Consider the following 144,179-nt stretch of genomic DNA (forward strand, 5'->3'; position numbering starts at 1 on the left):
ATTGAGTCTTAAAGAAAGTCAGGAAAGCCAGGAGAGAAAGATGAGAAAGCAGGTGGTCTAAAATCCTATAATTTATTGCCTTCTAATTGCCTGATCCAGAGGGTTTTTTTTTCTTTTCAGATTTTATTCTCCTTGATTTCTGTTACTTCTGGTATCATTAACTGCACCCTCCCTACCGAATATTCTCTTCTCTCTTGCCTTTATTGGCTTTATACCCTCCTGGTTTTCTATTTTTCTAAGTTTTTATTTTGTTGGTTTTCCTCCTTTTCCTAACACTTTAATGTAGATGTTCCCTAAGAGTCTATCCTTAGCCATATTCTCTACACTATTTAAGCTAAGAATATTAGAATGCTAGTCCAAAAACCGGAAAGACTCAAACTTGGCCTCAGACATTTTCTAGCTATGTAACACTGGGCAAGTCCATTAACTTGTCTGCTTGAGTTTTCTAATTGGTAAAATGGGGATAATGGCATCCCATGTTTGTTATGAAAATTAAATGAGGCCCTTGTAAAGCACTTGCAAACCTTACCTTGAAGCCTTATGTAAATGCTAGTTACAACCAGCATCTGCCTTAGGAATTTCATTCACTCTTAGAGCTTCCACCTTTACTTCCATGCAGATGACTCTCAAATCTACAAAACTCGGATTCTAATTTTTTTTTTTTTGCTAAAAATAGCACACTTATTCAAAACTATAGGGAAGTCAACAATTTCCAATTTTTCTTTTGAACTTCTAGAACAGGGTCTCCAGCTACCTTCTGGACTATCTATCTAGATGCCTCATCTATACTGCACATTCAACCTGCCCCAAATTGGGCTCATTCTTTTCTAAACCTTCCTATTCTAGGAAAGTCTTTGCTAGCTTCCAATCCAACTCCCTCCTCTCAGACTACATAGGGGCCCAGTATATGAGACCATGCCCTGATGAAACTTTTGCCCTGAAGTCTGCTCTTGATTAATGATTGAATCTCCTGGACCACAAGATTCCAGAAAAGTCCCACACATGATTTATTTAACTTTCTCTTCCCAGATCCTGTTCTGTAAGGAAGAACCATAATTAAATCTACTCTGCCATTATTCTGGATAAAATATATCAGTCTTCTTCCCAGGGCTCCATCATGCTCTTAATTTTCTGGATTAAAGTAAGCCAGACTGGCTACCGCTCTCCAATATATATAGTCTCTTCTATTAGAATGTAAGCTCTTTGAGGATTGTCTTTGCTTTGGTATTCATATCCTCAATGGTTACCAAAATGCTTGGTACCTTAACAAATGTTTTCATTCATTCATTCCTCTTGATTTCTCTGTGGTAACACCATTTATTTAGTTTCCCATTTTCAAAAATTTTATGGTAACTTTGACTCTTCCCTGCCTTTTACTTCTGAAACCCAATTAGTTAGATGGAGCCCACTCTGGGGTTAAGAAGACCTACATTCAAGCCTAGCCTCTGATACAAACTGACTCTCTGCCCCTGGCAAATTATTTTACTTCTCAGCAATTTTCCAAGACTATAAATTGCAAAACAGTTGCCAGATTTACATTGGTAAAGGCAGTTTCTTAACTGGCTAAGTTCTCTGTCTCAATGAAAACATAAGTATGGACTCCCTCACTCCCTCCAAATCTAATTATTATTAGGTCCTGTTGATTCCACTTACATATTTCTTAAACTCATTCCCTTTTCTCTATTTCTTTTGCCATTATTCCAGAACAATTGCCACCCTCCGTATTTACTGAATTATCCTCTATACTCTCTCCTCATTTCATTCCATTTCCAGAATAACAATTCTTATACAGAAATCTGGTTGTCACCTGTGTACCCAAATATGTTTAGTGGCTACATATTGCATCCCAAGTTCAAATACTCTACAACTTGATGTCACCATACCTTGCTAGCCTTTGTTGTTGTTCAGTTGTTTTCAGTTATCTCCAACTCTTCATGACCCCATTTGGGGTTTTCCTGGCAGAGGTAATAGAGTGGTTTTGTCAATTCCTCCTCCAGCTCATTTTTACAAATGAGGCAGAGTTAAGTGACTTGCCTAGGATCATACATTTAGCAGGTATCCATGGCCAGTTTTGAACTCAAGAAGTCTTGCTGACTTGCAGCACTTGATCCACTGTACCACCTAGTTGTCTTATCTCATATTAATTTCTTCCAAGTACTCTTTGTTCCTGGCATACTGTATTACTGTTTTGCAAACACACACTATTCTCTCTCCATGGTTCTCTATGCTCTCAGCATGCCTTGCCTCTTCTTTCTCTATTTGTTACTTATCCCCAAAGGCCTGACTCTAATGCCACTTCTGCCAAGAACTTCCTTGATCACCCTCTCTGATCCCCTAGCACAGGGGTTGGCCATGTATGGCTCTTTTGAGGGCCAGATATGGCTCTTTCTGCAGGAGCCATAAAGTCAAATTTTTTTCAGCTCCTGTTACAGGAGCGCGCACTGTGAGCACTGTACGGCTCTAGCAAAATTACATTTTAAAAAAATGTGGCGTTTATGGCTCTCATGGCCAAAAAGGTTGCCGACCCCTGCCCTAGCAGATAGAATTTACATGACAGTCTGCTTTCTAGTTCTCTAATTCACTTATCAGAGAATTAATGTTATATATTAATTATCTGTTTGGAGTCTTAATTCCCTATGACTCGATTTTGTCTTCCCTCATGGCTAATAAATGTTTCTTGATGGTAGGAGATAACAGAGCTAGACTTGAAATCATGAAGACATGGGTCCTAATCTCACCTCAGGTAATTATTTGGCTGAGCTTTAGTATCCCTATCTGTAAAGTGGAACTAACAGTACTTATTTCACAGAATTCTTGAGGCCAAAATGAGATATATATTTTGCAAAAGGACTTTGCAAACCTTAAAGCACTAGGTACCTGTGAGCTATTATTAAATTAACATTGCCCTATGTGTGAATGGGTGGTGGTGGTGGTGGTGGTGGTGAGAGATATACCTACTGGTTTAGGGTTGTCTTGTGGAGCATACACTAGGTCCTCAAAGTCTTCTTACTTCCAAGGGCTTCATAGATACCCTCATACATTTCCTGCTACTTGGTCAAATATTCAAGAGGTCTGTGCTTGGTATAAGTTTGTCAATTGGAGGTTGTGGGTTACATCTGGCTTCTGATATTGACAGAAGTGTTTGGGAAGAAATTTAGGAAGACTTTTCAGTTAAAGACAACCCTTGAGTGTGAGCACATGTGAACATGCCTTAAAAGAGAGTTGGGCAATTATGGGCTATGTAGCCCAGTGGATAGAACACCAGGGCTGGAGTTGAGAAAACTTGGGTTCAAATGTGATCTCAGATACTTCTTAGCCTTGTGATCCTGGGCAAGTTATCTAACCTCCATTACCTAGCTTGTGCCACTCTTCTGCCTTAGAAATTATACCAAGAAGGGTAAGGGTTTTTAAATTAAAAAAAGAAAAAGAAATGAAAAGAAGTGGAATTCCTTGAGATGCCAGGCTTCTCCTAGTTTCCTTTCTCAATTCCTGCATGACCTTAGGCGAAGTCGGGGTGAGAAGTGCTTCAGTTAGAGCCCATGGGTATATGACAGGAAAAGAAGCTACTAATTCTGTATGGAAGAAGGCAAGCCTCTGTGGTCTTTGGGTAGAGAGTCTGGGGGATTAGCGATGGGAGGATCAGGGGCCTAACCTCCTAAGACTCATCCTGAAATCTTCCCATCCCCACGGCCCAGTGAGGAGGGACTATGAGATGGTCCTAGGCAACGCACATGGTAACAGCCAAGGAAGTCGTGGGGACTCGAAACGTGCGGGACTTAGCAGGTAGGAAGAACTTTCCCAGAAGTCCCTGTAGCAAAGGCCGAGTTGCCATGCCAGCCGAAATGTTCTTCCTTTTGATTGGTCGAAGGTACGACTGCGCTGGATCTCTCCGCCAACCCAACCCAAGAATGTACCGAGGCGGGGCCTGAAGGAGGCGACATAATTTTCCCGCCCCCTCCCCTCTTCGGTTCTAGGCTCCCTTCTGTGACGTAATGGTGCATTCCCAGCCAATCGCAACGTGTTGACAGAGAAGGGCGGGACTACTCCCTTCCTTCCTCGATCCTTCCCTCGCTATTCCGCCCTCTTCTTTCCCCCTCCCCAGCCCATTCCCTTCCCCTAATCTCACCCCCATCTCCCTTTTCCCTTATTTCTCTCACCCTTACCCCACCCCCGCCCTCAAAGGTCTCTTTACGTCCGTTTTCAAACGACACCGTGGCCAATGAACATCGGGGCCACCGTCGAGTGGCGGCCACGACGGCCAATGCGAGCGCGACAAGAACGAAGCGCTCGCGGCGCGCCTGTGACGACTACCGGCGTGTGACGCAGCCGGACCCCGCGCGCAGAGCGGCCCGGGTGGCGGCGGCGGCGGGGGCGGCGGCGGTTTCGTGGCGGCCGCGCGCGTTCGGAGCGGCGGCAAGAGGACGATTTTGGTCCCTTCGTACGAGGGACGCAGCTCTTCGGTAAGGGAAGCGACGATGGTGGCCCGCTAGATGCGCGGCTCCGAGGCGAGACCGGGACTGCGGCTGAGCTGAGGGCCATCCCTTCCTTGAGATATGAGGCCGCGCGCTCCCCTCGGTCCATAAAACGGGGGCGGGGCCCGCGACCCTCTGACCCCGCGACCCAGCATCTCCGCATGGAGGAGCAGCTGGAGCAGCCTAGCGGAGAGAGTTTGAGGATTTGAGTGTATGTCCTTGTTTGGGGACCTGAACATAGGGTTTCCCAAGACTCAGGATTCCAGAGTCCAAGATGTGGAATCTGGGGGCCAGAGAGAGCGCGCGAGCGCTCTTACAGGGTTTGCAGGGGGTGAGATCAGAGCTCTTTTATGATACGGATCTCTTGGGTGAATAGGTGGGGGATAGTCCTCAAGATTAGGGGCTTTCTGGATAAAGATTTTAGTTTGGGATTGGGGATTAGGGACCTAGGTTATTCTGGATTGGAAGGCAGTGAAGGGAAAGTAGGTTTATGGATTTTTGTCCTTCTATTGTTTTGCAAATATCTTTTGAGTACCTGCTGTGTCTGTTTTCATGCCTACTCCTGTAAGGAGATTTCAAGAGTTTAAGACATAGGAAGGACCCTAGTGATACTTCTTTAATTCCACGTGGGAAGGTGATTAACGTCAGAAATGTATAAGAAGGCCTCTGCTTTCCCAGAGACCCGATTTAAAAACAAAACAATACACTAGAAGGACTAGAATTTAAGAATGCTTAGAAGTACTAAGCTGTGTCAGTTAACTCACTACTTTTTTTTAAGCCACGAGGCAAAGAAAATATTAACATTTTGATTTCAAAGTGAAGTTATGATTAATTTTTTTTTTTGCATCAATTGACTGGATTGGGCCTTCCGGTGTTAATGAGTCCACAGTGCTTAGGTACCTTTCCCATAATCCTGGTTTCCTGTTTTCTTTCTACCTTTGATTTATAGGCAAGATGGCCTGTTACAAACAGATTTCAGAGCTTGGAGAGAAGCCTTAGACTCATAGATTGTTGCTGTTGCTGTTTTTAAATTCTTACTTCTGTCTTGGTATCAATTCTAAGACAGAAAAGAGGCAAGGGCTAGAGTATTGGGGTTAAGTGACTTCCCCAGATCATACAGATAGGATGTGTCTGAGACCAGATTTAACTAGGACTTCCTGTATCTAGGTCTGGCTTTCTATCCACTGAGCCACCACCTATCTGGCCCCAGATTCAGAGATTGTTAAAGCTGAAGAGAAATCAAGTCCAAACTCATTTTACCACTTAGGAAACTAAGGGGCCTAGAGTAGTGATCCTCAGACAGTGAGTTACTTGATAGAGTCAGGCCTAGAATTGAGATAATCCCAGGCCAGGACACTGTACAGCTACACGACATTGATTCTTATGATATTTTCCCAATCTGCCTTTATTGAAGTTTTGTTTTGGGTCTTAGAACAGTGTGGGGCCAATTTTAGAAGCCAGAGATAGACATTCTTCAGATGTTGAAGATTCCAGGGAGACATTTCAATTTTGAATGAATGAATGAATGAATGTATCCAAATGCTTACTATGTGCCAAGTACTGTACTATACAGTACTATACAGTAAATGTTCCCTCATGGCCTAGTTTTAACCCATTTTAGTTTTAAAACTAAGTCCTAGAACTGCATTTCAGGTAGCTGATCATTTAATGAAGGACAGTGAGATATATGGGAGGGGAGTGCCAATAAAACTTTGAAAATAGGTAATTTGCTTAATTTAGTTTAATTTGCTTGATGTAGGGGAGAAAGCCCTGGGTTGGTGTTCTAGGGAACTGTTTCATCTTTGTGTGTTTTGGATAATTTGGTTCCCCTCTTCAGATTTCCTTTTCAATCTCAAATAAAATAAGGAAGTTTTACTATATGGTTTTTCCAGTTTTAGCATTCTATTATTTTAGATTTGACATGTAATCTTTTTGGCTAATTGGACAAATAGAAGCATATTCTTTTTCAGAAGTGGAATTGCTGAGTGATCAAATGCAAATTTGGATTAGAAAACAGGAAATAAGTGTGAAATTTAGAAAACAAATTTGGAGTAATTTTGCAATTGATCCACTATGGGACACCAAATATTGGCTAAGGAATTGGCTTTTTTTTTCCTGCAGCATAGTGTTCTGTAGTAGTTTCTTTACTACCTGTAAGCTTGAGTTTCTTTTCAGAAAGAAGCTAACTTTAGAGGAGAAAGGAGCAATAGATTAGCAGTATGGGTAGTTTGTCATTGAATCTCAAAGAGAATTTTCATGGGAGTACTGAATAACTCTGCCTATAGTGGTAGTGCTGTCTGGTTGTTTTACATTTGTTTACATATGTGTTGGTGTGTCTTTGTATGTATGGACTCATTTATTGAATTAAGATAACTAGTTGGGTTTTTTAAGCCAACAAACTGACAAGAGGACAATGTTGTGCCTCTCGATTTAATTTTTAAAAATTTAATTTAATAGAACCTAAACAGTTGGATAAAACGATTCCTTTGGGCTTTTCATTTAAGAGTCTATAAAATTGAATTAAAGTTTATTCACTCTGGCCTTGAACAAGTCACTTTGCTTATGTTTAGATGACAAAGCAGAAATGGAAACAGTATTTGGGGAGTAGAAAAGAACTGGTAAAAGCTAAGTGTCAGTTAAAGAGTGGACATTCTATCAGTGCTGTGGAATGTAAATTAACTGTACCTTTGTATATAGCATAGTTAATGCTAATACCACTCTTCTAAAATGATTGTGGAGTATGCACATTCACCATGTAAAATTAACTTTGAATGTTAACTTTTAGTGGGATGTCATTATACCAAGTGATGTCTTATAAAGCCCCTGGCATACTATTAGAACATTCAGCCCTAGGTAGTTAAGTGGGGTTTTATGAAGAGCCACTTCTCTTGACATCTAAAAGGGTTTAGAATAGAATACAAAGGAGGTTCATTTTATTTTCTTTAAAATTTAAGGTTTAAATATAAAGGGACAAGAGGATCATATTTTCTATAATAAGTGAAATAATGTTTATGTACTAGTAATTACCACAAGAAAGAGGAATAATGGCACTAATGGTCTGTAATGGAAGCTGTATATAAATACTAAGATATACAGTCTTTAGAAGGTTAGAAGACTGAGGAAAGTCTCAAAGATGTAAAAGGGGAAATTAAAGGTGAAGTAATCAAATAGCAACTATTTAGGAAAATTGGGCCGAATCTGAAAAGGTGAAATTTTATCCCTTGGGAAATATATATTAAATATGGCTGGCAAAATATTGGGCTCTGGGGATACCAACACAAAAGTGAAGCAGCCTCTACCCTCAAAGACCTTACATTCTTATTGGAGATGGGAAAAGGGAGACAAGAGCATGTACACACGAGTATGCAAGATACATGCAAAGTAAATACAAAACAGTTTTTGGAGGGTGGTACTGGGACGATCTTTAATTAAGTTCTTTTGTAGGTATGCTTGTGCTAAACACTGAAGGCAGATAGGAATTGTGTCAAGGTGTGGTAAGAGTACCTTCTAGGCCTGGGAAACTGGCAATCTCTGAAAAGACACAGATGGAATTGCCTGTTCAAGGAACAAGAACACCTGATTGGGTGGATCATATAGTTTTTGAAAGGAACTGTGTGGTAACTTGTAGCCAGCTTGTTAAGATCTTGGTTTTTATTTGAAGACAAGAGGGAACCAAGGAGCTTCTTAAGCAGAGGAATGACTTATCGAGATCCTTGTTATAGGAATATCACTTTGGCAGCTGTGTGATGGATTTAGAGGAACTTGAGCCAGAGGCACCACTTCAGTTAGAAAGTTATTGTAAGAGTCCAGACAACAGATAATAAAGGGACCTTCAAAACGTTCTTTGAAAGGAAAAGAGACTTGACTGAGCACCTGAATGACTATGTAGGGTTAGGGAAAGATAAGAAGGGGAGATCAAGAATAAAGTGACTTTGAAATTGAGAACACAGATGACTAGAAGAAGGGTGGTACCCTCAATAGAAATAGGGAAATTAAGAATTTTGGGTTTGGTGAGAAAGATAATGAGTTCTTATGTTTTGGACATGGTGAATTTGAGATATCTGTGGACATCCAGTTCTAAATGTTGGCAGCCAGTTGATAAAACCCCAGATCTGTGAAGTCTTAGATTTGGCTTAAAGAAACCAACTTCTTTTTCTTCTAATTCTTTTTTTTTTTTTTTTCTTAAAGGCAAATGGTATTAAGTGACTTGCCCAGGGTCACACAGCTAGGAAATGTCTGAAGCTAGAATTGAACAAAGGTCCTCCCAACTCCAGGCCTAGCACTTTATGCACGGTGCTACTTAGCTGCCTGAAGAAATCAACTTCTTTAAGTTCAAGATGGGTGATGCATGGTTGGACAAAAGTTTGTTGGGGGGGGAGTCTAAACACCTGGTTTTTCAGTGTACTACAAACTATATGAATCATGAGTGATATGGAAGTAAAAAAAAAAACAAAACTAATTGATCTTGGGCTACATGTATTCCAAAAATAAGGTTATAATCCCACTATACTCATTCTGATCAGTTCCTATTTAGACTATTGTATTCAGTTCTTTGGTGCTATATTTTGATTTATTTTAAAAACAAATTTCCACATGAGTTTTTTGAAATTATATAATCCAAATTGTCTCTCTCCCTTCTTCCCTCTCCACTTGTGGAGCTGGCAAACAATTCAATCTAGGTTATACATGTATTATTCAAAACATGTTTCTATGATATTCATTTTTATAAATGAATAATCTTATGAAATCAAAATCCTAAAACATATACTAAAATAAACAAGTGATAAATCATATGCTTCCATCTTCATTCTTATGCCAACAGTTCTTTCCCTGAAGGTGGATAGCATTCTTTTTCATAAGTCCCAGAATTGTTCTGGATCATTGTATTGCTGTTAGTAGCAAAGTATCATATTTGACTGTTCCACAACATTGCTGTTACTATGTACAATGTTTTCCTGATTCTGTTTATTTCATTCTGCATCAGTTCACATAGGTCTTAACAGTTCTTTCTGAAATCATACTGTTTATCATTCCTTATACGCCAATAATATTCCAACACCATCATCACATACCATAATTTGTTCAGCTATTTCCCAATTGAGGGACATCCCTTTGGTTTCCAATTCTTTGCCACCACAAAAATTACAGCTATACATATTTTTGTACAAACAGGTCCTTTCCCATTTAAAAAAATATTTTTGATGGCACTATATTTTTTAAAGGATGCTGATAAATTGGAGAATTTCCAAAGAAAAGCAGTCACATGCAGAGACTCAAAAGTCATTGTTATGTGGATCAGTAGATGGAAGTGGGAATACTTATGTTGGAGAAGACTAGGCTTAGGGTGAATTGGCAACTGTCTGTCTAAAAAGTAACTGAAAGGCTATCATTTGGAAGCTACACTAGACTTAGATTGTTTGGATAGACCTCAGAAGGCAGAACTAGGAGCAGTTTGTGCAATTTGCAAAGAAACAGATTTAGGCTTGAATTCAGGAAAAAACTTCCTAACAATTAGATCCAAAAGTGAGAGGCTCACTCTGGAAATCTTTAAGAAATCTGAATGACTACTTGGCAAATGTGTTATAATAAGGATTCTTTGTTTAATTGTGGACTTGAGACTAGGTGACTGTTGAACTATAACTTTGAAATTTGGTGCTTCTATGAATCCCTGCATTTTTTGCCCTTAATATGGTTACTAAGTATTTCTTTGTTTACAGAGCATTGTACATAATAGATCTTTTAATTTTCAAAGAGACTTCATGCTTTTTATATATACAAGGTTGTCCCAAAAGTTTTAAGAAGTTTTTTTTACTAATTTAAAACTGCACAAAGACTTTTGGAACATCTGGTATGTATATGTATGTTTTAAAAATTTCAGATCTACCATCAGCATCACACTTCATTGTTGCAAATCACAATTTTTTAATGTTTTAGTAAATCTTTGTGAGTTGATATGATATGAACTTTATAGCTAAAAGGGATCCTATCCTGCAAGTTTAATATACAGATGCAGAACTGGAGTCCCAAGACATGAATGATTAAGATAACATGAGTACTGATGAGTAGCAGAGACTCACCCTCTACTGTAATCACTCAGCAACTTCTCTTTTGAAGTTCATTCTGTCCAAATTTATTATTTAATTCAGATTTGATTGGCCATTGCTGATTCCCAGGAAATTTTCCCTCCTTGTTCATTGAATTCAGTGCCTGAGTCATTCTTCTCTCTCCACCCCAACTTCTGCCCTTATACTAGGGGACTTTGGCATACATGTTGATGTTTCCTCAAATACCCTAACTTCCTGAAACACAATTTCATCCAACCCCCCTGACCTACTTCTCCACTGTACCTCAGTCACAGAAACTGGCATGCTCTGGACTCCTGATTTTTACCTTGCCATTGGACTTCTGAGACTGTAAGAGAGAGTGAAGCTGATGATTTTACTGTCTCCTTGTTCTTCTACTTGTGTGATCACTGCACAGTCTCCCTTGCTGCATCTTCCTCTAGGTCATTATTGATTAGAGAAATGCAAATTAAAACAACTCTGAGATACCACCTTACACCTACCAGATTGACTAGTATGACCAAAAAGGAAAATGATAAATGTTGGAGGGGTGTGGGAAATTGGAATATGGACACACTGTTGGTGGAACTGGAAACTGATAGCAACCATTCTGGAGAGCAATATGGAACCACTCCCAAAAGGGTCCTAAAATTGTGCATACCCTTTGACTTCCTGGGAGTCAGTAATGGCCAATCAAATCTGAATCCAGCCACTAACCCAGCTACCACCTTGGTAAAAGTTTTCATCATTTCCTGTTACAGTAATGTTCTGATTATTTTCCTCCCTTGTCTCTTCTCACTCTAATCCATCATCCACTTAGCTACCAAAGGCAATTTTCTTAGAGTGTAAGTCCGTCCAATTCAACACCCTACTCAGTAAACTGTACCGTCTCCCTTTTGCCTTCAAAATTAAATATAAATTCCTCTATTTGACATTTAAAGCCTTTTACATTTTATTCCCTCTCCATGTACTCTATAGTCTTATCTACATTTTTTTTTTTTTTTTTTTGCTAATGTTTGCCCACTCCATCTCTCCAGGATGCCTTTTCTGGTTCCTTCCCCTCTGCTAATGCCTTCTCTCTGAGATTACCTTTCATTTACTCTGTAGGAAGGAGGAATTAGCATTTCTATAGTGCTGACTATGAGCCAGACACTGTTTATGAACTGAATGTTCATTTGATCTTCACAACTACCCTGGGAAAGAAGTACTATTATTATCATCATTTTACAGTTGAAGAAATGGGCAGATTTGCAATTGGTACTTGCCTAGGATCGCAGGCTGAACACAGATCCTCCTGTTTCCAGGCCCAGCACTTTCCACTATTGCCAGCTGTAGTATATATAGCTCTGTGTAAACAGTTGTTTGTTTTTTGTCTCCCCCTTCAGATTGTGATCATCCTGAGTTCAGAACCTGTGTTTTTGCCAGTCTTTACTTTTCTAGAACTTAGTACAGTGCCTGGCACATAGTAATTACTTAATGTTTGTTGATTATCACCAGTTATCTTTTACTAAACCCCAGTCCTGAGTGGGTTACCTCTGATCATCTTGCCTCCATTTAAAAAAATATTACTTTTTTTTTTTCCAGTTTCATGTTGTTTTCTGACATTTTAGGATTCATATTCCCACCCCCTACTCCCCAATCCCGGAGGTTGTAAATAATATGATATAGGTTACATTGGTACTTTTATGCAATATATATTTTAATATTGCTCATGTTGTGATAGAAGATGCATACTATAAAAAACTTATGAAGGAAATAAAGTAGAATATGGCATACTTTGATCTGTAATCAGATTCCCTACATGTTCCTTTGGCTGTGGATAGCATTTTTCATGTGTCCCTTGTGGATATCTTGGGGACTTGCTTTGCTGATAATGGTTTAGTCCTTCACAGTTGATAATTGTATAATATTTCTCTTACTGTCTGAATTATTCTAATGGTTTTGCTCACTTCACTTTGCATCCGTTCATATAAGTCCAAGTTTTTAAAAATTTGTCCTGTTTGTCATTTCTTATGGCATAATAGTATTATTCCATTACAACCATATATACTACAGCTTGTTCATACATTCCCCAAGTGATGGACAACCCCCTCATTTTCCAATTCTTTGCCATTACAAAAAGAGCTGCTAAAAGTATTTTGGAACAGGTACATCCTTTCCCCTTTGATATCTTTGTTTTTTACTTCTGACTGGGTAGTGGTATTGCTGTGTCAAAGGGTATGCATAGTTTTATGGCCCTTGGAACATAATTCCATATTACTCTCCAGAATGAAGGTTATCAGTTTCCAGTTCCATCAATAGTGTGTCCATCTTCCAATTTCCCACATGCCTCCAACATTTATCATTTTCCTTTTTCGTCATAGTAGCCATTCTGGTAGGTGTAAGGTATCTGGGAGTTGTTTTAATTTGCATTTCTTTAATTAATAATGATTTGGAGCATTTTTTTCATATGACTATAAATTTAATTTCTTCCTCTGAGAACTGCCTTTTCTTCATATACTTTGACCATTTTTCAGTTGATTATTGCTTTGTATTCTTATAAACTTGACTCAATTCTCTATATATTTGAAAAATGAGGCCTTTGTCAGACATTTGTTATGAAATTTTCCCCCTAATTTCTTAAACAACTCTTAAAACAGAAGGGAAAGGACTAGGCAAATGGAGTTAAGTGACTTACGCAGGGTTACAAAGCTGACTTCTTAATTTCTTTCTTTCTTTCTTCCCTTTTTTTTTTTTAAACCCTTACCTTATGCCTTGGACCCAATGCTAAGTACTAAGTATAGGTTCCAAGGTAGAACAATGGTAGGAGCTAGCAATTGGGGTTGTGACTTTCCCATGGTCATGCAGCTAGGAAGTAGCTCAACCAAATTTGAATTCAAAACCTCTCATCTCCAGGCTTGACTTTATCCCCTGAGCCACCCAGCTGCCTCAGCCTCCTTTGTTTCTAACCGTAAGCTACTAAATGGAGCTGGAGAAAGTCACAAAACTATGCTAACTGTATCCACTACATCAGGGCCTTCCCTGCAGCAAGACCACCCTCTACTCTTTTGTAATTGATCCTCTATCCCATTGGACATATTGATAATTTTAAAAGATTATATATTTTGTAGTCAGCAAAAATTATCTTCTGTCCCTCTTATTTCAATCCCCTTCCTCCCAATTGAGAACAAAAGAAAATAAAACCCCTGTTACAAACCTGCAAAACAAATTTTCACATTGGCCATATTTTGTTCTGAGTCTTGCACTTCTCAGGAGGTAGATAGCAGTTTTCATCATTAGTCTTAGAGAATTTTGATCAGGGATTCTTATCCTTATAGTCTCTGATTCTTTCAAAATTGATCATCTTTACCATATTGTATTATTCTCCTGGTTTCATTAACTTCACTCTGCATCGATTCATGTAATTAATTCTTCCCAGATTTATATGAAACCATCCTTTTAATCTTTTATTATAATGCAATTGAATTTATTCCATCACATAACTTGTTCAGCTATTCCCCAATTTATGGGCATCTTCTTCTGTTTCCATTCTTTGTCACCTCAAAAGGAGATAAAATATTTTGGTTTATCTCTAGTAGAGAGTTTATTTTGCTTAGGAATAATCCTTCCCTCAATTTACCTGCTGCACTCTTTGTTCTCTGATCTTTTCTTTCCTTTCTGCTTATGTATCAAATGTAATTCTATCCCCAAATGTATGTATTCTTTCCTTTGAGGCAGCTAGGTGGTGTAGCATATAGCTCTGGGCATGAAGTTTGGAAGACTCCTTCAGATTGTGGCCTTGGGTACATCTTTGTCTGCCACAGTTTCTGTAACTGTAAAATGGGGATAATAACAGTACCTACCTTTCAGGGTTGTTTTTAAGATGAAATATATTCATAAAACATTTAGCACAATGACTGAAAAAAATTCAAGGCACTTAATAAATGCTTCTTCTCTTCTCTTTTCCTTTGACCATTACTGGGCCATCCCTTCTCCTCCCCTGCTTTGTTTATATGGTTATCTCATCCTGATTATGTGAAATAATTTTCCTTAAACCCTCTTCCCCAAAGTATTCCTTGGCCCCTCTTTGTCCATTCTTGAAATCAAAATATAACAGAAATGTTCCCCAGCCTTAACTAATGGAATTCCTTCTATGGTCTCTGATGATAGTAGGGATAGAGGGGATATATGTACCATCTTTCCATATTTGAAAGTAAGCGGTTTATTCATTCTTAGTCCTTATAATCATTATTAGTGTTTACCTTTTTTACTCCTCTTAACTCCTGCATTTAAATTTCAGTTTCTATGCAGCTCTGTTCTTTTCATCAGGAATATTTGGAAGTCCTCTATTTCATTAAAGGTCCATTTCCCACCCACCCCCCTCATAGTTTTAAACTCAGTTTCCTGGATAAGTTATTCTTGGCTACACTCATTTATTCTTCACCTTCTGAAATAAAATATTTCCAAGCCTTCTGATCTTTTATACATGTAGCTTCTAAATGATTTGAATCTAAGACTACTCAGTATTTGAATTCTTTTTGCTTACAGTGTTTTTTCTTTGACCTGAAAGGTCTGTATTCCTAGGAGTTTTCATTTAGGAATTTCTTTTGGGACATGGCCAGCAGATACTTTCTATTTCTAGTTTGACCTTTATTTCTAATAAATCTGTTCATTTTTGTTTTAGAGTTCTTGAAATATAATGTCTAGGATCTTTCTCCCTCCTCCATTGCTTTAAGGCAGTCCATTGATTCTTTTTTTTCTACCTTTTTTTTTTTAAACCCTTACCTTCTGTTTTAGAATTGATACTAAATATTGGTTCCAAGGCAGAAGAGTAGTTAAGAGCTAGGTAATTGGTGTTAAGTAACTTGCCTAGGATCACACAGCTAGCAAGTGTCTGAGGTCACATTTGAACTTAGGACCTCCCATCACCAGGTCTTTTTATTTATTTATTTATTTGTTTTTTTAAATCCACTGAGCCACTTTACTGCCTCTACTCTAGACCATTGATTATTAAATTTTCTCTCCTCCATCTGTTTTCCAGGTTAGGTATTTTTGCTTTAAAAAACCTTAAATTTTCTTTTTTTTTACTTTTAACTTGTTTTACTATGTTGTTGTCTCCTGGGGTCATTGGCTTCTGTTTTTCAGCTTTTTAAAAATTTCATTTCTTTCAGGAATTCTAATTGGTTCTATGCTCAGGTTGTCATTTGGGAATGTACTTTGCTTTTAGATGTTTTGGGATTGTTCTCTTTTTCTGGGTTCATCTTGTATTGTTTTGCTTTATTTTCTCTTTCAGCTTTACTTCTGACTTTAGATTTGATATTAAGTCTAGGCTCTGGGTACTTTTTTCTTTTTTTTAAAACCTTATCTTCCATCTTATAATAATACTGTGTATTGGCTCCAAGGCAGAAGAGTGGTAAGAATAGGCAATGGAGGTCTAGTGACTTGTTCAGGGTCACACAGCTGGGAAGTGTCTGAGGCCAGATATGAACCTAGGACCTCTGGTCTCTAGGCCTTGGCTCTCAATCCACTGAGCTACCCAGCTGCCCCCTCTGAGCACTTTTGGAGGGAAGATCTAGTTAGGTTTTTTCCTGTTTTCTTGGGAGGTTTTTGAGTGTTGGGTTATTTCAGGTTCTTAAGGACAGCTCATGCTGAGGACCTACAGTCTTTCAGTGCTTCTAGAGTGGGTGGATCCAGAACAGAGACTGAATATTTCTGCCCTGGTCTGAGTTTTGTAAGTTTCTCACCCAGATTTGGGTCCAATCAACAATAAACTGCTTCTGGACTTAAGACACTTATATCAGCCAGCTGGGAAGCTCTGCTGGTTCAGAGTGATAGAAATACAGGCTTCCTTTGGGTCTGCAATTCCTGACATAGTTATTCTTTTTCTCAGCTTCAGACTGGTCTAGCAGCTAGAACTAAGACCCTGGTTTTGGGATCTGAAACACCACCATGCCATTGTTGCCTGCTCCTGAGCTAGCTTTTGTCCGTATACTCCTAGAATTTGCTACTGCTCTTTGCCCTAGAATCCCACCTCCTGGGTACAGGTTCTATTACCTGGAACTAGATAATGGGCAACAAAGCTGTCGAGTGTCACTCATTCCCATCACAGTGTGCTAGTATGGTTTTGGGATCTTTTCTTTCTCTGGTACACAGCCTCTTTTTGGGTGCTAGTGAATCTCTGGGCCAGACCCTTGATGACCTAACTTTCTGTTTCCCTATGCCAACCTGAGCTGGAAAAGTGACTCACTTGAAACTTTTTCATAGTTTTCCCTATCAGGATTTCTGTCTGATATATTTTCTAGATCCGTCTGGAGGAGTGGTGTTTTTGTTTGTTTTTTGGGGGGGGTGTTTTTTAGGGGAGGGATAAAAATCACTATACTGCTTCCTGTTACTCCATCATCTTGGCTTCCAGAACACGTTGATAATTCCACTGTTGTTATGCTTCCCACAGCAACCTCTTCCCTTGATCCTCACAGTTGAAGATCTTCATACTTAACGGGAAAAAAATTGTGGTCATTATTCTTAATCTCACCTTCTCTCTAGACTCTAAAGATGTAAACATTAAGTCTTTTACCTTGCAACAGTTGGTCCCTAGATGTGTTTTCATGATTCTGTCTCTTTCTGTCCTCTTTAACAGATTTCCGTTCTTGTCATTCCACCCCCGACTTTTTGCAACTTCTGGTTGCTATTTACTGATTGTGTCTCTGCTCCCTACAAACATTCCCAAGTTTCCTTTGTCTTTAAGAAACCCTCATTAAATTCTGCTATTCCCACTAGTTGTAGACTTCCTCTTCTCTTTTCTGATAAACTTCTTGAGAAAGCTTTTTACACTCAGTATTTCCGCTTCCTCTCCTCTCCAGCTTCCAGGATCATGATTCAACTGAAGCTACTCTACAAAGTTATTTGATATGTGCTAATTGACAGATTCAGTGGCTTTTCTTCTTCTTCTTTTTTTTTATGACTTCTTGACCCCTCTGCTGCATTTTACTCTGTTGATCATTCTATCTTCCTGGATATTCTCTCCTCTTTGGGTTTTTGTGATACTGTTCTATTGGTTCTCCTTCCACTTGTCTGTTTAATCTTCTTTATTCTCCAATGCTGTTTTTGCCCCTCCCCACAAAATGCAGATGTTCTTCAAGATTCTGTCATGGACCCTCTTATTTCTTTATATCATCTCACCTAGTGATTTCATTATTTCCCATGGGTCAAGTTATCATTTCTAAACAAATGATGACTAGTTCCATATTTATAATGACGATAGCTAGCATTTTATATAGTGCTTTAAAATTTGCAAACCATTTTATATTAATGTGTATATCCACCATAAGCACCAGTCTCACATCATAAACTACCTATTGGATATTTTTAATTGGGTGTCTTGTAGGCATTTCAACTGCAACTCACTTTGTTTTCTGCCAAACCCATCCATCTTCAAACTTCTCAATTACTGAACAGGTACCAGTGCCCTTCAGTAACCTGCTTTGTAATCGCATTGTGATCCCAGACTCTTCCCCCTCTCCCTTATCCCACATTTCCCAGGCAGCTGCCAAATTTTGTCATCTCCTTCCCACCCCCCCCACCCCCCATCCCTCCTTTATTGTCTCCATTTGCATAATCTCCACCTCAGTTTTTAGGCACATCATTACTTTCTTCCTGGACTGTTGCCATAGCCTCCTGATGGACTGCCCTACTCCAAGCCTTTTCCCTTTCCAGTCTATCCTCTATATAGTTGTCAAGATAATTTTCCTGAAGCATAGGCCTGATCCTATCATCTCCCTACTCAATAAACCTCTTTGGTTCCTTTCACTATCTCCCTCCCTCCCCCTCCTCACTCTGTGGTCCAGCCATACAGGGCCTCCTTACTGTTCTCCATACTTATGACACTCCTTTCTCATCACTCCATTCCTTTTCACTGATTGTCCCCTACTCCAGAGTAGAGTTCTCCCTCCTCCCTTTTAACCTAGAAAACTGGCTTCCTTCCAGACTTAACTCATACCTGACCTTCTGCAGGAGAGCTTTCTCAGCCTCCCCACCTTCCCCAGCTGTTTCTGTCTTTTTAAGATTGCCTTTTCTGATCTTTAGTAACTTATTTATTGTACATGTTTTATTCCCCATTTGAATGTAAGGTTCTTGAGGACAGAAACTTTTTTCTTTTTTCTTTCTATACCTAGTGCTTCACACAGTTGCCTGACATTTAATAAATAAATTATTATTAATACAATAAGCATTTAATAAATGATTTAAAAATGTGTACCTTCAGTCTTAGAATCAATACTGTGTATTGGTTCCAAGGTAGATCAGTAAGTGCTAGACATTTGGGGTTAAGTGACTTAAGCCTTGGGTCACATGGCTAGGAAGTATCTGTAATAAATAATTTTTGAGTGGTTGATTCTTTTCTTTTCCACATCCTCTGACACCAGATTCAGTATTCCTTCTAGAGCAGTGGTTCCCAAACTTTTTTGGCCTACTGCCCCCTTTCCAGAAAAACTATTACTTAGCCCCCTGGAAATTAATTTTTTTTTAAATTTTAATAGCAATTAATAGGAAAGATAAATGGACCTGTGGCCATCACCTGGATTGCTGTAGCACCCACTTTGGGAGTCACTGTTCTAGGCCATGACACTGTACCTTATAACTAATCTTTTAGGGATAGCTTTTCCAGTCTAGACTAGGTTGGTCCTTAGATGGCAGGAACACAATTTTTTATTAGATCCACACTTCAGTCTTATTTCCCCATTTTATGGGACCTGTCATTTCCTGTAGTCTGCTGGTATAGTCTTTGAGAACCTAGATTTATGTCTGAGCCATGATGGACATTGGAGGAAGGCTTTAGTGGAAGTGTATATATTTATATAACTAAAATTCTGCAAGAGAATTTATATTGATCTAAATGTTGGAAGTTATTTATGTACATATACCATTGATAGATACTTACACCCTGGCCTCAGCTCTGCCTATTTCATGTGTTCCAATAATGAACCACCTCTTTGGTAAAATATACCTTTTGACATGTGCACACAGTCTACGTGCACACAGTCTTCCTTCCTTCCTTCCTTCCTTCTTGGTTTTTTTAATTTTTTGATTAAGAAAAATTTTCCATGGTTACATGATTTATGTTCGTCCTCTCTCTTCCTCTCACCCCTCTCCCATAGCTTCCAGGCAGTTCCGCTGGGTTTTACATGTGTCATTGATCAAGTCTTATTTTCGTATTATTAATATTTGCACTGGGGTGATAATTTAGAATCTATATCCACAATCATATCTCTATTGACCCACATGATCAAGCGGTTGTTTTTCTTCTGTGTTTCTACTCCCACAGTTCTTTCTCTGGGTGTAGATAGCGTTCTTTCTCATGAGTCCCTCAGAAATGTCCTGGATCGTTGCATTGCTGCTAGTAGAGAAGTCCATTACATTTGATTGTGCCACAATGTATCTATCTTTGTGTACAATGTTCTCCTGGTCCTGCTCCTTTTGCTCTGCATCAATTCCTGGATGTCTTTCCAGTTCACCTGGAATTCCTCCAGTTTATTATTCCTTTGAGCACAGTAGTATTCCATCACCAGCATATACCACAATTTGTTCAGCCATTTCCCAATTGAAGGACATTACCTCATTTTCCAATTTTTTGCACTACAAAGAGTGCAGCTATAAATATTTTTGTACTAGTCTTTTTCCTTATGATCTCTTTGGGATGTAAACCCAACAATGGTATGGCTGGATCAAAGGGCAGGCAGTCTTTTAAAGCCCTTTTGGCATAATTCCAAATTGCCATCCAGAATGGTTGGATCAGTTCACAACTCCACCAGCAATGCATTAATGTCCCTATTTTGCCATATCCCCTCCAACATTCACCACTTTCCTTTGCTGTCATGTTAGACAATCTGCTAGGTGTGAGGTGGTAATCTCAGAGTTGTTTTGATTTGCATTTCTCTAATTATAAGAGATTTAGAACATGTTTTCATGTGCTTATTGATAGTTTTGATTTCTTTATCTGAAAATTGCCTATTTATGTCCCTTGCCCATTTATCATTTGGGGAATAGCTTGATTTTTTTATACAATTGATTTAGCTCCTTATAAATGTGAGTAATTTGACCTTTGGAGGTTTTTGTTATACAAAATTTTCCCCAATTTGTTGCTTCCCTTCTAATTTTGGTTGCATTGGATTTGGCACACAGTCTTTCTTACAAACACAACCTAGGAGTTATTGTATGGTTGGTAGATAAAGAGAGGGATTTAGAAGGGAAGAAGGAAGCAGGCAACAGAGTGGCCAAAGGATGGACCTTCTTATTTGGCAGGTCAGCTTCATTGTGGGAAGTATGGGTCAATAAACAGTACTTCTAGGAAAGGGAAAATATAATAATAAAAAGATTAAAAAACCTTTCAGTATACATATTGGGAACTGAGAAGAAATCAGAAATTTAAAAAGTGATGTTAAAAGCCATGTTAAAGTTTCTTTTGACTATTGAGATTTGGTGCCGATGGAGGAAAATCCTTTTATGGCTGAAAAATGGGTCATGTGATTTTGTGGCACATTACAATAACCAGAAACTGCCCTGATATAATTCTTTTCACTGGCCCCCTTCATATGAACTTAATTATAATTTGAGGAAACATTTTTATGGTTTATGGTTTCTCATTAATGGGGTATAGATTTTTAATGTTTCATGTAGTTTTTTGTTTTTCATTTGGGGAGATATATACAAATATTCTAGAATATGTTATTCCAAATAGTGAGGTTCAGATTTAATGATCATTTAAGTGGTTACCCATTTCATTCACTTGGACACAGAACTAGAGTAGATAACATGGAGTTGGAAAAAGAAAACCTAGCTTTGTGTACCTTAGAGGGAGGGTATTTAAAAATCAGGCCAATGCAAAATCCTATGAAAACAGGACTTCCTATGGCATCTCCATTACCCAGGTGATAGATTTAACGACATTACATAACCAAATACAATAATAGGGATTTAAGTACCCCTTGTAATAGAGTTGTGGAAAGAGTTACCTTGGTAACTGGAGCAAGAGGAGGGAATGAAAGAAGGAAACCCAAAGCAGGGTTTAAAATGGGGAAGTAGCATGGTCCCTCAGAAGAGGAAAAGGTATGGGTGTTTCAAGGAGAAGGAATGGCATATATAGTGGCTTAAAGGCAGAAAAAAATGTATAAACCAGATGCTTAGTGTTGAGTTATTGTGATTTAGACTAATCCATTTTCTCTTGTTCCTCTCCCCTCAAAAAAAAAGTCCCAACATGTTAATGACTTCATTCTCCCAATGAATATTTATTCAGTGCCTACTATACCCTAGGTTCTTTGCTCAAGGAATTCAGTACCATACTCATTCTCTCCTTTGGCCTATGCTTTTTCAGTTTTCCTTCCTCTCATCCTTGAATGTTCAAATATCATTCATCCAGGCTGAACATGGGTTCTAAATACTACATCAGGATTTCCTTGTTTGACTTACTCTATCCCCATGCTGACCTATATGATTGTGCTTTTTTTAAATTTTATATGATTATACTTAAAGAAAAACTTACCTTATATCTTAGTATCAATTCTAAGAAGGTCGGCATGGCTTAGGCATTGGAATTAAGTGATTTATTTGCCCAAGGTCACACTGGAAGAGGCCAGATTTCAGCTAAGTCATACCATCTCCAGGCTTGGTGCTCTATCTACTGTGTTATCTAGCTGTTATCTTGCATTTTTTGATACAATCTATCTTTCAGTTATTTTTTATTTTTTGTATGTCTTATTCCTTAATTAATTTGCAAATTCCCTGTCTGTTGGAATATAGATTATGAGATTTACAACCAGAAGGAACTTTACTACTGCCCAACCGAAACCATGTCTTCCTTTTCAGTTATAGACTCATAGAATTGGAAAGTAGGCTATGCCAACCTCTCACCAAAAAATAAACACACGTACAGAGATACAACAAAATCATAAAACAAAATCATTGGAGGAATTAGGAAAGTCCTCACAAAGGAGATGGCATTTGGTTTGATCCTTGAAAGGATCTAGAGGAATATGCCAACTTTCCAATCACTAATAATTTTCATTGTGATTCTTGAAGTGTGGTGCCCTGATCTGGACATTCATCCTCCAAAAGTGATCTGTCTAGTGGTAAGCTTGGCACAGTGAGTCAGAAACAATTATTTGCTTATTAAGGTGGGCTAAGGCTACATACCACTGTCTAAAGAACTGATTATTCTTCACTCAATACCAAAAGGCCTTTGGGATGTATCTTTCCGAATTCCCCTTTCCAATTAAAGTTCCTTGGATCTGTACTGCCCACAGTGACCTAAACCTCCCTTCCCAAACATGAGCATTCCACATCCACTTGACTGATTGGGTGTTCCAATTTGTTCACCTGTCTATCAGTGAAGCAATAGAGTTTCTCTTCTATGATTCCTTTGTGGAGGTGTGTGTGTGTGTGTGTGTGTGGTGCATAATTGTGTACTTTCCATAGGTGATTCATTTTTAGGTCTAATAGGGCTGTATGTGACAGAGCAGAAATGATAGACTGAAGCTATATGACAGAAGGATAGGAATTTCTATGAAAGGAGGGAACCCGGAAAAGATAAATCATGTGAGAAATGAAAAGATTTTAAAAATAATAATTCTTTTACATCCTAATTTTACCCCACATTCTTTCTCCTTCATCTTTCCAGAAAATTATCCCTAAAATTTTAAAAATAGATTTCTTGGCGAATAGGTTTCATATGAGTTCAGCAAGAATTGGGGCATCACTTTATCCTACAAGTAATGCTGAAATTGGAAGTAGATGCTAGACATCCTTTGCTTGGATTTGTATAGATTTTTACTTGGTACAGAGAACCTTAGGATCCAGTTAAACAGTAGACTAAGAAGAGGTACAAGGTGGAGGACTAGATAGTTAAAAGAAATCATACTATATAACTAAATTGTATTGTGAAAGAACTAATATGCAAAATGGTAGACTTCTCTCAAAGGAGCAGTAGTAAGCATACTATTCTCCATGTAGGCCCCTAGTTTTCCAAAAATGCCAATCACCCTGAGCCAGCAGAAGAAGGACATCCCACTTGCTGTATAAGGGATAAAATATAGGTGGATGATTGTGTTGGGTTAGAACTTTGCGCCAAGACTGTGAGCCCATGGTCTCCAGCCCATGGTGAACTGGGAGAGTGGTGGGGTGAGGGATATTTTGTTAGGGTCCATGTAAGCAACTGCTTACCTGCTACCAGTGGCACTGCCAATTTGAAGGGGTGCCCTTTCTCATGAGAAAGGTTAAACTTGCCTCTGCTGACCTAGGTGGTTTCTGTTATCTTTAAGCTGTGTTGTTTCATACATATGGTGTTTTAAGATTTACAAAGGTCTTTCCTCACAATGACCTTGAAGTTGATGGTATAGATAGAAATTGCCATTTAATCTTTGAGGAACTAGGCAGATGTAAGGCAAAGTGACTTGAAGTTAACACTTAGCAAAAGCAAGTCAGGACTCAAATTTAGGTCCTTTGGTTCCGTGACCACTGCCCTTTCCACTATTCTGTGCAAGCATTATCAATATGGAAGCATATTGTATACTCAATGCTTTAGCCAAACTGGGCTTGTTTTTTTCTATATGGGACATTCCAGTTCTTCTCCCTTGTATTTGCTTCACTTCTGCCTCTTAGAATCCGAATTCCCATCAAAGCCTAGTTCAGGTACCATCTCCTTCAAAAGACTTTCAAGTTGTTAATGCTCTTACCTTCATTTAATTATCAATTTTGCTTTTTATTACTATTGTGTATTGTATGCAGTTAATGTGCCTGACCAGTAGAGTAGGTGTTAATAAATTCTGCTTGTTTGCTAATTGGGAATATATTTTGAGAGAGTGGACATTTTTCCTATGTTATTATTTTTACTAATATCATGAAAGAAAAACAGGTTATTCTAAAACTTTAGCATATGGTTATCTTTTTTTTATTTTAATTTTTACCTTGTAAGACAATTTTTCATTTCTGTTACAGAAGAGTGGCAAGGTCTAGGTAATGGGGTTAAGTGACTTGCCAGGGATCATACAGCTAGGAAGTATCAGGAGCCAGATTTGAATCTAGGCACTCCCATCTACAGGCCCAGAGCTCAATCCACTGTACTACCTAGCTACCCAACAAGGTTATCTTTTTTAAAAGCTACTTGGAATCCCAGTGTTTTTGAGTTGAAAGACTGAAAATGGAAGCAGCTGGGTTTTATGTGTGGTACAGGGGTTGTTAAAAGGAAAGTTTTACAAATTTGAAAGTGACTACGTCTACAGGTTTAAAATACCAGGACAGGTAAGTGGCCCAGTGGATAGTGTCAGGCTTGAAGCCAGGAGGACCAGGGTTCAAATCTGACCTTGGATACTGCCTAGCTGTGTGACCCTGGGCAAGTCACTTAACTTCACTTGCCTAGCCCCCTGTTGGTGAGCCTATGGGACACATGTGGGGAGTGGAGAGCACTTCCTTCCTCTCTCCCCTGCCTAGGGTATAATGGTAGGCTCACATGCTGCATGAGAGTTGCAGTTAGGGCACTTGGTCTTTAAAAGGTTCACTGTCACTGGCCCTAGCCCAAGGGCTTCTGTCCTAAAGTTGTTACTAAGACAGAAAGTAAGAATTTGAATTTTTTTTAAATGCCTGGCAAATATGTGTGTGGGGTGTTATTTATTATCAAGAATTATTTCCAGCCTCAAGAAGAGAGACTTCAGTGCCTTTGGAGAGAGGTGGGCTTCTTTGTAGCAATCTTTAGAATGGAGTTATTCTCCAAAGCAGTTTTTGGTCTTGTGGGTCTGGTCAGGATTAATCTTTATTATATACATAGAGTGTTAGAATTTGAAAGGACTTTAGAATTTAGCTTGGAAAGTGTTTTGTACATTTCTAACAAGTGATATGAATTATTAGTGCAGCCTTTTCTGTTTTTACAAATAATGACACTGAGGTCTAGAAAAGACTCACATGATTCACCCAGCAGTCATGTTAGGTTTCTGCTTTCTCAGTCCAGGACTCTTCTGATACATCCTAATGCTGATTATTTCATTCTCTCTAAAGCTGAAGAAGCTCAACAAAAATATTCTCAAGATTGCTCTTCAGGAAGTGCTCCTTGGGCAACTGTGGTCAAATACCTTAGCCTGTCTGGACTTCATCTATAAAAAAGAATAGTTAGAGTAAATGATTTTTAAGGCTTCTTCTTGCCCTGTCTAGCTCCATGATCCTTTACCCCTAGAAATCAATCTTTAAAATATTAGGTGACCCATAATTTTCCATTTTACTATTATTACAGTTTACATTTGTTTGTATAGTGCTTAACAGTTTGCAAAGTGCTTTACAGGATTTATCTTAGATAGAAATAAATGGCTAAGGTATTATCCCATTTTATAGAGGAGGAAAATTCATGCTATAAGGAGTTAAAGTAGTAGGAGCTAGACTATTGTTCATTTGGTAGAGCTTGGTGCTAATGAGGTCTCTCTACTAAGCTGTTCCAAAATCACTGACTTATTAAGATTTTTAAGGAATTGGGTGAGGATGGCTATCTCAGTGCAGAACTGTGATTTATTGGAAATAATGTCTCATTGTATCCCCTATGAAGATCAAGCATTCAAAGTGGACTGATGTACTTGAGAGACCTAGCAAGATTGTAGAATATAGACAACATGGAGTGAACCACAAATAAACTACTACTTATCACAGCTCTCAGCTTCAATTATTCCTATGTGGGCCTGAATTCTGAATTATAACTCATCAGTCACAATTCGTTGGGAATATTCAAGAGTGGCATAAAAACTCTTGCCAAGGGGGCAGCTGGGTGGCTCAGTGGATTGAGAGCCAGGCCTAGAGACAGGAGGTCCTAGGTTCAAATCTGGCCTCAGACACTTCCCAGCTGTGTGACCGTGGGCAAGTCACTTAATGCCCATTGCCTAGGCCTTACCCCTCTCCTGTCTTGGAGCCAATACTCAGTATTGACTCCAAGAAGGAAGGTAAGGGTTTAAAAAACAAACAAACAAACAAACAAAAAACTCTTGCCAAAATATCTAAAGAATCTCTGAGAAAGGGGAGTTGGAGAGTAATTGATATAATAAAGGTCATGTAACTTACCTGGGTGACGCTTTTAAAAATTCTGGACTTACCAAATCAAACGAACATTTTCATATACATAGAAGATTTACATAAAACTGCAGATTTCTTATATACAGCTTGCTTTTAATTATATAATGAATTAAACATCTAATTTTCAAAGCCATCTTAAGTGATTCTTTTTTTTTAAACCTTTACCTTCCATTTGGAGTCAATACTGTATATTGTCTCCAAGGCAGAAGAGTGGTAAGGCCTGGGCAATGGGGGTTAAGTGACTTGCCCAAGGTCACACCTCTAGGGAGTGTCTGAGGCCAGATTTGCACCTCAGACCTTCCTTCTCTAGGCCTGGCTCTCAATCTATTGAGCCACCCAGCTGCCCCCTAGTGATTCTTTTTTACTTTTTTTTTTTTGCATTTTAGTTTTTACATGTAAAAATTTTTATTGATATTGTTTTTTTTACACAAGATACAACACTTCGAATACACAGAAGCCCTCCTTGAGATGTCCTTTATAACAAAGAATAAAGGTAGGGGGAATAGATCATGGGAGTTAAGCAATAGATTTCATTTTTTGATGCTTTCAGTATTCCAAACTCACGATTTGTCATCTATGAAAAGAGGGAAGTGCACTCTCACATTTTTTGGGGGGCCAAGTCTTGGTCATAGTAATTTCTCAGCATTCAGCCTAGGTTATTCGAGTGCTTTTGCTTTTCTGTATATTTTTAAAAATTTTATTTTTAAGTATTTTCCAAGATTGCATACTTCATGTTCTCTTCTTTCCCTCCCAGAGCTGACAAGCAATTCCAGTGGGTTATACATGAATTATCAATCAATATCCATTTCCATATAATTCATTTTTGTAATTGTCTTTTAAAAGCAAAACCCCAAGTCCTTTGACTTTTCCATATAAATAAGTGATAAATTATGTTTTTTTGTTTCTACTCCCACAGTTCTTAATCTCACATTCTGTATATTTTAAAAATGTTTCAATGATCTTCCCCCTCCCCTTTTTAATTTTTTCACCATATTTCTATCTCTGTTATCCAATTGGGGACAGGGGGGAGGCAGCAAAATGAAATCTTTATAACAAGTCCACTTAGTCAAATGAAGCAAATTCCTGTATTGACTGAACCCAAAATCTGTGCTTTATTCTGCATCTCGTGTCCATTACTTAGCTGCAGTAGGTAGGTAGCAGATTTTATTAGTCCTTTGAATCTTATTTAGTTATCATATTGATCAATTTCTTAGTCTTTTAAAGTTGTTTTTCTCATAGTGTTCCTATATAAATTATTTTCTTGGCATCACTGCATCAATTAATAAAACTTTTCTTAGGTTTCTTTGAAAATATCTCATTTCACATAATGCTATAATTTTTTATTACTATTTATATGCTATAATTTATTTAGCCATTCCCCAGTTGGACATTTCCTTAGTTTCTGTTTTTTAACTGTCACCAAAAGTATTGCTAGAAATACTTTTGAAATTACTAGGGCTATTTTCCTTTTAAAAAAAAACATTTCTTTGGAATATAGGCCTAATAAGTATCATTGAGTCACCGGATATGTGCAGTTTGAAAAAATGGAGGGGGGGGGCATGGTTTCAAATTGCTTTCCAGAATGGCTGTTTCATCATCGATCTATCCTTGTCTTTTTTTTTTCTTTAATTCCCTCCTTAATTTTCCAGGACTACCCCATCCATTAACCTTCCTTTCTATTTTAATTTCATTCTGTTATCTATCTTCCATTCTATCACTTTCATTTTGTTTCCCATTCTTGAAAAAAAATTTATATGTATATGCATATGTATAATACATATATATATACTCATTTGTATACATATATACACATATGTATGTACACTTTAAACCTATACCGTCGTAGTATCAAGTGTAAGACAAGAAGAGTGGCAAAGCGGTTGGGGTTAAGTGACTTGCCCTGGGTCACATAGCTAGGAAGTGTCTGAGACCAGATTTGAACCAGGTCTTCCTGACTCTAGGCCTGTTGCTTTATCCACTGGTCTGCCTACCTACTCCCTCTCATTCTATTCTAATCTATTTCCTCTTGTACCTTTCTCAAACTATTTCCTAGACAAAATATATTTATAGGTGCAGAGAGACTCTTAATCCTTTGAAATTTACCTTCTGACCCCAAAATTTGATTGAAAATGCTATGTCTATATTCTCCTATATCTTTCAAGATTGTTGACTTTCTTCTCTGATTGGAAGTCTTCCCTTGACTCTTGTGATACCACTTTTTACTGGTTCTCTGCCTACTTGGGTGGCAAACTAATAATATCCCAAGTTCAGTGTGTTCAAATAATAATATTTTCCTTTAAATTTGTGCATCAAAACCAACTTTTTATTGAAGGCATCACTCAGGTTTATAAAGATAATTAAGTTCCTTGAATAAATGTAAAAGCATTTATCAAGTGCTTAATATATGCAGAACACTATAGTAAATGCTGGGGATACAAATAGATAAGTAGATAGTCTCTGCTCTCAAGAATCTTCTTTCTTTCTTATCTCTCTTCTCCAGTCTAAATAGTCTCATTGACTACTTCTACAACATTACTTACATAGACTTTTTCCGCGTTTTTAGCTTACCACCCTGGTTCAGTACTCCGTCATTTATAATTTGCCTCTTAAATGGTTTTCCTGACTTCCTTCCAAACAATTACCAAAAGTAATTTTAAATTATATGTATGACTCCATTAAGAAATTTTAATTTCTTAATTCCTCTAGCTTAAAATACCCTTCATGATATTATTTCAACCCGTCTTTCCACACAAACATTTATCCTATTCATTCACAAATCAGTGAAACTGTTCCTTGCAGTTGACATTCATTGTAGTTTTTGTGGTTTCCTCCAGGCTGTCTCATTTTTCCAAAATATAATTTTGCTCCACACCTCTTTCTCTTAGAATCCATAGCAACCTTTAAGGCTCAGTTCAGGCATTACCTTTTCCTGGAAGTGCTATCTGATTCTCTCCCCTTTCTCCTCTGTTGTTCTCTTTCTCTTCATCCTTAAAGTAGGTTGTATCTCCTTCTGTATGTACAAGTTATATTTTTTCCCAAAAGAAAAATTCTCTGAAAGGGAAGGGATTGTTTTGTTTTATCCTAGAAGCCCCTATCTAATATAGTAGAATCATTGAACCATCGAGTCAGCCTTGGAGAGGACTTTAGGAAATCATATGATCTATATATCTTGCTTCCCATCCTAATCTCTCCCATCCTCATTTTAAAAATGAATAAGATGAGATATAAGAGAGATTGACTTTTCCAGGGTCACACAAGTATTGAGTATAATAGTCAGGATTTGAACCCAGGCCTTCTCTAAACTAGTAAATTTTCTACTGTCTTGCTTCTCATATTTGTTTAATTGAATTGATTAGGATTAGAATACCAATACATTTATAGTATCTCTTTTTATGGTAGTTTCATGTTTATAAAATGCTTTAAAATATTTGCATATTATCTCATTTTAAAATAATTTTTATTTTTCCAAATTATGTGTGAAAACATTTTTAAAGATAAGTTTTTCATAATTTTTGTGATCTAAATTCTCTCACCTCCTCTTTTCCCTTCTTCTGGAGAAGGCAAGCACTTTTAAATAGATTATACTTGTGCAGTCATGTAAAACATATTTTCATGTTAACCATGTTGCAAGAGAGAACACAGACCTAAAAAACTCCAAGATAAAGAGAGTGCTTCAATCTGCATACAAATTCTCCATCAGTTCTATAATATAGTGTAGTGGAGTTACAATTTTTCCACATCTCCAACATTATAATTTTCCTTTTCTGTCATAATAGCCTCATCTATTGTATTATCCTCACAACAACCCTGGGAAGTAGATGTGCCGTTAATATCTCCACTTTATAGTTAAAGAACCTGAGGCAGAGATAAGTAATTTGTCTAGGGTTACTCAGATTATAAGTCTCTGAAGCCTGATTTGAGGTCAGATCTTCCTAGCTCTAGGTCAGTGATGATGAACCTTTTAGAGACAGTGTTTTGCTCCCTCTCCCCAGAGACCATATATTGTACACCTCCCCCCATTGAGTGCCAGGGTGTCCCCCCCCTTTAACCCCACACAGGGGATGGAGAAAGCTCTCCCATTGGACTGCTGGGCAGAGGGGTGGGTGAAGTGAGGCATGCCCTCAGTGAATATAGCAAGGGGGAGGGGAGTGACTCTAGTGCTCTGCTTCCCTCTAGCTCTGCCACCTGTGAGCCACCCACCTTACCCCCTGTGTGTTCCCATTGGGCTGCTGGACAGAGGAGAGGGGATGTGAAAAAATGCCATCAGGTGCAGTGGAGAGGGGGAGAGGAGCAGCTCTGCCTGAGTCCTTCTGCCTTTCTAGTAATGAACTGGGGGAGGGAGTGGTCATGTGCCCACAGAGAGTGCTCTATGTGCCTTCTTTGGCACCCGTACCAGAGGTTCACCATTACTGCTCTAGATTCAACACACCCCCTGCTGTTCCAATCCGACTTGAATACTTCAGAATACAAAGAACAAAAAAAAAAAAGATTCTAAATGAAACTACAAACTTCTATAAAAAGATTTCTTAAATTTAACACAATAGTAGCAAAAAGACCCTTGTCTTTCACCTTCTGAGCTAACTTCTGTTTACTTCTCTGTATTTTTTAAGATTTCCTTGATGCTTATAAGGCTGAAGAGCAGTAGGGGATAGGCAGTTGGATTGAAGTGACTCACCCGGGTAACAGTGAGGAAGTGTCTAAGACTACATTTGCACCCAGGATCTCCTTTCTCCAGGACAGACTCTCTTCACTGAAGCACCTAGCTGCCCCGATGCTCCTTTTTTTGCATCACTGACACTATTCACTAACTCTTCTCCCCCTAAATAGATACTCTCCTTTCTAACAAATAAGCTTAGTCAAACAAAAAAGTTTAACACATTGGAATCTGAAAATGTGAATTTCATTCAGCACTTTTGGCAGACACATCACTTCTCTTGCCAAAAGATGGAGAGCATATTTCATAATTGATCTTCTGAAGTCATGTTTGGTTGTTGCATCGATCATAGGCCTACATAGAATTTAAAACATATATATATATTTAAATATATATTTAAAATATCCCTCATTGTGATAGTATGAATAATGTCTTTGCTGTGGTAAATCAGGCCAGCTGGGTTTGTCTAGTGCAGTGATAGTGAACCTATGGCATAGGTGCCAAAGATGGCGAAATAGAGGGTTCTCTGTGAGCACTCGGTTGCCCCCCCAAGCATGTTTCTCCCCGCCTACCCCTCTCATTCCCAAGTTCATTACTAGAAAGGCAGAGGGACTTGGGTGGAGCTGCTCCCCTCCCCTCCTCCACTGTGCCTGATGACATTTGTTTACATCCCCTACCCCTTTGCCCAGCAGCCCAATGAGAGCACCCAGCAGGTAAGGTGGGTGGCTCACAGATGACAGAAATAGAGGCGAAGTGAGCATTTGGGCCATTCCCCTCCCCCTCTCTACACTAGACATTCCTCTCTTCACCCACCCCTCTGCCCAGCAGCCCAGTGGGAGATCTTCCTCCCTCCCCTTTGTGGGGTAAGGTGGGGCCAGGGTATGCCCAGTACTCCATCTCTAAAAGGTTCACCATCATTGGTCTAGTGCAGTGCTCGGCAAACTTTTTAAAGAGGGAGCCAAAGGAAAGGAAATGCTCATCTGTCAGTCTGTTTTCTAAGGCAACTCTTACAAAGTTTCATTGTATTATATCTTACTCATTGTATTTGTCAGATTAGGAATAATGTCACATAACCAGGTAGAACATTTCAGGGGGCCTGCATCTGGCCCACGGACCCGGTTTGCCCATCACTGGTCTAGTGTATGGAATGTTCGAGCATTGATCAATGGTGATCAGTGAACTGAAAAATATACTTTTACAGAAGCCAATTTGCTTATTTACTTATAAGTAGAAATTATTTGTTTTTCCTTCCTAGCTTTGTGAAGTGCTGAATCATTTCAGAGATGTTTAATAAATCATTTGGAACTCCCTTTGGGGGTGGCACTGGTGGCTTTGGTACGACTTCAACATTTGGACAGAGTAAGTGAAGATATTTTAAAATTACGAAGCTTACTTAAATACTCTTACATAGTAGGGTATTTTGATGAACAAAACATATCCTAGCTTCTTATTAAAAATTATTTGTACTTTGGATCCTTACGGTAGAAAATAAAAATGTATTTGTTTCAGAAATGGTAGTATAAGCTGTTAGCTTTTTTTAAAACTAAAATTTTATTGATACCTTTTATTTTTATATTACAATCATTCCCAGTTATAAACTTCCCTCTCACTCCACCATTGAGCCTTTCCTTGTAACAAAGAAAAACATTTAAGGAAAACCAAATTAAGGAAAACCAACTGACAAAGTGATCACATCTGACAGTGTATATGGGACATTTTTTATCAGTAGTCTTCAACTTCTCCTAGGAAAGGCGAGAGGTGCATATTTCCTCAGTGTTCATTTTAATTATTATAGTCATTGTGTATACTGATTTCCTGGTTACATTACTCTATATCAGTTTGTGGCAAAAATTATTGATCAGCAGAAACACCAATAAAAGAAACAAAGTCTCCAAGCCAAAAAAAATTTTTTTATTGAGAGAAGGCCAGTCTCACAATAAAGCCAGACTCTGGTCAAGACCAAAGACACCCCCCCCCCCAGCACTGTGAGTGGCCTCATTATATATACCCAAGGCTTATCACAACTTAAAATACTCAAGAACTGGTTGAGTAACACCTTACAGTTTGCCTATGTTTGAGCAGCAAGGATTCTTAAGAGTCAGTGAAAATAATATATAATATAATAGATAATAAATAATATCTAAAAAGAAATGATATACAAGATACAGATACAAGGGTGGGGTGGCTTGAGTTACAAGCTTAAGGTCAAGATGCCTGTATAACAAACTTAAACTCAAAGCCACACTCCACTGGAAAAAGTCATTCATGTGATTAAGGCTCAGAGAACAAGGTTACAAGTTCAAGGCCATGTTCACTGGATAAAATACTAAGGGGTTGACTAATGTTACTTGACTTATGCTAACATAGCTAACTATGTTAGAATACAATTTTTTATTACATTAAATAATGAAATAATCAGAAATAAAGGGAGTTAGGGATTTCTTATTCACAAATTTATACACATCTTCCCAGTTTTTTCTAAGTCTTTATGTTCATTATGGGAATACAAGTTCTGAGTTGACTAAGTCAAATTCCTGTAATCATTGAACTTGAGATCTGAATTTGATCTTAGTGATTTAGTCCAGATCTCTCATTTTATTTTAATTTACTAAAGATATTTTTTATATCTATTTTTACACAAATATCACTTCCATATATATGTGTATATACACATACACATATATATATATATATTCCCTCTTTCTCTGCTGAGTAAACTAGTTCTTTAGCAAAGAAAAATAAAGGAGAGAAATGGGAGAAAACAGTTCAGCAAAACTAGTCCACATATGAACAGTATTCCATACCTAAGCAAAGAAGGTAGGAAGGTACATTGTCTCATCTCTTCTCCAGAGTTAAACTTTGTCTGTCAATGATGATTATTCAATGTTCAGTTTCTATTTTTTTGCACTTTCCATTCATATTGTAGTCATTGGATATAATTTTTTACTCCTTTAGCTTACTTCATTCTGTATTAATTCATATTCGTTTTCCTATCACATTCCTCATTTTAAAGAGGAGGAAATTAATGCCCTAGAGGAATAACAATTTGTCTAGGATCATAGTGGTTGAACCTGGACTTATAATTTCAAGATTCTTGACTCCCAAGCCCAGCATTCTTCCTACTCTATGTAACACAGATGCTTCTGACTAAACCACTGTCATTGATAGGAGTTTCCTATCAAATACTTATAGATTAATTGTTAAGTTTTAGGCTACAGAGGAGTGTAATTTTTAAAAATATTTTTATCTTTTACAAATTTACATGTAATAACAAATTTTCACACAAATTTCCCTAAGTTATATGATCAAACTTATCTCCTTCCCACTCCTGGTCAATTTAAGCTTATTTTGGTAAAAACACAATACAAAACATTGATATAATATAACATGTCTTTGTAGCTGGGTGTTTCTATATTAGATAACTGTAACCGAGTTGGAAAGAAGGCATCTTGAAATTTTCGTGTCTGAGAACTTTTGCCCTTCTTATATACATCTCTATAAATAGTTAACTCAGGGGCCATTTGGTCTTTGTTTTCTCTTTACTAGATTCCTGGACACCATGGGATTCTAAAGAGGGGATAGATGTCCATGGCCAAATAGCAAGTCGATGAATGTCAGAGCAGGGACTAGAGTCTAAATCTTCTGACTCCCAGTCTAGCACCTTATTTTAATACAGTAGGAAGCCTTTTGTTTTTATAGCTTATAGAATAAAATGAGTTAATTTTGGCATTATCAAAAACATTTAATTTTCAGGTCAAATCAAACTGAATTAACTTGATTTTGCTTTTGCAGATACAGGTTTTGGTACCACAAGTGGAGGGGCATTTGGGACATCTGCATTTGGTTCCAACAACAATACTGGAGGCCTCTTTGGAAACACACAGACCAAGCCAGGTAAGATGGTGCACAGTCAACTCTTTTGATTGGTCATGGTTAGCATCCTCTGCCTAAAATCATTGATTGGCCCCATAAAAACAACATTAAGGCTGTTCCAGGAGAATGTAAACGTAATAAAGAAATAAATGGCCTGAGAATATTAATGTGGGATTTCATAACCCTGTAATAATATTTGGCTATAAGCTTTTTTTTTTTTTTTTTTTAAAACTCTTGTCTTCCGTCCTTGAATCAATACTATGTATTATTGGTTCTAAGGCAGAAGAGTGCTAAGGGCTAAGCAACTGAGGTTAAGTGACTTGCCCAAGATTACACAGCTATGAAGTGTCTGTGAACAAATTTCAACCCAGGACTTGTAGGCCTGTCCCTCTATCCACTGAGCCACCTAGCTACCCCTGGCTATAAGCTATTAATACTCTCTTTGGGAGATGACATTGTTCAGGTATCTTTATGGGGATTGTGCTTATAAGTGGTATTCTTCTAATGGAAAAAAATCCTACCTTAGGATGATTTTTTTTTATTTGTGTTTTCAGGAGGCTTGTTTGGATCAAATTCATTTAGCCAGCCAGCTACCTCTTCTACAAGCACTGGTTTTGGATTTGGAACATCTACAGGGACCTCAAATAGCTTGTTTGGGGCTGCTAGCACAGGAGCAAGTCTCTTCTCATCCCAGAACAATGCCTTTGCACAAAATAAGCCCACTGGTTTTGGAAGTAAGTAGGATAGTGTTCTTTTTTTTATTATTATTTGAAAACTTTTATTTAATTAATTGATTTAGAATATTTTTCCATGGTTACATGATTCATGTTCTTTCCTTCCCCTTCTCCCACCCCCACCCCCCCTTCCTGTAGCCAAGAACAGTTCCACTGGGTTTTTTTACTTGTGTCATTGATCAAGACCTATTTCCATATTGTTAATATTTGCACTAGGGTGATCATTTAGAGTCTACGTCCCAAATCATATCCCCATCGTTCCATGTGATAAAGCAGTTGTTTTTCTTCTGTGTTTCTACTCCCACAGTTCTTTCTCTGTATGGGGATAGTGTTCTTTCTCATAGGTCCTTCAGGTTTATTGCATTGCTGCTAGTAGAGAAGTCCATTACCTTCGATTTTACCACAGTGTATCTGTCTTTGTGTACAATGTTCTCCTGGTTCTGCTCTTTTCACTCTGCATCAATTCCTGGAGGTTGTTCTAGTTCGACAGTGTTCATTATTAAACAGATTGGGAATAGATGGGATGGAAATGGAGGAGATTTTTTCCCCTAGCATTGTAATTAAAACTTAAAAGTTTAAACTTGTGTTTTAAAAAATTCAGAGGTACAACAGGTATGTAGTTGGAGGAGAAAAGGAAAGAGGCATGCTGTTATTGATTCAAAAGATAAATTTGTAATGGTTTTCTTATTTTCCCTTTTTAAAAAAGCCTTAATTCTGAATATACACATAACTATTTCCTTGATAGGTTATTCCTTTTATAAGTGAGTGTTGATTCTGTAAATTTTTATTAAACATCTACTGTGTCATTTGTCCTTCATTTTCAAAGACCAGTGACAGAAAGAATGGATGGAAATTTAGGATATATTAGTTCCCCGTTGGCTCTAACATTATATACTTCTGTTGCAAGTAGCATGTTTTGTTTGTCTCAACAAATTGAGCATCTGTAGTTGGTGAGGGTAAATAATTCTGTGAACTACCAGATCTAACCTGATTTTTATATTTTACCTGATGATCTTGTTGGTTCACATTGACTATATCTTAGTATTTTACAGAAGTACAAATCCAGTCAATATCCAGACTCCCTAAAATGTGGAATGTAATAGACATTTGATCATGAAAGTAGCAGTGTGTCAATTTCACATTCAGTTTCAATTTCACATTCAATTTCAGTGATCACTGTTTCAAACCCATAGTCAAATATTTCATGGCAATCAGTAAATTCACATGATCAAAAGAACTGGTTATTTCCCTTAAAGTTCTTATTTTTCTGAGTTCATTTGAAGAGCATTTTTGAAGTTTATTCCTTTAAACAGAAGCTTGGAGGCAAGTATAACCTTGAAATACTGCTAGTCTAGAGCCAATGAAAATACTAATTTTATAATTAATTTATTTTTTATTTAAGTATTTTTCCATGGTTACATAATTCATGTTCTTTCCCTCCCCTTCCGTGCCCTTCCAAAAGCTAACAAGCAATTCCACTGGGTTATACATATATTGTCACTCAATACCTATTTCCATATTATTCATTTTTGTAATAAAGTAATTTTTAAAAGACATTTGTCTCACATCTTATACCCATATGAACAAGTGATAAATCAAATGTTTTCCTTCTGTGTTTCGATCCCAACAGTTCTTTTTCTCAATGTGGATAGCCTTCTTTCTCATAAGTCCCTCAGGATTGTCCTGTATCATTGCATTGCTATTAGTAGCAAAGTCAGTTACATATGATCGTCCCATAATGTTTCAGTTTCTGCGTATAATGTTTTCCTGCTTCTGCTCATTTTGCTCCACATCAGTTCATGAGGGTCTTTCCAGTTCATATGTAAATCAAGCAGTTTATCGTCTCTTATTGCACAATAGTATTCCATCACCATCAGATACCACAGTTTGTTCAGCACTCCTCATTTTCCAATTTTTTGCCACCACAGAGAGCACAGCTTTGAATATTTTTGTACAAGTATTTTTCCTTATTATCTCTTTAGAGTATAAACCTAGTAATGGTATTGCTGGATCAAAGGGCAGGCATTTTTTTAAAGTCTTTTGGGCATAATTCCAAAGTGCTTCCAGAATGGTTGGATCAATTCACAACTCCACCAGCAATGTATTGGTGTCCCAATTTTGCCACATCCCCTCCAACATTTATTAAGAAAATTCTAAGTCTTTTATTCCAGACTCAGATACCTCTTCATTTAGCATTTCTTTTTTCTTTCTTATAGATTTTGGAACAAGCACTAGCAGTGGAGGTCTTTTTGGAACTACAAATACAACTTCCAACCCTTTTGGTGGTACATCCACCTCTCTTTTTGGACCTAGTAGTTTTACAGCAGCTCCTACTGGAACCACCATAAAATTTAATGTAAGTGATTTTTTTTTTCCTCCTCTGTTTTTTTGGAAGAAAACACTAGGACTTTTCTATTCCGTGATTACTTTGTAGAATTATCATTAAAAAATATTTTATGTCGCTATAGTGTACGTTCTAGCCTGCTATCCTATCAAATTATAAACATTAACAGACATACAAAAATCCCCTCAATGGACATGCTCTATATTAACTTAGATGCTTGGATTATGTTATGAGATCTTATTTATTAATGATACTCATCTACATTTAATTAAAAAAAAATTTTTTTAAACCCTTACCTTCCGTCTTGGAGTCAATACCATGTATTGACTCTAAGGCAGAAGAGTGTAAGGGGTAGGCAATGGGGGTCAAGTGACTTGCCCAGGGTCACACAGCTGGGAAGTGTCTGAGGCCAGATTTGAACCCAGGACGTCCTGTCTGTAGGCCTAGCTCTCAATCCACTGAGCTACCCAGCTGCCCCCTTATTTTATTTTTTAAAAACCCTTACTTTCCGTCTTGGAGTTAGTACTGTGTATTGGCTCCAAAGCAGAAGAGTGGTAAGGGCTAGGAAATGGAGGTTAAGTGACTTGTCCAGGGTCACACAGCTGGGAAGTGTCTGAGGCCAGATTTGAACCTAGAACCTCCTGTCTCTAGGTCTGGCTCTCAATCCACTGAGTTACCCTTCTGCCCCCTCATCTATATTTTAACCTGAATTTTAAGAATAAAAGAATAGTGGGGGCAGCTTTAGTGAATAGAGAGCTGGGCCTAGAGATGGGAGGTCCTGAATTCAAATGTAGCCTCAGACCTTCTTAATTGTGTGTCTCTGGGCAAGTCATTTAGCCTCCATTATGTAGCCTGTACCATGCTTCTGCCTTAGAACCAATACACAGTATTGATTTTAAGATAGAAGGTAAGGATTCTTTTTTTTTTTTAAGGGTTAAAGAAGAAAGAGGGAAAGAAAAGAAGAAAACTTTTCTTTGGGAACATTCATAAAAGTCCTGGATTTTGGGATCCTGAATTGAAAGTAAAGTAGAATATAATTGACAATGTAGAGTCCCATTTAATTTCCAAGAAGAAAGAAAGAAATTGGAAAAAAACAACAAAAGGAGGAATGATGGTTTTATTTAATACATTTTTCTTTAGTTATGTCAAACTCTAAAAGAATTGAATTTAGCAATATTTCGAAAGAATCACAACAATAAAAAGGTGACTTAAAGATAAAGAGGGATAAAAATTAGGGTACAAATGTGAGTTTTTGACCAGGTCTAAAACACTTAGTTTTTATATGTGTATAATGTTGTGAGAACAATTATTTCACACACAATAACTGAATATTAGTTAGCTAAATTTGGATTTATATACCAACGTAGTGTCTGCAAAAGCTATGTTATACTTGAGTACACTATGGTGTGGGCAAAAGAGATATTTAAGTGCTTGTGTATTTAAAGAACCACCAAAGTAAACTACAGTTAGTCACTCATGCTCAATTTCCTAACTGGAGAAATAATCTTGTAATTACCTCACACGTTGACAGATTCACACAAAATGATGTACAGCACTTTATAATCCAAAAAGTGATATATGTCACTTATTAAAATATTACAACCTGGCCCTCAGAACAGAATTGGTACATAAATTGGAAATTGAGGTGATAGAAGCTATGAGAGCAGATATAAAGTATGATGTTAACATATCATGATGTTTCTTCTTCCCTTTATAGCCTCCAACTGGCACTGATACTATGGTCAAAGCTGGAGTTAGCACTAACATTAGTACCAAGCACCAATGTATTACTGCTATGAAAGAATATGAAAGCAAATCACTGGAGGTCAGTATGCTAAAAAGTCCTGTCCCATCCTGTGTCTCCTCCCCCCCCCCCCCTTCCCAATGTATTATTGTTAAACTTGGTTCTATATCTTTATGTTAAAATGAGCTTTTGTGATATAGTGGAAGGAGCACTGGACCTGAAATTGGAAGACATTGATTTTGGTACTTGCCTTGCCCCTTGACCTCCCCCAAGACTATCTGGTCTTGGAGAATCTTTGTGAGCATTATTTTCTCATTTATAAAAGGGGAATAATGCTTAATACTACTTAAAAGATTGTTTCAGGATCAAATGAGGTAATTTATGTGAAGTATTTTATAAATGCATGACATCGCCTTTGCATAATATTCTATTTATAAAGTTAAACTATTAATGATCTTAAAAAAGATCCTTAAAATGAGCTAGATTTTTTGTGGATCGAATAGCTTTTAAAAAAAAAAAATCTCTTCAGTGGTAGCTACATGGCTCATTGACTAGAGAGCCAGGCCTTAAGATAGAAGGTTCTGGGTTCAGATTTGGCCTCATACACTTCCTAGTTCTGTGACCTTGGGCAAGTCATTTATTTCCATTTGCTTGGCCCTTACTGCTCTTCTGCCTTAGTATCAATTTTAAGACAGAAAGTAAAGGTTTTTTTCTCTGTTTTGCCAGTTTTTTAAATTCTGAAATTAATAAACATCAAATAAAAGGACTCTTTCTATGAGCAGGAAATTGTCTCTTATATAGAGCTTGCTTTTATAGATGTAAAATAAATTAATTGTATAACTTTCAAAGTCTTATTTTGCATCTTGAGTCCAATATCTTTCTGGAGAAGATGAACTACTTTAAAATTATGGTTGGTCATGGCATTGATCAGATTTCTTAAGTCTTTCAAAGTTATTTGCTTTTTTACAGTGTTACTGTAATAGTATAAATTGTTCTCTGGATCCTGCTCTCTTTATACAAGTTTGCTCAGACTTCTCTAAAACCATTCTCTTCATATATCTGGCATAACAGTATTCTGTTACATTTATATACCATAATTTGTTCAGCCATTACCAATTAATGACAGCTTCATAGTTTCCATCTTTGCTACCATGAAAAGAGCTGTTATAAATTGCTTTTGGGTTTTTCCAGACAGGTCCTTGTCCTTTTCCTTTGGAGAAATAGGCTTATTAATGGTATCACTGGGTTATAGTGTATACCCAGTTGAGTAATTTGGGGCACATAATTCCAAATTTCTTTCCAAAGTGACTATCACTTCACAACTCCCCAAGCAATGTATCAATGTGCCTGTTTTCCCAAAGCCTTTAAAATATTTTAATTTTTTGTTAACTTTACCAATTTGATAGGTATGAGAAAGAACATCGGTGTTGTTTTAATTAACATTTCTCCTAATTGTGATTTGGAACATTTTTTCATAATGGTTGTTGATAACTTGGATTTCTTCCTGTGAAAACTGTCTGTTCGTATCCTTTTATCGTTTTTCTGATGGAGAATATCTCTTATTCTTAAAAATTTAAATCAGTTCCTTATGTATCTTAGAAATGAAACCTTTATCAGAGAAATTTGTTGCAAAGATTTTTGATTATTTCTAATTTTAACTTACATTGGTTTTGTTTGTGCATATACATCGATTTTATGTAAACAAATTGTCATTTTATGTTCTGTAATCCTGTAGAGTTGTAAAAAAAAAAAATTTCTTCCTTGTTCCCCTAATTTGTTATGATGTGATCTTTAATATCTTAGCCATGAATCCATTTGGAGCTTATCTGTGTTAGATTGTGTGAGATGTTGGTCTGATAGATAGCTTTCCAGTTTTTCTGATAGTTTTTGTCAAATAATGAGTCCTTACTACAGCTGCTGTGGTCTTTGGTTTTATCAAACATCCTACTGTTCACTTTTGCTTCTCTTTCATGGATCTGACCTTTCTAGTTTTTAACCAATATCAAAAATCATTGCTTTTTTAGTATAAATTGTTTATAATTTGAGATCTGATACTATTAGACTTATGCTCTCCCCTCCCCATTATTTTCCTTAAGATTCTTGACCTTTTGTTTTTTCAGATTAATCTAATTATAATTTTTTCTAGCTCTATAAATAAACAAGTAACCATACTTAATGTATTATTTCTATTCTTATAACTTCTTTTTTTCCTGAGGATGTGCTGCATTTTATTGGACTTTCTAAAACCATTTTGACTACTTGTGAGAGAGGATTATGTTTTGCCTAACTTTTTGATTTATGGTTTTTTCTTAAGTAATTATCTGTAAGAAATAAATAAAAATTTGCTTTTGGGAACTTGTGTATAAACAAGATAAGAAAAACTTTCTACTATAGAAATAGTATAGTTGTTAGCTGAAATAATTTTAATTTTAATTTTTTTTTTCATTAAACAAGGGGGAATTTGTTTTTAGGTTATAGAGGAACCAATGCATTGAACAAATTAATAAGAATTATTTGAACTTTTGCAGTAGCATCCTTAAAGCTCTTTCTTGAGAGTTGTCAGAATAATCTTTATGGATTTAGTTGTATCATTCCTCTGCCCCAAAGTATTAATGATTTTCTGCTGATGTCTAAATGAAGTTCATCATCTTCTGGCTTATATTCAAGACCTTGCAGACCTAGTACCATCCTATTCTTTCCAGCTTTATTTCATTACTTTCTTTTGTGTATTCTGTGCTTTAGCTGATTTACATAACTCATTTAGATTTATATTGCATTCTTAGCCCTCCTTGCTTTTGCTTTGGCTATTTATGCCTTGAATGTCCTCCCTTTCTTTCTTTATTGAATACCTATATATTCTTTAAGGCCCAATTCTAATGACACTTTGTTCTGAAGCTCCCATTTTCCTGGTTGTTACTAACCTGCTCTTCAGACCTCACTGGGCTCTTTATTTTGTAACCCTCTAATGCAGTGATGGGTAAATTTTTTAAAGAGGGGCCAAAGGAAAGGAAATGCTCATCTGTCAGTCTGTTTCTAAGGCAACTCTTTCAAAGTTTCATTGTATTGTATCCTTCTTATTGTATTCGTGAGATTAGGAATAATGTAGTGCAGTCAGCCAGATAGAACATTTCAGGGATAGAACATTTCAGGGGGCAGCATCTGGCCCACTGGCCGTAGTTTGCCCATCACTGCTCTAATGCATTTATCTGTAGTAAAAAAAAAAAGGCTACATGTTATCTATGTAGGAATCTCATCACTCCCACCCCAATAATTAAGTTCCTTGAAGCCAGGACTTAGTGTGTTATCTAAACTTTTTGTATTTCCCTTTATGTCAAACACAGTTTCCTATACTTTTTTTTCATTAATGAATTCTTTTAAGAGATTCCTTTGTTCTCTAGTTTTATTTTGGAATGAATATAGTTTAAGCTCTTAACAGCTAGGTAGGGCAGCTGAGTAGACTGCCAAGCATGGAGTCAGGAAGACTTAAGTTCAAATACACTTAACTAGCTGTATATTTTTGAACAAATAATTTCACTTCTATCTGCCTCAATTTCCCCATCTGTAAAAAGAATAATAATAGCACCTACCTCCCAGAATTATTGTAAGGATCAAATAAGATAAAAAAGTGTTCAGTGCTTAGCATAGTGCCTGGCCTGTAGTAAGTGTTATATAAATGTTAATCTTTACTTTTACTATCTGCTTTGCCTTTAGTGATGGGGAAATTAATCCTTTACTTTTCTGTATTGACATTCACATGGAAGTTTCAGCATCAATATTCATTTACCTGTGAAATGACTGGGATGTTGCGGTTTTCCTTTTCTTAGGAACTTCGTTTGGAAGATTATCAGGCTAACAGGAAAGGTCCTCAGAACCAGGTGGGAGCAGGTGCTACCACAGGGCTATTTGGCTCTTCTACAGCCACTTCCAGCACCACAGGCCTTTTTGGAAACTCCACCACAAATGCAGGTTTTGCATATGGACCTAATAAAACTGCCTTTGGGACAAGTAAGCACAGAATCTTGGATTGTACTAGTTTACTTTTATATTGAGAACTGGCTCTCATATGCTGAGGTCAGTAACATGGTGTTAAATGAACTGCTTGCTTGCCATTTTAATAATTGCTTTGCTAAAATTTCAACATTGAACATAAATACAGTGGACTAAGTTTGCTTAGTAACTACTTAGATTTAAATTAATTAAATTAGATTAAATTAATTTCACCAAAGTCAAAAAGTATAATTGTTTTTGTAACTCGTACTGTGTATTGTCAGATTACTCTCCAAAAAGCTTCAGTCAATTTGCTAATAATAGTGTATCTGTTCCTTCATAACCCACCAGCATGACCAGTTTTCTTAATTTTAATTATTTTTGCCATTTTGATAGGGGAAAAAATCAGGAATTTGAAATTATTATTCAAAATGATTTTAATTTTCATCTCTTAATGGGGTTGAGCATTTTTCAGGTGGTTTTAGTCATTTGTAATTCTTTTGGGGAAAAGTATTTTTCTTTCCTTTTGTTATATATTCATTATGGATTTGGCTCTCTTTGCTCTCAGGGATTGCATTCCTGGGGGCAGCTAGATAGCTCAGTGGATTGAGAGTCATGCCTAGAGACAGAGGGTGCTCAGTTCATAATTGGAGTCAGATAATTTCCTGGCTGTGTGACCCTAGCCAAGTCACTTGGTTCCCATTGTTTAGCCCTTACCACTCTTCTGCCTTGGAATCAATACATAATATTGGTTCTAAGACAGAAGATAAGAATTTTTAAAAAACGCATTCCAACAATGGAAAGAATACTGGATTTAGGATCAGAGGATCTGGGTTCGATTCCTAGTTTTGCCATTTAATGACATTTTACCTTAAACAATTTATGTAAAATTTTGAACCTTAGTTTCCTCATCTCAAAAATAAGAGGATTGGACTTTGTGCCAGGCACTGTCCTAAGTACTTTACAAATATTGTCTCATTTGATTCATAATAACCCTGGGGTGTAGGTGTCATTATTTCCATTTACAGTTGAGGAAACTAAGACAGACAGTAGTAGTTAAGTGACTTGCATAGGATCATACAATTAAGAAGTGTATAAGGTTAGATTTGAGCTCAGGTCTTCCTGACTACAAACCAGTTCTCCATCCATTGTACCACTGTGATGCTTTTGTGAATTGATTCTATGATTTGAATTCTAAGAGTTTTCATGGTTTCCTTCAAGAAAAGCATGTAGCACATTGTAGAAGACTGTGCTAATGAGACAGTCTGGTAAGGTAAAGCACTTGATCATTGAACTAAAACTCAGGACACTTGAGTTAAGGGCTGGTACCACCATGATTTTGGACAAGGCCCTTAATCCCTCTTAACTTGAGTTTCTTCATTTGTAAAATGTAGATAATCATTGTACTGGACATCTTCTCTAAGGTTGCTATGAGGTGAGGTCATAAGATAGGAGGCAAGTAGAAAGGTTTTAGCAATATAGAGACTCTTATTTGCAAACTTTTAGTCTTTAAATTCTTGCGAGTGAACTTCTGAGAGTTTGTTTCTGGCTGGGTATAACTGATATTATCGACTTAGGAAAAAAAGTGAAATATGTTTATAAGGTTTTAGCTACATATTAATTATTGGTATTTTCCCTGATTTTGTTTGGTTTTGCATTTGTTTTTTACCTGAAAGGTACAACTGGATTTGGGACTAATACAGGTAGTCTCTTTGGTCAGCCAACTCAGCCAACCACCAGTCTCTTCAGTAAGCCATTTGGTCCAGCTGCAACAACCCAGAATGCTGGCTTTTCCTTTGGGAATACCAACACCCTTGGACAGCCAAACACCAACACAATGGTAAGTAAACAAATGCATGGTACAAGGAGACTTGACTAATAGAGACATGTTGCTGCTGCACTTCTCAATAACCAATCATCCTGGTGCAATAGGCCGCCCGGGAGCTGCTATGCCTCTGTTTGTGATCTTTGAACAAATTTTCTCTTTCTGGTAATGCTTGGCCTTCTCTTACCATTGGGCACCATTTCTCAGAGTATCTCTTTGGTCCTTGGGTCCTAAAACAACTGTTTGATAGCAAGAGCATTAACTGTAAAACCTTTTGACCAACATTCTTGAAGTTGCTTCTTTTAGTTCATTATATGGGTACTTTGGGGTGATTTGTAAGACAAAGTGGGATTGGCATGCTCGCTTTCAACCTAGTTTATTGTTTGCAGGGTTTATTTGGGGGAACTCAAGCCTCATCTGGAAGTCTTTTTGGGACAGCTACAAACACAAGTGCTGCTACTGGATTTGGAACCGGAACAGGCCTCTTTGGGCCAGCCAGCACAGGATTTGGTGCTGTTGGTTCGGTATGTGTTTAGTGTTGACTGTGACTTGAGGTTGCATGGATGTAATTACTCATTAAAATTAATACCGTTACAAGTATTTATGAGGAAAGACTAACTTTGCCTGTTATCTGTTTGTAGAATATATTGTATGGTTCAATAAGAATGAATTTAACAATTGTATTTATGTAGCTTTATGCTTAGTATTCACAGAATTTATTTAATATAGTTCAATAGCTGTTAGTTGCAGCTATAAGACCCCCCTTAGCAGTTTTATTTTCAATACCAAAATCTTAGGGTTTTGGTTTGAGTTTTATGGCTAATGCTTTTAATGTATTCCTACTAGTATTGTTCTATCCAGAATATATAATTTTTCAACATTTTTGTGGAATGTAAATAGAAGAATGATAAAACATTCTGATAGTTTCATCAAAGCAAACTGTTCTTTTGCCTACTTCTGCCTTCTGACCTTGGGCAGCACTCATTAAGATGTTTGCAGAGGAATCTTTCTGGTGGTCACCCAATGGCTGTTTTCATGCCAGCAGCCAAACTACTGACTTTATGTCCTCAGAAACAACTTTATTGAAATGGCTTGAATCCTAAAACAAAATTGTCACTAAAAACTACATGGGGTTGTAATGATAATAGCTGACAATTATATAGAGCTTTTATATGTGTAAGGCCTTATCTTAGTAATGAAAGTAAATCATATTTTGCTAGTTGGAACAGTGGAGTTAACAGATATGCTACAATGTGAAATGACATGAATGAATATACTTATTGTATGATACACAGTGGATATGGTAATGTGACATGGGAATGTGAAGGAGTGCTAACATAGACCTGGTTTCCTCTTTGACACTAACAGAACATGAACATTTGACACTAGCTTGACCGTGAGCCCTAGTTTCCTTAACTGTAAATTAAGCATAATTTATTTGCACTCCACACTCTAGAGAGCTATTGTGAAAAAAGAATGCTTTGTAAACAATTAAGCACTACATAAACTTGGGGTTGTTAAAGTGAAGAGGGAATTACAGTGGGAGAATATCATTCCTTTTCTCCTGGAGCTTATATTCTGATATTTCTAATTAGATAAGTAAGGTTGGGGAATTGAGAGAACTATAAAATGTTTTTCCAAAATTTTTAGTCTTTGTCTTTAATTATAGTAATTTTGTTTTAGTGCTACATTAATTGTATAAAACCCATTACAGTAACCATATATTTAACTGCCATTTTAGGTTTCTTCCTTCTCCTCATTCCATATGTTAATATTTTTGTAGTTTCCTAGACTTTTCATTTTATGCTTCAAAGTAGCATACCACCATTAGTTGGAACTGTTGATCTGCTTGCCTTTCACTCATTTTTACCTCGTATTAAAGCATCTCATAATATTTTAATATTTTATGTTCTCTTCCTTTTTAGACCCTGTTTGGCAGTAACAAGCCTGCTGCATTTGGAACTACTACAACCAGTGCTCCTTCGTTTGGTACAACCAGTAGCGGGCTCTTTGGTAACAAACCAACCCTGACTTTAGGAACCAATACAAACACTTCTAATTTTGGTACATATAAAAAGCAGGGTTAACTCTCTTAAGTTACACTGACTATACCACACTCCAGGTCACCAATCTCCTAGTACTAAATGATTTTGAATAATTTAAAAATTCTCAGGTAAGCCATGAAAGATTGTGGAAGAAAAAGTTATAAGTTATGAACAGTAATTCATAAAACTGTAGCCTTTTAACTTTTTTTTTTAATTCAATCTCATAGAATTGAATCCTGTTTATCATTCCTAGACAGAATGTGTGCTAATAGCATATGTGCTAGTTCCCGGGTCTTAGCCATTCTAAGATCATGGTACCTGAATGATCATTGCATACTTGTTTTAATGTAGAAATTCAAGAATTGAATCATGACATATATCCACACATTGGATCATTATATGTACTTCTAGGACTTTTAAATGCATTAATTGGTACTGACAGACCCATTTAGATTTTTCCTGGAACCAACTTTTTTGTAAAGCTTTATTTATATTGTCTAAGGAAATATAGTCCTATTTGGGAGATAGTGACCTAGGAGGTTTGATCAATACGGGTCAGCAAATCACAGATTAAACATCACAGCAAATATTATTCCCAGTCCAGCTTTTAAAAAGCTCCTGATTTAGAGAAAAAGACTAGTTGGCTAAGATGTTGAGGTGTAGAATTTGTATTATGGTAAGTCTGAGCTTTTTGGTCATTTTGTTGGTCAATACCAATGTGGCAGTTAGACTGGTGGCTAGCATTTTAATCTTGAGTTCATGAATTTGGTGTCATGAGACATCATATCATCCACTCCTACTGCTGATTTTCAATTTAAACTCTCTTTGGTCATGAGACCAAATCTGACCAATCTGAGACAGTAGATACTCAGCAGTTAGAAATGAATTAATCTTTGTCCCCTGAGTTCCAAGCTTGAAAGTTGTTCCTATGATCATAGACTTGCTAAACATGGAAAGTGCTGTAGAAACCTAGTCCAGCTTTCTCCTAAAGGATTATCCTCTTTTTGATCTCCCCCAATAAGTAGACATCAAGCTTCTGTTGGCAACGTATGTGACTTAAGATGGAGTTGTGAGATGTGTGTGTGTGTGTGTACACACACATACATACACAGCAATACCATGACTGTGTTCTTCATTTATGGATCTAAGTATAATATTCCTTTTTAGCTGTTAGGAGGATCTTGAGAAAGACATGTTTTATGGAAATAGTGAATCAATTAGTATGTTTTTAATGTTGGATCTACTTTCTGCTTGTTGATTTGAAGTACAATGAATTCACAATCTACATTCTACACGACTGGGTGGATGCAAGATTCCTAACACTTGTAAATTCTATTACTATCTTAATAGATAGTAAATTCTTTATCGGTGTTAAAAGGTATATAATGTATAAGCAATGGCTGAAAATACTCTTCCCTCCAGGGTTGGGTGTTTTTTTATTTAAGTCAGTTTAAACATTTTGTTATATTGCCAGATGATGGGCAGAAAGCCCCTTTTGGAATAAAATCTGAAACTTTGTTGTAATAATTAGCAGCAATAGCTAGACAGTAGGGATTAGGTGATTTGCCCAGGGTCACACAGCCAGGAAATATCCATGGCCAAATTTGAACCTAGGACCTCTTGTTTCCAGGCCTGACACTCTATCTACTGAGCCACCTAGCATCTTGGACTTGTTAAGCAATGAAAAAAGAAATCCTAGTATTATGTATCATGAGCCATATTATAACAACAATAATAATAGTAATCAGCATTTATATGGCTCCTACAGTGAACCATGTGATATGCTAACACTTTATAAATATTATTTCAGTTGATTCTCACAACAATCCTGGGTAGTAGGTGCTGTTTTTATCCTCATTTCACAGTATGAGGCCAACAGAAGTTAAATGACAAGAACAGCCAGCTAGTAGGGGTCCATGGTTTAGGTTTGAACTCAGGTCTTCTTTACTTCAGGCAAAATGCTCTATCCTCACTGCCTTACTTAGCTCTTATATTATCTGTCCTTAGGTGGGGGGCTTTCCCCATAAATCCTAGATACTCTTTTTATACTATTTTCTTTGATGTCCTGAAGAGGCCTTTTCTGTTATCTTTGTGAAATTGCCTTTGGCAGCTATTGTTGGTTTTGCATTCCAGAATGGCAGAAATCTTGTGAAGATGAATACACGAAGAGTAGTACAGAGGTATCTTTGGAAATAGCTAAGGAGTGTAAAGGAAAACCTCTGGCTTTCTCAGTTTTATTAAGTGATTTATTAGAGGGAGGAAAGGGACATTGCTGAACTTTCAATAAGTTTTGCTAGTGGGGTACAGAGAAAGCACAGTTAATTTAGAATTCACTTATCTTTGCCTTTGGAATCAGTCAGCAAGTATTTGTGGAGTTCTTGCTGTGTTGCAAGCATGATATACCAGTTGATACTTCAGACATATGTGGTTACATCTACTGCCTCTGAACTGGACAGCATGATTGATGTGTGAATGGGCTATATAGATTTCTAAAGTCAGTAAAATATATTAATAGAGCATCCCTTTTAATCAGAGGAGTTAGTATCTGCCTTGACATCTAATTGTGAATGGCATATTTTGACAGTAGGTTAGGAAGGTAATTTGTGTTAGCAGTGTTATGATCCTTCTAAGAAGGATATCTCTTCTTCTGAATTACAGCCATGATCTTTTCTGTTGAGTATTTCCCTCTTCAATGCCACTGTCTTTACAAATTTTTGAAGACTGGAGGAAATCATTCAGAAGCTCTTCTGTCATATTGTATAGAGAATTCAGTAGCAAAATTGACCTACAGAATAGCAAGGCTTAAGCCAATTAATCATTGAAAGAATTTCAGGTTTTGATCATATGTTTTGTATATGTTAGACTCCCTCATAGGGGAAATTTGGTGTTGCCTACAGAGCACAGTCATCAACTTCCTTTGTCCTTTTAGGTTTTGGTGGAAGCACTAGTGGGAATAGTATTTTTGGAAGTAAACCAGCTCCTGGTACTCTGGGAACAGGACTTGGAGCAGGCTTTGGAACAGGTAACTAAATACTGGCACCACGGGAAAGTACCTAAAGGAAGGAGGGAGTATTTGTCCCTACCTTCAATTTGGCTTTCATGTTTCTACTTCTTACTGTGTTGGGACACTAGAGGTGGGAGGATCAGATTTCCATTTTCACAGAACAGATGCTAAAAGTGTATGTGTGTTTTTTTGTTTTGGGGTTTTTGGGGGTAATGCTTTTATAATAGTCCTTCAACTAATGGCTTATTTATCCTAGAGGCCCTCCATTTCCTTTCTTACTACCCCATGATTCTTTGTATAATATGCTGAACTTTTGTGTTGGGATGCTACAATATCCAGAGGATTGGGCCTTGATACCCATGGTAGCATATGATCCCATTGCAAAGCATTTTGTGTTAGCCTTTTAGTTAAATAGGTTTATCTCTGTTTAGTTTAGGTATTTGTGAATAAAAAAAACCCAGTACCTAGCAGCTGCCATCAAAAATTCTCTTATTTAAAAGAACAAATTTGGGGGCAGCTGGGTAGCTCAGTGGATTGAGAGCCAGGCCTAGAGACAGGAGGTCCTAGGTTCAAATCTGGCCTCAGACACTTCCCAGCTGTGTGACCCTGGGCAAGTCACTTGACCCCCATTGCCCACCCTTGCCACTCTTCCATCTAGGAGCCAATACACAGAAGTTAAGGGTTAAAAAAAAAAGAACAAATTTTTCTTTTTGTGGCAGTACGATTTATATATTCAGAAATGCAAAACTATTACTAATAGTGTGGTGAGCTAGGTAGCTTAGCTTTGGAAATATTTTATTCACAGAGATGTGTCTTTGCCTTGAAATAAACGGTGACTTTGAAGAGTGAACAAAACTACTGAAACCTTAGTCACTTGAATCTGTTATAGCTCTTAAAAGAGACTATTTTGACTGACAGTCTTTTTTTTCACTCCTCTTCCCAAAGCTCTTGGTGCTGGGCAGGCATCTTTATTTGGAACCAACCAGCCCAAGATAGGGGCAGGGACTTTGGGCACAGGAGCTTTTGGAACCCCTGGATTTAGTGCTACAACAGCCACCTTGGGTTTTGGTGCTCCTCAGGCTCCTGTAGGTAAGTACTGTGCCTTTGTAAATGTCCTTGAGTCATATCACCCTACTGACCTTACAAGCAATCAGCATAACTTATTTCTGGTTATCTATCTGAGGTTATAGAATTTCTTGTATATTCTTCTCCTACCATATATGAAAATGATCATTTAATTTGTTTTTCATACAAAAAGTAAAATGAAAAAATTATTACTGAGAAATTATTGTGGGGAACTTGAAAATGAACCTTGGATATGTTTTATTTATTTTCCTTAGGTACTAATACTAGTGTCTTTTGTTTAGCTATATTTAATACCTAGTAGGACCCTTTAAAAGAAGTTATTCTAGTTGGATAAATGGCTAGGGGATAAACCTTCCTGAAGGCAATGCCCTTTCTTTTACCAATGAGCAATAGGCCATTAGCTTTGGTGGAATATATGTGCCATATTAGTACAAGAAACTCACTTTGCTCTTTCTTTGACTTAATGAAGCTTTGACAGATCCAAATGCTTCTGCTGCTCAGCAAGCTGTTCTCCAGCAGCATATCAATAGTCTAACATACTCACCATTTGGAGACTCTCCTCTCTTTCGGAACCCCATGTCAGACCCCAAGAAGAAAGAAGAGGTAAGTTAGAAATATTTAGGAACTCATGGAACATTCCTTGTCAAGGAAAGGGAACTTTGTAGACAAAATCACTGGTGTGCTATTTGGAGTAATAGCATAGATCAATGGTGGCAAACCCATGGCACAGGTGCCAAAGATGGGAACGTAAAGTGCTCTTTGTGGGTGTGGGTGTATGTGGTGCTCCCCACCTGCCTGAAGACATTTTTTCACATCCTCCACCCCTCTGCCTAGCAGCACAAAGGGTAAGGTGGGTGGTTCACAGGTGGCAGAGCTAGAGGAGAGGGGAGTGCTTGGACCACTCCCCTCCTCCTCTTTACACTCACTGAGGACATTCCTCACTTCACCCAGCCTTCTACCCAGCAGCCCAATGGGAGTGCTTCTTCCCTTCCCTGTGTAGGGTAAGGGGGCGGGGCAGGGTGGGTGCAGGGCCTGGCACTCCATCTTTAAAAGGTTCTCCATCACTGCCAGAGATCTAATCTCAAACCCTATGAGGTATGACAAGTAAGAAGTGGGTCTATCACTTTCTTCATCTGGTTACTACTATTAATGTATCCAAAGGTAGTAGTAGCTCTTTTTAATAGCTATGCTATGCTCTTGACTCACTGAGCTCATTGTTGTATTAAAAATCCTCTTTTTCCCCATTATGTCATTCCATTTAAAATCTTAGTATGGGACTTTACTTTTATCCTTGTCAAATTTAACTTGCTTTCAGTCTATTTTTCTAACCTACCTGATTGAATCTTTATTCAAATTTGTGTCCCTTTAATAAAGATAATCTTTATTCTTTATCCAGGTGCTGAGTAGAGGTTATGGTTAGAGCAAAGAAATAAAGCCCTGTGTTCTGCCTCCAGAGCCCTTTCTAAGGTTCACTCCTCACCTTACTCAGCATTTTTTTGTTCTCTTCAGGCAGCTAAGACCTTTGCTATCCTATATATTTCTCACATCCATGATGTAGGGATATTACCACCTTATTTGCCTAATTCCGACAAATGGACTTATTTTTGTTATGATGTGCCACAGTTACCTTTTGGTTTCCGTATACTGTCTCACAATTGAAAATGACACAGTGCAGAAGCACAGGTTCTTTGGATGCCCTTATTTCATATCAAGATTGAAGATGGGTTGCTTACATTGGATAATTCCATCTCTGTTAGGACCATGTTGAAACTGAGATTAGTCCTAAGAGGATTTTGAAACTAGTCCTTGCTTTTTGAAAAAGAGGGTGCATGGGCTTGGTTTTGTTCTGCACTTGCCAATTATATTTTGTGCTCAGCTTTAAATGGATATATAAATATTATATTGCTATCTTTCTAAATTAGGTAGTGATCCCTTTTTGTCAGCAAAAACAAAAATATTACTGAGTTATACTTAATGTTTCTTGGTTTTCTTTTACAGAGATTGAAACCCACAAACCCAGCTGCACAGAAAGCTCTGACTACCCCTACTCACTATAAATTGACGCCTCGCCCTGCCACTAGAGTCCGACCTAAGGCTCTGCAGACAACAGGGACAGCCAAATCCCACCTCTTTGATGGGCTAGATGATGATGAGCCATCTCTAGCTAATGGAGCATTCATGCCCAAGTTAGTTTGGACACATTAACATACATTTAGAAAGAGTAGAGTTGTCACTGTAATAATTGGTGTTCCTTTGTAAGCCTTTTGATTCCCATTTCTCACTTTTTTTAATGTGCTCTTTGTGTAGTCTTAATTCCATATACATGCTTCCTTAATGAGTTTCCATGTATCTGTGTTCATAATATGAATGATTTAGTATCCCAGAAATCTGAAAGGATAGTTCTCCCCTCATTCTCAAAAGTCAAAACTACTCTTAGCATTTTGAGTAATTAAGGTTTTTTTTCTAATCTTGTGGATTTTTATAAAAGATTAATCTTTGTATTTGAGGGGTTGCATGTGAAAATAGAATATATATTATCCTACTTTTCGTAATAAATGTTTCTATAATATATATATATGTTGACAGGAACGTAGATGGATGGGCAGAGGAACAAATTTTCAAACACCATCTCTTTTTTATTCCTTTTGGTCCTTCAGTTTTTGTGCCTCTCCAGCATATATTTGTGTATTGGCTGTTTTCCTCCCTCTCAGCTCATATCATTCACATTCTTGTGCTTTTTTTTTTTCTCATGTAAAATTAAGAGATTGGTTTAGATGACTCAATCTCTTCTGGCACTTCTTTATAATCCTCTGGTTGAAGCTAAGTTTGTTGTGATCATGTCCCTCAGGTTTACACCTTTGTGTAAGACTGTGAGTATCTATCTACTTGATGATTTCTCTAGCAATCTGAAACACATTTGCAATATTTACTCAAAGGAACATTTTGTACACACAACCTGTTATTCACTATTGTTTTAGTATTTAAAGTATGTGTAATGCAACAACTTAAAGTTCTCAGATTTCAGTCTTTTTTCTCTATTATTATGTTCATCTTTTTTGTAGGAAGAGTATCAAGAAGTTGGTTTTAAAGAATCTCAACAACAGCAACCTCTTTTCTCCTGTTAGTCGGGATGCTGACGATCTGGCCTCACCATCAGATTATCCAGAGAATGGGGAGAGGTATGCTGAAGTGTGATGAATTGTTAAATAATAGAAAGAAGACTTTATCTTGAGTCTTAAAACTTTTTGTCTTATAATTGATATTAAGTGTCAGTTCCAAGGCATTATAGCAGTAAAAGCTAGGCAATTAGAATTAAGTGATTTGCCTGGTGTCACATACCTGGGAAATGTCTGAGGCCAGATTTGAACCCTGTATCTCTAATCTCTGGGTCTGGCTCTCTAGCCATTGAGTCACGTATCTGCCCTAACATTCTTTGAATTTTTAGTAGGGGAAGTACCTTACATTTTAGTACAGTAAATATCTTGCTTTCATGTCATTTAACTGTCAGCTAGCATTTATTAAACACTTGCTAAGTGCTAGAGATAATAAAAACAAGGAAGAACATAGTTCTTATCCTTAGGGAGCTCACATTCTAATTGAGAGAATAACATGCAAATAGCTGAACTTATATACAGTGCAGAAGGAAAGTAATCTTAGAGGGTATTGAGTGACACAGTGGATAGTCCAAAGCTCTGGACCCAGAGTCAGGAAGATCTCAGTTCAAATCCAGTATTAAGTATTTATTAACTGTATGACTTCTATTTCCCTATCTATAAAATTGGGGTGATAATAAACTTACCTCATAGGTTGTTTGTGAAGATCACATGAGATTTTTAAAAGTGCTTTGCAAACCTTAAAGCACTGTGTAAATGAGCTCTTATTATCATTCATCTCAGAGGGAGACACTAGGAATTGGATTGGGGGCTATCCAGAAGTGAGATTTGAACTTGGTTTCAAGTGCAGAAAGAGAGAGCAATCGAAACATGGATAGCCATTGGAAAGGCATAATGTCACGGCAGCTAGGGGCCTCAGTGGATAGAGTGCCAGACCTGGAGATTATAGACCTTGGACTCAAATCTGGCCTCAGACCCTTCCTTACTGTGTGTTCTTGGGCTAGTTACTTAACCCCAATTGCCTAGCCATTTTGCCTTGAAATGGATATTTTGTAGAATCTAAGACAGAGAGTAAGTGTGGTGTGTCCATCCGTCCCCCTGCCCCCTAAATCTAATGACTTGATATTTTTTCATGAAAGTTAATTGGCATATAGTTGGCCAAGAACTATCAAATATATTCTTTTACAAGAGTATGTCACAGCAAAGATCCATTTTAAACCAAGCATATCACTTGATTTCATTCTTTTCCTTAGATTTACTTTTCTTAGCAAAACCGTTGATGAGAACCATCAGCAGGATGGGGAAGATGACTCTCTTGTGTCACGATTCTATACCAACCCCATTGCCAAACCCATCCCACAAACTCCTGAGAATGCAGTAGTAAACAAACACCACAGCAGTGCTGATGACTCCGTTGTCGTGTTGAACATGCGTGGTGCCTTACGAAATGGCCTGGAAGGAAGCAGTGATGAGACCTCTTTCCATGATGAGTCTTTGCATGATGATCGGGAAGAAGAAGAGGAAAGTACTTACCATATTCATCCAGCAGGTCAGAGTTGAATTAGAAGAGCATAATGTTTTGCCATAGTCAGTTGAGATCCAATTTGTCCATTAGAGAGATTCGTTGGGAGAACCTGAACTTTCTGTGTTACTGCTTCCATTTGACTTACCTAATCCCTGTTCATATTTCTGTTGCTCATACTAAGCAGAACATCTATCTAGTTTGGTAAAATGAAATTCATATTTAGAGGGCTTTTTGCTTGTTAGAGGAAGGGATGTAATCTCTTTACTAAGGGTCTTTATCAAGCCCAAGAACCTGATCCTTTGAAAAATAATTGCCTTGATAATAATTATCCACACTTCAGAAGCACCTACTCAGTCCCTAATATCTTAGTCTTCAGGCCTTGTACATTAGTAGACTAAACTAAAATATCTAGTTATATTGAACAGAAGGCTCTTTGAATGGTACCTCTTGTGGATAATGCCTGCACAATGCCTGCTTAATTAAAGTCAAGACATCTTGAAGTGAGCTGTATTGGTTCTGATAGTATAACCATTTATCTTATTGCCTGGAGGTGTGCTCTCCAATACTATATGATAACCTCTAGTTGCTACTTTCTTTGAATACTAGAAATTAAGGATAGCTACATACCTAATGTATGGCATCTTCCCTTTGTGTGTGTTTCAGCTACTCCACTCTTCAACTTTCCTTTTACTATGATAAAATTGTTACATTTCAGAACCTCAAGGATTTGTGAATCTTTCAGTATGGATAATCTTTCCATTAAATAGATTTTAATCTGTCTTCTTAGTGGGCAGTCTTCACCCAGAAGCCCCTCTCCTGGTGAAGACTCTTTAGATTTAGCTAATCCTCAGAAAATACACTTTTCAATTTGGTAGAACTAAATTTTGTTTTTTTAACAATGAACCTGATGTCACTTTATGTAGTGATGTATGACCAGAGGAAGACTTTAGTGAAGTAGAGCAAATTTCTTAACCTAGATAAGTCTAGCATTTCTGGTGCAGTGGAAGGAGGAGTAGATTTATAGTCAGAGGTTCTGAATTAATACATTAGCCATGCCACCTTGGTAACTTTGGAGAAGTTACTTTATTTCTAAGCCTCAGTTTTTCTTGTTTGTAAAATGAAAGGCACCCTTGTCCCTTCAATTCTAAATCTCTTATTCTAGTGCTTCTATTGTGTGGAGAGATTTGCAGATAGACATTTCTTTTCTCATAAAATCCTCCAACTTTTGCTTTCTCCCTATGCTTCTACTTTACTCTTTTAGACATATTTTTTGCATTACCCTCTTGCCATCATAGATAACTACCAAGGTCCTTAGACCATGATTGAGCTTGTTTGGGGAAAATACCAATACAAGGTGTCCCAATTTTCTTATTGTAGATTAAGAGGCAATGAAGTTTAATAGGCATAGAGTAGTATCTGGAAACTTTTGTCAAAGAACTTTTCACCAGTTCTGAGAATATAAAGCTTTAAAAATATAGGAGTAGATGTATGGGAAGCATTATGTTAGAGTAGGAGTGTTAATTGGGCATATAGTCCTTGTCCAGACTAATTGTATAACTTCAGGCAAATTATTTTTTCTCTCTGTTCCTCATTGACTTTTTCTTTCAAATGAGAGGCATGAAACATAAGCTCGCTTTCAAATGCTAATATTCTGTTGTTCTTTTAAATTGTGGTAGTCAAACTACACTGAAGAGTGATCCTGAAGTTAAGAATGGTGTTTACATCCTTAAAAACGATAAAAATCTTATTTAAAAATATAAAAAATATTCTTAGCTTGATGAGTATACACCCAGTTTTCTAAATCTTGTATTAAATGAATGAAACAATATCCACTACCTAGCCCAAGTTAGGTTTTCAATTTTGTTTCCATGTCTGTTATAGGCATCATTCTAACCAGAGTTGGCTACTATACGATACCTTCTATGGATGACCTAGCCAAAATTACCAATGAAAAGGGAGAGTGTATTGTAACAGATTTCACCATAGGTCGAAAAGGTGAGTTTACCTGACTTCTAGAAATGAGATATAGGGTCTTTCTCTCACATAAACAATTAAACTGAAAGGCCTTAGGTTTTTTTTGTTTTGTTCTTGTTCTTTAATGAACCAGATCATTCTTAAAACATTAGTCGGTCACTGTAGGGGCCTGTATGGGGTGATTGTGTGTTGCCTGAAAGTATACTCAAATCTTGGCATCACTGTAGGGAACTTCTGTGGTATTAATGTAGAACTCTGGATATAGCTGGAACTTGCTCATTGTGAAGGAGAAAGCCAAAGTTTTGGAGACATTTTGTGTCTTGTGTGTACTCTTTGGATAAACAGCAGTAATTCCAGTTGCAACATCTTTGGCATGAGGGGAGACTCTCAGACTCCAACCTTGGTGGAGCAAAGTGGGTAGATGGGTGATGCAGTGCATTATGAAGATGGAGATGGACTGGTAGATCATTGCCTTTCTAAATGCAAGAATCTGACCAGGGAAGGAAGACTTTAAGAAGTAATTGAAATATTTCTATCTTTGCAAAAACAGACTTGTACTGTTTCTGGCATGATATCTATGTCCTAATTTTGTCTTTAGTAGTAAAGATATGCAATGAAGCTAAAGGGAGGCATTTTCTTGATGAAAATATTTTCTTTTTGTCAGAAAAGGAGAGCTCAGTTAAAAATGGTTATTGTGAACCTGGTTCAACAGTATAATATTTATGTTGAGGAAATCACAAACCTTCTATTGATGCTCAGATTAATTGATATACTTCATATGGTTATAGGAGCAATTAATGTGGAAATTGAGCATACCGAATTACAAATTGAGCATACCGAATTACATACTGAGAGCTAAGATCACAGAGTAAAGGATGCTCCATTCCCTTGATCCCTACACAAACACAAAAAAAGAAAAGAAATTGCCTCAAAATAAAGGAAAGCTAGAGTAACATACTTCATTGTGGTAAGAAGAGAGAGTAACCCAAGCAACACAACATCTATGAGACCCAGAAGAAATGATAGTAGCCCAACATGTTCATTCCACCAGAAACAATGAAGTTTCAGAATGGGGAAAAGCCCAAACCAAGCCACTCTGCACAAATATAGAAGGTAGTAAACCTACAAACAGTGGAATTAGAGGAACCTACTCCTAAGTGGCAACAAAGTACTTGAGGCAGCAGAGTTCAGTGTAAGGACCAGCTCAGCCAATGAAAAAAATTGAAACGGGAACTGGTAACACAGGGTCCTAAATATAGCTGGACAAAAGAGCTACAAAGTTCCCCACAGCAAGCCATTAGGGCCACCTCCTCTACAGATACATTGTGAGAAACAAAGGCAGCCAGACCTACCCCAAGATTAGAGAAGAACCATAACAGGATAAATAAGGTAATGGGATGGCAGGAGTGGGGAGGACAACTAGAAAAATCAGCAAATACCACCCCCATCCCACCCACCCCCAAAAAAAACCAGCTATAAAAAGTTCCTTTAGTGATGGGAAGACCAAAATACTTAGAAAAAAACAGCAATGCCAAAAAGGAAAAGTGAAGCCTCAAAGGAAAGTGGGAAAGGCTGGAATGCCTCAAAAGAACCCCTGGAAGTTGAAAAGAAGTTTAAAAAGCCAAAATAATAAGGGAATTGACAGAAAAATTTGACAGCTGGGGAAAATTTCACTGAAGAAATCAACTTCCTACAAATTATAATAGGCATAAAGGAAAATGAGGCACAAAAATACCTTGTAAAAAACCCCAAAAAATAAAATCGGCCAATCTGAAATGGAGGCCCCTCCAAAAAAAAAATCACTGAAAAAGACAACTCTTTTAAAGAGTATTGACCGAATGAAAAGGGGAATACAAAAACTCAAGGAAGAAAATAACTTCTTAAAAATTAGAATTATACAAATAGAAGATAACGAAACCATAAGATTTCAGGAAACAGTAAGATAGAATTTTTTTAATGAACAAATAGAAAGTAGTTTAAAATACCTCACTGGAAAAATGACTGACCTGGAAAATAGAACCAGGAGAGATGAATTTAAGAGCCTTTGGAATACCTGAACACCACAATCCAAAAAAGAGCTTGGGTACTTCCATCATCAGGAAAAACTGCCCTGATATCCTTGAACAAGAGGGAAAACTAGAAATTGAGACAATCCAATGATCACCTCCTGAAAGAGACCCCAAAATAAAATACCCTAGGACTATTGTAGCCAAATCTAGAACACCCAGGCCAAAGAAACTACAAGCAACCAGAAGAAAACAGTTCAAATATCTTGGAGCCATAGTCAGGATTACACAGGACCCAAGAGCATCAACAGTAAAGGACCAGAAGGCATGGAATATAATATTGTGAAAGGCAAAGTACCTAGGACTACATCCGAGCAATACATACTTATTAGCAAAGCTAAACATAACTATCCAAGTGGGGGAAATTGCAATTTAATGGAATAGAGTAATTTCAGACTTTCCTGGACAAAAAAAGCAGAGCTGAAAAGAAAGTTTGAACATATTTGATACTCAAAAGAAGTATAAAAAGGTAAAATGAAAACTCAAGGGTTTCGATAAGGTTAAATTGAGTACATTCAAATCTGAGAAGGTGATAATTGAAATAGTCAAGATACCTATGAAAGGTATGGTACATAAAGCCTGTAAGATACCTAAAGTACCTAAAAGAACTTTATCACAATGAGAGCAATGAAAAGGAATATGCTTAGAAGGATCAAATCTAAATAATATGTACTGATACCAAAAGGGGAAAAAAAAAGAGGGATTAGAAAGGAACACATAGGAAGAAGAGAAAAGGAAAGATAGAAGGGGGTAAACTAACTCTCATTAAGAAAGGCATAAGAATCAAATACATTGGAGAAGCTGGAGTGTGGTAGCTTTTCTTGAACCTCACTCCCATGAGAACTAGCTCAAAGTGAGAATAACACCCACATTCAGTCAGCTATAGAAACCTACTTTAATCCTATAGGGAAGAAGGCAGGTAGGAAAAATAAAGGGGTAGGGGAACGTACAAAAAGGAGCCTGGGATTGGGTGAGGTGGTTGTTGAAAACAAAACATCTATAAACTGGGAAAGGCTAAAAGGAGAGGAGGAGGAGGAGAAGAAGAGGAAGAAGAAAAGGGGAAAATAAGATGAAAGAGATCGAGTTGCTTCCTATCTTTGGGAATGGGGGTGGAAAGAGATGGAGGGAGACCATTTGGATCATATAACTTCAGAAAACTTATGTGAGAAATTGTTATTACTTGTAATTGGTAAAATAGCTCTTCAGAAAGAAAAATGGAGGGAAACACAATAAGTAATCATAATTGAATGTGAATAGAATGAATTCATTCATAAAATGGAAAAGGATAGCAGAATGGATTAAAAATCAGAATCCCACAAAATACTATTGACAAGAAATACATTAAAAACAGGGAGACACAAGTAAGAAGACTGGAGCAGAATCTACTGTGCCTCAGCTAGACAAAGCTAAAATGTAAAAATTTAATCAGCGATAGAAAGGAAATTATGTTTCCTATCATACATTATGATAAAAGGCACTATAGACAATAAGACAGTATCATCATTTTGTGTGTGTGTGTGTGTGTAGATGTAGAAATAAGAGTATATTCATTTAACTAAAATATTAGCAACAATCAAAGAACAAAGTGGTGAAGTCAAAGAGGCAACATCAGTTTTCCAAGAGCTTTGGGTAGAAACCTATGGGTCTGGAAAAGTGAGAGTGGATTATCTTGGAGCAAATGAGCTTTGTACCCATATCATTGGGGGGGGGGGGGTAACATTAAATTTTTTTCTTTTTTATCCTTTTTGTCTTAGAACCATTACCAACAAAGTGTGGTAATAATGTTGTGTATTGGTTCTAAGGCAGAAGAATGGAAAGGTATAGGGGCCGCACACATAGAAAGTGTCTGAGGCCAGATTTGAAACTAGGACCTCCCATGTCTAGACTAGGCTCTCAATCCACTAAGCTAAGTAGCTCCCTCTACCAAGTTAAGAAAGTGAAGAAAAGTTGAAGTTTAAATACTATAAATCAGTGACCTAATTGGCTCATCATGAAGTTTTGTTTGTCCATTTGAAAGCACAACAGAACTTTATATTATTCTTGTGTCCAAGCTGATAGCAAAAAGCGAGAGCAAGTGCTAAAGAGTGGGAATCTTTATGTTCTCATGTTCCACTTTGCAAACAGATTTGGGTCAACAAACAAGCAGTAACAAAAATTTAGAAGGCATTCCTAAACATAAGGATCTTTTTAATACTTTTCTTCTATGGAACTGATGAATTGAACCATACTAGTTGAAATTCATGGAAAAGGAGGGCAGCTGGGTCGCTCAGTGGATTGAGAACCAGGCCTAGATATGGGAAGTTGTAGGTTCGATTCTGGTCTTACATATACTTCCTAGCTGTGTGACCCTGGGCAAGTCACTTGACCCCCATTGCCTAGCCCTTACCACTCTTCTGCCTTGGAACCAATACAAAGTATTGATTCAAAGACAGAAGGTAAGGGCTTAAAAAAAAATTCATGGAAAAGAATTAAGAAGATTCTCTTGAGGATTTCTCAACAAATATTTTTGTTATACAAAGAATGGTGGAAAGACCTAAAAAACAGGGTTGTAGAAGATAAGATTAGGAAAATGGCCAAGTTTTATATCACTTTAACAATGAATGGGATGGCCCAATTTCTTGATCTGTTGATGAATTAAAGTGATTTTTTTCAACTTCGTTGGTAAAATTATATTTGCTAAAGTAGACAGGTTGGAAGGAATGATCAACTTTCTAAAGGACCTAAATAAGTTCAGTGACTAGTTTCAGGGACTGAACTTACTTGTGTCTGTCACAATTAACACTTTATAGCAAAGGAAGAGAGGATATATAATTTACAGTGAGAGAATACCTTAATGATTTTAAGAAAGCATTACAGTTGGAGGTCATACACGTTTCAGTATACTTATTGGGGGTTTTTCCTCTTATTTCCTACTCTCATCTGAAATTTAAAACATAAGAAAAATGTGAATTTATTTGGACATTTATTTCCTTGTTTCCATTTTATTTTTTCATTAAGTACAAGAATATAATACAGCCATGTATCATCTAATCAAAAATTGAGTTGTAACTTAACCAATATCTTATTTCATTGTTGAAAATCCTTTCTATAATTTATCAGTTGTTTTTATCCAGCTATCAGTAATTTTTAAAATACTGTTTGAAAAAAATAAATGAAAAACTCCCACTGGGTATTGTTGAAAATGTAAATCCTTGAAACAGTATTTGAGTGTAATATATGTATAACCCAGTGATTGTTTGTCAACTGTGGGAGAGGGGAGGAAGACAATAAGAATCATGTAAATGTGGAAAAAATTTAGAAATGAAATAAAATAAAAGTAAAAAAAAAATGTAAACCCTTGGTAAATCATCAAAAACTAAGCTGATTACGTGAGTAAAATTTCTATGATTGTAGTGCAGAGTATTTGTTTTAACTGTTGGCTTTCACGTCTAGGTTATGGCTCCATCTATTTTGAGGGAGTGGTCAATTTAACTAACCTCAACCTGGATGAAATTGTACATATTCGTAGGAAAGAAGTCATTGTCTACCTGGATGATGACCTGAAGCCTCCTGTGGGAGAAGGACTAAATAGGTAATGAAAACATCCTTTTCATCCTTTATGATGAAGTAATAAGATTTTCTTTATAGAGTGTGGTATTTTACTTCAATAATATTTATGAAGCACCCACCATTTGCTTTTAATATTCCTTGTGCCCAGTGTTAGAGATAGATACATACCATACAGACCTCTCCAGGAACTTGCATTCTAGTGGAGTGGAAAGCCATTGTGCAAATAATTATGTTAGGGGATGAGAACTGAAAAGTAGAGGTTGAGGATTATTAGCACTGGAGAGGTCAGTTTCATGTATATTGAGAATTACAGATTAGAGAAGTCTTCATGGGAGAATTGACATCTGAATTAAATCTTGAAGAAAAGGATGGAAATGTAGGGGTAAGGAGTGGGCTATTTAAGACATGAGAATGTGATATAGACAGATTAAGAATGGAATAAAGAAAGCAATCCAATTTAGTGAATTATATACTTCCCCATCTCCTTTCAAATATTTGAGGATGCATGTGTGGTTTGGTTTTTTAATTTTTTAATTTCCCTTTTTTGTTATGAATTTTTTAAAATATCATGAACATTTTCTGTATACTAAGAACAGGAAAAAGAAAGTTTTACATGTAACTATGAATTTCTATTAAAGCATATAGTAAATTTAAAATGATGATTCTAGGACTACCTGTTTGTATCTTGTCCTTTTCTGAACATCCTTATGCTCTCGTGTTTTTAAATCTTTTCATTTTTACCTCTTTTCTTTTGCATCATTATCACTGCTCACCTAATCCCTCCCTTCTCCACAAAAAATAAAAATCCACCCTGACAAATAAATATAGTCAAAGAATCATTAAGCATTGACCAAGTTCTACTGTATGCCAAACCTTGAATTAGGTGTTGAGAATTAAAAAAAATTTAAAGTTAAATATCATATAGTTGAGGAATAATAGTGGTTGGGAGATTAGGAAAGGTTTTGTGGAAATGGCAATGCTTAGTTGCATCTTAAAAGAAGAAAAGGATTCTGCAAGGCAAAGGGAAAGCTTGTTCCTGAGAAGGAAAGTGGCTAGCACAAAAGCATGCAGAGGAGGAGTGTTCTAGGTGGAAGAAAGCCAGTGTGGCTGGATTACTTTAAAAGTTTAGAGTTGGAAATCATGCAAAATGAAGCTGGAAGGGCTGTAAAGGGCTTCAGAGCCTGAAAATTTTTCTATTTTAACCTAGTAGCAATAGAGAAATCTAGCAGTTGTTGTAGGGAGAATATCTTGGTCACAACTGTACTTGAGGAACACATTTGGCAGTTGTGTGAAAGATGTATTGGAGAAAACAAGAGACTCAACCAATTTGAGCCATTGGATTAGTTCAGATGACAAATGATGTGGACATATGAAGTAAAGTGGTGGCTGTGAGAATAGAGAGAATGGGATTTGTGGCAAGGAATTGAGGAGTCAGATAATATTTAGATTGCAAGCTTGACAAACAAAAATTCTTGTTCTGTACACAGAAATTGGGAACTTACATAAAAGGGCAAATTTTGGGAAAAAGATAATGAATTTAGTTGTGTTGGGTTTGAGATATCTTTAGTACATACAGTTTCAAGTCAAAGCAAACCAAATTCACACATTATTCTCATCTAAAAATATTTGTCTCTAGTAGAACAAATGCTTGAACAAGTATTCTTTGTAATAAATGTTCTGAGTTAATCTCCCATCTCATAACATGCATTTTTCTCTTAAACCCTTAACTTTTGTGTATTGGCTCCTTGGTGGAAGAGTAGTAAGGGTGGGCAATGGGGGTCAAGTGACTTGCCCAGGGTCACACAGCTGGGAAGTGTCTGAGGCCGGATTTGAACCTAGGACCTCCTGTCTCTAGGCCTGGCTCTCAATCCACTGAGCTACCCAGCTGCCCCATAACATTCATTTTTAAAAGTACTAGCATGTTGTAAAATTCTGTGATTCTTTGACTCCTTCCCTGTTTTCATTTCATCTCTAAAAGGTTGCTAAATCATGCTGCAATTTCTCTAAAACACTTCTCAAAAATAAACATCTTCCTTCCTATTTCTGTAGTGGAAACATCCCTTTAATTTTTCATTACATCCTGATCCTTTGGTCATGTTTTTCTAACTTCTGACCTTAGTTGGCCATTAGTCAGATGGAAGAATCTTGTAAAAATATCCTTTGAATGTTTTTTATCATTTAATATCTTTGATTAAATCTTATAAAATAACTCCCTTATTAAAAAATAAATATCTAAGTGGCCCAATGCTGGGCTTGGAGGCAGGAAAACTCATCTTCTTGAATTCAAATCTGGCCTCAGATACTTAGTAGCTGTGGGTCCCTGGGCAAGTCACTTAATCCTGTTTGCCTAGATTCCCTTATCTATAAAATTAGCTGGAGAAGGAAATGGCAAACCATTACATTATCTTTGCCAAGAAAATCTCTAATGGGGTTACAAAGAGTCAGATATGACTGAAATGACCCGTAACAGCAACATTGATTTCCCTTCTTCTTGTAAGTAATTTCCTGCCACCCAGTTTTGAGAGACCATCTAAACACTTGTCACTACATATATTAATGGAAATGTTCTCTAGGTTTTTTTCACATTATAATGCCAACTATAATAGAGTCTACTTGACTTTTTGATCTTTTCCTCTTGTCCTGGAACTCATAGTTTACGTAGTCAGTCTCATCTCTTATGTAGCATTTACTAATCACTACCACATACACAATGTTGTATTAGATGCCCCGGGTACATGGTGCCTGCCTTAAGGGGCTTTTGTTATAGTGAGGAGACATGTCTGGAAAAGAAAATAATTTGAAAGCAGTGTTTGTGACTAACTCATTTTTTGTTTGTGTATAGGTTTTGTTAAGTTTCAAAAGCTAAAATATGGAGTACTTAAACTTGACTTCTGTATTTAACAGGCGGGCAGAAGTTACTTTAGATGGAGTTTGGCCAACTGACAAAACTTCTCGTAGCTTAATAAAGAGTCCTGAACGACTAGCCGATATTAACTATGAAGGCAGGTTAGAAGCTGTTTCACGAAAACAAGGTGCCCAATTCAAGGAGTATCGACCGGAGACTGGTTCTTGGATATTTAAGGTACTGCCATTTAGTTATTTCTAGCTTTTTATTAATTGGATCATGATTATAGACAGAGCTTGAAGAAACTTTATTTAGAAGCATATAATTCAATTCTCAGTGATCAGTTCCATATCTTAAAGTCTCCTAAGAAGGAGACTCTCTCCCTCCACCTCTACCCCCTTTTTTTGGTTGCTTATTCTATTATTTCGTTTTAGTATTCTGGGACCTCACTAAAAACTCTACTTGGATATATAAGCCTATTCTTCCTTATCGTCCCACACCCAATTGTCTATGGATATGGAAAACAGTTGGGTGGTGTAAAAGACTACCCTGTTAAGTTGATGATCTTTTTCATTACACTCAATTATCTCTGCACAAGGCAAAATCATCTGAGCCATGTTTTACGAAACTGTAGGGGTTCAGTTACATTTGAAGAAGTGTGGTTGTCTTGTCTCATCTGGCCAAATGATTGGTGACCTCACTAACAGTTGTATTATGAGTAGGTCCCAGGGCTTATGAGTAAAATCCAGGGGTTCCTCTGAGAACTGATAGAGATTTGATCATGTTGAAGGATGGCAAGGAGACTGAAAACCATGTCAGAAAAGGATCAGTTGAAGAAACTGGAGATGTTTAGTTAAGAGAAGGCTTGAGCCAGGTTGTGAAGAGGAAACATAATTGATATCTTCTGTTCCTTAAAAGATTATTGTGTGGGAAGAGTAAACTTGCTCTCTCTGGCACCTAAAAAGGGCAAAACCTAAAAAGAATAGAACAGGAGGATGAAACACAATGTAAAAAAAGTGATAAAAAAACTTTTATCTCTTATCTAGCCTTTATGGGCCAGGCAATGGAGTTGCGAAAACACAAATAACAATGGTCTCTATCTTTATGTATTTTACATTTTATTGAAGGGAGGAGGTGAAATAAAGGAGGTAAATTAAGTAAATTTATTTATTTAGAGTAAATTGGGGAGGGGAACAAAACAAAGTAAATTCTGTTAAGGGTTAATTTTGGTAGGAGTTTGATAAAAGTGAGATCAGTTTTATAAAAACACTGAGTTTAATTTAAAAGTTCAGATAGAAAATAGAAAGGAGGAAAGTGAGATTATTACTCTAATACTTTATGACTATACCTAAAATCCTAATCCTATCTAAAATTTCTAAAAAGCCCTATTCTAACTGTCTTCAAGGACAGGTTCTTCTGCTGGCAGACCAGGCCTAAACTTGTCTACACTACTTCTACCTAGAAATATATTCACTACCTACCTAAGCTAATCAATAAGCCTTAATCACCTACAACCTTCTTAAATCCATTTCTTTATTCCAACTGTCAGTAGTAAAACTTCTAGTCAGTCTCTTGACTGAGAGAGCAAGAGACAGACCTCTTGCTCTCTAAGGAATCCAGAGGCGAAAGTCCCTAAATTCTCAACTGTCTCTTTCTTATCTATCTCGTCTCCTAGGTAACGGAATCTTCAGCTCTCTTTCACTCTCAGAAGCCTGTCAGAACTTTTCTCAGCTATGCAGCTCTTACTTAGAAATCCTTCTGCTTTTAAAGCGACAGAGGGAGATTAAGAAAATCCTTTAAAAATTCCAAGTAACTAGTGAGCTAGGGGAGCAGTTGGGTGAATGAGGAAAATCCTAACCTATATAGGAGACAGCACTTAAAATTAGCCTTGAATGAGACTAAGGATTCCAAGAGGCACAAGTAATAAGGAACAACATTCCAGGTATGAGGGAGGACCTGTGTTAAAGCCTTGGTTTGTCTACTCTAAACCATGTCAAGAATGCGAAGAATTAATGTGAGACACTTGAGTAAGATAGTTTGCTGCTTGATTGTGAAGGGCTTTAATACTAAAGAATAGAATTTACATCTGGTCCTAGAGACAACAGGAAGCCACTAGGACTTTGGTATTTTGTTTTGTAGAAAAGTACTTTTTAAAATACTGTCTTGGGGGTAGCTAAGTAGCTCATTGGATTAAAGAGCCATGCCTGGAGATGGAAGATCCTGGGTTCAGATTTGGCCTCAGATACTTCCTACATGTATGACCCTGGGAGAGTCACTTAACCCTAGTTGCCTAACCCTTGCTGCTCTTTTCTCTTAGAAACCAATACACAGTGTTGATTCTGTGATAGAAGGTAAGGGTTATTTTTTTTTAACTCACTACGTATATGAAGTATAACTAGGACCAATCAGCCGAAGTTGTAGGGAAGCAGATGTTGGTTCAGTAGGACAACTTGACAGTCCTATGGGGCCAGTATGCTATGAGAAATCTTCTGGATATAGTTTTATAACAATTGGTTATGTTGAGTTCTTCCTTTTTCTAGGTCTCCCATTTCTCAAAGTATGGCCTACAGGATTCTGATGAGGATGAGGATGAGCATCCATCTAAAGCAGAAGCAAAGAAGTTGAAAACAGCTCCCATGCCTCCTGTAGGCCAGCCAGTACCACTACAAATGGCTCTCAATGGCAAACCTGCTCTTCCATCCCAGGTAGAAACTGGACAGTGAATTTGAACAGAACCGGTGAAATGGAAGTTGAGCAAAAGCCAGTCGGCTAATGCAAACCTCTTGTGTGGCCACTTGGAGTCCGAAGAGTCCAGAAGTGTTGGGAATGAAGTTGAGACGAATGGACAGGGGACAGGGAGAGACAGTGGTAGGGTGGATATATTTCCCCTTGAGAGATTTGGAGGATTTTTTGGTAAATTGAAATTTTCCTCTGTGTCCCAGCAGACAATAATTTATACCTCCCCCCCCACCACCTGAATAGAGAATTACTGAATTCTATGTTTGTCCTTATACATAAGACATAGATATCATCTGCCTAGACCCATGCAGAACAAATTCTGTCTTGGTCAACATTTCTGAATATGTGCAATATACTTCTTGCTCTTCATTCATCTACTATTCAAAAAATGTAATTTGCCTTGGGCAAAGATCTTTACAGTTTTTTAAAGTTGTTTGCCCATTCCTCAAGCAAACATGTATATTTGTATTTTAAGAAGGTGCATTCTATTTTTATGGAAAAATATAAAATGTAATTTTTGACAGTTTTCTTTGAGACAGAGGAATTATCTGGTTTTAGAAGAAACTGGAGATGGAGGGGAAACATGCTCTATTGTTTGAATTTCCTGATAGTTGTTGCATTTGTTTTGTATCACAATGGTCATTGGCCATTTTAGACCAGGATAGAGTATAAGCCCTCTTTCTAGAGACCAAGAGGTAAAATTTTTATGCTTTAACTCCTGGCCTAATATCTTGGCATAAGTTTAGCTTTTGTCTGAGTGATCTTTGAACAAAGTAAAAAAAAAAAATGTTATTTGAGGGGAGGAGGGTAAGAGTGGGAAGTTTTAATTTAAACTTTCTCTTTTTACATGTCCATACTGCTCCTCTGATGAGAGCTGGTTCTTTGGACATTTTACATACCAAATAATTTGTTTGCTTATTATTATGTGCAGCTTCTATGGTTTTAGAAAATATTTCTTTAGGAAATATTTTATGCGTTCCCTACACAGCTTTATGTGTGTGTCTGTAAGTGAAATAGAGGCATGTTGTAATTCAACTTGATGTGCTCTGTTTGCAATATCCTTCCCCACAAAAGCTTTTTTGTTTATTGCATTATAGTATTAAGTGGAATAATAAGGGTTTGGAGAGTGGGATGGCCCTGAACCATTTTGACTGCCTGGTTGAGTGCTTACATATAAGTCTGTCTCTGTTTTGTCATAAGCACCTGTTTCTGCTTCCTATTGTCCAAAGTGGTTTTTGTCTTCTGGAACATATTTTTTAATGGGGAGAGTTTAAATCACACTGCTGTTAATAGAGAATAACTCCAAGCCCGACAGAGAAGAAGCACTTTCTGTATGGACAAGTAACTGGACTAGTAAAACACTTATTGTGCTGGTGGGTTTGCTTGCTTGTCACCCAGCTCTTTTAAGGATTAATCATGAAACAAACAGAGGTTAACTGAGTTTTCCTTGACCAGGTATTGCTGTGTATCATAGTTCTAGAAACCTTAGCAAGAACACAAGCTTCCTTGAAGGAACTGTTCCAGGAAGAGGAGTAGGTAGATGGCTACTTCTGATCTTCCTTAGTTTCTGTGTCTGCACTTTCTGACTGTTACCTTTTATTTCTTCAGGTGAGATGGATTATAGAAATATTTAGACCTGGCTGATAGTGCAGCAGATAGCTTTGTATTCAAGTGTAGTGCAGAGATAAAAAGACAAGACAGGAATTACTCCTGGAGTCTGTGAATAGGTCAGTTACAGTTGTCAGTCACTTGGGCATCCATGATGATTATTACTCACAGATCAGTGTGCCACATGCATTGCCTTGCATTTTCTCCCTTCTCTCCAATCCCTCTCCAAATTCCCATTCGACTTGGATATATAAAACCCAAGAGAATTTGAAAAGTTAGAAGACAGCCTCTCTCGACCCCACTAGTTAGAATTCCTCTGAAGCTAATAATTGCTTTAGTCCTACAATGGAACTAAGGTATTTGTATAAAGGTTTTAGGATTTTTCTCAGATCTGTTGGCTCTCGTAGACAAAGAATAATATAGTTTTTAACCTCAACTTTGCAGTAGGCATGTGATTAGAATTTGTGTGGTCAGTTTTATTTTCTTCAAAGTGAGTTAGTTGAATTGTTGACAAATTAACATTTTTCATGCAAAATTGTGGGGGTTTTTTTGTTTGTTTAAGACAAAAAATACAAGGTTGGTGGAGAGGAATTACTGGGATTTTTTTCCTTTTTTCTTTTCTTTTCTGTTTTCTTTTCTTTTCTTTCTTTTTTTTTTTGGTCTTTTGCCTTGAAATAGCAACTGTCCAAATGCCTTCATCTTTTAGAAAGCCTTTTCCAGAAGTAAAATCACACAGGTATAATACTTGCCCTCTCCCCTACCACTTCCTTTCTTGTTTTGGGTGTAATAGCAATTATATGAAGTTTTTGATGTAATTTAAGGTCTTTGTTTCATATCTTGCCAACTTGAATGTATACAAAGAATACACAAGATCAAAGGTTTTATAGTAGGAAGAGATATTAGAAATTGTCTAGTGCAAGGGCTCTTACTTAACCTTGAGATATTGTGGCTAGATTTCACAGGATCTGTGAGCTTTAGTGGGAAAAATTTACATCTTTATTTATCCTGTCTTACTGAAATTTATTATTTCCTTCAGTTATAAATATTAGTTAACAAAACATTTCAAGAAGCAATCCATAGGGGCAGCTGGGTAGCTCAGTGGATTGAGAGCCAGGCCTAGAGACGGGAGGTCCTAGGTTCAAATCCGGCCTCAGACACTTCCCAGCTGTGTGACCCTGGGCAAGTCACTTGACCCCCATTGCCTACCCATACCACTCTTCCACCTAGGAGCCAATACATAGAAGTTAAGGGTTTAATAATAAAAAAATTAAAATTAAAATAGAAAAAGAAGCAATCCATAGGCAGACACAAAAGATTAAGAATCCCTGACACATTCATTTTACAAAGGAGAACATTGATGCACAAAGAGAAGAGACTTTATCCCAGCATCACGTAGTTGGTGAACAACAGAGCTAATGCTCTGACTCTAAATCAGATGCTTTTCTATTAACAGTAGAGTACTTAAAACTTTAAGCTAGAATTACTTATATTTGGAAGTCTTTATAATACTCTAGGAAGCTGCATTACAGTAGAGATACACTGCAGGGACCCAACTTCAAAAAGAAATTAAAATAAAACATTTTCTAATCTAGAATGGTGTGTGTGGTAAAAGTTGGGTTTTGCCATTTTTCCCAGCGCCATTGTCACTTACTATCATGTCTTGGGCCAAAAATGTGATTTCTAATGACTTATTTAATTTAAACCACCCTTTACTTTTGGGCTACTCATTCAACTTTTGTCTCTTTATTTTTTAAATAAAGCAATATACAACTATATGTATCTCACTTAAATGGTGATTGGTTAGCTAAGCAATCTTTGAAGTTTCTCTGTCAAGAATAGTCTATTCCTTAAAAAAAGAAATTCTCAAATGAAGAGGGAGTGGGGATGGTATAAGAATTGGTTCTCATTTGTCCTTCAATGCTATTTCTTTATATGACTTCTCAAATTGAAGAAAGGACTAAATTCTCCCACTTTATATCCTCGGTAGGCATACTTTGTTGATTATTGGCTGTTTGGACATGCTAGAGATAAGAATTTTCCTAAATTTTGGGGAAATGTTTAGTTGAACAAAACTTCTGACCTATCAGAAATTCCAGTATTAAATTATATTTACTTTAGACATTGTGATTCCTCACCTATACATTATTTTATTAAATAAGGAAATTAAAGTAGGTGCTCTTGTAACTCAATCTATGATCCTATAGCTGTGGAGAATAGAACTTTAAATTCCAAGGTTTTATAAAAGGTTTCAGAGCATTTAAACAATTAGACATTACCATATTTTTGCATTTTTTAAAATTTCATTTATTTACCTCTGCACCTGGGAAAGTCATGATGATATTTGGACTCTAGGGTTATCAATGTAAAAGCAGCCCCCTTTCTAACAGAGAGATCCAAGATCACATATGGGATGTTGTGTCTATGATAGTGGGTGGTAGATAGTAGTCTCAAAACATGATCTGGTCTGAAAATATAGCCTTACCAGTAGTATTGCTTTCTGTTACCTTTTTCTGGGATTTCTGTTTTATCCCACATAAATTACTTAGCTGCTGCACATCTCTTTTTTTCTGCACCTGAAATATGAGATCATAAATCCCTTTATTGGAAACTTCAGGCTGATTATATTTAGTATGCCCATTTAGTCCTGTTTAAAAAGTTGTTTGAGGCTTAGGGATCAGGATCAGGTTTTATTGAAATCATGAAAAATATTTTGCTATTCATTTATGTGTAATGTCACTCATTTGGGGCTTAACATGAATGATGGCTACTTTCAAAAGAATAATCAAGCTCTGTGAAGATAAAATTCAGAAACTTGCTACAGTGAAATGAGAAATAATTGGTAGTTTATTGTTGTGGGAAATGTCTGTTAATGGGTTGATTGGATCATTAACATAATATAAAATCAGGTTCTAGTTTACGGGATGGATTTGAGGAATGTGTGCCAAGTCAGTGATAAATGTACCTTTTATTTTGTGAATGTTTTATCGTTCTATGCTGTAAATTGTTGTTCATGTTTATCACTAAAACTTCTTAATAAAAATGCAAAAAATTTCCTATCGTCTTGATGTTTTTAAACACAAAAGGACCAACAGGACCCAGGGTTGGTTGTATTTCTTGTTCCTCTTTTGGAGAAATAGTAGGCTTAACTCATGTCTCACTGTGCTCAGCATGGCCATGGAGCTTTAGGTTTTTGGTCAGCTAACAGATTTTAGATATCTAAAAATTTCCCTTTTTGCCTAATACAATATATAGTAAATGTTACAGTCTGGGTTGGCAAGTTTTTGCTTCCTTTTCTAATTCAGCTATATTAACTGTGACTTATGGACTGTGAAACAGGTGAGAATGTAGAGGTGACCATATGAAGAATATGGCAGAAGTTGCTCATTTAGGAAGGACATGTCCCCAGATTTCCAAAGTGCTCTAGTAACCTGTCTGTTGCAGTTTAGGTGCAGTGGAATTGTTGCCATGGGCAGTGGCATAAGTTTATGCTATAGGTTCCCATATAAGAGCTTCCCCCAATTCTTTTTGGGCTTAGATTCCAACAAGTATTTGGGAAGGTACTGTCAGTACGGTTGGGGGCCTTTTTTTGTCCTGTTATGGCCTGAAAAAACAGGCTTTGAAATCTTGAATCTTTGAACCTATTCAGCATCACTTAATATCATTTCTCCATCTTTCTAATATCTGCAGAGCCAAAGTCCAGAGGTGGAACAGCTAGGGAGGGTTGTGGAGCTGGACAGCGATATGATAGATATCACCCAGGAGCCAGTTTTGGATTCCATAGTAGAGGAGATCGTCCCTGAAGAGCAGGAACCTGTATCTGCTTCGACACACATTGCATCTTCATTGGGTATTAACCCACATGTCTTACAGGTGAATTTCTTAACCACTTTAAAAGTGGGAAGGAAAGTCAATATGACTTTCCCTTTAGCTGAAACTTCAGGCAACTTTCCTATTTTGATGTATTAGAATGCTAACAGTATGTATAGTTTTGTAACTGAGTCAGAATATGGTCCATGTCTTAAGTATTAAATTAAAATTTTTTTTATCTCTTTTGAAGGAATTTGATAAGTAATTAAAGGATCTTTTTCTCCTAAGACTTGTTAATGTGAAAACAGGTGGAAGGTATTGAAAAGATCATCTAGACCAGTGGTTCCCAAACTTTTTTGGCATACCGCCCCCTTTCCAGAAAAAATATTACTTAACCCCCTGGAAATTAATTTTTTTTTTAATTTTAATAGCAATTAATAGGAAAGATAAATGCACCTGTGGCCATTACCGCCTCCCTGGATCGCTGCAGCACCCACCGGGGGCAGTGGCGTCCATTTTGGGAATCACTGATCTAGTCCAAGCCCTCATTTTACAAGTGACAAAACTAAGGTCTCAAAGGTATAAACAGAATAGTGGCAGTAGTGGCAGAGCTAATAATACTTCCACTCTTTTCCCCTTCCTCCAAACTCACTAATCAGTGCAAGATCCTCAATCCTTTCTTACCTTGCATGTTATCTCACTTCCTGCAAAGATCAAGGATATCATCATATATAAATGATTTCCTGTTCATTGTATTAACTAAGTTGTGATAAATTTATGGTATTATGCATGCATATATATATATATATATATATTTTAGTAGGTTTGGAAAGAAACCTAGGGCAGAGCTATTCTTCTTGTATCTAATACATTATTGCCTTCATGGCCTTGGACTCTAAGGAAACAAACTCATTTTTGGTATTGCTTTTAGATCATGAAAGCATCTTTGCTTGCTGAAGAAGATGATGCAGATTGGGTCCTTGAACAGCGCTTTGGCAAACTTCCTTCCAAAGTAGACGCTTCTCAAGAAATATGTTCTCCGAGACTTCCCATTTCCTCAGCACACCCACCAAAATCTCGAACATTAGGTATGATAAGAGGAAATAATGAGACAGTCTATGGATAATAATTTCATAAAAACCTGAGAACACAAAGATTTGCTTGTGAGCTTTGACTGTGCTTCCCTTAAAGATGGAGCAGATAAGCCTCTTTATTTTTTCCAGTTTTTCTGCATCTTCTTATGAATTATCTCCTTTGTCCCCTCAGGACTGTTAAGCATTCCAATCCTTTCCCCACCTCCAGTAATATACATAGAGTGAGAAGTGGTTTCCTCCTTTGATCATCTAATACCTCACTTTTTGTAACCATATTCTAATTTGTATTCTTTGTGTTTGTGTACAGGTATTGTACTTTAAGGATCTTTTAGGCAGGAATCGTGTTTTATTTCATCTTTATATTTAGCACTGTGCACTGTACATGTTAGGTACAGACAAACTTTTTTTTTAAATAATGTGATTTGAGATAATCCAGAATTAGAAAATGACCCTTTCTGAACATCTTATTGCTTATTAACTTTGTCAGAAAACATTTGATTGAAAACTACATTATGCTACATCAGTAGAACATCCTTGTGAGAGAAGCACATGCAAAACACCAGGTCTTTATGCGTAAGCGAAAAGATATTTACGTTATTTGCCTCCTTTTGGGGCTGGTAATGGTATGAATTAGATCAATAGGTATAACTGTGTAAAACTGCTCTTACCAATGCTAATGTAGCCAGATTCCTGTGCTTTGTGGCAAAATCCCATGGAAATGTTGGTTGGCTAACTGCCCAGATGCAAAGCAAATGATTGGTATTAATTCATACTAGTACTTGAACTCCAGTCATATTAACATCCCTGAATGTCAGTCTGCTTGTTCATCTTACTTACTGACCTTTGAATACTGCTTATATGGAAGCTAGCTATCCTCTTAATGTCATTTATTCTAACATTGTGTTTTTGTGAAACCAGTTAATAATAATAGGTAGAACCTACCTGTAGAGAATTCATAATGTGTCCTCAGTTATTCTTTACTAAATCATTACTTCAACTGAGAGCAGTTAATACTTTTGGTTCTTATGTTTCAGATCCTTACTGTAAAGTATTTTGATAGAAATAAAAACTTTATCCTTCTCCAGTGCCCCACAAATAATTAGTATTAATGATTAACTTAGGGTAGTACAGTGGATAGTGTGCCAGGCCTGGAATTGGGAAGACCTGTGTTCAAATGTGGTTTTAGACACTTCCTAGCTATGTGACCTTGGGCAAGTCACTTAACCTTGATTGCTTAGCCCTTGCTCTTCTTTTGTTTTAGAATTAGTACTAAGACAGAAGGCATGGGTTGTTTAAAAAAATTAATGAATATTGATCATTTAGTTGGTAATATAGTAAGTGATGATGTCATTGTAAACTACATTATTAAAGGAGTCATACACTGATTGGACTTTTTGTTAATATTTTCTTCCCTTCCCTTAGTTGGTGGTTTACTACAGTCAAAGTTTTCAAGTGCAACTTTTCTCTCGCCAAGTGCCTCTGCACCAGAATTTCGAAATCCTAGAGCTTCATCTTTAGCAAGTGTTCCTTCTACATCTCCTTGGTCAGTCCCTCCACCACTGGCCCCTGTGTTTGCAGTGCCCACCCCAGCACCTGAGATCCAGTTAAAAACTGTGGGTGCTCGAAGACAGCCTGGTCTTGTTCCCCTGGAAAAATCTGTCGCCTATGGTAAAGGGAAGCTCTTGATGGATATGGCACTCTTCATGGGACGTTCATTTCGGGTTGGCTGGGGTCCCAACTGGACCTTTGTTAATAGTGGTGATCAACTGAGTGGATGCCATGAATCTGGAGATCATCATAACACTGAATCTATGGAATATGGATTCCTGCCTAACCCAATAACTGTCAAATCGTGAGCAATGTTTCTTATCTCATTCAACATAAATTTGGTGGGGTGATAGAGAAGATAGTTGAAGAGGCTATGGACAAGATCAGGAGATCCCATGGTTCTGGTCCAATTTTGTTTACTAACTAATTTGGACTAGTTGCATTCTTGGGGACTTTTTAGACAGTATAATGATTTTAAGAATGATTCATGAGTAGATCAAATTTCTCCTCCCCTTGAGTCCTTACTCTTGTACAGAAAATCTGAATTCCATATACATGTCAGCTATCTCTTATTTAACAGTTACATGAGGCAATGTGAATATAGTAAAAAGAAAGATGGAATTTGAGGAAGTCATTTTAACTTCCTTAGGCTTTGGGTTTCCTTGGTGAAGTGTTTGGACTAGATGACCCCTAAAGCTATTTCCAGTTGTAATCTAATACTTCCATATATTACAGGCTTCTAAACTGGACCATGATTATATAGAGAGTTCATTTTCATGTATTTGTTTTGTTTGTGCAAAAACTTTTTAATTTAATGTAATCAAAATTATTTACTGTACATTTTGTAATTTTTTACTAACTCTTGCTTGGTCTTAAAATCTTTCCTTTCCCAAAGATCTGACAAATATACTTACTGTTCTGTGTTCACCTAATTTCCTTCTTTATATTCAAGTCATTCACCCATTCTGAGTTTATCTTGGTGTAGGGTATGAGATGTTGACCTAAACCTAATGTCTCCCATATTGTTTCCTAATTTTCCCAGTAGTTTTTGTCAAATAGTGGATATTTGTCCCAAAAGCTAGGCTCTTTGGATTTATCATAGACCGTCTTACTGAAGTCACTTACCCCAAGTCTATTCTACTGAACCTCCCTTCTGTTTCTTCACCAGTACCATATTGTTTTGATAGCTACTGCTTTAAAGTACAGTTTAAGATCTGGTACTGCTAAGCCATCTTTCTTCACGTTTTTTTTTTTTTTTTTCATTATTTCCCTTGATATTCTTGATCTTTTGTTCTTCCAAATGAACTTTATTATAGTTTTTTCCAATTCAGTAAAAAAGTGTTTTGGTAGTTTGATAGATATGACATTAAATAAATAGATTAATTTGGGTAGGATGATCATTTTTATTACATTAGCTTGTCCTACCCATGAGCAATTAATGTTTTTCCAATTATTTAGATCTAGTTTTAATTGTGTGGAAAGTGTTTCGTAGTTGTGTTTGTATAATTCCCGTGTATGTCTTGGCAGATAGATTCCCAAGTATTTCATTTTGTCTAGGGTGATTTTTAAATGGCAATTCTCTTTCTAACTCTTGCTGCTGGGATGTTTTGGAAATATATAGAAATACTGATGATTTAGGTGGGTTTATTTTGTATCCTGCAACTTTGCTGAAGTTGTTGATTATTTCCACTAGCTTTTTAGTTGATTCTCTGGGATTCTTTAAGTAGACCATCATATCATCCGCAAAGAGTGATAGCTTGGTCTCCTCGTTGCCCATTTTAATACCTTCAATTTCTTTTTCTTCTCTAATTGCTACTGCTAGTGTTTCTAGTACAGTGTTAAATAATAGAGGTGACAATGGGCATCCTTGTTTCACACCTGATCTTATTGGGAAGGCTTCTAATTTATCCCCATTGCATATGATGCTTGTTGATGGTTTTAGATATATACTGTTTATTATTTTTAGGAAAGGTCCTTCTATTCCTATACTTTCTAGTGTTTTCAATAGGAATGAGTGTTGTATTTTGTCAAAGGCTTTTCCAGCATTTATTGAGATAATCATGTGGTTTTTGTTGGTCTGCTTGTTGATAAGGTCAATTATGTGGATAGTTTTCCTAATATTGAATCATCCTTGCATTCTTGGTATAAATCCCACTTGATCATAATGAATAATGAATAACCCTTGTGATCACTTGCTGAAGTCTTTTTACTAGCATTCTATTTAAGATTTTTGCATCTATGTTTATTAAGGAGATTGGTCTATAGTTTTCTTTCTCTGTTTTTGGTCTGCCTGGCTTTGGAATGAGTACCATATTAGTGTCATAAAATTTGCTTATTATGTCAAATAGTTTGCATAGTATTGGGATTCATTGTTCTTTGAATGTTTAATGGAATTCAGTTGTGAATCCATCAGGCCCTGGGGATTTTTTCTTAGGGAGTTCTTTGATGACTTGATCAATTTCTTTTCCTGATGAAATTATTTAAATATTCTATTTCTTCTGTTCATCTAGGCAATTCATATTTTTGTAGATATTCATCCATATCTCCTAGATTACCATACTTATTGCCATATAATCAGGCAAAATAGTTTTTAATGACTGCCTTAATTTCCTCTTTATTAGAGGTAAGATCTCCCTTTTCATCTTTTATACTGTTAATTTGGTTTTCTTTCCTTTTTTAAAATTAGATTGACCAGTACTTTGTCTATTTTATTTGTTTTTTCAAAGTATCAGCTTCTTGTCCTATTGATCAATTTAATACTTCCTTTGCTTTCAATTTCATTAATTTCTCCTTTAATTTTTAGGATCTCTAGTTTTCATCTGGGGATTTTTACTTTGTTCGCTTTCTAGTTTTTTAAGTTGCCTGGCCAATTCATTGACCTCTGCCCTTCCTATTTTGTTAATATATGCACTGAAGGATATAAATTTCCGAGTACTGCTTTGGCTGCATCCATAGATTTTGTTAAGAAGTCTCATCACTGTCATTCTCTTCAATGAAATTATTAATTGTTTCTATGATTTGTTCTTTAACTGATTTTGGAGAATCATATTTAGTTTCCATTAGTTTTTTAATTTTAATTTAATTTAATTTTAATTAGTTTTTTGTTTGCCTCTCACTGTAGCCTTGCTAATAGCAATTTTGATTGCATTATGATCTGAGAAGGTTGCATTTATTACTTCTGCTTTTTTGCATTTGTTTGCTATGTTTTTATGTCCCAGTGCATGGTCAATCTTTGTGAATGTACCATGTGCTGCTGAAAAGAATGTATATTCCTTTTTGTCCCTATTTATTTTTCTCCAGATATCTATTAACTCTTAATTTTTCTAAGATTTCATTCACATCTCTTACCTCTTATTTATTTTTTGTTTTGGTTATCTAGATGTGATAGAGGAAGGTTCAGGTCACCCATTAGTATAGTTCTATAATCTGCTTCTTCCTTGAGCTCCACCAATTTCTCCTTTAGAAATTTGGATCCTATACCATTTGGTGCATATATGCTGATTATTTGTATTTCCTTATTGTCTATACTGCCTCTTATCAGGATGTAATTACCTTCCCTATCTCTTTTAATCAGATCTATTTTTACATTGGCTTTGTCAGATATCATGATTGCAACTCCTGCCTTCTTTTTCTCAGTTGAAGCCCAATAGATTTTGCTCCAGCCTTTTACTTTTACCCTGTATGTGTCTATCTGCCTTGTGTGTTTTTTGTAGACAACATATAGTAGGATTTTGGTCTTTAATCCCTTCTGCTATTTGCTTTTGTTTTATGGGTGAGTTCATCCCATTCACATTCAGAGTTATTATTACCAGCTGTGTATTCCCCAATATTTTGAGTTCTTCTCCTAGTTCTGCCCTTTCTTCTTTCATTATTTCTTTTTAAACCAGAGGTTTGCTTTTAATCAGTGCCCCCTATCCCCACCCTCAGTTTACTTCACCTTTTTCCCCCTCCATTCCTGTACCCCTCTTATTATATTTTTTAGGGTCTATTAAATTCCCCCTCCCTTTTTGAACTCCCCACCCCACTACCCCCTAGGTTTTCCCTTCTGACTTTCCACATAGGGTAAGAAAGAATTTGATATCCCAATGGATCTAGCTGCTCTTCCCTCTCAGAATTGATTCCACCGAGAGTAAGGTTTAAGTATTTCCTATTAACACTCTCTTCCTCTCCTTCTTATAATAGTATTCATCTTCTCCCCTTCCCATGGGGCTCTTTGTGTGGTATAGATTATCCTATTTTTCTTATTTCTTCAAGTTTCTCTTGTTGCCATCTCTATCCCCCCCCCCTTTTTTTGCACATGTCATCTTAGTCCCCAACCTCTCCCTATGAATAAAATTCTTCTAATTATTATAATAGTGAGTACAATTTTTGAGAGTTACACATGCCATTTTTCCATGTAGGAATACAAGTAATTTGATCTTAAAGAAGCAAATTATAAGAAATTTTTTTCTTTCCCCTCTCTTATTTACCTTTTCATGTGTCTCTTGATTTTTGTGGTTGGATATCAAACTTTCTGCTCAGTTCTGGTTTTTTCTTTACAAGTATTTGGAAATCTTCTATTTTGTTGAATGCCCATAATTTCCCCTGAAAGTATATAGTCAGTTTTGATGGGTATGTGATCCTTGGTTGTAGACCCAATTCTCTTGCCTTTCTGAATATCACATTCTAAGCCTTGCGGTCTTTTAGTGTGGAGGCTGCCACATCCTATGTAATCCTAATTGGTGCTCCTTGATATCTGAATTGTCTCTTTCTGGCTTCTTGTAAAATTTTCTCCTTAGCTTGGAAGCTTTTGAATTTGACAGTTATATTCCTGGTGGTTGCCTTTTGAGGATTTAGTGTAGAGGGTGATCTATGGATTCTTTCAATATCTATTTTGTCCTCTTGTTAAGACCATCAGGGCAGTTTTCTTGGATAATTTCTTGTAGTATGTTGTCCAAGTTCCTGTTCATTTCTGGGTTTTCCAGTAGACTAATAATTTTCACATTGTCTCTTCTACACCTGTTTTCAAGGTCATTAATTTTCTCGGTGTGATATTTCAATGTTTCCTTCTATTTTGTCACTCTTTTGACTTTGCTTTATTCTTGCAGTCTTGCAAGATCATTGGCTTCTAGTTGCCTGATTCTGGTCTTTAAAGATTGGTTTTCTGCTGTAATCATTTGATTTTCCTTTTCTGTTTGGTCCATCCTGCTTCATTTCTGGACTTCAATTTGCTTATTATTTCATTTGATTTCTGGACCTCAATTTCCAAGTGTGAAATTTTGTCTTTTAAACTGTTATTTTCTTTTTTAACTATTTCCCACTTTTTTTGCCAAATCTCTTCCACCTTTCTCATGATCTCAGATTTGAATTCCTCAGGAGCTCGTGACCAATTTCCATTTTGGGGAGGAAGTTTGAATGTGTTTACTTTTTTGCCCTCCTGCTATCTGCTCTGTCATCTGGATTTTTTCTCTGTAAATGTTATCCAGGGTTAGTGCCTTTTTCTTGTTATTTCTGGCGGTTATTTCTTGGGTATTGCTTGCCATCACTATGCTGATTTTCCTTCTCAGTCTGAGGGAGGAGGGTAGGCTCTCTGCATATGGAGCTACAGAGTAGTTTTTGCCTGAGGCTACTTTTCCAGTAGTCTCCTCACTGCTTTTGTCTGCTGCTTCTCTTCCCCCTAGCTCCATACCCAAGGTCCGAGCTCTTTAGCCTCCGGGGGTCTCAGGTCTAGCTGCTTTCAGGGGTAGGTCCCTAGTGCTCTTAGTCAGCTACTAAGACCCTAGTGATTGCCATACATTCCCTGTAATACTGGCTTTCTGGCTCTGGCACCATAGGAGGGGTGGGGGAGGGTTAATCAGCTCACATTTTGGTGGGAGCTTTTTCACCCCCCTTTAGTGTAGAAATGCCCAAATCCCACATACCTTCAATGCTGCACTCTATTGTGGAGTCCGTTCTTTCATCTGCATTTTATTTTATTATTATTATTTTATTTTTTGTCTTTTTGATGTATCATGTATGGTTGGTAGTGAGGAAAGTAAAAAGTCCTGCGACTACTCTGCAGCCCTCTTAACCTGGAAGCCTGGAGATTTAAATTTTTAAAAATTTTCAATTAACAAAAATCTTTTTATCTCCCCACCACATGGAGTATAGGGGTGAACATAACCTTTGACTACAAATACTCATAGTCAAGCAAAACATGGTTGCAATGAAGGATTTTGGAAACCATGCCATATGAGAATTGATTAAAATTGATTAAATTTGATTAAAATAAAAAAAATAACTTGGAAGAGAGGGATGTTTTAGCCTTCAAAAGGAAAATACCTGGACTGGAGGTGGTATCAAAAAGATTATAGGCTTCAAATGACATCATTACGCAAAAGGAATAGACTTGCTTTCTATTGGCCCAGAGGGAAGAGCTCTTAGGAGGCATGAGTTAGAAATTATAGGTGATGTGTTTTTCTCCAATGTAAAGAAGAATTTCATTGTAATTAGAGATATTCCAAAATGAACAGATTGCCCTGATAATAGTTCCTTATCATTGTAGTTGTTTAAGTAGATGTTGGATCACCCCTTTATCAGAATGCTATATATGTGATTCATAGTAGACGATAAAGTAGGTTAGTCAGCTGACATTTGAGCTTGCTAGAAGTTCTTAAGATTCTGAATCTAAGTTGTTCAGTTTTCTAACCTTAGACACCTTGCTACTAGACCTACTTGATGTCTCATAATGTCTTCCATGAACCCTTCCAGCTTTATAATTAGACAAAATTAGTCTGAAATCTAATGGAACCAATCTTTATTACTACTATAAGTTAATATTTTACTTCTGAGCAATCAGAGCATAAGCATGATTTAGTTCTAAGAAAATGGGTATAATTTTTCTTATTTTATTGTAATTGAGCTCTATACCATTTGACCTTAGTGCTCAAAATTCCTTCAAATGACAGATTGTGTGGTCTAATATTACTTAATTTTAAAATTAGTAGTACCTTTATTGCATTTAAATACTTCCTCCATAGTCCCATACTGACTTAATTTCTTACTTTTTAGCCTAACAGAGTCCCCATTCAAAGTCCATGTTGAAAAACTGAGTTTGAGACAAAGGAAGATGGATAGAGATGTACAACTATACCAGACTCCCTTGGATATCAAGCTTAAGCACAGCACTGTTCATGTAGATGAACTGTGCCCTCTTGTGGTCCCTAATCCTGGAGTAGCTGTCATTCATGACTACGCAGACTGGGTGAAAGAGATATCAGAAGATGTAGCAGAATCAGAAAGTAAGTATTCATTCTGGCTTCCCTGAACCTGTATCAAGAACATGGGAAATGAGTAGATTCAAAGATTATTAGGGATAGGAAAGACTTTAGAAATCTAGACTTAGAGCTCCAGGCCAGAGTAGTTGTCCAGTACCTAGTAACTGCTTCATGAAAGTATAGATTTAGAACTGTTACTCTACAGGAAACTGAAACCTAGTGAGCTTACAACTCTCCTAATGTCATGTAGGTTATTAGTCAGCAAGCATTTGTTAAGGATTAAGTGACACACACACAAAAAAATTTAGAATTTTACTTGGAATAAGAAGTCATCATCCTACTGGCTTCTCTGGGTTTTTTTGTCTTAGGATAAAACAAAAAACATTATTAAATTCTAGGCCTTCCAGTATTTAGCACATACTACATGCCAGGCACTTTGGGGGGGCTCTGGAGATTCAATAGAATGCAAAGAATGAAACAGTCTTAGGCTTTTATTCTTTTATGGGAGAAGACATGTAAATAGATAAGTAAATGCAGAATATATTCACAGTATAAGAAAGGCTTGATTTGGAAAATGTCTCTTGAGCATCATCTTAAAGGAAGAGAAAGATTGTTTCTGGTGGAGATGAAATAATTCATTCTAGTCCACACAAAGGTACACAGATGAGCGATGGAATGTATGCAAAGAATAGAGAGATTAGAGATTGCCCATTTGTCTGGACTATGAAGTACTCAGTGAAGAGTAATGTATAACAACATGGAAAGATAGTTTGGCTACTATTACTATTTTATACCTCTTTATAGACCAGGAATCTGAGGCAAAGATAATTTGCTTAAGAGCCTACATTTAATACATTTCTGAGATTAGAGTATAATTCAGGTTTTCTTGCATTTTAAGTATTTTGTTTGTTTTCTAGCACCTTTATTTCAGAAACAAATCTAAGGGGGAGGGTCTCCAAGTTGGGATTTTGCAGGAAGTTTCTGAGCTGGGATGAGATTCAGAGGGGAATCACCACTGGGATGGGGGTCTCAAAGGAGGTCCTTCCATTTTCAGTTTAAATCACCTTTTCCATTTTTTAATTAAATTTTTCTCATTTTAAGTTGCACCTTGATTTAAACAATCTTTTCTCTTTTCATGGTCAAGGAAGCATCAGGTAATTAAAACTGCAAACCACATGCTTATTTTTGTTCTTCACTCTGGGAGTACTTTCAAACTAACTGCCTTCCTTTATTACACTAAAACAAGAGCCCTATAAGTTTGGGGGAAGGGTAGAAGGAATGGGGAGGAGATGCTCTTAAGTACCATTTCTTCCTAAAACTTATATGGAATTTAATTCTTCTTTTTCCTTAAAACAAATTCTACAGAGTGGTACCCTAAACTCACTAGATATTTCAGAAGGGGATTAGTTCCTAGAACTACCCAAAGTCTTAACGATCTATTTAACGATCTCTAAGCAATAGGTAGAGGTGGTGTAGCTTCCCAACCACGAAAGGCTGGTTTTAAACAATGTAATAGTTTTTTTCCCAATTCCTACAATTGAATAAAGTTTTCTCACAAGATAGAAATTGGATTAGACCCATAATTGAATAGAAAGGGAACTGAGCTAGCTCTAGAATTGAGTCACAAGATGGAATCAGTGTGGTTTACCCAGTTTTCACAATTAACCACTTACTGTCCAAATCCCCTCATTTCTCTCAGGGTCATCTCTGCACCTACCTCCCATACTATGTTTTGGTTCCAAGGCAGAAGAGTGGTAAGGGCTAGACAATGGGGGTTAAATGACTTGCCCAGGGTCACACAGCTAGGAAGTGTTTGAGGCCAGATTTAAACCTAGGACCTCCTATCTCTAGGCCTGGTTCTCAATCCACTGAGCTACCCAGCTGCCACCAGGGTCATCTATTATATAATTTCTTGCCCCACCCTATATACCCTTTATGGAGGAGCACTGACATGGTTATCTGTTTTAAGAATGCTTTTAGTGATGGTTTACTAGGATATGAAAGAGTTAGCCTACTCTAACTTTTTTCTGTACCTTTCTTGATAGTGTATCCATTCTTAAAGGCTAAACTCATGCAATCTGTATTGCCATACCACTCATTGTCTTTATGTTATACTTTTTGACCCTTGATTATATTATCTATTTTTCCATAGTTATTATCATCATTTTAGGATTATAGACATTTTTGCAAAACACATACAAGTGCAATGGGTAATAACTTGTATAGATCTTTTCCAAACACCTTCACATTTATTATCTTTGATTAATTTAAAAGAGTTTTTGTGGTTCTTGACCTCAGATTTTATCTTCTAAATTCAGAAACTACATTTAAGCACTTACTGTGAGTTGGCCCTTTGGTTCATCAATGGGAAAAACTTGAGGATAAGTAGTTTCCTCATCTTCATTGAGCTTAGAGTTTAACAAGGAAATTTTACATAAGCAAAAATAATGATCATTCCAAGCAAAATCTGCATTGACTTTTGTAAAATAAGTAGCTTAAAATAGAAAATGGTACCTTCTAGAAGGAGAAAAGACATTTTAAAATTAAGTGATAACATGTGAACACAGATAACACCACCACCACATATATTATCTCATCTGATTTCTTGAACTGAGAGAAGTTGCAAGGATTAGCACAACTCTAATGAAATGTACTATGAAGATAGACCATATGAAAAAGTATGATGTGTAGACACTACAAAAATACCTTTGGGACATGCAGTGATTATAGCTTAGTCTGAGTTAGAAAGTGATCTGAAGTTACAAATAGTTTCTTCTGTGAAGAAACAGCTTATGTATTTAGGTAGAAGCAGCAAGAGCAACAACAGTAGTGATCTCTACCTGGTTTATTTTAGGTTTGACCCCTTGTTCTTTACTAGCCTAGGATACATTTTGACACTTAAACTTTTGCTATCTTTCCGTTAGCTGTAGTAAAGCACTGGGGCCTGACATGGACACTGTGTGAAGCCCTCTGGGGTCACTTGAAGGAACTAGAAGATCAGCTGGATGAGCCCAGTGAGTATGTACAGAGCCTGGAACGCCGCAGAGCTTTCTCCCGTTGGCTGTCACAGACAGCAGCTGATCGCATTGAGGAGGAAGTAGCCCTGTCCCGACAAGACAATCCTGTGGAGGCTGTCTTCAGCTACCTCACAGGCAGGAGGATCAGTGAGGCTTGTCGTCTGGCCCAGCAGTCAGGTAGGAAGGAGACCCAGAGTCCAGCTCAATACCTATGGTCTCTACCGCTTATCTTGACACATAATTACATATATGTTCTTTAGTTTCTCTTGTGTCCCTTTGATCTCCCTACTTAGTCTCAAAGCTTCTAAAAAGTAGTATTTAACATCCCATAGTTTAACACAGTGTCTAGAACAGTGATTGCAAACCTTTTAGAAACTGAGTGCCCAAACTGCAACCCTCATGCCACATGTGAGCTGCCTCTTTACCCCAGACAGGGGAGGGAGGAAACATTCCCATTGGCTGCTGGGCAGAGGGGCAGGTGATTGGGGAAATATCCTCAGGCATGCACAGAGAGGGAGAGAGGAGCAGAGCAGCCCTCCTGGCACATGTTCTATAGGTTCACCAATACAAGCCTAGGATATTAATTGAACGAAATATTTAGGCAAGTATCTTAGGAAGAAACATCCTGAAGAACTCATGTAATCTTTTCTCATTAATTATATGGAGGTGAAAAGAGGGTAGGCTTCAGAGACTTCACCTCCATAAAATCTGGGCTCCAACATTTGTCGTCTACATGTTTCTCTTAGAACTGAATAATGAAGTGAAAATAGAATCTTCTGATCACCTCTGAAAAGAAACTACAGACTGAAAATATATAAGAATTGTCATGGTCCAAATCCTGAATTTCCAAATCAAATTTAAAAAAATATTGCATGTACTTTCAAGTACTAGGAATCTACAATCAGGATCACTTAAGGCCATTTTGTGACTAATAATAGAAGAAATCTTGGCATATCATAATCTAAAAATATGTTACACCAAGTATAACTTTATTAGAAAAGATAACTTTTGAGCATTCCTGGTGAAAAGACCAGAAGTGAGTAAAACTTTGAAATGTAAGTGCAAGAGTCAAGATAAAAACATTTCAGAATTTACATTCTGATAGGAGAAAAGTCCCTTTGTGATCCTTTTTTTTCCCTTTTTTTTTTTTTAACCCTTACCTTCCGTCTTGGAGTCAATACAGTGTATTGGTTCCAAGGAAGAAGAGTGGTAAGGGTGGGCAATGGGGGAGGGGGGGTGTCAAGTGACTTGCCCAAGGTCACACAGCTGGGAAGTGTCTGAGGCCAGATTTGAACCTAGGACCTCCCATCTCTAGGCCTAGCTCTCAATCCACTGAGCTACCCAGCTTCCCCCACGATCCTATTTTCAAGGGACATAGGGGAAGTTAAGTAACATACAAATACAGGTAGTAGACTTGGTTTTGTAAAAAGGGAAGAAAATAAGAAGAAATTAAGAATAACATTGGAATACATGACTGTTTTGAATGAATGAGGTGCTAAAGGAGAGCCTGGAAGTTTTCAGATGAAATCAAAACTATGAATAATCATATAAAAAATGTTCTAAAACCCTCTTAATTAGAGAAATGCAGGTCAAACAACTCTGAAGTACCACCTTATACTCAACAGAATGGCCAATGTGACAGGAAAGGGAAATAAATGTTGGAGGGGATGTGATAAAGTTGAGACATTTATGCATTGCCGGTGAAGTTGTGAATTGATTGGACCATTCTGGAGGGCAATTCGGAATTATGCCCAAAGGGCTTCAAAAGTATGCGTGCCCGGGGGGGGCAGCTGGGTAGCTCAATGGAGTGAGAGTCAGGCCTGGAGACGGGAGGTCCTAGGTTCAAACCCGGCCTCAGCCACTTCCCAGCTGTGTGACCCTGGGCAAGTCACTGGACCCCCATTGCCCACCCTTACCACTCTTCCACCTATGAGACAATACACCAAAGTACAAGGGTTTAAAAAAAAAAAAGTATGCATGCCCGGGCAGCTGGGTAGCTCAGTGGAGTGAGAGTCAGGCCTAGAGACAGGAGGTCCTAGGTTCAAACCCGGCCTCAGCCACTTCCCAGCTGTGTGACCCTGGGCAAGTCACTTGACCCCCATTGCCCACCCTTACCAATCTTCCACCTATGAGACAATACACCGAAGTACAAGGGTTTAAAAAAAAAAAAAGTATGCGTGCCCTTTGATCTAGCAATACCACTACTGGGTTTATATCCTAAAGAGATTAAAAAAAAAAATGAGGGGACAGCTGGGTGGCTCAGTGGATTGAGAGCCATAACTAGAGACGGGAGCTCCTAGGTTCAAATCTGGCCTCGGACACTTCCTAACTGTGTGACCCTGGGCACAAATCACTTGACCCCCATTGCCTAGCCCTTACCATTCTTCTGCCTTGGAGCCAATATACAGTATTACTCCAAGATGGAAAAAGTAAGGGTTTAAATTAAAAAACAAACAAACAAACAAACAAAAAAAACTGGGCAAGGACCTGTTACAAAAATTTTTATAGCTGGGCTCTTTGTGGTAGAAAAAAAAGGAAAATGAGGGGGTGCTTTCAGTTGGGTAATGGCTGAACAAATTGTGGTAGTGATGGTGATGGAATACTATTGTGCTATAAGGAATGATGAATTGATGGATTTTTATAAGATTTGGAAAAACCTACTTGAACTGATGCACAGTGAAATAAGCAGAACCAGGAGAACATTATACACGGAAATTATAACATTGTGGGATGATCAGATGTGATCAACTTTGCTACTAAAAGCAATGTAATGATCCAAGATAATTCTCAGAGACTTATAAGAAAGAATGCTATCCACATCTAGAGAGAAAACTATGGGAGCAGAAATCCAAGGGGAAAAAACATGTGATTTATCATTTGCTTATATGGGTATGCGACTTAGGGTTTTGGTTTTAAAGGATTACTCTTTTTAAAAAATGAGTAATATGGAAATGGGTTCGAGTGATTTTTGTTTTATGTATATGTATATGTATATATATATATATATATATATATATATATAAAACCCAGGGGAATTGGGGAATGGCTTGTTAACTCCAGGAGGGAAAAAACATGAGTCATGCAACTATGGAAAAAATTAAAAGAATAATAAATTTAAAAGGAAGGAAGGACTACAAAAATATGAAAGGAAAGAAGGGAGGGCCTCTTATGTATCTGACAAAGGAGTTAAATGAATGCAAGTGTGCGCCTATCAGAAATCATAAAACTGCCCAGATTCCTTAGAACTAGAGAGCAGAGTGAAAATAGAGTCCACCTCCTTGAAAGAAAACCTTTCAAAACATTTAGGAATATTATAGCCAAAATCCAGAGCTTCCAGGTTAAAGAAAAAAAAAATACAAGCAGCCTAAAAGAAATAATTCAGTTCTCAAGTAGACAATCAAGATCACCCAAAATATAGCAGTTACCACTATGAACTCTTTATATTCTCATATGAGGAAATGGCATGTGTCTTCTCAGGACACTATCATTATCCTAGAAGATCATAGAAGAGTGTAAGAGCTCTGGGAGTGCTTTTGTTGATCTTAAAGAGGAAAGGAAAGGAATACATAGGAATACAGAGGGGATTGAGAGGGGATTATCTCATATAATTAGAGTAAACAGTAGGAAACTACAAAGAAGGGATGGGAAGGGAGTGAGTGTCTCTTAACATCTCTTTATATGAACTGATCACAAGAAAGAATATCCACAAACACATAGTTGGAGGAGTATGTTTTATTCATCAGATAAATGAGAGACAATTGAACTAAGCCAAAATTTTAGACCCACACAGAACAGCCTGACTTTGAACAAGGGAGTCGGAACAGTTGGCAATTGATAGGTCTTTTGCTTCTTACCTATGTCTGAGGTGTAAACCCTGTACAGTTGTCCCTCGTTATATTGCGTTTCTCTTACCACAGCTTTACTGTATCGCAGAGTTTTCACTATATTGTGGGATTTTGTAGATGATTACCGTACTGTACATAATGGAAATTCAGTACACCACTACCACTTGTGCAAGTTTGCCAATATGAGATTGTACATGGCATACTATTGGCTGATGAAATGAAAGGCAATCAACAATAGAGCTGGGATCTGTATCCTGGGTGCTTATTGGCTCAGTGACTGTACTTTGCAGATAATCAACTTTCCAGGAGCCCTCTGGAATATAACTCCTGCAATAGGTGGGAGATCACTGTAAAGATAGAAGAGGTGATCCATGCCTGGAGGCAGCAGTTGAGGGTGAGGATCATTCATGGATCTTAGGTTGTATACTGAGGGAGGAGCAAATACAAAAGCAAATGATAACTCCATCTCTGACCCCAAAAAAAGGAGTAGAGTTTCAAAACCATTCCCTCAAGCTGGTAAGGGACAAATAAGAAGGAAAACACATTCTGGATGTACTTCTAAGTGTGATGGAATACTGTTGTGCTGTAAGAAATGAAGGGGGATAAATTCAGAGAAACCTGGAAAGACTTATATGAACTGACACAAAATGAAGTAAGTAGAACCAAGAGAACAGTCCATACAGTTATGATAGTATCATAAAGACAAATGACTTGGAAGGACTTAGGAACTCAGATCACTACAATGATCAACCATGATTCCAAAGGTTTTAAGGTGAAGCATGCTTCCCACATTCTGATAGAGAAGTGAAGCACTCAATTTTGTTCGACAATCTGTGTAAGGAGTTAAAGGGGATAAGAAAAGATGAGAGTGAGAAGATTTAGATTTTTGTTAATTTAAAAAAATAAAAATAAACCCCTTAAAAGTTCATTATGATATCTGGCAATTGCTAAATAAGAATATAAAAGAATATGCCTCATTCTTCGATGATATTGTCACCTTTACAAAAATTGAATGTATTTTGGGACATTGTTTTAAAACATTAAGAAGCACACAAAAGCAGAATTATTAAACATAACCCTTTATTGACCAAAGTAATAAAGATGTTAAAGATTTTGAAGAAGTGATTGAAACTTATAACATTTTAGTCTTAGTTTAGTCTTAAAGAATTGGTAGATCAAAGAACCATACATAGAAACAATATATAATTTCATCAAAGAAAATGAATCAAATTTACATTTTTTTTGGAATGCAACAAAAGGAATATTGAGGAGAAATTTTTATCTCTGCACTTACGTCAACAAAAGAAAGAATAGATCAACAAATTGAGCACAAATTTAAAAATAAGTCAACCAAAGCAACAAATAAGAAAAGACCAACTAAACAAAAACAAATTTTGAAACTCAAAGGAGATAAATTTGAAAACAAAAAAAATTAAATATATTAACATGATAAAATAAAAATTGAGAATGATTTCTTCTCCAGTAGCAAAAAGCCCTAATAAAATATATGTTGTTGGCTAAATAAACCAATCAAAAGAAGAAGGAAAACCAAGTTGTCAATAATAAAAATTAGAGGACAATTAAATAATTTTCAATAGGGAAAAATAATTTTAAAACATTTTTGTCCAACAATATGACTGTTAACATTTAAAACAATAGGTTTTTAATGATATTTTTTATACCACCTAGATTTCTCTTATATACTTTACCTTTTCCTGCTTAAAGAGCTATTCTTTATAATCATTTTCTTAAGAGGAAGAAGAGAGGAAGAAAAATTAGCAAAATTGAGGAATACATAAAACAATCTGATTTATCTGATATTATGCAATATTCCATATCTATGGAAACCTCATCTTAAATATTCCTCTGCAGAAGCGCAGAGGTGGGAGGGGAAAAGGTTATCTTCATATCTCTTCTTTGGGGCCAAGCTTGTTCATTATATTTTCAAAACAGTCATTTTCAATTGCAACGCTAACTTGTCAAAATGTAAAATACCCAGGGTAAGAGAACAAAAATAATATTCTTTTTTTTTTTTTAAACCCTTCTGTGTATTGACTCCATGGTGGAAGAGTGGTAAGGGTGGGCAATGGGGGTCAAGTGACTTGCCCAGGGTCACACAGCAAAAATAATATTCTAATTTCTGAAAAAGAAATTGAGTTCTACAAACAAATGTATTTACAAGTAAATTCTACCAAACGTCCAAAGAATCATTAATTTACATTAAATTATTTTGAAAAATAGCAAAAGATGGAATCCTAGCAAATTTTTTTCAATGAGACAAATAGGAATAGAGGAGAGATAAATCAGAGAAAGAAAACTATAGATGAAAGAGATTATAGCGACATATTAAAAAGATTACTATGACTATAAGTTGGATTTTTATTGGGAATCAGTGGTTGTTTCAGTATTAGAAAAACTAAATACAACAGTTCATATGGTAAATCCAACAAAAATTGCACGATTATATCAGCAGATATAAAAGAGGTTTATATGTTTATACCTCTTTACAGAAATATTCTCTAATAAAGTTTTCAGAGATATATGAAGAATACTTTCAAATTTTTGAGACCAGGAGTCATTCTCCAGGAGATAAAATGTCCAGTGGATATAAGCAGAAAGTTTTCAAGAAGAAAGAAATCCAAGTTAGCCATAAAAATATGAAAAAATATCCCAAATCAATAGTAATTTAAGAAAGACATTAAAACAGTTGCTCTTCTGCCTCACACCATCAGATTGGTAAATATGACCAAAAAAGGAAAAATAATGGCTTTAGGACAGGCATATAAACAAACTGTTGATAAGACTATGAATTGATTGAAATACTCTAGAAAGCATTTGGGAACTATACCCAAAAAGTTACTAAATTCTGCATGTCCTTTAACCCAGCAATACATACCACTACTAGGCAAAGAGGTCCTTTTTGGACCCATCTGCCCCGAAGTATTTATAGCATTACTTTTTATTGCAAGCAAAGCATTGGAAACAAAATGGATGAATATAGTTAAGGGATGGCTGAATAAATTATGTTATATGAATGTAATGTAATATTTTCGTGTTATGAGGAGTGACAAAATCCACAGATTACGAGAAACCTTTAAGGACTTGTTTACAATGAGTCATGATGAAGTGAGCTAAACCAAAATAATAATTGATAGAGTAAAAACTATGATTGATGCAATGGTTTTAGAAAGGAAAGCATTAAGAGGATAGTAATAGTTTGGGTTGTTTTTGGTTTTGTTTTAAATAAAATGAGTGTTAATGAAATGTTAAAAATAGATGTGCAAAGGAGAGAGAGGAATGAAATTTGAAAGGCAGAAAAACTAAGTAGTATTAGAACTGACAGAAAATATAGGATCAACTTTTTTTTTAAAACAAGCTGTGCAGGGCAGCTGGGTAGCTCAGTGGATTGAGAGCCAGGCCTAGAGACAGGAGGTCCTAGGTTCAAATCCGGCCTCAGACACTTCCCAGCTGTGTGACCCTGGGCAAGTCACTTGACCCCCACTGCCTACCCTTACCAATCTTCTACCTATAAGTCAATACACAGAAGTTAAGGGTTTAAAATTAAAAACAAAAACAAAAAAAAAAAAAAACAAGCTGTGCATAATAGAAATTTACAGTGTCATATTTAGCTCTTTTATCTTTTCTTTGTATAAGGAATATTTATCGATGTTACCAAGTTAATGATCATAAAAACAGTAATAAAATAATAAACAGTTTTAAAGTAAAAGCTTATAAAATGTATATGAGTGCCAGAACATATTCAGCCTGATCTCTACCACCATCTGTGGCTTCTGCTTTAGAGAATAAGAACTGACCTACTGTCATTGGAGTGAATTATCAGTGGTCAAATTATAGTCACAAAACAGGAAAGTGAGGTAGGCTTTTTGAGAATGGCTGTGGGAGATAAGAAAACTTGACTTATAAAGTTCTTTTAACAGGGAATGTTAACCAGAACTTTTTGTATATGACTCTTCCATATTAAAAAATGATGTCCATATGAAAACGATCATAGTCTTATTATAAAAATGTCTTCCACTGTACGGACCAGCTGTTTTCCTAAGGCATACCTGCCATTTCAAAATAGAGTATCAGGCTAATTGATCTCCTATATGTAGTCCATTTTATAAAACTATATTAGATTTTGCCTGAATGTGATACTAGATAATGAAGGAAACACATTCTTCAATTATCAACACGAATATAGATAGCAATTTAGGGTTTGCAGAACACTTTACAAATTTCCCATTTTGTCCTTAACAGCAATTCTGGGAGTTCGGTGCTATTGGTACTCCAATTTTATAGAATTGCAAATGGAGACAAATTAAGTGACTTATCTGGAGTTACAACTCCTGTCTAAATCTACAGATTTAGATCTGGAAGGGATTCTTGAGACCATCTAGTCCAACCCGCTATTTTTACAGGTGAGGAAATGGAGACCCAGAGAGATTAAGTAATTTGTTCAAGATTTTGGTCTTTGACTCAAGTCTTCTGTTTCCACATCCCACACACTTTTTACTGTGAGACCTATATACATGTCTTGACAGCACCATAGAAGAATAAGAACTGAGTCTTTGCTCAGGAGATTTAAATGTTAAAGTAAAAAACAAGATAACTAAAGAGAATAGACAGCATGGTGTGAAAAGACATGAGCCCTGAGCCTAGTCCATTTCCTTCTGTCTGAAATAGAGACAATAATAGGGCACTGCCTACCTAACTGAGTTGCAATAAAAATGATTTGTAAACTTTTAAGAGCTAAAAGGATGTTGTTAGGTGTGCCAAGTTTCATGTAGCCCCAGATCTTATTGACCCTTTTAAGGGCCTTGTGGAACCAATAATTGGGATTTTCTTTTAGGTGATCACCGACTAGCCCTACTTTTGTCCCAGCTGGGGGGAAGCCAGCCAGTCCGGGACCTGCTCACCATGCAACTGGTAGACTGGCATCGGCTCCAGGCAGATGGCTTCATCCAGGAGGATCGACTACGCATTTTTACTCTCTTGGCTGGAAAACCAGTATGTCCTTTTCTCCCATTTTTCAGATAATTTAAGACTTCTTGTTCTAAAGTTGGGTGTTAGCCACAAGTTTTGGCCACAGGAATCCTTATCTCCCAAATGTCTTTCTAATGGTTAATACCTTGAACTTAGGTGCTCTATAAATATTTGTTGAAGAATCAGAAAACAATTGAATAATCTTCTGGAACAGAGATTAGTGACCCTTCAAAAATCATAATTCATATACTTGGGATTGATCATCCCAGAAGTTTCCCACCATGCCTTTATTCTTTTGGATCTTTAAAGAATTTGTATTCTTAAATACCTTTAACATAAATAAACTGATAGCATTTTGAGAATGAGAATGGAAGACTTTGTAGGAGACCCAGGTATTGGAGGTCAATCAGTGAGGATGAAAATAGACATAGTCTCTTATGCTTAGATTGTTTTCTTTCCTTACCTCTACTATTTAGAACAGGGGTCGGCAAAGTTCGACTCTCCAGCCATATCTGGCTCCACCTCCCAACCTGCCAGTCTGGGCAGAGCCCCAGGATGTGCCCCAGGGGGCCTTTGAGCCCCCGCCCCATATTCCAGCGCCTTCCGCCTCCATCCTCTTCCTTCCGCACATGTTTATGGCTCACGGCCAAAAAGTTGCCGATGGTTGATTTAGAATATTCAATTCCTTTCAAAATTCAGCTTAGGTCAATGATGGGCAACCTTTTGAGCTTGGTGTGTCAAAATTCGCCAAAAAATTGAGCTTAACTCAGGTAGTGTGTCACTTTGAGAAAAAAACCATAATTTCATGATATTTATAGTTTAAATAACAAAAATATATAATTGTAATATATTACTGTATTTAATGAACCAAAATAGGTAAATTAATATAGGTAGAATTGTCATCTATAGTGCATAGTGTCTACACTACACCATAGCAAATGTTTCATCCTCAACATGTGGCCCCATGCTTCTCTGTATATGGCACTCATGCCATCGAAAATGACTACACGACACATGTGTCATGGGTTTGCCATCACCGGCTTAGGTTCTACTTCCCAAGTCCTCCTCTGATTCCTCTCTCAACCATCCCCTTGTCCTCTACAAAAGAAACCCTTATGTATATTTTACATATACCTATATATGTACATGTTATCTTCCCTGATTGATATAAGCTCCTTGAAAGCAAGGGCTTTTTTGTTTTTTATCACCTGTACTTAGCACAATATCTGAAACAAAATTGGAGCTTAATCTTCTTGTTAGATGACTGATTACACCTTTGTCAGGGATGGAGCAAAAAACATGTATTTGCTGACAGATAAAGACCACATGCTTTTAGGAAATACAAAATGTACCAGATACTCCCCTTCCTCATAAAAAACTGGTGTTAGCACATGTTTAAGCAATGCTACACTTATTTTTTTGTAAAGTGCTGTGTTATTGTTTAGTTTGTTTTTGTAAAACCAACCATTTGTCTATAAAAAAATATCAAAATTTTCTACAAAAACATAAGCTAGACATTGAGTGTCTCAAGAAATAAGCTGCCATTTATGCATTGATTGATGTACAGTATTTCTCCTAACTAAATGTCTTTGAGTCTTTCATGTTGTTCAAATTCTCTGTATATAAAACTACATTCATTACACATGAATAATGTAAGGGCATATACAAGCTTCTGCTATTCATTTTTGATGACCCTTGCAGGTATGGCGACTCTCAGAACAGAAGACTATCAACGTCTGTTCCCAGTTGGACTGGAAGCGCTCGATTGCTATCCATTTCTGGTACCTTCTTCCTCCTACTGCTTCCATTTCCCAGGCTCTAAGCATGTATGAGGAAGCATTCCAGGTAATGAATATTAGGTAAACCTAAGAAGAAAAAAGGTTCAGGAATCCTCACTCATTGCTGTCCTATGAGGGATGATCTGATTCCTGTGGTCCATTGTTTTGTCTCTAGGCAAATTGGGCTAAAACTCTTCTAGAAAAAAATCTCCCTTTATTTAAAAATCCATTTTGTCCTATACTGATGTTATTTGATCAGAATTTCTCAAGTCAGCGGCTTTATTTAGTAAAGTTCCTTAATTACATCCAGATCTGGGAGGCTAAATGTTCATAACTATCTTTATTTTGGTCCTTATTTTGAGGCTCTGTTCAAGTTAAAAAATACTATTTTTGAGGGGGCAGCTGGGTAGCTCAGTGAATTGAAAGCCAGGCCTAGAGACGGGAGGTCCTAGGTTCAAATCTAGCCTCAGACACTTCCCAGCTGTGTGACCCTGGGCAAGTCACTTGACCCCCATTGCCTACCCTTATCACTCTTCCACCTATAAGTCAATACACAGAAGTTAAGGGTTTAAAACCCCCCCAAAAAAAAATAAATAAAAGACTATTTTTGCTAATTTAAATATTTTTCTTGTTGTTATCTTGTCATATTTTTGTTCTTGGTGTGACCTATATTCCCTTTGTCAAAAGTATTTGTCAGACAGTAGAGCCAAAGAGCCAGGAAAATAACAAAAGTCTCAGAAAAAGAAAGTTCACTAAAAGATGATGGCCACATATCTGAACAGTTATATGCCTTGAAAAGCAAGAAAATTGAAATTGAAAAATTGAAATGAGGCTATTTTCTGGCCAAAGAATGAATGAAAGCATTTGTCCAGTCTTGTTATCCTCTCTCTTTAGAACACCTGTGAAAGTGAGAAGTATGCCTGCAGTCCTCTGCCTTCGTACCTTGAAGACTCTGGCTGTGTGTTAGAAGAAGATGATACAAGGAGACCTCTCAGAGATGTGTCCTTTCACCTACTGAAGCTCTACAGTGACAGGTAAGTAGAATTTGTTTTTACCTGAAGTTTCTTTCCTCCTCACCCCTTTCCCTCAACTCCCCCTTAGCCTTGCTACTACTTTTTACCTTTTTACCCAGGTTTCAGTAAACTGGAAAACAAATTACTTAGTAAAAATCTCCATTTGATAAAAACTAAAGAGGAAATTGGAAAGGAGTCTTGAGCAACTTGAGGTTTAAGCCAACATCTTTTAAGCCATATTGCATAATAAATTCAAAATTGATACATGACCTTAATAATAATGAGGTATATCTTAACCAATAAGAGATAAAGGCAGTTAAAAAGATAAAACAAATAACTTTGACTATATGATACTGAAAAGCTTCTGCACAAATAAAATCAGTACATCTAGAATTAGAAAGGAAAAGGTTGATTGGGGAAAGAAATATTTATATCTGATTTCTCAGAAAAAAATGTTGTATCCAAGATAAATAAGCAACAAATTGGTATATACTGTATGTAAGACTAAAGGCCATCTGGTCAAAAGATATGAATAAGCAGTTCTGAGAAAAAATTACAAATACTAACAACTGTATGGAGAATGTGCCAAATCACTAATAATAAGAGAAATGCATATCAAAACAATCTTGAGGTTTCACCTTATCCTGATAAAGATGGCAGAAGATAATAGCCAACATTAGAGGTGTTGTGGAAAGATGGGCACATTACTATACTGTTGGTGGAGCTGTGAATTAGTAAAACCATTTTTTAATACAATTTGGAATTATTCAAATAGTGACTAAAATGCCCATACCCTTTGACCCAGATTTCTATTTCTTGGCTTAGACCTCTGTAAAAATTAAAATTAATATATAATAATGACTTCAAATATTATATTTTTATAAGATTTATTAATAATCACTAGAAGTAAAGAAATAAAAAGGCAACAAAATAAAACCATATGCCAAGCTAATCTACCTGTCGAAAAGTCTCGCATTCACAGCTGCCCTCATTCCAAAAAAAGAGAGCTAGACTCGGAAATCCACCAAATTTATCTTCTATGTCAGCCCATAACAACAGGAAGTCAGTGGGCTCCTGGGTAATGTAGTTTTAAAGGTACAAGCTTTCCAATTACACATTTTCCCCTTGAGATCCTTGGAAGATTGGTGTCTCCAATGGATCTTGTAAACATAACCAACTTTTAAATTACAATAATTTGGGGATAAAAGGAAAAGAGAAAAAAAAACAATGATTGCTAGGTACGTTGACAAAAAGCCATTTGGAGGCATTCCCCTTCGGCATAAGAGTATACATTCAAAATAAATGCATTCAACCTGCCACAGTTTAATTTCACTACATCCCAAAGTTCATTCTGGATCTTCTTGATGCAGTGTAAGGTTTCTCCAGACATCTTCATGGTGTCTTCTCCAAACAGTTCACTTTCTGGATTCGGGGAGGTAGCAAATTTCTTATCCTAAAATTACTTTCAAAAGAATTTAAACTTCACATTATAGGATAATAATACATTCCCCCTTGAGGAGGAGGATGACAAACAAAGGGATCACTCAGGGATGCATGGCTGAGTTATGACGTTTATGAATCAATTGGCAAAAGCATCAAAAACTCCAAATGAAAGAAAAAATAGCTTGTGAATGTAATATAAAATATCAAAGTCTTAATGTCTAAAAAACTCTAGGTAAAGGAAAAATAAAACTATAACAGGTCCTTGAATCAAGGCCCAATTAAAGTGATTTATATAATTATGCACTTACCCATTGGCAGCCAAGACTACAGGAAGTTGCCATACTGTAAGAGAGAAGAAAGGACTAGATTTTTGTGTGAGAAGGGAAGTGTCTTTCCTTGGTCTGATTTTACCTTCACTATCAGGGATAGGGGGATCCAGGATGATAGTCACCTTTGGTACTTGATAGGATGTGGCTCAAGGAAGACCAGCCTCTGACATATGTCAAAACAGCTGCAATCTTGAACCCCAAACAAGTTCAAGTCTTCTTGTCTTGGCTCAAAATTTCATCAATGCCACTGGGATTGGTTGGTCTTTTTGACCTTGTGCTCGATTGTCACTATGCAATGGCTTTTTTTGCTTCCCTTCTCCTGGTATCAGACAGAATCATTAATTACAGTCCCATAACATTTTTTAATAAATGGCAGGTTTCCATAGTCTAAAGCTTTTGGGTATGCATTAATATTAGAACAAATATATTTTAAACTTAAATTACTGCAAGACCAAAAAAGATTAATGTTGAATAACATGTTTCAAGTACAAAAATGAGAGAAAAGAGAAACTCAAATACTGTATTGCACATACAAGGGAAAGGAATAATAAAAAAGTTTTAAAAATCAAAATATATAGCTTACAATCAGTGACACACTGTCAGCCAAGGAGAGGTAGAATATAAAGGTTTCTCACCCAAAAATGAGATCCATTTCCTTTTTAACTTGGCCATGAACCACTGTGTGAGTACAAATGATCATTCAAAAAGTAACCGTTTTTTATAAAACAGTAGTACAATAGAAAATGCACATTCAAAGAAGTACCAAAATTATAATAACACATTTAATGACAATAGCAAACAAACCCACTATCATAGGATTTTCACATACATCACTGTGACTTTTTTTTTTTTTTTTTTTTAATTTTAGAAGCAAATGGATAGTTGTCGCAAGTTCTACAGATGTAGCAAATCTTTCAACCTTGGCTGAAATGCTCACTGTTGGGGGCCATTTAGGGGGTACCATGCCCCTTAGGAAAATTTTATAAGATTATAACCCATCACAGGGTAACCAACCCCTTGGGTTTTCTCCCTCCTTTGGCATGAGACTCTAACAGCTCTAAAAGGCATGTCTTTCATATGTCTCACCCATTTTAATGTAGAGGCGAGGATTTTAGCTCATTAAATTCTCCAAAGGTTGTTAATACAGGTGGTAACCAGTTTGATGGAGTCTATCCATCATCATATATGTGACAGTTAACAAAGGAAAAAAGGAACAAATGGCTGTGAAGGCAACGTGATCTTGTGAGTTTGTGCAAGTTGACTATGAACTTTACAATGGTATGTTCTTTAGTACAGTCATAGGGGAATGGTACATATAAAATCGTGTAACAGAATATATCTAATAGCCAAAAACACAGTAGCTTAAAATGATTTAGTGTAACAGAAAGATATTGATCAGATTAACATATGGACTTAAAAAAGCAAAATTAAATGTTAAAGCAAACAATCAGATATAGAGACTTCCATAAAACAATGGAATCTGAAAAGGCTTAAAATCTACCTCCAGACTCTTTAAATTTTCTTCCCCTCCCCAGGATCATTATCCATTTAGATTCCCTTTTGTCACACAGTCTCTGGGATCTCCCATAATGAAGGAGAATTCCACACTGAACATGGTATGGAGGAATCCTAAATTGGAAATATTTTAGAAACTGGGCAGGCCCAAATGGCAAGGAGGTGTATGAGATTATTTCTCCCCTGAGTCTCAGGATCATTCAAGCTAATCACAAGGACCAGTGCACTCAGGAATGGTAGGAAGGGGGGGGTGGGGAAGGTCTTAAAACTGGGAGCTGTTTGAAATAGGTAATGCACTGCTCTTTCACAGAGTGAGCCATGCTTGCAATTCTACTTTGGTGGGTGGGTGAAGTCCAGACAAACTTAGTAACTGTATTTTAAAAGAATATTTGAGAATTCTGTCCCTTCATGGTTGCCAAAATGTAAAGATTAAAAATTAATATTCAATAACTATTACATTTTGTAAAGTTTTCTAATAATCACTAAAGTAAAAAACTACCTCAACCAGCCCCTGGTCATGAGAAAAAAGAGCGAGAGATGGGGCTACATCAAACTACAAAACATAAAAAATGTGACCATGCAACGTGGTGGAGAGATTAAAAGGAATATTGGGAAATACTAAAAGGAATTCTAGGAAATGTAGTTCAAAAGATACAAAATTTCCACTTATATACCCGGAGGAAATTAATAATAAAAAAGTTATTATAAACACCAAAATATTTATAGTAATATTATATGAGAGTGAAGAATTTGAAACAGAGTTGATGACCATTGATTGTCTAAACAAGTTGTGGTACATGAATGTAACGGAATATCACTGCATTGTGATAAGTCACAAATATTATGAATATAGAGAAGCATGTAAAGATTTATACAATCTGATGCAGAATAAAAGATAGGACAGCAGTTTCCCCCCTAAGGAAAAAACCCACCACACACAAAACCAAAAGTGGATATTAGAAAATTTAGAAAAACAAACATTGCACCAAAGAAAAGAGAAAATATCTTTATTTCTTTGCTAAAGAGTCCTTCATTGTACATTTCATATATCTTAAGACTTGATATGTTGATAAATTTTGCTAAGAAAGGAGGGCAAGTTCTCCTTTATATTTGTTACATATTACAAATGGTTCTCTGCAAAGGGGCAAGGGTAGAGATGCTGGGAGTTTTCCTGATGAAGTTTAAAAAGCTATATATTAATTTTATTTATTTGTTTGTTTGTTTGTTTGTTTTTTGGTTATATTTTTGTTTTTATTTTGAATATTTTTCCATAGTTACATGTTTCATGTTCTTTCCCTCTTTCACAAGCCCCATTAGTACTCCCCTAGCCGATGCACAGTTCCACTGGGATTTACATGTATCAATTGATTAAGACCTAATTCCAATTTATTGATAGTTGGATTAGAGTTATCGTTTAGTGTCTTCATCCCCAATAATATCCCCATCAGCCCATGTGTTCAAGCAGTTGTTTTTCCTCTGTTACTCCTCCCACAGTTCTTTCTCTGAATATGGCTAGTTTTCTTTCTCATAAATCCCTCAGCCTTGCTTTGGATTCTTGCATTGCTGCTAGTAAAGAAGTCTGTTATGTTCAATTATACCACAGTGTATCAGTCTCTGTATGAGGTTCTCCTGGTTCTGTTCCTTTCACTCTGAATCAATTCCTGGAGGTCTGAAGGTCATTCTAGTTCACATGGAATTTCTCTAGTTCTTTATTCCTTTGAGCGCACTAGTATTCCATCACCAACAGATACCATAATTTGTTCAGCCATTCCCTAATCAAAGGACATTCTCTCATTCTCCAATTTTTTTTCCACCACAAAGAGCGTGCCTATAAATATTTTTGTACAAGTCTTTTTCCTTATTATCTCTTTGGGGTATAAACCAAGCAATACTGTGGCTAGATCAAAAGGCAGATAGTCTTTTAAAGCCCTTTGAGCATAGTTAGTTCCAAATTGCCATCCAAAATGGTTGGATCAGTTTACAACTCCAACAGTTGTTAATGTCCCAATTTCACCACATCCCCTACAACATTCATTATTCTCCCCTGCTGTCATTTTAGCCAGTTGGCTAGGTGTGAGGTGATACCTCAGAGTTGTTTTGATTTGCATTTCTCTAATTATTAGAGATTTAGAACACTTTTTTATAAATGTGCTTTTTTCATGTGCTTATTGATAGTTTTGATTTCTTTATCTGAGAATTGCCTATTCATGTCCCTTGTCCATTTATGGATTAGGGGTAATTTTATTTTTTAAAAGAGCCAAGGGGAATTTGAAGCAAAAATGTCAGCATGGACAAAGGCAAGATCAGCCCTATTCCCACAAAAACCTGAAATTCATATCCAAATAATGATTAAGAAATTAATTTAAAAACCTATAGTAACTGTCCTCTTCCATCCTAGAATTGCACAAAAAAGTGAACTAGAAGCCACCAGCAAAACCAGCTGGTCTAGGCAACTAAACTAGTGGCTTCCTGGCAGGACTAGAGTTGGCCTCAAAACACATGCAAAGCGGCAAGACTGTTCAGAGGTAGCAAGTTAGCTTCTCTCTAATTAGAGGCTCTGTTTCAAAGACTTAAATTTTGGGAACAGGCTAGAACAGCAACCCTCAGCCTGGCATGCCCTTAATCCAAAGTGTGAGGCCAAGCAGGACTGACCAACTACCCAGGAATGCAGACAGGAATGAAGTTCAATTGTGGCATTCAGGAATAAAGCTTAAGAAAAGTGAACTAACGAAGACTTCAATTACATTAAAAATTTATTTTAAATCAAGAGGTTTTCCCAAAAAGGAGCAAGCAATTTTCCATAAGGAGTATAAGAATAGCTGCAGGAGAAAATGAAGCAAGCAATTTGAAGGAAAAGTTTGAAAGAACAAGTATCTTAGAAGTGAAAGTGGTAAACCTTTCCCCCAATTACCCCAATTAACAGGCTCCCTGAAAATTTGATCTAAGTTTAGACAAATTGACTACATGATGCAGCAAGAAATATTAAAACAAAATCCAAAGATTGAAAAAAGGAGAAGAAAATATCTAAATTTAAAAACAACTTAATTATAAAATGGATCAAGGAAAGAGAAGGGTAAAAAATTTGGCTATAAATCATAAATGAAAACTACCCAGATATTTGATCCAGGTGAAAGAGTGAGTTTAAAATCCACCAAATAACCCTTTGACTCAGAAATACCACTACACAGTCTGTACCTTAAAGCAGTCCGAGAAAGGGGAAAAGCATCTATATGTGCAAAAATGTAGCAGCTTTTGAAGTAGCAAGTAAACTTAAGGGAGCAAACAAATTATGATAGAGGAATGTAATGGAGTATTGTTCTGCCATAAGAAATGATGGAAGGAACAGCTTTCTTGAAACTTGGGGAGATGTATATGAAATGATTAAAGTGAGCAGAACCATAAGAAAAATTATGCATAAATACAGATAATATAAATATGCAATAACAAATACATAAAAACAAACTACAGATAGTTCTGTTGTAAGACAATATATGTATTCTTTGAAAGCATGGAGCTATACAAAATCACCCAATAAAACCCACAAGGTTATGGGGAAAGTAAGACTAGATACACAAATGCTAAATTTCATCAATGGAAGTGGGGAAAGGAAGGGAACAAACTTGATTTTTAAAAAAATGAGAGCATGCACGCTCTTGGTGGTAGTAAAAAAAATTGGAAAATGAGGGGTTGCCTCTTGATTGGGGAATGGCTGAATAAATTGTAGTATACAATAGTAATGGAATATTTTCGTGCTATACAGAATGATGAACTGCTTGGTTTCTATAAAAACTGGGAAGACCTCCATGAATTGATGTGGAGTGAAATGAGCAGAAACAGGAGAACATTGTACACAGAAACTGAAACATTATGGGACAATCAAATGTAATAGACTTTGCTGCTAATAGCAATGCAGTGACCTAGGACAGTAATGGGCAAACTTTTTAAAGAGGGGGCCAAAGGAGAGGAAATGCTCATCTGTCAGTCTATTTCTAAGGCAACTCTAAGTTTCATTGTATTGTATCCTACTCATTGTAGGATTACTACTCGTTGGTCAGATTAGGAATAATGTCGTGGGACTGGATAGAACATTTCAGCATCTGGCTCGTGGGCCGTAGTTTGCCCATCACTGACCTAGGACAATCTCAAGGGGCTTGTGAGAAAGAATGCTGTCTACATTGAGAGAAAGAACTGTGGGGTTTTGTAAAAATGCAGAAGAAAAATATGATTCATCACATGTTTATATGGGTATAGGATTTGGATTTGTGGTTGTAAAAGAGTAATCTATTATAAAAATGAATGATGTGGAAATAGATATTGAGTTATACATGTATAACCCAGTGGAATTGCTTACCAGCTCTAGGAGGGAGAGAACATGAATCATGTAACCACAGAAAAATACTTGAAAAGTTTTTTTTTTTTTAATGTGAGCATGGTTTTATACACATGTTAAATGGTTAAGAAACACTACATTTGGGCACAAGACCAATTCCCGGCTACAGGGGAAGGAGGTAGGATGGTGCAGACCTGCTCTCCTCTGCACATAGCTCCTGCTCTGACAAAATGGGCATGGGAAGAGTCACAACTTATGAGCTTCTGTTAGATTTGGGCAGCTTTCTTGCACACAAGTGGATTTTCTTGGGAGAAATTGTACAGAAGCAAACCAGAATTCAGAATATACTCTAAACTTTCATTCCTTAAGAGGTCAAACCCATTGAAACAAACTTGCCTTTTTTGAAACATGAATTATAGTAGAAATTTGATTATACATTGAAAGAGTTAAAACTTCTGATCATTGCATTAACTAACCATAATATAATTCCCCAGAAGGCTGATTATGAACCATGTCTCCCACCAACTAGTAGAGAGATGATGGATTCAGGGTGCTGAATGAGATGAATATTTTTTGGTTATGTCCAATGAGGAAATGTTTTATACTTGACTATGTATAAACAAGGGTTTTTGTTTTTCTTTCTTTTTTTTAAATAAAGGGTAATGATAAGGAGAGTTGGTTGATGTTTGTTAATTAGGGGGGGATATCTATTTCATCATCTCCTGTCTCCTTAAAGGACCTCCAAAAGTATAAGTTCCAGAAATGTCAATCAAATTCCAGAGCTCAAATTAAAAAAGTTACAAGCGGGGGCAGCTGGGGAGCTCAATAGATTGAGAACCAGGCCTAGAGATATGAGGTCCTGGGTTCAAATCTGTCCTCAGACACTTCCCAGCCATGTGACCCTGGGCAAGTCACTTGACCCCCATTGCCTAGCCCTTACCACTCTTCTGCCTTGGAACCAATACACAGTACTGACTCCAAGACGGAAGGTAATGGTTTAAAAAAAAACAAACTACAAACATGCAGGAAGGAATTGAAGTACCAGTGATCATGCAAAATCTGGCAATAGCTTCTTCTAGTATAAGTGAGAAGAGACTTTTAGTACAATATTCCCAAAGGCAGAAGCCTATAGGCTTACCTCCAGGGATAACAAAATCCTGCAAAACTGAATGTAATCCTATGGGATGAGGGGATTGATTTTTAATGGAATAGAGAACTTTCAAGCATTCCTGATGAAAAGGCCATACCCAAATAAAACTTTTGAAATGCATGTTATGATTGTATTAGAAGTATATCTGTGTTTAGACATGTAATTGCAGATTTTTTTTTTCCAGGACAATTTAAATTTTAAAATCAGATGTCAGGGGCTACAGAGGTGATTGAGTAGATTGAGAGCTAAGCTTAGAGATAGGAGGTCCTGGGTTCAAATATGACCTCAGACACTTCCTAGCTGTGTGATCCTGGGCAAGTCACTTAATCTCCATCTGCCTTGGAACCAACACACAGTATTGATTCTAAGATAGAAGGTAAGGGGTTTTTGTTGTTGTTGTTGTTGTTGTTGTTGTTGAAGTCAGATGCCAGAATTCTGGTTGCAGATCCAAAGAATAAGGAAAATAGGAGTTGAGATTTTACTTTAAATGAAGTAATAAAGGTGGATCAAGAAACACCAAACTTGGGGGCAGCTGGGTAGCTCAGTGGATTGAGAGCCAGGCCTAGAGATGGGAGGTCCGTCCTGGGTTCAAATCCGGCCTCAGACACTTCCCAGCTGTGTGACCCTGGGCAAGTCACATTGCCTAGCCCTTACCACTCTTCTGCCTTGGAGGCAATACACAGTATTGACTCTAAGATGGAAGGTAAGGGTTTAAAGGGGGGAAAAAAGAAAGAAAAGAAACACCAAACTTATTTTATTAGACAAATCCAGCAACTTACTTAGTATGATTATAATGTGAATGTCTGTAGCTCTGGGAAAATGTCTTATTTTTATGATAAGTCATGGAATTTTGAGGAGAAAATTGTTTGTGTGAGCCCCATACAACTGAAATCTAGTTGCTTTCTGTTATAATATTTGCATTATTTTTTTTTTGCATCTCTGCTGACGCAGCAGGGAATAGGAGATGCATTGATTGCTCAGGTCAGTTTATGGTCCATTTCTTGGGCCAGTATGATAATATTTTTCTCTTACCTCTTCCCTTCCGTCCCCTTCTATACACCCATTCTTCACCCACTCTTTCTCTCCACTTTTCTCCTATAGACATTATGATCTGAATCAGCTATTGGATCCTCGGAGTATAACCTCTGATCCTTTGGACTATCGATTGAGCTGGCACCTCTGGGAAGTCTTGCAGGCCTTGAATTATACCCACCTTTCTGAGCAATGTGAAGGCGTGCTACATGCCAGCTATGCTGCTCAGCTTGAGAGTGAAGGACTATGGGAGTGGGCCATCTTTGTCCTACTTCATATCACCAACACGTGGTGAGAGAACGTCAATCCTTGGACCCACTTCTGACCCCAAAAAAGGGATGTTCAAGAAATAAGATAATTTTGGTTCCCTCTTGTTTAATTCAGAACATGGATATATCGAGCATTCTGCATGCAAACAGGTCTTTTGTTCAAAATTGTGGGCACTCTTTAGAAGAGAACAACATGTAGGTTGCTGCCATCAGGAATTTTATAGTGTAGTTACACAGTTGGTAGCATTCCTGGGATTTACTTTGCCGCAGAATGTAGTATATTGCTTCTAACCAAAGACTTCCTTAGGTGTCTTGTTGTGAGTTACATCATGAATCCTTTAAGGTGATATCAGTGGAATACAAGTTTTAGAAGGTCTAGCCTAGTGGTTAGGTTTGTGAGCTTGTGCTCATGAGGATCACTTTAGCAAAGTTAAATGATAATTTAAAAAAAATTTTTTAAAGAGCATTTATTTGCCAGGCTCTGAGCAGAAATTGGGGATTCAAGGACAAAAATAAAATTGCCCCTACCCTTAAAGAATTTGTATTCTATTGAAAGTGTGGGCTGAATTACAACAGGTATATACTTCGAAAAGTGAACAAAACATATATAAAATAATTTCCGTGGGTGGAGATGGGTAAGGAGGAAGATATTAGCAATTGGGAATAACAGAATAGGCTTCCAGAGAGAAAATGATCTTTGAAGTAAGCTCTGATTTTCTAAGGCGGAGGTGAGGAGGAAATTTATTCGATGCATGAGGGAGAATAGATTGGAGAAGGGACAGCTTTATGGTAGAGAAACCAATTAGGAGGCTGTTGCCATATTACAGGGAACAGACGATGAGTGCTTGAATAGTATGGCAGCTGTGTGAATGAAGAGAATTTGATGTATGTAATGGTGTGAAGGTAGAACTGATAAGACTTGATAATTGATTAGATATTGGGGAGAATGAGAAGTGGGAAATGGCCAAGATTGTAAACAAGGGTGACTGAGAAGATGACTTGCAGAAAAGGCATAGGGAGCTAATTCTATTTGGATATGTTGTTTTGAGATACCTGTAGAATCTCAAGAGGCCTGGAATTTAGGAGAAAGATATAGGCTGGGTGTATAGATCTGAGACGATTCTCTGTATAGCTTATAGTTATTACAACCATAAGATAGCCTAGGGACAGAAAAGAAGTCCCAGAACAACCATGGAAAAGGATTGGGACATACTTATCCAGTAAAACACTGAGAAAGAAGGAAAAGCAGCAGCCACATATGAGAACCACCACTAGTTATAGGAGGAGCTACAAAGGCTAAGTTTTCACTCTTGTAGAGTTTATAGTCTTATGAGACTACGACACAAACAAATCACTTAATAGCCTACATTGTGTGGAAAATGTATGAAAGGCCTATAGACAAAAGTGCATTTCAAGGAAGTCTTCGTGGAAGCATTTGAGAAACATAATTACATTGGTCTTTGGGTAATGAATTTTCTCAGTCACATTAGCACATAGACAGTTTCTTAAGGGATTGAAATCTGCATCAGGAGAAAGAGTCTATCAACAGAATCATAGTTCTTCCTTGAAATAATTTTGTGAAGAATAATAGACTTGGAATTGGATGTACTGGGAACATGTTTGAGTTATACCATTTAACCACTTAATAGCTCTATGACCTGAGGTGAATGATAGGCTCTGTGAGTCTGTTCCCTCATCTATAAAATGGGGATGAGACTTAAGTTACTTAACTCACAGGGATTGTGAAGAAAATACTTTCTAAGTTGTAAAGCACCATAGAATGTAAGCTACTACAGTTTACTATTTTCCAGGCTCAGGTTCCTTATTTCTTCCTTCTTGTTCCCCTGATTATTTTGTTTCATTATCAGATATGTTCTGTTCTCAGACCCATTAGAGACTCCTTTGTCAAGGAAAAGGAGCAATGAATGCTCAAGGTTTTATCTTAGAAAAGATATCATGTTCCCCTAATCCCTAGCCTTTTTAACTCCTAAGAGGTGGTAATGAAAAATTGACTTCAAGGAAGCAATGTTAAAAACTCAGGTTAGAGCACATAGAGATCATTAGGCATACCCTTTTCATCTTTGTATCTTTCTCCTTTGCCAGTATGCGTGAGAAGGCAGTACGGGAGCTACTCACCCGGCACTGCAGGCTGTCAGAGACTCCTGAATCCTGGGCCAAGGAGTCCTTCCTGACCCAAAAGCTGTGTGTACCTGCTGAGTGGATCCATGAGGCCAAGGCTGTGCGTGCTCACATGGAAGCTGACCAGCACCTGGAGGCCCTCTACCTATTCAAAGCTGGACACTGGAACCACTGCCACAAACTGGTCATCAGACATTTGGCCTCTGGTGAGCTGGAGTTTCTTGGCCTTACTTCAGACTTCAAGCTAGGGGAGAGTTGACAGAGACCAGAAGATAGGCTTCTTTCTTGGGTTGCCCATTTTAAAAGTGAGCTGGTTCTGTGTGAATGGAAGATTAATTTTGGGAGAGGGGTGGGAAATAAGCAGTGGTAAGGTTAACTCAGTTCCCCAGTAATAGTTTTAATCTGAAGTAACACTGTCTAGTACAGCTTGGTATATTTGGTAATTAACATGGCTAACCTAAGACCTTTTTTTCTCTCTCATAACCTACATGAAATCACTGCTCCTCATAGGCCATTTGTAGACCTTTTTTTTATTCCTTCCCTGGGTATTCCCCTTTGAGTCTTTCCTTCATAACTTGAGCATGTAACTTTGGCATATTCTGTTCTTGTCTTTTTCAGATGCCATTATTAATGAGAACTACAACTACCTGAAGGGGTTCTTGGAAGACTTATCCCCACCAGAGCGCAGCAGCCTAATTCAGGATTGGGACACAGCTGGTCTAGTTTATCTGGATTATATCCGGGTCATTGAAATGCTCAGCCGAATTCAGCAGGTAGCTAACTGAGGCAGAAAGTTTCACAAAAGCTTGATTAGCTACCAGTCTGTAACTAACATGACAGAGAACTTTCTCCATTTAGGTCATTATAGTCTAGTTGGGATGAGACAAAGTGAATCAGTAAATATATCAGTAGAAGTTCTTATCAGGTTTTTTTTTTTAAGTTTACATTTGCTTACATATATAAGTAAGAGGTTATGATTAACTAAAGGGATAATAGCAGAAGGGGCAGATAGGTTTTAGTCCTGTATGTCCATCTCTTCCTCATCCACCTGTTATCAAGGAAACTTCCTGGAGGAGGTCCTGTTTTGAGTCATGAGAGCAGTAGCAATTTTATGGGTATGAAGTGGAAAGACCTGCAGAGTGGCACAGAGAAAGGGGGAAAAGGGCAGGTTCAAAGATCTGAGTTCACTTAAAATTGGCATCAACTCTTGTGAGATATTGAGGCCTATATGGTGTTTGCTTTGGTGCTTGATGCAAACAGTTGGTTTCAGCTCTGAGGTATTTTTTAGGTTGAGAAAGACCAGATTAAAAGTATTTTTGATGTGGGGACATAATCTAAGTATAGAATGACCTGTGAGGAGATAACAATTTGGAAGCAGAGCAAGAAGCAGTTTGTGGGACAAGAAATATGGCCCTTGCTTCTGTTCCCCCCACATCCTGGGTGCTCTCTTCACAGACTCCAGCTCCCCCTCTTGACTGTGTGTTGAACTTTGACCAAATAAGTGCCATGATTTCTTCTATCTCTAGTCCATCATTCTTTTCATAAAGTTTTTATCAGGATCATTTGATCTCTCTCAATCCAGAGAACAGAAGCTCAGAAAGATGACATGTCTTGGTCAGGGGTAGAATCCAGTCTAGAACCCAGATCTCCTGGTGCTAGGGGATAGCTGCATGGCCCAAACTAGCCCAGGATGGGGGACAGCTGGGGCTATGACCTTCCTGAGACTGACCTTCTCTTCTTGTCAGCTTGATTGTCCAGGATATGAACTAGAGAGATTGCATACCAAAGTGACTTCGCTTTGTAATCGGATAGAGCAGATTCACTGCTCCAATGCCAAGGATCGACTAGCCCAGTCAGGTAAGCCTCTTTTTTCAGTCAGGTTCTCCATGTTCTCAGGGCCAAGCTCTTACCTCTGAATTGTGCATCAGGGACAGCTGGGCACATTAATAATTTGTCTTCTATCTTTCAGACATGGCTAAGCGTGTCGCCAACATCCTTCGGGTTGTTTTGAGTCTCCAGCAGGCCCCAGAGGCAGCCCCAGACTCCCCTGCGGACCTGCAGCGTGTCCCTCTGCGCTTGCTGGCTCCCCACATCGGCCGGCTCCCCATGCCTGAGGACTACGCCTTAGAAGAGCTGCGTAGTCTCACACAGTCCTACCTCCGAGAACTGACCGTGGGGAGCCAGTGAGCCCTGGGCCTCTGCTCCTCCCCACCCCATCCGCTTCTCGCACAAATGCTGGTGCGGGTTCTGTTTGGATAATTCATTCATTTGCCATTCTCCTAGTCGGGGCAGGGGAGCGGTGGTGCCGCCCTATTCCCTGTATTCCCCCGCTGTGCACGGCGCTGGGCAGTGTCCTCCAGGACCTGCCACGGTCATTTTCAGAGGGTGGGGAAGCACAATGGGGTTTCTGGAGCCCCAGGTAGGAGTTCAAGCCTCCCGTGAGGTCAGCCATTATTGTTGTGTTGTGTTGGGTATTTAATGGTCAATAAAGCACCTTGGGCAGATTCCCCTCAACAAGCAGGGGTTTTCTCCATCCTCCAATTATCTTCCATTCCCATTTGCTGCAGGTCTGTGTCCTCTTTGGGGATCGGGAATCCTTGCTCCCTGAAGAATCGTCCACCCCCAAACACCCTGCCCCACTGAACTACCCAAGCTTGGAAAGTGTCTCTGGGTTGTTTCTTTTTAAACACTGAGATTTTCTAGCTCATGGGTTAGAATAGGTTGGATTGAGTGAAGGAATTTAATACAAGTTCTTTAACCTCAACACAGTATAGGACCCAAGTCCTCCAGTCAACCTTTGGTCAAGGGCTCTTCTGTCATCTTGGCACCAGTCTGGGAATGGAGTCCCACCCCTGCTGCCTTGGGGTTCACAATCCTTGTTGACAACTATGGTGTAGTTATGTCTTAACCCACTCCTCCCATCTGCCTCCGCTTCCAGCAAGCCCCTGTAAACCAGCTGGCCACTAGTGTTTTCTTACACATTTCAGCAGCTTGTCAGGTGGCCTTCACCCCACTCATCCTCCCCACTTGCTGAATGTATCAATGTGTAACACGTCTGCTGGACTTCTTCTTGCCAAAGCAGGGAGTCAGGAGAAGGTGGGGGAGCCTGGAGACCAGAGACTTGCCCACTGCCCTCCCACACACACATCCCTCCCCCCTCAACCAACTTGTGGCTGCCTCCCCCATCTCCATATAGACAGGCCCCTCCATCTAGTAGCATCTGAAGTCAAACTGTTTCTGGGATGAGGACTGTATGTGCTGAGCCCTAGGGAGGAGAGGAGGCCTCTGTCACACAGCTGCTGGCCCGTGGGACATCCCAAGTAACAGACTGGGGTATCTGGTGTCAGGTACTGCTGCAAATAGCAGCTTTACCCAGGGTCTTTATGCATGAGGATTATGTAAAGGTTTTTATTAAAACATATATATATATAAATAAATGATCTAGATTATTTTCCTGTCTGTTTTTCTGAAGCTACTTTCTTAAAAAAATAAATAAAATGTTTATCACATTCCTGGAGCTGGTTTTGCGTTTGCATTTTTGAATGACTTTAAACCAGGCCAGAGTTTAATGTTGACTCCGAAGAAGAGAAAACTTGGGAGAGATTTTGTTGACTACCCTGGGATATTCAAAGGACTATCCCAGGGGTCAGCAACCTTTTTGGCTGTGAGATCCACAAACGCCACATTATTTAAAATGTAATTGCGTGAGAGCCGTACAGTGCTCACAGTGCCGCTCCTGTAACAGAGCCTGAAAAAAATGGACTTTATGGCTCCTGCAGAAAGAGCCATATCTGGTCCTCAAAAAAGCCAGATATGGCTCAAGAGCCATATGTTGCTGACCCCTGAGCTAGCATGTAAAAGAGAGATTTAAATTGTTTTACTTGTCCCCAGAGCACATCAGTAGAACCAGTAGCAAGATGTTTCTGTCTTAGATGCCAGGTTCCAGGGCTTATATCATTGTATATCATTGTAGCAGACATTTGCAAAAATACTATTTGATACAAGTTGAGTAGGGTCTGTCCTTGGGAAAGTCTTAAGGGGACAATGAGAGACATAGTGTGGAATAAGCCAACAAATATTTTACATGCTTTCTATTTGTTATGTACCTTCTGGGGGTCCTGAAAACACAGACATAAGGCGGTCCCTACTGTTGAGGAGCTTTTAATTTAATGGGAAGTAGAGAAGGGGGAGGTGTTTGTAGTCATCATACAAGGAGAGCATGTTACATATATATTGGTGTCATCTAGGCCAGGTGCTATGATAATTATTTAAAAGGTATAAGGTACTTTGGATTAGAGGAGAAGGAGGAAGATCATTTATGGGGCCAGGGTGGAGGGGGTGATGAAAGGTTTCCTTGAAGACATATATTGTTTTGTGGTTTGCTTGTGTTATTTTTATTTTTTTTATTTTCTTTTAAACTCTTACCTTCCATCTTGGAGTCAGTACTGTGTATTAGCTCCAAGGCAGAAGAGTGGTAAGGGTAGGCAATGGGGGTCAAGTGACTTGCCCAGGGTCACACAGCTGGGAAGTGTCTGAGGACCTCCCATCTCTAGGCCTGGCTCTCAATCCACTGAGCTACCCAGCTGCCCCCGCTTGTGTTCTTTTTAAAAGATTTTAAAATTTCCTTTCCCTTTACACAAAAGAGAGTTAAGAACTTTATAACTGCTTAAGGTCATCAATACAGTTCACCAAAAAATATATGAAGACAGTTATATATAGGAGGAAATTAATATTAGGAGATTTATATAACATTAAATGTGCCACATCAGCTTCTCATCTATAGTAGTACTCTAAAAAGTTTACAGTGACTCCTAACTAAAACAGTCAGATCATAGGTCAATTCACTTTTTGGGTCTGTTACCAACCAGAATAAGTCTTGACATTTAAGGTTTTGGGTTTGTTTTTTTTTTTTTCATCTTTTACTGGTTGGCCTTAGAACTAAGGGTCAATGCCAATGGCCATAACTGTACCTAATGGTTACTCTACTCATCAGTCTCCCCTTTTCCCTCCTCTCCAAAAACATATAAATAATCACCAAAAAAAGCCCAGAAATCTATAAGTTGTCACATTTTAGGTGTCAGGACATGAGCATGATGGTTTCTTCATCAGAAGTGGAAAAACTTGGCTCCTGTCCCAGGAGCCAACATTTCAGAAGCAGGCTTAATGAAGCCTGCTTGATTGATACCCCTAGACCACAACAATTCCTCTAGTAGGAAATGCTTTGCAATCAGTTTTTTTTATCACAAGATAGACTATATCACTCAAGTTACTCTTCATTTTTGAAAGGATTAGAATGAATTAATGCTAATACAATAAAATGAATTATAAAAGAGCCTTAAAAATACCAGTTTGCTTAACCTTGGGTAATGGTAATAAAAATTAGACCAGAGTTGTTCCTTTCATAGGACCAATATAGTACTTATGTTAAATAGTGATCATTAGATTGTAAGCTCCTTGAGGGCCGCGACTCTTCTGCCTCTTTTTGTATTCCCAGCAGTCAGGATAGTACCTGCCACATAAGAGATATTAAATGTTTATGGATGTATAGTGAGGATATTTTCAGTGGCACTTCACATATAAGAACACTATGCATGGAGCTTTTCATTTCAAATTCTTGACAAGGAACTAATCAGAAGTTAAAAGAAAGCAAAATCGTGTTTCTGTGACATCTTAGTAATACATAAGATACAGCTAGGTGGCTCAGGGGATTGAGAACCAAGCCTAGAGATGGGAGGTCCTGGGTTCAAATGTGACCTCAGACACTTCTTAGCTTTGTACCCCTGGGCAAGTTATTTAACCTTATTTACTTCAATTTCCTCCAGTAAAATTTACTGGAGAAGGAAATGGCAAACCACTCCAGTATCTTTTGCCAAGAAAACTCCAATGAGGTCAAGAAGAGCTGGAGACCGAAACAACTGAACAAAAAATCAAAAAATAAAATAAGATTTGGTCTGATATGACGATTTTGAAGAATCTTAATTTTTTTAAACCCTTACCTTTTGTTTTAGTATCAATTCTAAAACAAGAGCGACAAGGGCTAGGCTATTAGGAACAAGTGACTTGCCCAGGATCACAGCTGGGAAGTGAGGCCAATGAAAGGTCTTCCAGATTCCAAGCCTGACACTCCACTGTGCTACCTAGCTGCTCCCCATAATTGTTCTAAATGATCACTGTTCCCCCCCCTTTTTAAACTGTCATCTTCTGTTTTTGTCATCTTTATTTCCCAGAGAACTCTCTTAGAACAAAAAAAAGATAAAAGAGGAAAAATAGTTCCCCCAAACTAACCAACATATCAAAAATATATGACACTATATACAGTGTTCCACACCTATCATCCCCCTACTTCTGCAAAGAAGCCATTGATGAACCCATGGGAAAAATGCCTTCTTATATCTTCTTTCATGCCAAACTTTGTCATAATTTTACAGTATTTTGTTCTAATTGTTTTAGTTTCCTTCCCTTTACATTTTTGTAGTCATGAGCATTGTTTTCCCACTTCTGCCTACTTCGCTTTGCTCAGTTCTAGAAATCTTCCCATATTTCTCTGTGTTCACAATTGTAGTTTCTTACAACAATAATTTTCCATTATATTAATATTCCACAATTCATCATTCCCCTGTGGAATGGCATCTGCTTTGTTTTTGATTCTTTGCTATTATAAAAATCAATCAGTAATTAGCCAATCAATACACATTTATTAAGTGCCTACTATGTGTTAGGTACTGTGCTAAGTACTACCAAAAGTGCTGCTATAAATATTGTTTTATACATGGGAGGCTTTTATTATTCACCTCAAGAGCACATACTTGGCAATGAAATTCCTTGGCCAAAAGGTGTGGGCATTTTAGTAACTACACGTAATTGTAAATTGCTATTCAGTATAACCGGACCAATTCCACCAAAAATGCTTTACTTAAAGTACCAATTTTCCCCCCAATATCTCCAACAGTGACTACTTTATTTTGTTATCTTTGCCAGTTTGTTGGGTGGCAAGTGAAATCTCAGAGGTGTTTTGATTTGCATTTATCTTGTGAGTGATTTGTAACAATCTTTCACAAGACTTGTTTGCTACTTTTTTGAGAACTGTTTGTTGATGTCCCTTGATAACTTCTGTATTGGGTAATTGCTTTTGGTCTTACGTAGTTTTGGTAATTACCTGTATATCTTAGATGTAAGACTTTTATTAAAGATGTTTGATACAAATAATCTTTCTTCAGCAACTACTCCTTATCTGGACTACATTCATTATGCTCATGAAAAAGCTTTTCAATTTGATGTGACTGAAATTATTAAATCTTTTGTAATCACTTCTATCCATTGGTTAGTTAAGAATTTAGCCCTCCCTCTCCCAAATAGAGCTGTGAAAGGGGACTGTTGTGGTTCTCTTCCGATTTTTTTAGAGTATTATCTTTAATATTTGGGCCACATATCAATTTTGAGTTTATTGTGGTATATAGTATGAAGTATTGGGTTAAGTCAAAAGTTCTCAACTTAAGAGTCAATGGATATATGGATATATTTAAGTGGTCCAAGAACTTGAATGGGCAAAAAATTGCATCTTATTTTCACTGACGCCTAAAATTCAGCATTAATTTCCTTCAATTATGAAATGTAGGCAGCACATTGAGAGAAAGAGGGGAGAGAGAGAGAGAGAGAGAGAGAGAGAGAGAGAGAGAGAGAGAAGAAGAAGAAGAAGGAGGAGGAGGAGGAGAATTTATTAAATGCTTACTTTATGCCAGTGCCTTGGACAGCATAAGTACTTAATAATTGATTGATTGATTGCTAAGTACTAAGGATACAAATACAAGTAAAAAGGAAGATAGTCTCAACTCTTAAGTAGCTTATATCCCAATGAGAGATGACAACATTTAAAAGAAGGCTGAAAAGTTGGAGATGGAGTTAGTGAAGTGGCTCAGTGAATAGAATGCCAGGCTTGGAGTCAGGAAAGTTCACCTTGCTGAGTTCAAATCTGGCCTCAGACACTTTATTAGCTGTGTGGTCCTAGGCAAGTCACTTAACCCTATTTGCCTCAAGTTTCCTCCTCTGTAAAATCAGCTGGAGAAGGAAATGGCAAATCACCCCAGTGTCTTAGCCAAGAAAACCCCAAATAGGGTCACCAAGAGTCACACAATTGAACAACAATAGAATGCTTTGAACTTGGAGTCAAGAGACCTGTATTTGAATCTTGTTTCTGTCAAATCCAGGCTATATGATTCTGTATAAGTAATTTCACTTCCCTGAGTTTATTTTTTTATCTATAAAATAGGTACAATAACGCTTGTGTTATCCACTTTACAGGATTGTTAAGAGGAAAAGACTTGAAAAAAAGAAGCGAGGAGGGGAAAGATACTTACTTGCTCAGGGGCAAGATAGATAAAAAAGAAGCAAATATTACTAGCTTGGGCACTTCCTGAAATGGAAGTACTGGGCAGGAAACCACCAGTCAGTGAAGGGGGTATCAGGTACCCAGGGTAAGGAGGCTGCTGAGGTAGAGATTAGAAAAGTCAGCAGTTGCGAACAGAACCAGACTGCTAAAAAGGATCTGTGGAACAAAAAGGTTAAGCACCCCTGGTCTAATCCTAATTTCTGCTGGAATGCTTTCCAGTTTCCTTAAACATTCTTTTTAAATAAGTTCTTTCTTAGGTAATGTATATTTCAGCGTTTATTGAACATTGCCGAGTTGTTATTTCTGATTCTTCCTTGTCTAGTGTATTGCATCTAATTCATTTTCTGTGTTTTAACCTGCCTCTCTAAGTATTTCCAAATAAAATTTTTAGTAATCTCTTCAAGAATTCTGGCAAAAGAATGGAAGTCAAACTCATTTGCATGTAGTCCAAAGATTCCAAACTTTCCCTTTTTTGGAAAATCAACATTTTTGCCCATCTCCAGTCCTGGGACTCCTCTCAAGTGTCCGCATTTATTCAAAGTTCACAGTGACTCAGCAATTACATCTGCCAGTTCTTTTCTGAAACACTGTGAATGTGATTTGCCTAGCCCTGGCGACTTGAACTCATTGAACTCTGAACATACTCTCACTTATCTTTGTCCCAATTTCCTGATAACTAATTCTGTTTTAATCTTCCCAGTCTAAAAATGATTCTTTGCTTGTCAGCTCTGGGAGAGGGGAGGGAAAGAAAATGAATGATGTAAACATGGAAAAATATTTTTAAAATAAATTTTAAAAATAAAAATGATTCTTCTTGGTAGAGAAAACAAGCAAAATAGCATTGAGTCCACTTTCTTTCTATCATCCACTCTATCCCCCATTTTCTAAGGCAGCAGGCCCAGGATAGCTGTTTACTTTGTTGACCTTAGTATTTGTTACCTATTAACTCATTATGAATTGTAATACTTTCCCCCCCTACCTCCAGAAGGTTGGAAGACCACTTGTGGACCCAATCCCACTACTAACTGGCATGGGATCTCTGCTCTGTTCTGTTCCGTCCTGGGCTACTTCACTTCTCCATAGGCAGCCCTCTCCTAATGAACACTCACCATTGTTGGTGCTGGACTTAATTAGAGACGCTGATTGGCTTGGCTTATTATTGTAGCTCATAACCGAGCTCAAAGCAAAGCACAATTTTCTCTCCAATAACAGAGGTGACCAGTTGACATTTTGTTGCTCCTGTCACTGCTTTCCTGGGGATTGGCTATTTTCCCAGGACTGCCCCAAAACAAACAAATACATCTTTGAGACCCTTGGTTTCTAGCTCAGCCTTTGCAAATATCAGACATGCACTGAAGCTATGTGGAGGCGTAAATTGTTAAAAAATGAAACTAACAGATAATTATTTTTACCATAATCTAGGTTGTAGGCAGCTGGAGAGAAAAAAGTTGTTGAAAGGGGAGAATAATAATTTCTTTTACTTACAGAGTTATTATGCAGAAAGAGGCTTTTTTTGAGATAATAAAAGGCGGAAATAATCAATGTTGGAGGCTCTGGGGGAAGAAAAACACTAATATTATACTGATAAAAACTATTCATTTTTCTAACCATTCTGGAAATGACAATTATTTGAGCATGAAAAAGGTGATATTGGGAATGGGGAATAAAGAATAAACTGAGGACACTCTCCCCATTACAAGCAGTGATGAAATTGTTCATCTATTTTGACCTATTTATACCACCTACTAAAGGTATACCTCATTTAATGTCCAACAGAGGGAAAGGGCCTATATTGCCAAAATATTTGTAGCAAATCTTTTTGAGGTAGAACAAGAATAATATATACTGACCATAATAAATGTATAATGAAGGAGTGTGCATAGTCTTTAGTGAGAGTCCCTTCTTCCTTATTGCCTCATTGATCCTATCCCACTGGAAAGTCATCACTTCCTCTTGGATCCAGGGATGTTAAAATCACTTAATAAAATCATTCAGTAGTCAAGAATTTATTTTTTATTTAAAATAGCAAGTAAAATGATCTCAAGGAAATGCATCAAATGCAAATATTTCCAACATTCCTTGGCAAGCAAATCACTTTCCTCTGTACCTTACCCCTCGAGATAGACTGTAATTCCAACTCAACCTCAACTTAATCTAGACAATTCAGAAATATTAGGGAAAAGCAATTTGCCCCTTCACTGCAAGAAGTCGGTTGGACATAGACACTCTCTCATCTAGGAGTTGGGGTCTACCCAAGACCTGGGAGAGTTCTGACTATAGATGGCAAGTCAAGTCAAATGAAGTGAGTGATCATTTATTAAATGCCTATTATGTGCCAGGCATTGTGCTAAGGTAGCAGGGACTCAGTCAGCAACACTTTGGGGTGAACTGATACTTGGCAGGACAGAAATGAAACTCTACCCAGCTACTCTGTACCGAAGAGGTATAGGAGAGAAATTAATGTTAACCTCAAAGATGCCTAGATGGAGTGAGGCTCACAGAGCATCCCTCCTATGACAGCCACAGTCTATCTTTCCCTGTGTTCAATACAACAAGTCTTCTCCACAAGGGGTTCTCCCCATAGAACAGACCTCTCAAAGTATCCTATAGCTTCAGACCAATTTCCCAGTAATATGTCTCCCAATCTCTAAATGAAGATAGGACAGATCTCCAAAGGGGCTCTTACAAATGTAAAATGATACCAAAAGATAGCAGAATTCAGATCAGTAAGATTCCAATCAATTCTTAGAGGGCTGATGTTCCTTCTTTCTCCTCAGTAAAGAGGCAATAATGGATACAGACTGCTGTTTATCAAACTTGAAATATATATATATATTTTTTTTTGCTTAACAAGAAGAAAAAGAGGTCTTTGTGAATATATGTTGGTTAGAAGCAGACTAGGCTCTTGAGGATTTTAAGCCAAGTTTGGTCTGTTTAGCCCTGCCCAATCTCTCTCACAAAATTCAAAAACTCTTGCCTCAGATAACTCACCTTTAGGCAGCACTCTATGATCCACAAAAACCTAGTTAGAACCAACATGATTTTTCCCAAATGGATATGATGGGTGTCCATCAACATATGCATTTCTCAGGAGGTAAAGGAATCAAGTCTAGATTAGAATTCAGGTCATTTGTTTCCCAAAATCCAGGGCCTTATTTTGTATTATTCCTCTCTGAGACTTAATCTCATCCCATCACTCAGTTAATTAGTATTTGAAGCCTTAGTATCAGGAGCCTCATTACAGTTTTTTTTTGTCCTGGGCTCAAAAATAGACTTGCACGCAAATTAGTTTTTTGGAAGCTGCCTTTGGTTGTCATTGATTAGTCTTGCTCCACCCATCCCTCTAACTACTCAGTCCGGTACACAGCCTTTGCAGACTTTCCCCCACTCTGGACCTCCCGGCCTCTTACACCTTCAAGGCCTGATCACAATAATCAGGTTATCTCACCACTTTCACTTCCCATTCCTCCTCCTCCTTTCCTAGATCCGGAGGATAATCCTCTCACAGATGTGCCCCAGATTCCTCCTAATCCCTCACCTCAGCCTGTCACCTCTAATCTGACTAAATCCTACTCCACCCGAACTACTACTTCTCACCCACCTCCACCTCAGCCTCCACCTAGAACTCCTAGGATAGTGACAGTCAAACAGACAATAGCCAGCACACCCATTGAAGACCCGGTGGATGTTTTGGCTTGCCCAGTTTTATTGAGAGAAAACTCTGACAATCAGGATGAACTATTGGCAGAGCACAAAATATTTGATTTTAAAACGCTCAAAACTCTCAGAGATAGCGTGGTACAAAATGGAAATACAGCTCCCTTTACCTTGGCGCTAATTAAAAATATCAGCCAACAATTACTTACACCCGAAGACTGGTATACTTTAGCCCCATCCACACTTAATGGTGGCGATTATTTGAATTGGAGACTATATTTTCAGGATCTATCTAAGGAACAAGAGAAAGCCAATGAAAGAGCAGGGATTGATATCTCATATGAACAATTAATAGGAGAAGGTGAATTTCACACCCTTCTTACGCAACTGGCATATACAGAGCAAGCCTACAATCAAATCTCAGTAGCAGCAGAAAGAGCATGGCAATCCTTACCAGCAAAGGATAATGCGCCGAGTTCATTGGCAGAAATTAAACAAAGGCCAACAGAACATTTTTCAGATTTTATTGACAGACTATCTACCGCTATAAAAAGACGGATTTCAGACCCAGAGTCAGGAGAAATACTTCTAAAAGATCTTGCATACACAGACGCTAATGCAGACGCTAAGAAATCAATAGCACCCTTTAAATCTACCGGTATGATGTCAGACTTCCTAAGAGTCTGCCAGGACATAGGCACGATAGAACATAAAAATATAATGGCAGCACAAATTAACCAACTTAAAGGCCCTTACTTTGCATGTGCCCGTTCAGAGCATTTTCAAAAGTCATGCCCAAAACTCAAACAGAAAATTCCGCCTAGCATTTGCCCAAAGTGCCCTACAGGCAAGCACTGGGCTTCGCAATGTAGAAATCAAACTGGACCAAGACTAATCAATGACAACCAAAAGCAGCTCCCAAAAAACTAATTTGCGGGCAAGTCTGGAGCCCAGGACAAAAACGAGACCGTAATGAGGCTCCTGATCCAGTAAAGTGTGATTCAGAATTAAATTTCCTCCCAAATCACACAGAAAATAATTCTGACATAAAAGCAGAATCAAATTTAGAAATAACCTGTCACATGGGAGTATGTCGCATTCCTGTACATCTTACCTTTCCTATTCCCTAAAGACTCTATTGGGTTATTATTAGGTAACAACCATTTGCTTTCACAAGGATTAGAGATTTTCTTTCAGGTCATTGACCCACAGATGGGAGAAAAAAGTATATATCCTAACAAAAGCCCTCTCATCCTTTACTATCACTAAGGGAATGAAAATAGCAACCTTGATTGTTTTACTCAACACAACTACCAACATAGAGGACAATAGCGACGACACACAGCATGCCAAGCCTCATGTTTCTAACTTATATTAGACCCAAAAGATCACTAAGGATAGGTTAATTATGTCCTTGTATGTAGAAAATGAAATTATGACAGGCATCCTAGATTCTGGTGCAGACATGTCTGTAATATCCACAAAACATTGGCCTGCATCTTGGGAAACAATTGTACCCCAACACCAGGTAATTGGTATTGGGGTACCCAAGAAAACTCGACAATCTGCCAGACAACTGGCATGGTCTGATGATGAAGGTCACTATGGCACATTTCAACCTTATATTTTGGACAGTCCACAATCTCTCTGGGGAAGAGATGTTTTAGCCGAAATGGAGTTAACTCTAACCACATCTAATGTGGCACAGACAAGATTTTTGGGGTCGGTAATGGACTCTCCGATTAAATTTGCAGATCCTATAACTTGGATCACATCTAAACCTGTCTGGGTAAACCAATGGCCTATATCTGGAGAAAAACTCCATCATTTACACAAATTAGTACAAAAGCAGCTATAATTAGGGCATATACAGAATTCTGACAGTCCTTGGAACACACCCATCTTCCTTGTTCCTAAAAAATCAGGAAAATGGAGGTTAGTTCATGATTTATGAAAGATCAACGAACAAATGCTTAACATGGGGACACGCCAACCAGGCATTCTGTTTCCCAGTCCTATCCCCATGGATTGGAATCTCATAGTGATAGACTTAAAGGATTGTTTCTTTCACATTCCTCACTCCCCAAAAGACTGTCATAGATTTGCCTTTTCTATTCCATCTGTAAATTTTAATACACCTTTCAAAAGATATGAATGGAAAGTACTGCCTCAGGGAATGCAAAACAGTTCTACATTATGTCAAAAATTTGTGGCTCAAGCTCTTGAGGTAGTGAGAGATAAATATAAAAATCAATATATATGTCAATATCCTGCTAGCAGCCCCACATTGGGCGCCAGATGAAGCCATCCAGCAGCTCCTCGAAGATTCCTAGTGGGTTGAACACTCAGAAAGGGGAACCAAGGACTGAGTGAAAATGGGTTACAGGTTAAGGATTAATGGGAAAGAGAACATAAGGTGAGAATAAAGACACACAGACACAGAAAGTTTTGGCATAAGGTAGACAGACAGCGAGTAAGCTCTGATGGTCAAGAGCTTCCTTGCCAACTGATTTCTTGTCACCTTTATTGGGGTTACAACAGTATGGGGGGAAGGGGAGAGCTCAGTAGCTTGATACATTAACATTATGAGGTAATCATCATAAAATGCAAACTGCCAAAACCTGAAACAATAGGTAGAGCTAAGATCCAGAGGTGATATGGCCTAAGGCATCTACTGATGTTTGATACCTATGTTAATTGATCACTGAAGGTAAAGTAAGGAGACTGAGATAACTGACCTGTCTTCTGGGGTGTAGTCTTAGGGAAGGGCTAGGGATTTGGCAAGCTCAATGTTCAATTTGACTCAAGATTATAGAGATCAATCATTAGCAGTATAAGAGTTAAGTTTTTTGAGCACTCTTAAAATAATATCACAATTAATGTATACCTGGATTGCTACATATTTATAAAGCACTTAATGTGTACCGAGCATGGTGCTAGGTTCTTGGGATACAAAGACCAAACTGAAACATTCCTTACCCTCAAAAAGAACTCAGATAACACATGTATAATCCAGTGGAATTGCTTGTCAGCTCTGGGAGTGAGGAGGGAAGAGGGAGAGAACATGAATCATGTAACCATGGAAAAATATTTTAAAATTAATTAAAAAAAAGAACTCAGTTTGTGGGAATGGGAATTGGAGACAACATAGAAGTATATATCAAAAATACAAGAGAGTTTGTAGGGAGAGTACTCGGACGAGAAGTCAGGAAATGCTTCACACACTGATGATATTTAAACTAAGTTTTGGGTGGTGGTGTTTTTTTAATGATCAAGCTTTGCTTTTATTTATCTTTTTATCTTTATTTTATTCCAATAACAAATTTATACACAAGTTTTCTCAAGTTACACAATTCATATTGTCTTCTTGCCCTTTTCCTTCCCCACTCACAGAGTTAACAGGCAATTCCACTGGGTTATACATGTTTTATCACTCTAAATCCATTTCCATATTATTCATTTTTGTAATTGAATAATCTTATAAAACCAAAACCCCAAATCAAATACCCAAATAAACAAGTGATAAATCATGATTCCATCTGCATTCTTACTCCAACAGTTCTTTCTCTGGAGATGGAGAGCATTCTTTGTCATAAATCCCTCACAGCTGGGTAGCTCAGTGGATTTAGAGCCAAGCCCAGAGATGGGAGATCCTGGGTTCAAACCTGGCCTCAGACATTTCCTAGCCATGTGACTCTGGGCAAGTCACTTGACCCCCATTGCCTAGCCTTTACCACTCTTCTGCCTTGGAACCAATACACAATATTGATTCTAAAACAGAAGGTAAGAGTTAAAAATAAATAAGTCCCTCAGAATTGTCCTGGATCATCATAATGCTGTTTGTAGCAAAGTCTATCACGTTTAATTGTTCCACAATATTGCAGTTACTGTGTACAATGTTCTCCTGGTTCTGCTTATTTCCCTCTGCTCAGTTCATGTAGGTCTTTCCAGCTCTTTCTGAAATCCTCCAGTTCATCATTCCTTATTGCATAATAGTATTCCTTCACCATCACATACCACAATTTGTTCAGCCATTCCCCAACTGAGGAACATTCCTTTAGTTTCCAATTCTTTGCCACCACAAAAAGAGCAGCTAGAAATATTTTTGTACAAACAGGTCCTTTCCCATTTTTTAAAAATCTTTTTGGTGTGGCTGGATCAAAAGGCTGACAGTCTTTTTTTTTTTTTTTGTTTGTTTGTTTGTTTGTTTGTTTGTTTGTTTTTTTAATTTTAAACCCTTAACTTCTGTGTATTGACTTATAGGTGGAAGATTGGTAAGGGTAGGCAATGGGGGTCAAGTGACTAGCCCAGGGTCACACAGCTGGGAAGTGTCTGAGGCCGAATTTGAACCTAGGACCTCCCGTCTCTAGGCCTGGCTCTCAATCCACTGAGCTACCCAGCTGCCCCCTGGCTGACAGTCTTTTAAAGCCCTTTGGGTATAGTTCCAAATTGCCTTCCAGAATGGTTGGATCAATTCACAACTCCACCAGCATTAGTGTTCCAATTTTGCCACATCACCTCCAACATTTATTACTTTCCTTTGCTAATGTTAGCTAATCTGCTAGGTGTGAGGTGGTACCTCAAAGTTGTTTTAATTCGCATTTCTCTAATCAAGAGGGATTTGGACCATTTTTATCACAATTATTGATATTAATGTCATCTAAAACTGCCTATTCATATCCTTTGACCATTTATCAATTGGGGAATGACTTGGTTTCTTATAAATTTGACTTAGCCCTTTATACATTTGAGAAATTAGACCTTTGTCAGAGAAATCTGTATATAAAAAAATTTTTTTAGATCCATACCTTCTGTCTTAGAATCAATCTGTGAATTGTTCTGAGGCAGAAGAGCATTAAGGACTAGGTAATGGGGTTAAGTCACTTGCCCATGGTTACACAGCTGGGAAGTAAGTGATTAAAGCTAGATTTGAACCCAGGACTTCTCATCTCCAGACCTGGCTTTCTATCTCCTGAACTATCTACCTATCCTCTCTGAGTAGTTTTAAAGATAGAAACCAGAAATGTGCTAGTGAATGTTTTAAAAATTTTGACTCTGGTGACTGGGTCACCCTCAAATCTTAGTCACGGGGGTGTTGGGGGAGGAAGTAAAGGAAAAATTGATCTGGGCATTCAGTCACTGGTCTCGATGTCTCTCTCCCAAGGCTAGCATTTCTTACATTCAATGAATAATTGAGCCACCCTTGGGCTGAGGTTTCAACTGTTTTGTTTCCATGGTGGGGTGGGAGGAAAGGATGTTAAAGAAGTGAAGGTGGGGAAGTTCTCTGATGTATCCAAGCTGCAGGGTCCACCTAGGTTGTTAAGGACAGATTTGGGGGTTGTCCCCATTCATCGTCCTGATCTCTCCCCTGCCGCTGCCACAGCTGCTATCTCAGGTGTGTGTGTGTGTGTGTGTGTGTGTGTGTGTGTGTGCAAGTGCACATGTGCATGTGTAGAGAGGGAGGAAGGAGAGAAAAGAGGAACGAGAGAGGAAATGTGGGGATAGAATCACTGGAAACTGGACAGACTGGGCAGCTGAAGATAAAGAAAGAAAGAGAGGAGACTCAGTGAAGGCATGTATAACAAATTTGAAGATGTGACAAAAATGGGAGTTAACGTGTTGGATGTTAATCAAGAGGGACAGATTAGACCTTTTTAGCCTAAATCTTTTTGGATCCAGAGAGCAGAAAAGGAAGACAGGGAGGAAGCTACAAAGGGGCACATTTCATCTTAACTAAAAGGAAAAAATTCCTACCACTGAGAGCCATGTCAGCATGGCATGGGCTGCCTCAGACATGGTGGATTTCCCGTCCCTGAAAGTTTCCAAATTGAGATTGGCTTGCCACTGGTCAGAGCTGTTGCGTGGAGACTCTTGTTCAGCTATTATTTGAACTCGATGATCTCCCAGATCTCTTCCAACTCTGAAACTGGTTCTGAGGGACAGCTCAGTGGGGCAGGAGATTCCAGGTAAGTATAGAAGGTACTCTGGACTCCGCACATACCTTGTTTTAGATTCAGTCCATAATGCTATCTGTCTTTTGCTATACCCAGCCTGCCAGTCTTTTGCATGAGGAGGCAGACCCTGCCCCAACCTCTGCACCTCTCCAGCCTGTTGCAGCCTATACGATGGGACCTCGTGGGCTCTCCTTTCTCACCCCCTGGATGCTCTCCTCAAGCTTGGGTCTCTTGCTCTCACCCCAGCTCCTTCCAGGTACAGGGACCACTTTTCATAGGAGGACACAGGATGAGTGCCAAAGAATGGGAGGGGAGGAGATGGAGAATGGACATTTGAATTGGTCATAATGGTGTGTATGGGTGAATGCTGGGAAGGTAGGGGAATCGAAGGATGGGTGATGGGTGGTATATATGAATCTGGTAGATGGAAAATGGCTGGTGTATTGGTGAATGGTGAGTAGACAGACACTATGGATCAATAGTGGATAGCAAATGAATACTGGCTAGATGGTTGATGGGTAGATGGGGGAAGATGAATAGCAAAAGAATATAAGTCCATGTGAAACTACAACAAAAAAAATTAATTTGATTTTAGGACACACTGAGGCATAGTCTTGGGGTGATAATTCCAGTCTGCTCTACATTGAAGAGATCACAATTAAAGTACTATATCTGGTTCTAGCTGATGTGTTTTAGAATGGATATTGATAAACCAAGAGCACTCAGGAATGCAACCAGAATAATGAAGAATAAGAAAGATCATGTCATACCCGTTCATTCATTCATTTTCAACAAATATTTATTAAGTTCCCACTCTGCTAGGAAAAAGAGAAAGAGAGAAATAAAGAGAGAAAGGAAGGAAAGAAGGAAGGAAGGCAGGAAGGAAGGAAGGAAGGAAGGAAGGAAGGAAGGAAGGAAAGAGAGAGAAAGAAAGAAAGGAAGGAAGAGAAAAGAAAGAAAAAAGAGAGAGAAAGAAAAAAGAGAAAGAGAAAGAAAGAAAAGGAAAGAAAAAAGAAAAATCAAACATCAAGGAGCTCACCTTCTATTGGGGAGAAGCAGCATGTACATAGAAAAGTAAATACCATTTATATATATGAGATAACTTCCAGGAGAGGGTTACTAGCAACTGTAGGTTTGATCTTTGAAGGAAGGTGGAGATTCTGTGAGGTAGAGGGGAGGAGGCTGTACATTTCAAGCATTAGGGACAAATTGTGTAAGGTCCAGGGATGAGTGACAGATTGTCATACATGGGGAAGAGCAGGCAGATCACTTTGGCAATACATAGGATGCATGAGGGGAAGTATTATGCAATAAACATGGAAACAGCCAGGAACCAGGCTCTAAAGGGCTTTAAAAAACAAAAAGGGGGCAGCTGGGTAGCTCATTGAATTGAGAGCAAGGCCTAGAGATGGGAGTTCCTGGTTCAAATCTGGCCTCAGACACTTCACAGCTGTGTGACCCTGGGCAAGTCATTTATCCCGTTGCCTAGACCTTACTGCTCTTCTGCCTTGGAACCAATACCCAGTATTGATTCTAAGATAGAAGGTAAGGGTTTAAAAAAATAAAATAAAAGACAAAGAGAGGGGCAGTTAGGTGGCTCAGTGCATTGAGAGCCAGATCCTAGGTTCAAATCTGTCTTCAGATATTTTCCTAGCTGTGTGACCCTGGGCAAGCCACTTTACCCCCATTGCTTAGCCCTTACTGCTCTTCTGCCTTGGAATCAATACACAGTATTGTCTAAGAGAGAAGGTAAGAGTTTAAAGAAAAAAACAAACAGAAGGACTTCAAGTTTATCCTAGTGGAATGACCCTCCAGCTAGGCTAGGATATGTCCTTTAGGATTTTAACCTGGCAACTATGCAGAGGAAAAGTAGAAGAGTGACTTGAGGCAGGCAGATGGGTTAGATGACTGTTACAATAATCCAGAAGAGAAGGATGGGATATCCTGGAGTGGTAGCCATGTGAATGGAGGGAAGGAAATGGACAAAAAGACAGTGTGGAGGGAGAAATGACAAAGCTCGGCCACTAATGGATATGAGGAATGAAGGAGAGGGAAAACTGAGGCTGACTCTCAGGTTGTACTCTTGGGTAATTCGAAGGATCGTGATGTCCTTAATAGAAGTAGGAAAATAAAGAAGAGGGAAAGGTTTAGAAGGAAAGAAATTGAGCACTGTTTTTGGCTGTTGACCTTGAGATGCCCTTCAGAGCTTCCAAGCTGGAAATGTCCAATTAGGAATCAGAAGCACGGAGACTTGAGTTCAGGAGAGAGAGACTAAGCTGGATATATAAATCTAGCCAGGCTCTATGTAAAGGTTGATTGCTGAGCCCATAGGAGCTGATGAAGTGACTGTGAGAGAATGTACAGAGAAAACAAGAGGACCCAAGACGGGGTCCTAGAGCACAAGCCCTACATGTATCGAAGGGATAAGGATGTTTATCCAGCAAATGACTAAAAAGGGAGTGGACAGACAGGTAGGAGGAGAACTAGAAGACGACAGGATCATGAAAACCCAAGAGGGAAGGAGTGTCTAGGAGGAGGGAGTGGTCAACAGTGTCAAATGTTACAGAGAGTTCAAGATGTATGAGGGCAGGGAAAAAGCCATCAAACCTGGAAATTAAGAGATCATTGATAACTGGGAAGAGAGAAAATCCAGTTGAGTGATAAGATCCGGACTTCTGCAAAGGACTGACAAGTGAAATGTGATATTTAAAAAAAAAGTATATGAGGATAGATCCCTTTATCTAAGAGTGGCTGTGAAAAGGAGGAAAGAGAGGGAGAAGGATCAAGTAAAGGTTTTAAAAATAATAGTAGTAGCCAACATTTATACAGAATGTGTTATGCCCTATGCCAAGTACTTTACAATTATTATCTCATTTGATCCTCATAAGAATCCTGGGAGAAGGTGCTATTATTCTTCCCATTTTAGATATGGAAACTGAGGCAAATAAAGGGATTTTTTTTTTAAGCTCAGTATCAGCCAGTTAGCATTGGAAGTCAGATTTGAACTCGGGTCTTCCTGACTCCAGACTCAGTACTCTATCCACCGTATCACCTGGCTGATCATTTTTAAGAATGGGGGAAAATGTGGCCACATTTGTAAACAATATTAAAGTAATTAGCAGATAGAGAGGGGATGACTAAAGAGGTGAGCATTCAGAAGAGATCTGAAGGGCCAGAAAACAGAGGTGTCTGCAAGAGGAAGGACCACTTCTTCCCCTGGGATTGGAACAAAGAAGGAAAGAGTGAAAAATACTATTAAAGAGATTTAGAATGAAGACACAGAGCATATTTAATCTAAAGACTTGAGGAAACTCACTATTTAATTTACTGCTGTGAAAATTGGAAAACAGTAGGGCAGAAGCTAGGTATAGACCAATATCTCCCACCTTATACCAAGGTAAAGTCAAAATGGATACATGATTTAGATATAAAGTGATACCATAATTAAATTAGAGGAACTCAGAATAGTTTACCTGGCAGATCTTTGGAGAAGGGAAGAATTTCTGACCAAACAAGAGATAGAGAGTATTATAAGATGTAAAATGAATAATTTTGATTATATTAAATTTAAAAGGTTTTATACAAACAAAACGAATGTAACCAAGATTAGAAGGGAATCAACAAACTATGAAAAAAAATTTATGACAAATGTCTCTGATAAAGGTCTAATTCTCAAATTTATAGAGAACTAAGTCAATTTTATAAGAATACAAGCCATTTCCCAATTGACAAATGTTCAAAAGATATGAACAAGTAATTTTGAGATGAAGAAATCAAAGTCATCAATAATTATATGAAAAATGTTCTAAATCACTCTTGATTAGAGAAATGCAAATTAAAACAATGCTGGCTAAAATACCACCTCACACCTATCAGATTGGTCAATACGGCAGTAAATATTGGAGGGGATGTGGCAAAATTGAGACACTAATGTGTTGTTGCTGGAGCATGATCCAAACATTCTGGAAGACCATTTGGAACTATGCCCAAAGGGCTATAAAATTGTGCTTCCCCTTTGAACCTGAATACCACTACTGGTCTGTATGCCAGAGATAATAAAAAAAAGGGGAAAGGACCTACTTGTACAAAAATATTTATAGCTGCTCTTTTCATAGTGGCAAAATATTTGGAAATTGAGGGGATGTCCATCAGTTGGGGAACGGCTGAACAAACTGTTGAACATATTGGTGATGGAATACTACTATGCTGTAAAAAATGATAAGCAAGATGATTTCAGAAAAAGTTGGAAAGATCTGTAGGAACTGATACAGAGCAAAATAAACAGAACTGAGAGAACATTGTACACAATAACAGCAATAGTGGATGATGATTATCTGTGAAAACTTGGCTGCTCTCAGCAATGCAATGATCCGGGACAATCCTGAAAGGCTTATGATGGGGAATGATAGCCACCTCCAGAGAAAGAACTGTTGGAGTCCTCTTTTGCATCAGTGTATTTATGGTTTAATTTTAGGATTCTGGTTACATATGAGTTTGCTCTTACAAAAGTGACCATTATGGAAGTATGTTTTGCATGATAATAAAAATAAAATTTAAAAAAATTTTTAAAAAGGCTGTAATCAGGGAAAATACTGCCTTATCTTTGAGAAAAGAAATGAAAGAATTACAATGATGATTATAATTGGAAATGAGATGAAATGATAAAAAAAATTGTTTCTTTACATGAAATATCTGAAAAATCCCAGGGAGGATACTTTCTATATCAACAACTTTTTTAAAAAAAGTTTTTATCATTGTGGTTTTACAGCACAGTTGTTTTCAAGTATACTCCTGGAAAGTCTGAACTGAATAACAAAAGAAAGAAGTTAAGTAAAAATGACTGATAGTGTGATTACACATAAAAATATATGAAACCAGAAAGTGAGAGATGTTTCATGTTTTGAATCAAGAATATTTATTAAAATAATTGCCTCTAAAAATAAAAGACTTGAGGAATTGGGTTATATGTTCCCTCTCTTCAAGAATCTGATGGTTGTCGCTTGGAAGGTGAAGCACACTTATTTGGCTTGGCCCCAGAGAACAGAATTTGGAGCAACTGAAGGAAATTGCAAAGAGACAAATTCAGACTTGATGTAAGCTCAACAGAGCTTACAGACTAGAATGGGCTTCCTTGGGAAGGTAGTGGCTTCAAGACTCATTGGGGTTCTTCCAGGAACAGCTGGATGACCATTTATCAGGCTTTGATATGTAGGGTTCTTTGTTGAAATAGAGATTGTACTGGATGGCCTCTGTGGTTCTTTCTAAATCTTGCACTTTATTGATAACTCTAGTCCAAATATCAATAATATGGAATTAGGTCTTAATCAATGATACATGTACCCAGTGGAATTGTGTGTCAGCTAAGAGGGGGTTAGGGGGGTTTGGGGAGAGGGAAAGAACATGAAATATGTAACTAGGGGAAAATATTCAAAATAAAAATAAAAATATAAAAAATAAAATAAAACTCACTCCATCATTTAAAAAATATAAACCTTGCACTTTATCATTTTGTAAATGATGGATAATGAATAGTTGAGATATAAGTTGAATATGATATGAATGTTGAATGGTGGATGATGGGTTAATAAATGGCAGGTGGATGAACAGTGAATGGTAATGGACAGACTATTAACAGATAAATGATGGATGACAGATGAATGGTGGACAGTATAGATAGTAATGGACAGTAAATGAATGAAAAGTGGATGGTATGATGGCAAATGGATAGTGGACGAATGGATGATGGATTATGGAGAGTGGAGAGATGGATGGGTAATGGATGGTAGATAGAGGAGGAAGATGGTGAGTATAATGTATAAAAATGGTGGCTGGATAGAATGTGAATGAATGGTGATGACAGCAAATAGTGGCTGGATGGAAGACAGAAAATAGATGATGCCTGAAGAATGGCTAGATAAAAGATGGTGGGGGTGATGATAGAGTGGAAAGCAAGATGGCAGCTGAACAGAAACTAGACAGTAGACGGATGGCAGATCTCTCCACATTCTCTCCCTTCCTACTTTCAGGTTCCCAAGCAGCTGAAGGAAAGCTTGCACAGAAACTGCTCCATGACCTCTTCACCAACTATACTCGTGCCCTCCGGCCTGTGAAGGACACGGATCAGGCCCTGAATGTGACCCTGGATGTGACTCTGTCCCAGATCATCGACATGGTGAGTGGGAGCTATGGGTGTGTGACTCTATACACAGAGAGGTGGGAAGGTCCTTGTGTGTGACTGTCGTGTGATTATCTATATATAGTTGTCTTTGTACAACCACATTTGTGTATAACTGGGTGTGTGCTTCTGGGTAGGTGTGTTTATGGGTGTTACTCCATCTGTAGACCATTTTGGTATCTCTCACCAGTCCTGCTCCTCCTCAGGATGAACGAAATCAGGTGCTGACCCTGTACCTGTGGATTCGCCAGGAGTGGGCTGATGCTTACTTGTGCTGGGAGCCGGAGGTCTATGGGGGTCTTGATTCCATAAGAATCCCCAGCAGCCTGGTCTGGAGACCTGACATCGTGCTATATAACAAGTATGACTCTATCATAATAACCAATATTATACAGACCTTTAACTTTTGCAAAGCACTTTATATTACCTTATTTGATCTCCACAATATTTCTGTGAAGCAGGTGCTATTATTATCCCCATTTTATAGGGCTCTTTGACAAACCAACCTAGCCTATAATATCCCAAATTGTCAGTCAATAGGCATTTATGGTTGTTTGTTTGTTTTTTAATCTTTACCTTCTCTATTAGAGTCAATACTAGGTATCGATTCCAAGGCAGAAGAGAGGTAAGGGCTAGACAACTGGGATTAAGTGACTTGCCCAGGGTCACACAGCTAGGAAGTGTCTGAGACCATATCTGAACCTAGGACCTCCCATTTCTAGACTTGGCTCTCAATCCACTAAGCCATCTACCTTACCCCTACAACAAGCATTCATTGAACACTTACTATGGGAGAGGCACTGTGCTAAGCCCGGGGGCTACAAAGAGAAACAAAGGCAGGAGTTCACGTTCTCAATAGAGGAGATGACATGCAAAAAGCTATCTACAAGATCTGTATAATAGCAGAGCTTATTTATAGTCAAGGAGAGAAACTGGAAGCAAAACTCAGGGGAAACCAGCAAAAAGTATAAAGCAGAAGAGGAAACAAAATATCAGAGAAATAAATGAGGCAGCTGAAGCACTGAAAGAAAGTAAGTTCAAAGCAGGGAATGAAACTGGTGGGAGGAGAGGGCAGAAAAGGAACAAGGCAGAAGGCAAATTACTAGCTGAAGAGGAGACTGAATGGAGGGAGAAAAAGTCAATGGAAGAAGCCCAGGTAGGTAGGAATCACAGATCAGAAGCAAATGCCAGAAAAGAAGAGAGAAGGGGGAACAGAGAAGATGTAGTCCTCAAACCCAGGAGAAAGAGAAGACGTCAGAAGAGGAGCACGAAAACAGGGAGACAGCACAAGAGGAAGAACAGACAATGGGGCAGAAGAAAACAGAAAAGAATGTCTCCCCACCAAGGAAAGAAAACTGCCCACGGGTAGAGAGCCAGGCCTGCAGGCAGGAGATCCAGGGATGTAAGGGAGGGTTCAAGTCATTTAACACAGTTGCCTAGTCCTTACCACTCTTCTGCCCTGGAATCAATACACATTATTGATTCTAAGGTAGAAGGTAAAGGTTATTAAAAATAAAAAATAAATAAGAACGCTTACCTTCCATTTTCCAAGGCAGAAGAGCAGTAAGGGCTAGGCAATGGGGGTTAAGTGACTTGCCCAGAGTCACATAGCTAGTAAGTGTCTGAGGCCAGATTTGAACCCAGGACCTCCCATCTCTGGACCTGGCTCTCAGTCCACTGAGCCACCCAGCTGCCCTCTGAAGGTAAGGTTTTTTAAAGAAAAAGAAAATAGCAGAGAAGACTAAAGGAAGTCAGAATATAACAAACAGAGCAAAGTGGGGACGGAGGACAAAGTTGATGAAAAACAGCATGGGAGAAATAAAGGAGAGGCAAAGGAGAAGGTGGAAAAGAGCCCAGAGGAAGCAAATGAAGGTAATGGCTTTGGGAAGAAAGAGAACAGAGAGAGAAAAAGGGCAGTGAGGAACCTGAGCTGAGGGAAACCAGGAAATGCATTAGAGATGGGACAGGAAATCTGGCCTCAGACACTTCCTAGCTGTGTGACCCTGGGCAAGTCACTTAACCCAGTTGCCTAGTCCTTACCACTCTTTCTTTTTTTTTCCCCTAAGAATTAATATTTTATTTTTTTAGAAAAATTTTCCATGGTTACATGATTCTTGTTTTTACTTTCCCCTTCACCACCCCCCATATCCAACGCGCATTTCCACTGGTTTTAACATGTGTGATCAATCAAGACTTATTTACATATTATTGATAGTTGCATTGGTGTGGTCCTTTCGGGTCTATATCCCCAACCATGTCCGCCTCACCCATGTGTTCAAGTGGTTGTTTCTCTTCTGTGTTTCCATTCCTGCAGTTCTTCCTCTGAATGTGGGTAGCGTTCTTTGCCATAAATCCCTCAGAATTGTCCTGGGTCATTGCATTGCTGCTAGTACGGACGTCCATTACATTTGATTTTACCACAGTGTATCAGTCTTTGTGTACAATGTTCTTCTGGCTCTGCTCCTTTCACTCTGCATCACTTCCTGGAGGTCTTTCCAGCTCACATGGAATTCCTCCAGTTTATTATTCCTTTGAGCACAATAGTATTCCATCACCAACAGATGCCACAATTTGTTCAGCCATTCCCCAATTGAAGGGTACCCCCTCGTTTTCCAGTTTTTTGCTACCACAAAGAGCGTGGCTATAAATATTTTTGTACAAGTCTGTTTATCGATGATCTCTTTGGGGTACAAACCCAGCAGTGGTATGGCTGGATCAAAGGGCAGACAGTCTTTTAGAGCTGTTTAGGCATAGTTCCAAATTGCCATCCAGAATGGTTGGATCAATTCATAACTCTACCAGCAATGCATTAATTTCCCAATTTTGCCACACCCCCTCCAACATTCATTACTCTCCTTTATCATTTTAGCTATCTTTTTAGCCAATCTGCTAGGTGTGAGGTGGTACCTCAAAGTTGTTTTGATTTGCATTTCTCTAATTATTAGAGATTTAGAACACTTTCTAAGGTGCTTATTGATAGTTTTGATTTCTTTACCTAAAAATTGCCTATTCACCTTCCTTGCCCATTTATCAATTGGGGAATGGCTTGATTTTTTATACAACTGATTTAGCTCCTTGTATATTTGAATAATTAGACCCCTGTCAGAGTTTTTTGTTATAAAGATTTTTTCCCCAGTTTGTTGTTTCCCTTCTGATTTTGGTTGCATTGTTTTTGTTTGTACAAAACTTTTTTAATTTAATATGATCAAATTATTTATTTTACATTTTGTAATTTTTTCTAACTCTTTCTTGGTCCTTACCACTCTTCTGCCTTGGAACCAATACACAACATTGATTCTAAGATGGAAGGAACAGATTTTAAAAAGGGAGAGATGGGACAGGGAAAGGGAGAGGGTGGAGGGAACAACAAGGTGAGAAGAGAAACTGGCTTTTGGGGGAAGGGAAGCGTGGATCCGAAAGTGAAATGGAATGTTTTAGGTGCTTGGGATTCTCTCTTATAGTCAGTCTCCAAGCAAAAGGTGGATGGCCATCTGCTAGTACGTTGCAGAAGGATTCTTCTGGCATAGGTCAGCTCAGCTGGTTCCTGAGGGCCCTTCCAGTTCTGAGATTCAGTGGTTCGATGGGAAAGAGAGCAAAGTGGGGGAATCCCAATGAATGCTGGGGAGATGGCTCTCATCCCCTCTGTGATGACTGATTGAATTCAAAGTCCCGTCTCCACCACAGAGGTATCTTTCTGCCCGCTTACCCCACTCCACGCAGGCTCTCCTCCCCAAAGTCTCTGTGGCCCCCTCACGCTCTAACCCGCTTCCTACTCACGCACCATGTCATTCCATAGGGCAGACACGCAGCCGCCGGCTTCAGCCAGCACCAACGTGGTTCTTCGACACGACGGCCACGTGCGCTGGGACGCCCCCGCTATCACCCGGAGTTCGTGCCGCGTTGACGTGGCGGCTTTCCCGTTCGACTCACAGAGCTGCCGCCTGACCTTCGGCTCATGGACTCACGTGGGCCACCAGCTGGACGTGTGGCCCGGCGCGCCGGGGGCCGGCCTGGCCGACTTCGTGGAGAACGTGGAGTGGCGCGTGCTGGGCATGCCTGCCCGGCGGAGCGTGGTCACCTACGGCTGCTGCTCGGAGCCGTACCCAGATGTGACCTACACGCTGCTGCTCCAGCGCCGAGCCGCCGCCTACGTGGCCAACCTCCTGCTGCCCTGCGTGCTCATCTCGCTGCTGGCCCCGCTCGCCTTCCACCTGCCCGCGGACTCCGGGGAGAAGGTGTCGCTGGGCGTCACTGTCCTCCTGGCCCTCACCGTCTTTCAGCTGCTCCTGGCTGAGAACATGCCCCCTGCCGAGAGTGTGCCCCTCATCGGTGGGTGAGAAGGGGGAGGCGGCTGGACCACATCCCATGCCTCCGGCCCCCAAGAGCCCCTGCCCGGCCCCAGCCTCATCAGTGGTCTGATAGGGCTCCCGGATACTGCGCGTCGAGAACCGGGGGAGGAGGGAAAAGAGGTGCTTCGTAGATGAGCAGAGTAGAGAAAGAGGAGGATGAAAGAAAAGTGGGAAGAGAAGGAAACAAAGAGGAATACACAATGAATGAATAAGAGAAGAAGCAGAAAAGGATTCCCATTATCCCGTTGGTGTTGCCCCAGAGTAGAAAGGCCAGTCACTGGGGGTAAAGCATGTGGGGGTGGGGTTAAGCCCTCTGGTCTCTGGGGTCTCTCCCCACCCTTCAAGCCCTTGATTCTGGGAGAAGGGACTAGCTTCACCCCAGACCTTGTCTCCTTCCTGCAGGGAAGTACTACATGACCACGATGGCGCTGGTGACAGCCTCCACGGCACTGACCATCCTCATCATGAATCTGCACTACAGTGGCCCTGGTGTCCGCCCAGTGCCTGCCTGGGCTCAGACATTTTTGTTAGGCTACTTGGCCCGAGGGTTGTTTGTCCGGGAGCGGGGAGAGCCCTGTGGGGGGGCCCAGCACCCTCTTGTTCCTCCTCATCCCTCAGTGCACCCCAAGCCTCGCCTGGGACGAGGATCAGGCGCTGGGCCATGCTCAGAGCCACGTTGCCCTTGTCACCAGGAGGCCCTGCTCCGCCATGTAGGTGCCATCGCGGTTGCCTGCCGCAGCCATAGGGCTGCCCAGCGCCTCAGAGGGGATTGGAAGCGTTTGGCAAGAGTGGTAGACCGATTTTTCCTAGCTGTCTTCTTTGTCATGGTACTTGCCATGAGCCTGCTGGTCCTGGGCCATGCCCTCTGAGGAGGGAAGGTTTTGGGGTTCTGGAGGTCAGAGAAAAGAACAATAGACCTAGAAGGGGCATGACATGGGGGGGAGAATTGGGACCTGGAAAGTAAGGGCTGAGACCCAGTGAGAGTGCCCTATCAGATTTAGAGCTGGAAGTAGCCTTAGATTCATTTCATCTAACCCCTTCTTTTGGCAAAAATAAACAAACAAGCAAACAAAAAACCCTGAGACTCTTAGCTGTTGCTCTGTGCAAGAGGGAAAATTGTTCTATATGAGTCCAGAAGGCAGAACAGATAAATAAGAAGACTAATCCAAGTTTCTGTAACTCTTTAAAGTTTACAAAGTACTTCTTTCAAAACAGCCCCGTGAATGATACATGTATAACCTAGTGGAATTGCTTGTCAGCTCAGAGAGGGAGAGATCATGAATCATGTAACCATGGAAAAATAGTCTAAATCAATAATTTTAAAAAGAAACAAAAAACCCTGTGAGGAAAGTCATGCATGGATTATTCTCATTTTGCACACAGGTTCAGAGAAGAAAAATGAGGTGCCCAGGCTCAGAGAAACTGGCAAAGCCAGGACTTTTGAACTCAGCTCCTCTGACTCCAGAAGCAGCTGTCTTTCCCCTAATCCACTCTCTAAGGAGGTAGATTTTGACTTGCTCTCAGAGCTGTCTTGTAATGGAATGGGCCATCTTCAGAGATAGTGAGATCCTCATCTCTGATGAGGGATAGTGTAGGAGAAATTCATGCTTGGATTTGGCAAGTTTCTCTCAAAGGCTCTGTCCAGCTCTTAAGATTCTACAAGTTTACGATAAGAAGATTTTGAGTTTGTATCCACCAGGGGAAATAGATCCAGCTTTCCCTTCATCCCTCACTTTCTTACCCTGAGATTTGACTCATCCCAACAGTGAAAGTAACCTCAGCTTTAGGACTTGCTTCCTAATACAGTTTTGTGGGTTTTTTGAGTACAGTACTTCAGTGGCTAGCTCTTTACCTTTCTGACTCAAGCCATGGAAGGCATATGACTAGGAAACAATGTGAAAAAGATCTAGGAGTCTTAGTGGACTATAAGTTTAATAGGAATCACCCATATGACATGGCAGACAAAAAAAAAATCCAACACAATTTTAGTTTTCTTTAATAGAGGTATAATATCCAAAATAAAGGAGGTGTTAGATGCCCTCTCTATTTTCTGCTCTAGTTAGACCACTCCAAAGTATTCTGTTCAGATCTGGATCCTATGTTTTAGATGGGGCATTAACAAATTAGAATGGGTCCAGAGGAGGGCAATAAGAATAGTGAAAACATTGGACACTAGACCATAGATGTAATATAGGGTTATTAAAAATAGGTAGAAGCAACTGAGGTATGATTTAGGGAGGCATGATAGCAAGTATTTGAAGGGTTGTCCCATGTGAAGCTTTCCAGAGTATAAACTTGTGATGCAGAGCCTTTCGGTGGACAACCAAACCAGCTCTTCTCCCTCCACTCTACTGACTCACCTTATTAAGTCTCTCTCTCTCTCTGGCTTCAGAGGAGATCTAGTGGGCACCAAAATTGCCAAAACTTTTATTGGCTGAGCTCCAACCTTAGAGTAAAATCAGGAAAATCACTCCTCCCAAGGGGTTCCCCAAAACCTTTCAATAGCAGCTAATATTTAGCATTTTAAAGTTTGTAAAAGGCTTTACAAATATATCACTTTATCCTCATAAAAATGGGAAATAGTTCCGGGTTAAGATGGCGGCAGAGTAAGAAGCAGCTCTTAACCTCTCCTGACCGAAACACACAAAACTCCTCAAGGGGACATAAAAACAAGTCCAGACGAACGGAGGAACCCCACAACAGGGCACAGCGTGGAAGGTACGTGGAATCGAGGCATTTCCATGCTATAAAGGGCTCTCACCAAATCGCGGGCTGAGCAACCGCCCCACCCCCACCCCCTCCACACACAACACCTGTAGCTCGGAAGCCAGCTAAAAAGAAATAGAGCAAGTTTGGGGCACCCATCGAGTCATTGGCAGCTCCGGGACCTGTTCCTGAGAGCAGCAAGACTTAGGACCCCATTAAGCCAAAAAAGGCACGCGAAATCTGAGCGCGCGGGAGCAGGACGCTGGGCGCAGAGTGCCGGCTGAGCAGAGCGCAGGCACCGCGGAGGCGCGGGTGGAGGCAGACACAGCCAGGAACTAAAGCCTAAGTGGGGAACCAGTGCAGACGGGTATACGAATGTGGAAGTAGCTCCCTGAGACTTGTAAAGAAACCTCCTGCAGAGGATCAAGCAAGGGAGTCCACCAGGGGGCTTGACCTTGGAAAAAACTAGAACTCAGACCTCAGGAGCCAATAGATCTCTGACAGACACTGAGCGCGAGGATAAACCTGAGAAGCTGCTGGGCTAATGATGGCTAATCAGTCACAGGAAGTTCAGAAGAGAAAGAATAATAACAAAAAAAAGAAGTCTTTAACACTCGACAGCTTTTACACAGAGAAAATCCAGACAACTGAGCAAACAGAGGAGGAGAACAAACAACCATCCAGACCCTCCCCAAATAAGGAAAACTCCTCACAAGCTATGGAAGAGTTCAAAACTGAGATTTTGAGGAAAATGGAAGAGATCTGGCAAGAAAATAACAGTTTAAAAGGTAGAATCTTGCAACTGGAAAGCGAGGCTCAGAAACCAAATGAACTGATAAGCAAATTGAACACAAAAAATGACCAGATTTAAAAGGAATACCAGAAGATTATGGACGAAAACCAGAAGATTATGGCCGAAAACCAGAAGATTATGGCCGAAAACCGAAAGATTATAGCCGAAAATCAATCCCTAAAGGCTAGAATTGAGCAAGTAGAAACTAATGATCTCTCAAGACAACAAGAACAAATAAAACAAAGCCAAAAGACTGAAAAAATAGAAGGAAACATGAAATATCTCAATGAGAGAGTGACAGACCAAGAA

General features: G+C 38.0%; 2 protein-coding genes across 6 annotated transcripts; both read left to right on the plus strand.

The window, feature by feature from the left end:
• The first annotated feature begins 32,542 nt into the window (after window positions 1-32,542).
• Window positions 32,543-115,301, plus strand: NUP98 (nucleoporin 98 and 96 precursor). 5 transcript variants are annotated; one of them, XM_044668091.1, is made up of 32 exons: window positions 32,543-32,618; window positions 35,052-35,153; window positions 35,687-35,866; window positions 38,083-38,222; window positions 39,928-40,035; window positions 43,779-43,959; window positions 45,618-45,781; window positions 46,156-46,290; window positions 47,692-47,830; window positions 50,741-50,833; window positions 51,761-51,904; window positions 52,371-52,504; window positions 53,900-54,087; window positions 54,964-55,080; window positions 56,268-56,563; window positions 58,421-58,534; window positions 64,012-64,150; window positions 67,033-67,210; window positions 69,514-69,678; window positions 75,008-75,190; window positions 76,059-76,215; window positions 77,644-78,073; window positions 84,799-85,028; window positions 87,929-88,198; window positions 96,719-96,876; window positions 98,554-98,697; window positions 99,525-99,664; window positions 109,512-109,733; window positions 111,815-112,056; window positions 112,469-112,623; window positions 113,596-113,707; window positions 113,820-115,301. In XM_044668091.1, exons 1-32 carry the CDS (start codon window positions 32,543-32,545, stop codon window positions 114,035-114,037), a joined length of 5,454 nt encoding a protein of 1,817 aa, XP_044524026.1. In that variant the 3' UTR covers window positions 114,038-115,301. The 5 variants fall into 5 exon arrangements, with proteins under 5 accessions (XP_044524026.1, XP_044524027.1, XP_044524028.1 ...); XM_044668092.1 differs by having other exon boundaries at window positions 47,692-47,779; XM_044668093.1 differs by having other exon boundaries at window positions 47,692-47,755.
• A 7,995-nt stretch (window positions 115,302-123,296) lies between these two features.
• On the plus strand, window positions 123,297-141,240 carry CHRNA10 (cholinergic receptor nicotinic alpha 10 subunit). Its single transcript, XM_044668904.1, has 6 exons — window positions 123,297-123,330; window positions 123,721-124,551; window positions 135,874-136,019; window positions 136,229-136,383; window positions 139,819-140,351; window positions 140,774-141,240. Exons 1-6 carry the CDS (start codon window positions 123,297-123,299, stop codon window positions 141,238-141,240), a joined length of 2,166 nt encoding a protein of 721 aa, XP_044524839.1.
• The last annotated feature ends 2,939 nt before the right edge of the window (window positions 141,241-144,179 follow it).

This window comes from Gracilinanus agilis, chromosome 3 (assembly GCF_016433145.1).
Source record: "Gracilinanus agilis isolate LMUSP501 chromosome 3, AgileGrace, whole genome shotgun sequence".
Classification (NCBI taxonomy): Eukaryota; Metazoa; Chordata; class Mammalia; order Didelphimorphia; family Didelphidae; genus Gracilinanus; species Gracilinanus agilis.

Bases quoted from the DNA above. Each gene is read 5' to 3' on its own strand.
- NUP98 (XM_044668091.1), top strand. From the start codon at position 32,543: ATGTTTAATAAATCATTTGGAACTCCCTTTGGGGGTGGCACTGGTGGC. The intron at 85,029-87,928 runs GTAAGTATTCAT...TCTTTCCGTTAG, and splicing joins AGATGTAGCAGAATCAGAAA to CTGTAGTAAAGCACTGGGGC. The intron at 109,734-111,814 runs GTGAGAGAACGT...CTCCTTTGCCAG, and splicing joins CTTCATATCACCAACACGTG to TATGCGTGAGAAGGCAGTAC.
- CHRNA10 (XM_044668904.1), top strand. From the start codon at position 123,297: ATGGGTGTCCATCAACATATGCATTTCTCAGGAG. The intron at 123,331-123,720 runs GTAAAGGAATCA...CTCCTTTCCTAG, and splicing joins ACATATGCATTTCTCAGGAG to ATCCGGAGGATAATCCTCTC. The intron at 140,352-140,773 runs GTGGGTGAGAAG...TCCTTCCTGCAG, and splicing joins CGAGAGTGTGCCCCTCATCG to GGAAGTACTACATGACCACG.